The sequence below is a fragment of the Ranitomeya variabilis genome, chromosome 5 (assembly GCF_051348905.1).
Source record: "Ranitomeya variabilis isolate aRanVar5 chromosome 5, aRanVar5.hap1, whole genome shotgun sequence".
Lineage (NCBI taxonomy): Eukaryota > Metazoa > Chordata > Amphibia > Anura > Dendrobatidae > Ranitomeya > Ranitomeya variabilis.
The window spans coordinates 92,495,226-92,639,404 of NC_135236.1; the positions used below are offsets into that span (position 1 = coordinate 92,495,226).

Genomic DNA, 144,179 nt, shown 5'->3' on the forward strand with positions numbered 1-144,179 from the left:
TTTTTTTCGGCCTTGATAACTATGTTACTAGATTGTGAGTCCCAATGGGGTCAGTGATGATGACAATGGCAGTAAATATGATGATGCTACTTAAGAGCTGAGAAATCCAGCTCAATGAACTTGTGAATAAACTCCTTCTTTATTCACCATAAGGTGCTCAGCAGAACACCTTATGGTGAATAAAGGAGTTTGCTCACAAGTTCGTTGAGCTGGATTTCTCATGTTTTGATTGCCTCACGCTTTGACACAGTGTTCTCCCTGTTCCGAACACCTAAGGATGTCTACTACGGTGATCTGCACTAAAGGTACCGTCACACTAAACGATATCGCTAGCGATCCGTGACGTTGCAGCGTCCTGGTTAGCGATATCATTGTGTTTGACACGCAGCAGCGATCAGGATCCTGCTGTGATATTGTTGGTCGTTGATTAAAGTTCAGAACTTTATTTGGTCGTCAGATCGGCGTGTATCGTTGTGTTTGACAGCAAAAGCAACGATACCATCGATGTTTTACAACGGTAACCAGGGTAAATATCGGGTTACTAAGCGCAGGGCCGCGCTTAGTAACCCGATGTTTACCCTGGTTACCAGTGTAAAATGTAAAAAAACAAACAGTACATACTCACCTTCGCGTCCCCCACCGTCCGCTTCCTGCACTGACTGAGCGCCGGCCGTAAAGTGAAAGCACAGCACAGCGGTGACGTCACCGCTCTGCTGTTAGGGCCGGCACTCAGTCAGTGCAGGAAGCGGACGCCGGGGGACGTGAAGGTGAGTATGTAGTGTTTGTTTTTTTACATTTTACACTGGTAACCAGGGTAAACATCGGGTTACTAAGCGTGGACCTGCGCTTAGCAACCCGATGTTTACCCTGGTTACCCAGGGACCTCGGCATCGTTGGTAGCTGGAGAGCGGTCTGTGTGACAGCTCTCCAGCGACCAAACAGCGACGCTGCAGCGATCGGCATCGTTGTCTGTATCGCTGCAGCGTCGCTTAGTGTGACGGTACCTTTATTGTGCTACATAAGTGAGTAAAGTAAATAAATTCACATGTTGTGTATTGGCAAAAAAGCAGTGCGTGCCTGATATTTCAGAAATCTCATTGATTATGATGGCACTGTAAATCATGGCGTGAAATACACAGCAGAAATCCCACGTGTGAAGCTATAGATTCTCCTTTCAGGTTGGAAGGCCAGTAAAGATATTATTCAGCATGGACAGGATTTACTCCTGTTGGAGCATGCAGTGCCATGAATGAAATGGTAATTTTTTTCTTGTTCACTTGTATGTACCGTTCATGGCCACTACATCATGTACAGATCTATGCCACTGTGCTGCGGCACCTTCAATCCGCTGATCGGTAGGAGTGCCGCGGGGTCGATCTGAAATTGAAGGGATTGTCAAGTACTAACATTGATCGCCTATGCAAGATAGGTCATCAATATGAAACTGGTGGGGGTCCGATGCCTTTGTCCATTGCCTTGGTTCAGCCTACAGGCCCAGCATTGCCAGTTACCTGCAAGGAGTGTGAGACACAGAAGCTCTATGCTTTACAGCCTGCTTGTGCCACTCTGAAGCTTGCCAGATTGCTGGATCCAAATAGCCTTAGTCCCCATGCGCTGGACCCACGGGGCCCCATGAGGCCGGTCTGACCTGCCAATCTTCAGGAGCGAATTGCCCCCATCAAAGTAGGCGGCCGGCTGAGGCGCACTATAAGCTTCATCTTGAGGCAGCTCCTTTCTATCCCCAGAAAACCCCTCTAAAGAGGCACAAAAAAGTAAATCAAGCAAATAAACATAAGGCAGAAACGTCCAATCAGGTGTTTATTACATTTTTTATTTTGCCCCTTGAGAAATACAGGAGAGCAGCACTAAGGTGGTAACATTAACGTCTAGTATAACTGAAAATATCATTGAAAATGTCAACAGCAGATAGCTCAGCTGTGGGTCACCGACATGTCGCAGATCAGTCATATAAACCACCGGTCCCTGGGAAGATGCACATCTAAAATAGCCTGTAAACGTCAGATCAACCTGATTGGTCAGTCAGCTAGTGTTACTGGGAGAACCAGACTTTCCTCAGACAGCAGATAAAAGAAGGATTGGACATACTAGATTTCAATATGCCTGATCCTTTGCTCCAACAGGCTGGCTAAACGAGCATTCAGCTGATATCTAAAGTGTATGGGCAGCTTATAATAGCTTCAGTGCTCCAGATTGCCCTGGTAGCACCTAAGCCAACTTGTCAGCTCTACACTCTTACTCCTCATCTCCCTACATGGTAACTCACCTAATAGAAATGATAATTTTCTAGCTGTCATTTAAAGTTTTTTTTCTTTTTGGCCATGGCCAAATGGATAGTTGCACCTATAATTACGCACTGAATCAACTTGGTGGCAACTCTGGAATGACTTGAAAGAGTCTCAGGTTAAACAATAATTTCTTGTGACTTGACATTCACTGCAATAGGAATGTCAAACCCCAATAATTTTCCTTTTGAAAGTTTTAACAGAACCAAAAATCTGTGCCAATTTTATAAAATAACTTTACAGCTGCCCATTGTTTTAATACAGAGCAACAATTCATCTGAAAGTTGTGTATTTAAAGTATAAAAATAAAGTCTGCCCACGGACACCACCAGAGGGCGCTCCGCAACACACTGCATACATAGAAGTAAAAAAATAAACTGTAGGCAGCAGGCGCCCCCTAGTGGTGGAAAATGTTATCATTTAACTCTTTTTCTATGAGCGGCATTTCGAGGTCTGTATCAAGAAACAAACCTTTAGATGCTATATAAAAGAAAACATTGATCAGCACCGATTGTTGGATATAAATAGAAAACATGAAGATAAAAGTTGGATATTCTCTTTTTAGCAAACCAAATAAAAAAATGTATAGGTCACATAACATGATCTCAGTGTAGTAAGCCACTTGGTATCTAGTGTTTGCCTGATTCATCGTGTAGAAGGGAAAACAATGATTGTCAATAGGACCAGAGACCTAAAGTTTGTGCCGAACCATCCAATCATCTAATGTTTAGGGGAATTTTGACTTTTCCTTGACGAATCATCTCAGTGAAGAGAAGGATTGGGCATGTTGAACTCCAACACCCAATCATTGTGTTTCACAGAGCGATACGTTCCGGCCACAGATGTCTGGCAGTGGCTTACTCCACTCTCCCTGGTGGTAAGTTCTCCACTAGTGATGAGGGAACATGTTCGGATAAGGTGTTATCGGAGCACGCTCGGGTGCTAACCTAGTGACTTTGGCGTGCTCGAATACCATGTTCTAGTCCCCGCAGCTGCAGGTCTCGCGGCTGTCCCTACAGATGTTACAGCTGTCGAACACCCTCGAGACATGCAGCCGCGAGGACTAGAACATACTATTCGAGCATGCCGGAGTAACACGGTTAGCACAGGAGTGTGCTTCAATAACACCTCATCAGAGCACGGTCACTCATCACTATATCTCCACTTTTTATCTGCACTCACAAGACCCAAAGAGTGGAATAATATGGCCAGAGAATGTGGTGGATGATATCTACAAGGTATAAGCAGAAATTATTTCAAACTCTATTTTATGTGTTTGGAAGAAAATGAATGAGGCCGGGGGGAGAACTAAATAATAATGATACAATTAAACGCCAAGGTCGAGATGAAGGATTGCTTCCATATTTCTAGGGCTGGTGACACAATGATTCTTAGGGAGATGCTGTAAGAACACCAGACCCCATTCATCAGATGGAAATCAGTCATCTCCATAAATAAGGCACCTCAAAATCTACCACTAAAAGACAAAAACCGGCACAAAAAAAATGATCACATTAATCTATGAGAGAGATGACTTACAAGGACATTGTACTTCCAGCAATGCGAGGGGTAAAGCAAATCTTTCCTCTTCACCCAGGTAGGAGGACAAGATGGAGATGCAGGTAGATGGCTCACAAATATTACGGATTGTCATGAATGTGACTGCAGAGGTTCCTTCTCCTGGGCTTCAAAATGTTAATGTTTTCCCACTGCAATCCAGGAGCTGAGATCTTAGACGTATGAACTATTTACACCAAGTTAATCGTGATCAAGCGTTCCTAGGAGTGCTCATGTCATGGCAATCTTGCTTTGTAAACAGGCTGCCTATCACCCGAAGAACAAGCAAACACTTGTTCGTCAGGTGAAACGATCTTCTGTGGTGCACAAAAGATCATCATTCTCGGCAGCACATCATCTTGTGTCAATAGTTCGTGCTACTGAGAACAACGGCAGCCTATGTGACCGAGTGATCTATTACAGATCGTTCATTGCTCATCTGTGTGAAGTAGGCTATGAAACGACCGCTCATCGGTAAAGATTTAAGTTGGGTGACAAACAAGCAATCTTTACTCGCTATAATTTACAGTCTTAAAGATCTCAATATGGAGGCAATGATTCTGTTCTTAAAGATCGATATCTCATTTAACGATTAGTGATGAGCAAATATACTTGTTACTCGAGATTTCTCGAGCACGCTCGGGGGTCCTCCGAGTATTTTTAGTGCTCGGAGATTTAGTTTTATTCGCCGCAGCTGAATGATTTACATCTGTTAGCCAGCATAAGTACATGTGGGGATTCCCTAGCAACCAGGCAACCCGCACATGTACTTATGCTGGCTAACAGATGTAAATCATTCAGCTGCGGAGAATAAAACTAAATCTCCGAACACTAAAAAAATACTCGGAGGACCCCTGAGCATGCTCGAGAAATCTCGAGTAACGAGTATATTAGCTCATCACTATTAACGATCAATCACTTTACAGGATTAGTAGAATTTGGCTACTTAATTCCAAGAGAAGAAAAAAAAAATCATTCTGGTGCACAGACTATGGCACTGGATCTCACTCTAAAATGTCAGTCGGCAGTAATGTGTGTGAATTCTAGCATCAGTATTGAAACTGCAAGTCCCGGTCTGTCGGTGGGTTTTATAGCCCCCAATTAACAGTACCATAGGGATCAATGATGAGGTTAGTTGGGATCAGTAGATCCATAGTGTCGGGCCGAGATTTGAGGCCATAATACGGGTGATAAAATGCATCTGCAGAACAGCTGTCTGAATGAGTCCCTATTCACATCAAAAGGAGCTGAACTGAAATACCAGACAGCTCTTCACCTGGGCACAAGTTGTGTTTTTGGAAAAAAGCAGCCATCATTTTCTAATCCTGTACAACCCCTTTAATGGGCTTATCCATAGGATAGGCCATCAATAGGAAGGCGTCCAACATTCACAACGCCACTGATGCCTTTTTTTCATGGTTTTACACGGCTCCAAAATGCACAACAGCAATTTTAGAACCGTCAGTGCAAATGACACAAAAAAGCAGCTGAGAAGGCCACCGCTAATCTACTCCAGACCCCAATTTATGAGACATGAGGGGTTTGTCCTCAAAACATCACAAACGATGAGTACCCCATTGTTAAAACTGGTATTTTTCTTTATCACAGCATGGTTGCGCAGTTTGCTATCTACACTGCGTCCATCTCTGTTTAAGCGAATTTAGCCTACCTGTAATCAATGACTGTGGTTGTAAATTGGTTTGGGCCCACCAGGCTATATATCTAAGGGTCAGTAGATTATTTATAGGGTCACCATTAGGGTGAGCCGCCTAGGAGTGGGGCGCCATTTCCACTGAACAGTAGGGTGCCAACCCCCACAGTTAGGTAGGCTGCCATAAATAGCAGGGAACAGTTATAGAGAGGTACTTATGTATTATGTATGTATTATGCACTTTTTTGCACTTTAAGTAATTTTGTTATTCACTCTGCCTCACACTGTCTAATGATTGCCATGGATGATTAATTTGTAAGGCAATCACTGTCCCTTTCATTTTTCCTGTCGTGCCAGATTGGAGTATAACTGTATCACACCATCCATAGTGGTTAAACAGGAGTAAGAGGGACAGCCGCCGTCGAGCGGGGGCGCCTATCTCGAAGAAATTTTAGGGTGCCAACCTCCGCTGCATAGGCAGGGAAGATTTAGAGCATTAACACTGTGATGGACAGTTTTAGTCAAGCACGGTTGTCTGTATGGTCATTGTGTGTTCAATAATTTTAAAAGTGAACAATAAAAATGTAGTTTTATCTAGTATCTGTTAGGGTACAAGGTTTTTTGTTTTGTTTTTTCTTGATTTTGAACCTTGGTTGTCTATCCAAATTTTTTTGTTGGACCAGACCCCAATTTAGAAGACATTTTCTAATTCCCTGAATCCCTTGTATATTGGCTTCTGCTATGAGAAGACCACCCCAACAGAAGACCATTTTCTACTGCTTTTTTCTGGACTGCTTCACTCTATATAGTAAACAGTGTGGAATTTCCAGAAACTTTTAAAGACCAAATCATAATACACATTTCGTATGTTTGCGGAACTTCATATACATTACACTGGAACCAACATATATGACACCTACATAACGGAGCTTACCTGGACAACATGAATTGCAGGTAAAATTTAGGAAGAAATCATTAGAAATGACTATGAAAAGTTGACGTCAGAGAGAAGTGGTCTGAAGTCTCCAGGGAAGTGCACACAAGGTGGAAGCTCATCGTAAATGTCTCAGGTTTGTCTAATGATATTTATGCCATTGGTTTAAATTCACCTTTATCCAAATGTGTCCCAATATCACTCTGGTGAATTGTATGCGTTTTATAGTGAAAGAGAAGCTGTCAGCAGATTTTTGCTATGCAACCTGAGAGCAACATAATTTAAGGACAGAGATCCTGATTCCAGTGATGTGTCACTTACTGGGTTATGGGTTCCAATAAAAATAGAATTAATCTTACCGGTAATTCGGTTTCTAGGAACCTTCCACAACAGCAGAATCAAATTAGTGCTGTTGTGGAAGGTAACTGGAGAAATCAGTGTTTTATCAGCAGCAGATTATCACTGCAGGATTCTCATGCCTCCTAGTCAACTATGTGTAACCCCACTCCCACCATTGATTGGCAGCTGTGTACACTGCACATTGACAGAAATCTGTCAAGCAGTAGTGTGTGTGGGGGGGTGACGCTATACAGGGCTCAGCATCTGCTGAGGTTGTCCACGACTTTTGCATTAATGACCTATCCTTAGGATAGGTCATCATCGGGGTCCCACACCCGACACCCTCTCCAATCAGCTATTATCAGTGTTGGCGGCAGTTGTCTCCGGCTAGAAATACTCATCCGCGGAGCTGCTCCGCCTTCCGATTGTGCAGTACCCTGCGGCAGCCATTATCGCCTCCTATTGATTTGATTAGGAGGCAGATGTGTGGCTGAGGCTCGGTACTACTAGAGGGAGACGACAAGACCGTTGAAACTCGTTTGATTTTAATGCACTTTTAAGCCTGTGACTGTCACTGGTAGGAATCACCCGTTTTTGTGTCTATGGATATGAAGATGGACTTTGGATTTATGTGCTTTTAACAAAAATGGAATAAAAGGTATTTTTTATGGACATCACCCACGCTGGACTTCTGCTTTTCCTACTAGAGGGAGACTGCCAAATCCGCAAGTGAGGACTTCTGACCGGAGGTGTCCGCCGACACCCATAGCAGCTGATCAGTGGTGGTGCCGATCAGACATTGGTGACCAATCCTCAGGATAGGTCATCAATGCTAAAATACTTTACAACCTCTTTAAGCCCTGATAGATCGGGAGCAGAGAACACGGGGACTGTAACAATTCTTCAGCCCAGCAAGCGACATCGCAGAAATCAGGGTCTTCGCCCCTCCATTATGCTGCTCTCAGATTACATAGCTGACCCGTTCCTTAATTATCTAACTGATCCTAAATCCTCTTCATTGCTATGGTTCCCACGTACTACAACTTTGGTAACAATGTGGCTCTTTACTAAAAAGAAATTCATGAACCCCCCAAAAAATAAATGTCAGATGTTACACAGATGCCTTCTAGCTTCATGTACTGTTCCTCACATTTCTTCCACTCCATGTTCAATGATCCCTTCTTCATGTGATTGAATGAGACCATTTCTTTTTATATCCACAGGCTGAAAACTTGTACAATCTAAGTAAACCTCTGTAGGCTTTAATGCCCGACCTGGCAGGACAAGCCCGACCTGTAATGCGTTGGCCACGATGAACAGTGACCTGCAGCCATCACACCAGGAGACAGGTTCATGTTGCGGACGGCCTTGCACAGAGCAGAGAACGCCTCTAAATCACCAAGTTCACATTTTACACCAAAGCCTTTCTATATATTTGTGGTAATTTTTTTTTTTATTGCTTATTTTCTACCAAAATGCAAAATAAACTCCTTAAGGAAGTGCCCATTTTGGCCTTTAGGACCAAGCAAATTTTTTCATTGTCACATTCCAGGAACTGTGGGAAGCCTTGGGGGTTTTCTTAGAATGAGTTGTATTTGTTAATGGCAGCGTCTTGGTGTACATTTCATTCATTACCCTTCCTTTATTAACTCTTTGGGTTTCTGCTATTGTTAATTGAGGTTTTGCATTTTCTGCTGAACAAATAAGGCGGTAACTTTCTTCTGTGGGTTAACAAGTGCAGTGCATGGGGGGGAAGGACATGACTATTACCCCCAAATATTAATAGCAGTATGTAAAATAATCCCAGCCTACAATTATCCACCATGTTATTTTGTTTTAATAAAATTAAATGAACTTTTTCTTGCGGTTGTAAATGTGAAATAACAGTGACAGCTCTGATGACATCACAAGGCTCATGACATCACAATTGGAGTAGAATGTATGAAGCTCCGCAGCGGAAGCATCTTGTGTCACTAGCACCTGACAGTTGGAAGAAGGGGAGTCCAGGTAAGTAGCTCTTTACTTTTAACCCTTTCACGACCTTGGCGTTTCCCGTTTTTGCATTTGTTTTTTGCCCCCCTTCTTCCCAGAGCCATAACTTTTGTATGTTTTGGTTAATATGGCCGTATGGGGGCTTGTTTTTTGGGGGGACGAGTTGTACTTTTGAACACCACCATTGGTTTTACCATATTGTGTACTAGATACTCCATTGGTTTTACCATATTGTGCACTGGAAAATGGGTGGGGGGGGGGAATCAAAGTGCGGTGAAATTGGGAAAAAAAAATGTAATTTAATAATTTCTATTTTTTAACATGTTCACTAAATGTAAAAACTGACCTGCTATTATGATTCTCCAGGTCATTACAACTTCGCAGACACCAAACATGTATAGGTTCTGTTTTATGTAAGTGGTGGAAAAAATGTCGAAGTTTGTAAAAAGAATATATAAATAAAAATTGTGCAATTTTTCAAGTGCCTGAAAACATGCGGGCTCATCGCCGGAGCATGCATCAGCTGCCGGGACACGTTTATACACGTCATAGGACGAAAAGGGGTTAAGCTCTAGTAGACTTAAAGCACAACCACCGGATTTAGCATGGATTGCCAGTAAGGGCTGTCCCACACGTCCAGATAATTCCGGTACCGGAATAAATCGGTACCGGAGTTATCCGTGTCCGTGTGCCTGGGAACTCACGGAGGCCATACGTGCGGCACACGTGTGCCGCCCGTATGGCGAGTGGGTACCACACGGAGCGTGTGGTACCCACTCTGCATCATGCTGAAGCCGCGATTCATATGTTCCCTGTAGTAGCGTTTGCTGCAGAGAAAATATGAATAATAGTGTTTAAAATAAAGATCTATGTGTCCGCCGCCCTCCCACCCCTTGTGCGCCCCCCCGCTGGTCAGAAAATACTTACCCGGGTCCCCCGTCGGCTGTCGCTCCTTCCTGGTCTGGCCGCGGCTTCTAGTGTATGCGGTCACGTGGGCCCGATCATTTACAGTCATGAATATGTGGCTCCACCTCCCATAGGGGCGGAGCCGACTATTCATGATTGTAAATGATCGGCCCCACGTGACCGCATACAGTAAGCCGCGGCCAGACCAGGAAGGAGCGACAGCCGACGGGGGACCCGGGTAAGTATTTTCTGACCAGCGGGGGGGCGCACAGGGGATGGGGGGGCGGCGGACACATAGATCTTTATTTTAAACACTATTATTCATATTTTCTCTGCAGCAAACGCTGCTACAGGGAACATATGAATCGCGGCTTCAGCACCATGTGGGGGGGACAGCGCTTACTGTAGCGCTGTCTCCTGCACGCACACGGACCCCAGACGGAGAATGTCCGTGTGAGGTCCGTGTTTTACACGGACCCATTGACTCTATTGGGTCCGTGTAATACGTGCTCTCCCACGAACACTGACATGTCTCCGTGTTTGGCACACGGAGACACGGTCCGCAAAAAATCAATGACATCTGAACAGATGCATTGATTTTTATGGGTCTACGTGTGTCAGTGTCTCCGGTACGTGAGGAAACTGTCACCTCACGTACCGGAGCCACTGACGTGTGAAACCGGCCTAACACTGTGTAATAAGACATTTTCAGGACAACCCCTTCCCTAAATGAGGAGGGTATAGCAGCTAAAATCACCAGCAATTACGGTAGATACTATATTGTTGGGGAGTAGTGACCCCTACAGGATACAGAGTGTTACATGCCCCCTATAGGAGGAGGAAGATAATGTAGTAACACATATGTTGGGAGTCTTACACTAGCTCCCCACTATGGAAGTCTTCAATGGAGCACAACCTCTATGCCATCCCTGTGCTCTGGTAGGGCACGTAGATAGGGGGTGGCCAAGTTGGTTTATATTTATGTGGCTCCATTTTTGGGTAGTTTTGCCATTTATGTGATCAAATTATAGTATTTTGTAACAGAAATCTAGTAGCAGATGCTATAATTCTCTGTTGTCAGCTCTTTTTTGTTCCTGTGGAATTAGGGCATTGGAGTTTTAGCTTTCTGCTGGGGTATGTAAATGCTTGAGCATAACTGTATATTCTACATGCAGGAATTGTAAATTCTCCATTATTATAACAAACATTATAAAAAGTGCAGTGCATGGTGGAATAGGGGCAAGGACATGACTATTACCCCCAAATATTAATAGCAGTATGCAAAATAATCACAGCCTACAACTTTTTCTTGCGGTTGTAAATGTGAAATAACAGTGACAGCTCTGATGACATCACAATTGGAGTAGAATGTATGAAGCTCCGCACAGGAGGCATCTTGTGTCACTAGCACCTGACAGTTGGAAGAAGGGGAGTGCAGGTAAGTAGCTCTTTACTTTTAACCCTTTCACGACCTTGGCGTTTCCCGTTTTTGCCTTTGTTTTTTGCTCCCCTTCTTCCCAGAGCCATAACTTTTGTATGTTTTGGTTAATATGGCCGTATGGGGGCTTGTTTTTTGGGGGGACGAGTTGTACTTTTGAACACCACCATTGGTTTTACCATATTGTGTACTGGAAAATGAAGGGGGAGGGGATCAAAGTGCGGTGAAATTGGGAAAAAAAAATTGTAATTTAACAATTCTTTCTATTTTTTAACATGTTCACTAAATGTAAAAACTGACCTGCTATTATGATTCTCCAGGTCATTACAACTTCGCAGACACCAAACATGAACGATGTATAGATTCTGTTTTATTTAAGTGGTGAAAAAAATGGCAAAGTTTGTAAAAAGAATATATAAATCCCTGAAATATTATATATATATATATATATATATATATATATATATATATATATATATATATATATATATATATATATATAATATATATTTCAAGTGCCTGAAAACATGCGGGCTCATCGCCGGAGCATGCATCAACGGCCGGGATACGTTTATACACGTCATAGGACGAAAAGGGGTTAAGCTCTAGTAGACTTAAAGCATAACCACCGGATTTATCATGGATTGCCAGTAACACTGTGTAATAAGACATTTTCCGGACAACCTCTTCCCTAAATGAGGAGGGTATAGCAGCTAAAATCACCACCAATCAGCTGCTGTATTGTTGGGGAGTAGCGACCCCTACAGGATACAGAGTGTTACATGCCCCCTACAGGAGGAGGAAGATAATGTAATAACACATTTGTTGGGCTTAGGCTATGTGCACACTTTGCAGGGTCCTCTGCGGGTTCTCCCGCAGCGGATTTGATAAATCTGCAGGGCAAAACCGCTGCGGTTATCCCTGCAGATTTATCGCGGTTTGTTTTGCGGTTTCCACTGCGGGTTTATCCCTATACTATTGATGCTGCATAAGCAGCAATATGCAGCATCAATAGTAATGTTAAAAATAATAAAAAATGGCCTTATACTCACCCTCTGACATCCCGATCTCCTCGGCGCTGCACGCGGCGGTCCGGTTCCAAAGATGCTGTGCAAGAAGGACCTTCGTGACGTCACGGTCATGTGACCGCGACGTCACGGTCATGTGACCGCGACGTCACCGCAGGTCCTGCTCGCACAGCAAACCTGAGACCGGACGGCCGCGTGCAGCGCTGAGAGGTGAGTATATCATTATTTTTTATTTTAATTCTTTTTTTTTTTACACTAATATGGTTCCCAGGGTCTGGAGGAGAGTCTCCTCTCCTCCACCCCGGGTACCATCTGCACATTATTCGCTTACTTCCCGCATCGTGGGCACAGCCCCATGCGGGAAGTTAGCGGATCAATGCATTCCTATGTGTGCAGAATCGCAGTGATTCTGCACAAAGAAGTGACATGGTGCGGAATGTAAACCACTGCGTTTCTGCACGGTTTTTCCCGCAGCATGTGCACAGCGGATTGCGGTTTCCATAGGGTTTACATGTAAATGTAAACGCTATGGAAACTGCTGCGGACCCGCAGCATCAAAATCGCCGCGGATCCGCGGTAAAACCCGCAAAGTGTGAACATGGCCTTACACTAGCTCCCCACTATGGAAGTCTTCAATGGAGCACAACCTCTATGCCATCCCTGTGCTCTGGTAGGGCACGTAGATAGGGGGTGGCCAAGTTGGGGCATATTTATGTGGCTCCATTTTTGGGTAGTTTTGCCATTTATGTGATCAAATTATAGTATTTTGTAACAGAAATCTAGTAGCAGATGCTATAATTCTCTGTTGTCAGCTCTTTTTTGTTCCTGTGAAATTAGGGCATTGGAGTTTTAGCTTACTGCGGCCAGTCAGGAATGGCGGTATGGAGTCCTGTGGTTTCTTTTAGTACACAGAGCAGTCGGTAATAGAGATAAAATAAAAGGGTCCCTTTAAATCTGCATCTTATAACTATGAAATGAGGTCGGGTTTTGTATTTTTATTAAATTATTTTTTTGTTAACGTTGTAAATTGGATCCATAAAAAAAGCACGTGACGTCATCGACATTCCATGACATCACAATTGGAGTAGAATGTACAAATTTCTAAACCGGAATCATTTTGTGTTTTTACACCCTGATGGTTTGAAGGGGAGCGGTCCAAGTAAGCGTCTCTTCTCATAATCTTGGGGGCCTGGTCACACGTTATGTTGTTGGGGCTCACTGAGGTTAAGTATAGAACTAGACCTTTAACCCCCCCAAAAAAAAATCCACCCCAACACTGCTGTGTGATGTGTTCATTGCTGTGATTGTCAAGGTGATGCCTTTAGGGCCTGCTCACACTGGCGAGTAGCCAGTGTATAACTCGGACGAGTGCTATAAGCAGTTTTATCGGACAGCACTCGCTCCAATGTTATACTATGGAGCAGTGACGACTAGCAGATATTTTCTCATGACAAGTCGGCATGAGAAAAAAAATTGCTGCATGCAGCGATTGGCAGTATATATCACACGGCGAGCACCCACAGAGGTGTATCAAGGGGGCAGCAGGTGGGGCAGGATGGATGAAAAGGATGGGTGAAGACACAACATTGGGGGGGTAGAGTAAGATCTAAGAACACAGATTGGTGAAGGAGGAAGGGATGGGTGCAGCCACAAAATGAGGTGGGAGGGTAAGATTTTAGGCCACCGTTTGGGGAACGAGGATGCGATGAGAGCAGACACAATATTGGGAGTAAGTTTTGAGGACACAGTTTGGGGAACAAGGAAGGGATGGGAGCAGACAAGATATGGGTGGGGCAAAGGGGAGTAAAATTTGAGGTCACAGTTTGGGGAATGAGGAAAAGATGGGTTCAGCAACCATATGGGTGGGGGAGGGGTAAGATTTCAGGATACAATTTGAGAAACAGAAAAGGCATGGAAGCAGACAATATTTGGGGGAGTAAGATTTGAGGACACAGTTTGGGGAATGAGAAAGGGATGGGTGCAGACACACTATGGTGAGTGGGGGAATGTATACAGACACAGTATAGAGAGAGAGGGTGATACAATGTGACAGTGTGAGGAATCAGGGGGATGTGTGAGGAGGCAGTAAAGAGAGCTAGGGGGTAAATATGGATAGCAGGGAGGATGTAAGAGTAGACAGTATGAGGAGGGGGAAAATGTGTGAGGAGACTTAAGTGAACAGTGTGAAGAAATAGTATGCTAGAGAAAATTCTGAGTGGACGCAAAATAAAGACTGAGTAGTATAGGGGGGACAGTGTAAGGGCACAGCAGGACAGGACAGTATGACAAGGAGGGGAAGTGTGATGAGGGGGCACAGTGTAGAGACTGGGCCCTAAAGGGGCAGCACAGTGTGAGACAGTGTGAATAGGGGGCCCAATATGGAAAGGAATCAGCAGTGTGGAGGGCATGTACCATAAGGGTATGTTCCCACGATCAGGAACCGGCAGTGCTTTGGACGCAGCACAAGTCCATCCAAAGCGCTGCCGGCTTTTGAACGCCGGTGATTTCGCATGTGTTCATTGAACCGTGCGGAACCACTGTGCCCAATACATTGTATGGGTGACATTCATCTTGTGGAGACTGAGCATCTCCGCAAGATAAGTAGACATATCGCGGTCTAGAAAGTGGCGCCGCATGTGAGTTTCCGCAGAGAAGCCGAGGGTGCCGATGCACGCATAGTGGACATTGGATATCTTCAAATCCCATCCACTATGCTGTAACATCTGACCGCTGCAGGTTTGACGCTGTGGACGTACGCAGCATCCAACCCACAGCGTTTACTGACTGTGGGAACAAACTCTAAGGGTATGTGCACACGCTGCGGATTTTGCTGCGGATCCGCAGCGTTTCTGCAGCTGCGGATCCGCAGCGGTTTCCCATGCATTTACAGTACCATGTAATGCTATGGGAAATGAAATCTGCAGTGCACATGCTGCGGAAAAAAAGGCGTGGAAAAGCAGCGGTTTATTTTCCGCAGCATGTCAATTCTTTGTGTGTAATCCGCAGCGGTTTTTCACCTGCTCCAATAGGAAACTGCAGGTGAAAAACCGCAGCGGAAACTGCAATAAAAACCGCTATAAATCCGCAGTAAAAACCGCAGCGGTTTTGCACTGTGGATTTATCAAAACCGCTGCGGAAAATTCCGCAATGGAATCCGCAGCGTGTGCACATGGCCTAGTGTGTGGGTCATTTGTTATGCAGAAAATGTAGTGGGATGCAATTATTTATTCAGGGGCTCAGTGCTGGGCAGATATTTTTATTCAGGAGCATTATAATGACACTGCTATTTAACCCCTTCACGCCGCGGCCCTTTTTCGTTTTTGTGTTTTCGATTTTTGCTCCCCTCCTTCCCAGAGCCATAACCTTTATATTTTTCCATCAATATGGACATGTGAGGGCTTATTTTTTGCGGGACGACTTGTACTTTTGAACAAAACCATTGGTTTTACCATGTCTTGTACTAGAAAATGGGAACAAAATTCCAAGTGTGGTGAAATTGCAAAAAAAGTGCCATCCCACACTTGTTTTTTGTTTGGCTTTTTTGCTAGGTTCACTAAATGCTAAAACTGTCCTGCCATTATGATTTTCCAGGTCATTATGATGTCATAGACACCTAATATGTCTAGGTTATTTTTTATCTAATTGGTGAAAAAAAATTCAAAACTTTGCTAAAAAAAAATGCAGCATATCCGATACCCATAGCGTCTCCATTTTTTGTGATCTGGGGTCAGGTAAGGGCTTTCTTTTTGCGTGCCGAGCTGATGTTTTTAATGATACCACATTTGTGCAGATACGTTCTTTTGATTGCCCGTTATTGCATTTTAATGCAATGTCGCGGCGACCAAAAAACATAATTCTGATGTTTCTAATTTTTTTTCTCGCTACGCTGTTTAGCAATCAGGTTAATGCTTTTTTTTATTGATAAATCGGGCGATTCTGAACGCGGCAATACCAAATATGTGTAGGTTTGATTTTTTTATTGTTTTATTTTGAATGGGGCGAAAGGGGGGTGATTTAACTTTTATATATATTTTTTTTTTTTCATATTTTTAAAAACATTTTTTTTTTACTTTTGCCATGCTTCAATAGCCTCCATGGGAGGCTAGAAGCTGGCACCACTCGATCAGCTCAGCTACATAGCAGTGATCATCAGATCACTGCTATGTAGCTGAATTGCAGGCTTGCTATGAGCGCCGACCACAGGGTGGCACTCACAGCAGGCTGGCATCAGAAACCATAGAGGTCTCAAGGACCTCTATGGTTACCATCCTGACGCATCGCCGACCCCAATCATGTGACGGGGTCGGCGATGCACTCATTTCCGGCCGCGTGGCCGGAAGCTGTAGTTAAATGCCGCTGTCAACATTTGACAGTGGCATTTAACAAGTTAATAGCGGCGGGTGAATCGCGATTTCACCCGCCGCTATAGCGCACATGTCAGCTGTACAAAACAGCTAATCAGAGACAAAGTCATCTATAAGGTACCTGGATGTACATTTTAATTGTGATACTAATTCTCATCACTGTTGTGGTTCCTCTATGGCCTGAAGTCTGATGAGAACTGATGGCAACAATTCCCAGTATCTCCTTACCAATGTTAAGGATGTACTAAAAGTTGTAAATTCATGCAATGCTTATGTATATGGGCCTGACCTGACATTACAATTGATCTACCATATACTGATGGTGGTTTTTGTAGTGGACGAGGGTTTTGATGTTATGTTTCTGCACTGATGGGGGTTATATGGATGTATTTCTGTACTGAGTGGGTTTTGATGCTTGGGTTTCTGTACTAATGGTGGTTCTAGTGATGAATTTATTTCAGCATTTAACATCTACTGTAAATACAAGGAATGGACTGAACATTTCTTGGACTCACCAGCTACCCTCAGGACTGTATTTTATTAAGGCCCCTCCTAGTTGTTTGATCAAATCATCACAGACCACCGGTATTATCCAGAAACCATTTTTCCAATATCAGAAGTATTGCTAGTAAAGGTTATTGAAGCTTTGAGGCACTAGTGAACAATGGCCTACAAGCCACAAGTTGGTTGGCTAACCAGTTAAACGTTGTACATACCAGTAAAAGTCACACTCCACTGAAGGCATCAAGTCATGCCATGAGGTAGAGGTAGCCAAAAAAACTTACACTTGAGGTGGCATTCGAATCAACAACTACGAAGTGGACAGAAAAGCCTTAGGCAAGCCAAACACCAGACACAGGGCCAGACCCAAGCAATGCTAAGCATTGTGCTATTTATGTATGATGGCCTATTATTGATCTTAATATATATATATGAATATTACTATTGTTGGACCTGTTGCATATTTCTGACCAATGTTTGCTTGTCCTTTTTGTATAAATGTCATCCCTTTTTAATTATGTTTTAACATGGCTCGATAAAAATTACTTTTATATGACATTTTTGGGAGGACTATTTTTGTAGGTTGTCCTGATTCTCACGGTCCTCCGTGTTTGTATTTGAGGGCTTATTTAGTATGCTTCCAGTGTCTGGTGTGCGGAGTCGAACGCATCAGGTCTGGCCCAATGTCTGGGGTGTTGTGTCGCCCACCTCGGGTCTGGCCCAGTGTCTGGGGTGTTGGGTCGCTCGCCTCGGGTCTGGCCCAGTGTCTGGTGTGTTGTGTCGCCCACCTTGGGTCTGGCTCAGTTTCTGGACAAGTTTCTGGCCCAGTTTCTGGCCCAGTGTCTGACCCAGTGTCTGACTCAGTGTCTGACCAAGTGTCTGGCCCAGTGTATGGTCCAGTGTCTGGTGTGTTGGTCTAGCACAGTGTCTGGTGTGTTGGGTCGCCCGACTTGGGTCTGGCCCAGTGTCTAGTGTGTTGTGACGCCCACCTCGGGTCTGGCCCAGTGTCTGGTGTTTTGGGTCACCCGCCTCGGGCCTGGCCCAGTGTCTGGTGTGTTGGGTCACCCACCTCAGGTCTGGCCCAGTGTCTGGTGTGTTGGGTCTCCCGCCTCAGGTCAAGCCCAGTGTCTGGTGTGTTGGGTCACCCTCCTTCGGTCTGGCCCAGTGTCTGGTGTGTTAGGTCGCCCGCCTCGGGTCTGGCCCAGTGTCTGGTGTGTTAGGTCGCCCACCTTAGGTCTGGCCCAGTGTCTGCTGTGATGGGTCGCCCGCCTCGGGTCTGACCCAGTGCCTGCCCCAGTGTCTGGCCCAGTGTCTGGTGTGTTGGGTCGCCCGCCTCGGGTCTGGCCACGTGTCTGGTGTGTTGGGTCGCCCGCCTTGGGTCTGGCCCAGTGTCTGATGTGATATGTCGCCCACCTTGGGACTGACACAGTGCCTGGCCCAGTGTCTGGTGTGTTGGGTCGCCCGCTTAGGTCCTGGCCCTGTGTGTGGTGTGTTGGGTCGCACGCCTCGGGGTCTGACCCAGTGTCTGCTGTGTTAGGTCATCTGCCTCAGGTCTGGCCCAGTGTCTGGTGTGTTGGGTCACCCACCTTGTCTCTGGCCCAGTGTCTGGTGTATTGGGTCACGCGCCTTGGGTCGTGCCCAGTGTCTGGTGTGTTGGGTCACGCGCCTCGGGTCTGGCCCAGTGTCTGGTGTGTTGGTTTGCCCACCTCGGGTCGCCCAGTGTCTGGTGTGATGGGTCGCCCGCCTCAAGTCTGCCCCAGTGCCTGCCCCAGTGTCTGGTGTGTTGGGTCTACCGCCTTGGGTCTGGCCCAGTGTCTGGTGTGTTGGGTCGCCTGCCTGTGGTCTGGCCCAGTGTCTGGTGTGTTGGGTCGCCCGCCTTGGGTCTGGCCCTGTGTCTGGTGTGTTGGGTCACACGCCTTGGGTCTGGCCCAGTGTCTGGTGTGTTGGGTCGCCCGCCTCAGGTCTGGCCCACTGTCTGGTGTGTTGGGTCACCCACCTTGTGTCTGGCCCAGTGTCTGGTGTGTTGGGTCGCCTGCCTTGGGTCATGCCCAGTGTCTGGTGTGTTGGGTCACGCACCTCGGGTCTGGCCCAGTGTCTGGTGTGTTGGGTCGCCCGCCTCAAGTCTGACCCAGTGCCTGCCCCAGTGTCTGGTGTGTTGGATCTACCACATTGGGTCTGGCCCAGTGTCTGGTGTGTTGTGTCATGCGCCTTGGGTCTGGCCCAGTGTCTTGTGTGTTGGGTCGCCCACCTCGGGTCTTGCCCAGTGTCTGGTGTGTTCGGTCGCCTGTTTCTGGTCTGGCCCAGTGTCTGGTGTGTTGGATCGCCCGCATCGGGTCTGGCCCAGTGTCTAGATTGTTGGGTTGCCCGCATCGGGTCTGGCCCAGTGTTTGATCCAGTGCCTGGCCCAGTGTCTGGCCCAGTGTCTGGTGTGTTGGGTCTACCACCTTGGATCTGGCCCTGTGTCTAGTGTGTTGGGTCTACCACCTTGGGTCTGGTCCAGTGTCTGGTGTGTTGGGTCACCCACGTAGGGTCTGGCCCAGTGTCTGGTGTGTTCGGTCGCCCGCCTCTGGTCTGGCCCAGTGTCTGCTGTCTTGGATCGCCTGCCTCGGGTCTGGCCCAGTGTCTAGATTGTTGGGTCGCCTGCATCGGGTCTGGCCCAGTGTTTGACCCAGTGCCTGGCCCAGTGTCTGGCCAAGTGTCTGGTGTGTTGGGTCTACCACACTGGGTCTGGCCCAGTGTCTGGTGTGTTGGGTCGCCCACGTAGGGTCTGGCCCAGTGCCTGTTGTGTGGGTCCCCCACCGTGATTCTGGCCCAGTGTCTGGTGTGGTGAGTCACCCACCTCTGGTCTTGCCCAGTGTCTGGTATGTTCGGGCGCCTGCCTCTGGTCTGGCCCAGTGTCTGCTGTGTTGGATCGCCCGCCTCAGGTCTGGCCCAGTGTCTAGATTGTTGGGTCGCCCGCATCGGGTCTGGCCCAGTGTTTGACCCAGTGCCTGGCCCTGTGTCTGAACCAGTGTCTGGCCCAGTGTCTGGTGTGTTGGGTCTAACACCTTGGGTCTGGCCCAGTGTCTGGTGTGTTGGGTCTACCACCTTGGGTCTGGCCCAGTGTCTGGTGTGTTGGGTTGCCCACATAGGGTCTGGCCCAGTGTCTGGTGTGTTCGGTCGCCCGCCTCTGGTCTGGCCCAGTGTCTGCTGTCTTGGATCGCCCGCCTCGGGTCTAGCCCAGTGTCCAGATTGTTGGGTCGCTCGCATCTGGTCTGGCCCAGTGTTTAACCCAGTGCCTGGCCCAGTGTCTGACCCAGTGTCTGGCCCAGTGTCTGGTTTGTTGGGTCTACCAGTTTGGGTCTGGCCCAGTGTCTGGTGTGTTGTGTCGCCCACCTTGGGTCTGGCTCAGTTTCTGGCCCAGTTTCTGGCCCAGTTTCTGGCCCAGTGTCTGACCCAGTGTCTGACCCAGTGTCTGACCCAGTGTCTGGCCCAGTGTATTGTCCAGTGTCTGGTGTGTTGGGTCTAGCACAGTGTCTGGTGTGTTGGGTCGCCCGACTTGGGTCTGGCCCAGTGTCTAGTGTGTTGTGACGCCCACCTCGGGTCTGGCCCAGTGTCTGGTGTTTTGGGTCGCCCGCCTCGGGCCTGGCCCAGTGTCTGGTGTGTTGGGTCACCCACCTCAGGTCTGGCCCAGTGTCTGGTGTGTTGGGTCTCCCGCCTCGGGTCAAGCCCAGTGTCTGGTGTGTTGGGTCACCCTCCTTCGGTCTGGCCCAGTGTCTGGTGGGTTAGGTCGCCCGCCTCGGGTCTGGCCCAGTGTCTGGTGTGTTAGGTCGCCCACCTTGGGTCTGGCCCAGTGTCTGCTGTGATGGGTCGCCCGCCTCGGGTCTGACCCAGTGCCTGCCCCAGTGTCTGGCCCAGTGTCTGGTGTGTTGGGTCGCACGCCTTGGGTCTGGCCACGTGTCTGGTTTGTTGGGTCGCCCGCCTTGGGTCTGGCCCAGTGTCTGATGTGATATGTCGCCCGCCTTGGGACTGACACAGTGCCTGGCCCAGTGTCTGGTGTGTTGGGTCACCTGCTTAGGTCCTGGCCCTGTGTGTGGTGTGTTGGGTCGCCCGCCTCGGGGTCTGACCCAGTGTCTGCTGTGTTAGGTCATCCGCCTCAGGTCTGGCCCAGTGTCTGGTGTGTTGGGTCGCCCACCTTGTGTCTGGCCCAGTGTCTGATGTGTTGGGTCACGCGCCTCGGGTCTGGCCCAGTGTCTGGTGTCTTGGATCGCCCGCCTCGGGTCTAGCCCAGTGTCCAGATTGTTGGGTCGCTCGCATCTGGTCTGGCCCAGTGTTTAACCCAGTGCCTGGCCAAGTGTCTCACCCAGTGTCTGGCCCAGTGTCTGGTTTGTTGGGTCTACCAGTTTGGGTCTGGCCCAGTGTCTGGTGTGTAGTGTCGCCCACCTTGGGTCTGGCTCAGTTTCTGGCCCAGTTTCTGGCCCAGTTTCTGGCCCAGTGTCTGACCCAGTGTCTGACTCAGTGTCTGACCCAGTGTCTGGCCCAGTGTATGGTCCAGTGTCTGGTGTGTTGGGTCTAGCACAGTGTCTGGTGTGTTGGGTCGCCCACCTTAGGTCTGGCCCAGTGTCTGCTGTGATGGGTCGCCCGCCTCGGGTCTGACCCAGTGCCTGCCCCAGTGTCTGGCCCAGTGTCTGGTGTGTTGGGTCGCCCGCCTCGGGTCTGGCCACGTGTCTGGTGTGTTGGGTCGCCCGCCTTGGGTCTGGCCCAGTGTCTGATGTGATATGTCGCCCACCTTGGGACTGACACAGTGCCTGGCCCAGTGTCTGGTGTGTTGGGTCGCCTGCTTAGGTCCTGGCCCTGTGTGTGGTGTGTTGGGTCGCACGCCTCGGGGTCTGACCCAGTGTCTGCTGTGTTAGGTCATCTGCCTCAGGTCTGGCCCAGTGTCTGGTGTGTTGGGTCACCCACCTTGTCTCTGGCCCAGTGTCTGGTGTATTGGGTCACGCGCCTTGGGTCGTGCCCAGTGTCTGGTGTGTTGGGTCACGCGCCTCGGGTCTGGCCCAGTGTCTGGTGTGTTGGTTTGCCCACCTCGGGTCGCCCAGTGTCTGGTGTGATGGGTCGCCCGCCTCAAGTCTGCCCCAGTGCCTGCCCCAGTGTCTGGTGTGTTGGGTCTACCGCCTTGGGTCTGGCCCAGTGTCTGGTGTGTTGGGTCGCCTGCCTGTGGTCTGGCCCAGTGTCTGGTGTGTTGGGTCGCCCGCCTTGGGTCTGGCCCTGTGTCTGGTGTGTTGGGTCACACGCCTTGGGTCTGGCCCAGTGTCTGGTGTGTTGGGTCGCCCGCCTCAGGTCTGGCCCACTGTCTGGTGTGTTGGGTCACCCACCTTGTGTCTGGCCCAGTGTCTGGTGTGTTGGGTCGCCTGCCTTGGGTCATGCCCAGTGTCTGGTGTGTTGGGTCACGCACCTCGGGTCTGGCCCAGTGTCTGGTGTGTTGGGTCGCCCGCCTCAAGTCTGACCCAGTGCCTGCCCCAGTGTCTGGTGTGTTGGATCTACCACATTGGGTCTGGCCCAGTGTCTGGTGTGTTGTGTCATGCGCCTTGGGTCTGGCCCAGTGTCTTGTGTGTTGGGTCGCCCACCTCGGGTCTTGCCCAGTGTCTGGTGTGTTCGGTCGCCTGTTTCTGGTCTGGCCCAGTGTCTGGTGTGTTGGATCGCCCGCATCGGGTCTGGCCCAGTGTCTAGATTGTTGGGTTGCCCGCATCGGGTCTGGCCCAGTGTTTGATCCAGTGCCTGGCCCAGTGTCTGGCCCAGTGTCTGGTGTGTTGGGTCTACCACCTTGGATCTGGCCCTGTGTCTAGTGTGTTGGGTCTACCACCTTGGGTCTGGTCCAGTGTCTGGTGTGTTGGGTCACCCACGTAGGGTCTGGCCCAGTGTCTGGTGTGTTCGGTCGCCCGCCTCTGGTCTGGCCCAGTGTCTGCTGTCTTGGATCGCCTGCCTCGGGTCTGGCCCAGTGTCTAGATTGTTGGGTCGCCTGCATCGGGTCTGGCCCAGTGTTTGACCCAGTGCCTGGCCCAGTGTCTGGCCAAGTGTCTGGTGTGTTGGGTCTACCACACTGGGTCTGGCCCAGTGTCTGGTGTGTTGGGTCGCCCACGTAGGGTCTGGCCCAGTGCCTGTTGTGTGGGTCCCCCACCGTGATTCTGGCCCAGTGTCTGGTGTGGTGAGTCACCCACCTCTGGTCTTGCCCAGTGTCTGGTATGTTCGGGCGCCTGCCTCTGGTCTGGCCCAGTGTCTGCTGTGTTGGATCGCCCGCCTCAGGTCTGGCCCAGTGTCTAGATTGTTGGGTCGCCCGCATCGGGTCTGGCCCAGTGTTTGACCCAGTGCCTGGCCCTGTGTCTGAACCAGTGTCTGGCCCAGTGTCTGGTGTGTTGGGTCTAACACCTTGGGTCTGGCCCAGTGTCTGGTGTGTTGGGTCTACCACCTTGGGTCTGGCCCAGTGTCTGGTGTGTTGGGTTGCCCACATAGGGTCTGGCCCAGTGTCTGGTGTGTTCGGTCGCCCGCCTCTGGTCTGGCCCAGTGTCTGCTGTCTTGGATCGCCCGCCTCGGGTCTAGCCCAGTGTCCAGATTGTTGGGTCGCTCGCATCTGGTCTGGCCCAGTGTTTAACCCAGTGCCTGGCCCAGTGTCTGACCCAGTGTCTGGCCCAGTGTCTGGTTTGTTGGGTCTACCAGTTTGGGTCTGGCCCAGTGTCTGGTGTGTTGTGTCGCCCACCTTGGGTCTGGCTCAGTTTCTGGCCCAGTTTCTGGCCCAGTTTCTGGCCCAGTGTCTGACCCAGTGTCTGACCCAGTGTCTGACCCAGTGTCTGGCCCAGTGTATTGTCCAGTGTCTGGTGTGTTGGGTCTAGCACAGTGTCTGGTGTGTTGGGTCGCCCGACTTGGGTCTGGCCCAGTGTCTAGTGTGTTGTGACGCCCACCTCGGGTCTGGCCCAGTGTCTGGTGTTTTGGGTCGCCCGCCTCGGGCCTGGCCCAGTGTCTGGTGTGTTGGGTCACCCACCTCAGGTCTGGCCCAGTGTCTGGTGTGTTGGGTCTCCCGCCTCGCGTCAAGCCCAGTGTCTGGTGTGTTGGGTCACCCTCCTTCGGTCTGGCCCAGTGTCTGGTGGGTTAGGTCGCCCGCCTCGGGTCTGGCCCAGTGTCTGGTGTGTTAGGTCGCCCACCTTGGGTCTGGCCCAGTGTCTGCTGTGATGGGTCGCCCGCCTCGGGTCTGACCCAGTGCCTGCCCCAGTGTCTGGCCCAGTGTCTGGTGTGTTGGGTCGCACGCCTTGGGTCTGGCCACGTGTCTGGTTTGTTGGGTCGCCCGCCTTGGGTCTGGCCCAGTGTCTGATGTGATATGTCGCCCGCCTTGGGACTGACACAGTGCCTGGCCCAGTGTCTGGTGTGTTGGGTCACCTGCTTAGGTCCTGGCCCTGTGTGTGGTGTGTTGGGTCGCCCGCCTCGGGGTCTGACCCAGTGTCTGCTGTGTTAGGTCATCCGCCTCAGGTCTGGCCCAGTGTCTGGTGTGTTGGGTCGCCCACCTTGTGTCTGGCCCAGTGTCTGATGTGTTGGGTCACGCGCCTCGGGTCTGGCCCAGTGTCTGGTGTCTTGGATCGCCCGCCTCGGGTCTAGCCCAGTGTCCAGATTGTTGGGTCGCTCGCATCTGGTCTGGCCCAGTGTTTAACCCAGTGCCTGGCCAAGTGTCTCACCCAGTGTCTGGCCCAGTGTCTGGTTTGTTGGGTCTACCAGTTTGGGTCTGGCCCAGTGTCTGGTGTGTAGTGTCGCCCACCTTGGGTCTGGCTCAGTTTCTGGCCCAGTTTCTGGCCCAGTTTCTGGCCCAGTGTCTGACCCAGTGTCTGACTCAGTGTCTGACCCAGTGTCTGGCCCAGTGTATGGTCCAGTGTCTGGTGTGTTGGGTCTAGCACAGTGTCTGGTGTGTTGGGTCGCCCGACTTGGGTCTGGCCCAGTGTCTAGTGTGTTGTGACGCCCACCTCGGGTCTGGCCCAGTGTCTGGTTTTTTGGGTCGCCCGCCTCGGGCCTGGCCCAGTGTCTGGTGTGTTGGGTCACCCACCTCAGGTCTGGCCCAGTGTCTGGTGTGTTGGGTCTCCCGCCTCGGGTCAAGCCCAGTGTCTGGTGTGTTGGGTCACCCTCCTTCGGTCTGGCCCAGTGTCTGGTGGGTTAGGTCGCCTGCCTCGGGTCTGGCCCAGTGTCTGGTGTGTTAGGTCGCCCACCTTGGGTCTGGCCCAGTGTCTGCTGTGATGGGTCGCCCGCCTCGGTTCTGACCCAGTGCCTGCCCCAGTGTCTGGCCCAGTGTCTGGTGTGTTGGGTCGCACGCCTCGGGTCTGGCCACGTGTCTGGTGTGTTGGGTCGCCCGCCTTGGGTCTGGCCCAGTGTCTGATGTGATATGTCGCCCGCCTTGGGACTGACACAGTGCCTGGCCCAGTGTCTGGTGTGTTGGGTCACCCACTTAGGTCCTGGCCCTGTGTGTGGTGTGTTGGGTCGCCCGCCTCAGGGTCTGACCCAGTGTCTGCTGTGTTAGGTCATCCGCCTCAGGTCTGGCCCAGTGTCTGGTGTGTTGGGTCGCCCACCTTGTGTCTGGCCCAGTGTCTGATGTGTTGGGTCACGCGCCTCGGGTCTGGCCCAGTGTCTGGTGTGTTGGTTTGCCACCTCAGATCGCCCAGTGTCTGGTGTGATGGGTTGCCCGCCTCAAGTCTGCCCCAGTGCCTGCCCCAGTGTCTGGTGTGTTGGGTCTACCGCCTTGGGTCTGGCCCAGTGTCTGGTGTGTTGTTTCGCCCACCTTGAGTCTGGCCCAGTGTCTGGTGTGTTGGGTCTCCCGCCTTGGGTCTGGCCCTGTGTCTGGTGTGTTGGGTCACACGCCTTGGGTCTGGTCCAGTGTCTGGTGTGTTGGGTCGCCCGCCTCAAGTCTGGCCCAGTGTCTGGTGTGTTGGGTCACCCACCTTGTGTCTGGCCCAGTGTCTGGTGTGTTGGGTCGCCCGCCTTGGGTCATGCCCAGTGTCTGGTGTGTTGGGTCACGCACCTCGGGTCTGGCCCAGTGTCTGGTGTGTTGGTTTGCTCACCTCGGGTCACCCAGTGTCTGGTGTGATGGATCTACCACATTGGGTCTTGCCCAGTGTCTGGTGTATTCGGTCGCCCGTTTCTGGTCTGGCCCAGTGTCTGGTGTGTTGGATCGCCCGCATCGGGTCTGGCCCAGTGTCTGGATTGTTGGGTTGCCCGCATCGGGTCTGGCCCAGTGTTTGATCCAGTGCCTGGCCCAGTGTCTGGCCCAGTGTCTGGCCCAGTGTCTGGTGTGTTGGGTCTACCTCCTTGGGTCTGGCCCAGTGTCTAGTGTGTTGGGTCTACCACCTTGGGTCTGGTCCAGTGTCTGGTGTGTTGGGTCACCCACGTAGGGTCTGGCCCAGTGTCTGGTGTGTTCGGTCGCCCGCCTCTGGTCTGGCCCAGTGTCTGCTGTCTTGGATCGCCTGCCTCGGGTCTGGCCCAGTGTCTAGATTGTTGGGTCGCCCGCATCGGGTTTTGCCCAGTGTTTGACCCAGTGTCTGGCCCAGTGTCTGACCCAGTGTCTGGCCCAGTGTCTGATGTGTTGGGTCTACCACCTTGGGTCTGGTCCAGTGTCTGGTGTGTTGGGTCACCCACGTAGGGTCTGGCCCATTGTCTGGTATGTTCGGGCGCCCGCCTCTGGTCTGGCCCAGTGTCTGCTGTGTTGGATCGCCCGCCTCAGGTCTGGCCCAGTGTCTAGATTGTTGGGTCGCCCGCATCGGGTCTGGCCCAGTGTTTGACCCAGTGCCTGGCCCTGTGTCTGAGCCAGTGTCTGGCCCAGTGTCTGGTGTGTTGGGTCTAACACCTTGGGTCTGGCCCAGTGTCTGGTGTGTTGGGTCTACCACCTTAGGTCTGGCCCAGTGTCTGGTGTGTTGGGTTGCCCACATAGGTTCCGGCCCAGTGTCTGGTGTGTTCGGTCGCCCGACTCTGGTCTGGCCCAGTGTCTGCTGTCTTGGATCGCCCGCCTCGGGTCTAGCCCAGTGTCCAGATTGTTGGGTCGCCCGCATCTGGTCTGGCCCAGTGTTTAACCCAGTGCCTGGCCCAGTGTCTGACCCAGTGTCTGGCCCAGTGTCTGGTTTGTTGGGTCTACCAGCTTGGGTCTGGCCCAGTGTCTGGTGTGTTGGGTCTACCACCTTGGGTCTGGCCTAGTTTCTGGTGTGTTGGGTCGCCCACGTAGGGTCTGGCCCAATGCCTGTTGTGTGGGTCACCCACAATGATTCTGGCCCAGTGTCTGGTGTGTTGGGTCACCCACCTCGGGTCTTGCCCAGTGTCTGGTGTGTTCGGTTGCCCGCCTCTGGTCTTGCCCAGTGTCTGGTGTGTTGGATCACCCGCCTCGGGTCTGGCCCAGTGTCTAGATTGTTGGGTCGCCCGCATCTGGTCTGGCCCAGTGTTTAACCCAGTGCCTGGCCCAGTGTCTGACCCAGTGTCTGGCCCAGTGTCTGGTTTGTTGGGTCTACCAGCTTGGGTCTGGCCCAGTGTCTGGTGTGTTGGGTCTACCACCTTGGGTCTGGCCTAGTTTCTGGTGTGTTGGGTCGCCCACGTAGGGTCTGGCCCAATGCCTGTTGTGTGGGTCACCCACAATGATTCTGGCCCAGTGTCTGGTGTGTTGGGTCACCCACCTCGGGTCTTGCCCAGTGTCTGGTGTGTTCGGTTGCCCGCCTCTGGTCTTGCCCAGTGTCTGGTGTGTTGGATCACCCGCCTCGGGTCTGGCCCAGTGTCTAGATTGTTGGGTCAAAAGCATCAGGTCTGGCCCAGTGTTTGACCCAGTGCCTGGCCCAGTGTCTGACCCAGTGTCTGGCCCAGTGTCTTGTGTGTTGGGTCTACCACCTTGGGTCTGGCCCAGTGTCTGGTGTGTTGGGTCTACCACCTTGGGTCTGGCCCAGTGTCTGTTGTGTTGGGTCACCCACGTAGGGTCTGGCCCAGTGCCTGTTGTGTGGGTCGCCCACCGCGATTCTGGCCCAGTGTCTGGTGTGATGGGTCACCCGCCTCGAGTCTGGCCCAGTCTCTAGTGTGGTAGGTCGCCCGCCTCGCTTCTGGCCCAGTGTCTGACCCAGTGCCTGGCTCAGAGTCTGACCCAGTGTGTGCTGTGTTGGGTCCCCCGCCTCGCGGCTAACCCAGTGTCTGATGTGGTTGGTCGCCCACCTCAGGTCTGGCCCAGTGTCTTGTGTGTTTTTGTCACCCGCCTTGGGACAAGCTAAGTGTCTGGTGTGATGGGTCACCCGCCTTGGGTCTGGCCCAGTGTCCTGCTCAGTGTTTGGTTTGTTGGTTCTCCTGCCTTGGGTCTGGCCAAGTGTCTGGTGTGATGGGTCGCCCGCCTCGTGTCTGGCACAGTGTCTGGTGTGTTGGGTCACCCGCCTCGGGTCTGGCCCAGTGTCTTGTGTGTTGGGTCACCCGCCTCGGGTCTGGCCCAGTGTCTGGTGTGTTGGGTCGCCCGCCTCAGGTCTGGCCCAGTGTCTGGTGTGTTGGGTCGCATGCCTTGGGTATAGCCCAGTGTCTGGTGTGTTGGGTCACGCGCCTCGGGTCTGGCCCAGTGTCTGGTGTGATGGGTCACCCACTTCGGGTCTGACCCAGTGTCTGACCCAGTGTCTAACCCAGTGTCTGGTGTGTTGGGTCGCCCGCCTCGGGTCTGGCCCAGTGTCTGGTGTGTGGGTTGCCTGCCTTGGGTCTGGCCCAGTGTCTTGGGTGATGGGTCGCCCACCTCAGGTGTGGCCCAGTGTCTGGTGTGGTGGGTCACCCGCCTCGGGTCTGGCCCAGAGTCTGAGAACCCAGTGTCTGGTGTTATTGGGTCACCCGCCTCAGGTCTGGCCCAGTGTCTGATGTGGTAGGTCGCCCGCCTCAGGTCTGGCCCAGTGTCTGGTGTGTGGGTCGCCCGCCTCAATTCTGGCCCAGTGTCTTGCGTGTTGGTTGCCTGCTTCGGGTCTGCTCCAATGTCTGGTGTAATGGGTCTCCCTTCTCGGGTCTGACCCACATCTGGCCCAGTTTCTTGCCCAGTGTCTGATCCAGTGTCTGGCCCAGTGTCTGACCCAGTGTCTGGACCAGTGTCTGGTGTGTTGGGTCTACCGCCTCGGGTCTGGCCCTGTGTCGGGTGTTGGGTCGCCCTCCTCAGGCCTGGCCCAGTGTCTGGTTTGTTGGTTCTCCTGCCTCTGGTCTGGCCCAGTGTCTGGTGTGTTGGTTCGCCCGCCTAGTGACTGGCCCAGTCACTGGTGTGTTGGGTCGCCCACCTCGGGTCTGGCCCAGTGTCTGGTATGATGGGTCGTCCACCTCGGGTCTGACCCAGTGCCTGCCCCAGTGTCTGGCAAAGTTTCTGATGTGTTGGGTCGCCCGCCACGAGTCTGGCCCAGTGTCTGGTGTGCTGGGTCACCCGCCTCGGGTCTGGCCCACTGTCTGATGTGATGGGTCGCCCGCCTCGAGTCTGACACAGTGCCAAGCCCAGTGTCTGGTGTGTTGAATCGCCAGCCTCGGATTTTGCCCAGTGTCTGGTGTGTTGGGTCACCGCCTCGGGTCTGGCCCAGTGACTGATGTGATGATCGCCCGCATCGGGTCTGACACAGTCCCTTGCCCTTTGTCTATCCCAGTGTCTGGTGTGTTGGGTCTCCCGATTTGGGTCTTTCCCAGTGTGTGGTGCTTTGGGTCGCCCGCCTCGGGTCTGGCCCAGTGTCTGGTGTGTTATGACACCCGACTTGGGTCTGGCCCAGTATCTGGTGTGTTGGTTCACCCGCCTCGGTTCTTGCCCAGTGTCTGGTGTGTTGGGTCACCTGCCTCAGGTCTGGCCCAGTGTCTAGTGTGTTGGGTCGCCCATCTCGGGTCTGGACCAGTGTCTGATGTGATGGGCTGGCTATGAAACAAGGTGCACTGCTAAGATACAAGCAACTCTATAAAAAACAAATAAATGTAATACGGGGTGCAAGCGAGTGATAAAATAAGCAAGTAGTGCCAGCAAAAAGAAAAGTATCACTCCAGAAATGCACACCACGCAAAAAATGAAAACATGATATATGGAAAAACACAGGAGTTTATTAACACACCACAATAAAACATACTTAAAAACTGTGAGCAAAGAGCCCCATCCATGTAGATATATATAAACACAATACAATAGTACATATAACCTAAAGTACATGTAATAATTAACAATAATTTAAAGCCTGCCTGCACCCAAGACTGAGTGAAAACCATATGAGGTAAGCAAGAAAGGCACCAAGCTATCCAGTATGCAGTTGGAATACCTAACACCTGCCTGAACACATATGCGGCTCATGGGACACTGGTATGAGTCTGGAAAAACCGGCTGCAAAATAAAGCCCCAGAGCACAAAAAGTAGACGCAGGGCAAAAAAAAAAAATTAATAAAATAGTTGCCAGACAGTGCTGAGATGGGATTTTACCAGGCACGAGAAGTCCGTGGGGCGGCAGGCAGATAAACTGGACAGGGACCAATGCAGCCCAACGCGTGTCGCCCTTCAGGAGAGGGCTTCGTCAGGGCGTCACACTTCCCCTGACGAAGCCCTCTCCTGAAGGGCGACACGCGTTGGGCTGCATTGGTCCCTGTCCAGTTTATCTGCCTGCCGCCCCACGGACTTCTCGTGCCTGGTAAAATCCCATCTCAGCACTGTCTGGCAGCTATTTTATTAATTTTTTTTTTTTTTTTGCCCTGCGTCTACTTTTTGTGCTCTGGGGCTTTATTTTGCAGCCGGTTTTTCCAGACTCATACCAGTGTCCCATGAGCCGCATATGTGTTCAGGCAGGTGTTAGGTATTCCAACTGCATACTGGATAGCTTGGTGCCTTTCTTGCTTACCTCATATGGTTTTCACTCAGTCTTGGGTGCAGGCAGGCTTTAAATTATTGTTAATTATTACATGTACTTTAGGTTATATGTACTATTGTATTGTGTTTATATATATCTACATGGATGGGGCTCTTTGCTCACAGTTTTTAAGTATGTTTTATTGTGGTGTGTTAATAAACTCCTGTGTTTTTCCATATATCATGTTTTCATTTTTTGCGTGGTGTGCATTTCTGGAGTGATACTTTTCTCTTTGCTGGCACTGATGTGATGGGCTGCCCGCCTCGTGTTTTACCCAGTGTCTGGTGTGTTGGTTCGCCTGTCTTGGGTCTGGCTTAGTGTCTGGTGTAGTGAGTCGCCCGCCTCTGGTCTGGCCCACTATCTATTGAGTGGGTCGACCGCCTCGGGTCTGACCCAGCGTCTGGTGTGATGTGTCGCCCGCCTCGTGTCTGGCCCAGTGTCTGGTGTGTGGGTCTCCCGCCTCGTGTCTTGCCCAGTGTCTGGTGTGTTGGGTCGCCCGCCTAGGGTCTGGCCCAGTGTCTTGTGTGTTGGGTTGCCCACCTCAGGTCTGGCCCAGTGTCTGGTGTGTTGGGTCACGCGTCTTGGGTCGTGCCCAGTGTCTGGTGTGTTGGGTCACGCGCCTCGGGTCTGGCCCAGTGTCTGGTGTGTTGGTTTGCCCACCTCGGGTCGCCCAGTGTCTGGTGTGATGGGTTGCCCGCCTCAAGTCTGCCCCAGTGCCTGCCCCAGTGTCTGGTGTGTTGGGTCTACTGCCTTGGGTCTGGCCCAGTGTCTGGTGTGTTGTTTCGCCCACCTTGAGTCTGGCCCAGTGTCTGGTGTGTTGGGTCGCCCGCCTTGGGTCTGGCCCTGTGTCTGGTGTGTTGGGTCACACGCCTTGGGTCTGGTCCAGTGTCTGGTGTGTTGGGTCGCCCGCCTCAGGTCTGGCCCAGTGTCTGGTGTGTTGGGTCACCCACCTTGTGTCTGGCCCAGTGTCTGGTGTGTTGGGTCGCCCGCCTTGAGTCATGCCCAGTGTCTGGTGTGTTGGGTCACGCACCTCGGGTCTGGCCCATTGTCTGGTGTGTTGGTTTGCTCACCTCGGGTCACCCAGTGTCTGGTGTGATGGGTCGCCCGCCTCAAGTCTGACCCAGTGCCTGCCCCAGTGTCTGGTGTGTTGGATCTACCACATTGGGTCTGGCCCAGTGTCTGGTGTGTTGTGTCACCCGCCTTGGGTCTGGCCCAGTGTCTGGTGTGTTGGGTCGCCCACCTCGGGTCTTGCCCAGTGTCTGGTGTGTTCGGTCGCCCGTTTCTGGTCTGGCCCAGTGTCTGGTGTGATGGATCGCCCGCATCGGGTCTGGCCCAGTGTCTAGATTGTTGGGTTGCCCGCATCGGGTCTGGCCCAGTGTTTGATCCAGTGCCTGGCCCAGTGTCTGGCCCAGTGTCTGGTGTGTTGGGTCTACCACCTTGGGTCTGGCCCAGTGTCTAGTGTGTTGGGTCTACCACCTTGGGTCTGGCCCAGTGTCTAGATTGTTGGGTTGCCCGCATCGGGTCTGGCCCAGTGTTTGATCCAGTGCCTGGCCCAGTGTCTGGCCCAGTGTCTGGTGTGTTGGGTCTACCACCTTGGGTCTGGCCCAGTGTCTAGTGTGTTGGGTCTACCACCTTGGGTCTGGTCCAGTGTCTGGTGTGTTGGGTCACCCACGTAGGGTCTGGCCCATTGTCTGGTGTGTTCGGTCGCCCGCCTCTGGTCTGGCCCAGTGTCTGCTGTCTTGGATCGCCTGCCTCGGGTCTGGCCCAGTGTCTAGATTGTTGGGTCACCTGCATCGGGTCTGGCCCAGTGTTTGACCCAGTGCCTGGCCCAGTGTCTGGCCCAGTGTCTGGCCCAGTGTCTGGTGTGTTTTGGTCTACCACACTGGGTCTGGCCCAGTGTCTGGTGTGTTGGGTCGCCCACGTAGGGTCTGGCCCAGTGCCTGTTGTGTGTGTCCCCCACCGTGATTCTGGCCCAGTGTCTGGTGTGGTGAGTCGCCCACCTCTGGTCTTGCCCAGTGTCTGGTATGTTCGGGCGCCCGCCTCTGGTTTGGCCCAGTGTCTGCTGTGTTGGATTGCCCGCCTCAGGTCTGGCCCAGTGTCTAGATTGTTGGGTCACCCGCATCGGGTCTGGCCCAGTGTTTGACCCAGTGCCTGGCCCTGTGTCTGAACCAGTGTCTGGCCCAGTGTCTGGTGTGTTGGGTCTAACACCTTGGGTCTGGCCCAGTGTCTGGTGTGTTGGGTCTACCACTTTGGGTCTGGCCCAGTGTCTGGTGTGTTGGGTTGCCCACATAGGGTCTGGCCCAGTGTCTGGTGTGTTCGGTCGCCCGCCTCTGGTCTGGCCCAGTGTCTGCTGTCTGGGATCGCCCGCCTCGGGTTTAGCCCAGTGTCTAGATTGTTGGGTCGCCCGCATCTGGTCAGGCCCAGTGTTTAACCCAGTGCCTGGCCCAGTGTCTGACCCAGTGTCTGGCCCAGTGTCTGGTTTGTTGGGTCTACCAGCTTGGGTCTGGCCCAATGTCTGGTGTGTTGGGTCTACCACCTTGGGTCTGGCCTAGTTTCTGGTGTGTTGGGTCGCCCACGTAGGGTCTGGCCCAATGCCTGTTGTGTGGGTCACCCACAATGATTCTGGCCCAGTGTCTGGTGTGTTGGGTCGCCCATCTCGGGTCTTGCCCAGTGTCTGATGTGTTCGGTTGCCCGCCTCTGGTCTTGCCCAGTGTCTGGTGTGTTGGATCAAAAGCATCGGGTCTGGCCCAGTGTTTGACACAGTGCCTGGCCCAGTGTCTGACCCAGTGTCTAGATTGTTGGGTCAAAAGCATCGGGTCTGGCCCAGTGTTTGACCCAGTGCCTGGCCCAGTGTCTGACCCAGTGTCTGGCCCAGTGTCTTGTGTGTTGGGTCTACCACCTTGGGTCTGGCCCAGTGTCTGGTGTGTTGAGTCTACCACCTTGGGTCTGGCCCAGTGTCTGTTGTGTTGGGTCACCCACGTAGGGTCTGGCCCAGTGCCTGTTGTGTGGGTCGCCCACCGTGATTCTGGCCCAGTGTCTGGTGTGATGGGTCACCCGCCTCGAGTCTGGCCCAGTCTCTAGTGTGGTGGGTCGCCCGCCTCGGTTCTGGCCCAGTGTCTGACCCAGTGCCTGGCTCAGAATCTGACCCAGTGTGTGCTGTGTTGGGTCCCCCGCCTCTGGTCTAACCCAGTGTCTGATGTGGTGGGTCGCCCACCTCAGGTCTGGCCCAGTGTCTGGTGTGTTTTTGTCGCCCGCCTTGGGTCAAGTTAAGTGTCTGGTGTGATGGGTCACCCGCCTTGGGTCTGGCCCAGTGTCCTGCTCAGTGTTTGGTTTGTTGGTTCACCTGCCTTGGGTCTGGCCAAGTGTCTGGTGTGATGGGTCGCCCGCCTCGTGTCTGGCACAGTGTCTGGTGTGTTGGGTCACCCGCCTCGGGTCTGGCCCAGTGTCTTGTGTGTTGGGTCACCCACCTCGGGTCTGGCCCAGTGTCTGGTGTGTTGGGTCTACCACCTTGGGTCTGGCCCAGTGTCTGTTGTGTTGGGTCACCAACGTAGGGTCTGGCCCAGTGCCTGTTGTGTGGGTCGCCCACCGCGATTCTGGCCCAGTGTCTGGTGTGATGGGTCACTCGCCTCGAGTCTGGCCCAGTCTCTAGTGTGGTGGGTCGCCCGCCTCGGTTCTGGCCCAGTGTCTGACCCAGTGCCTGGCTCAGAATCTGACCCAGTGTGTGCTGTGTTGGGTCCCCCGCCTCTGGTCTAACCCAGTGTCTGATGTGGTGGGTCGCCCACCTCAGGTCTGGCCCAGTGTCTGGTGTGTTTTTGTCGCCCGCCTTGGGTCAAGTTAAGTGTCTGGTGTGATGGGTCACCCGCCTTGGGTCTGGCCCAGTTTCCTGCTCAGTGTTTGGTTTGTTGGTTCACCTGCCTTGGGTCTGGCCAAGTGTCTGGTGTGATGGGTCGCCCGCCTCGTGTCTGGCACAGTGTCTGGTGTGTTGGGTCACCCGCCTCGGGTCTGGCCCAGTGTCTTGTGTGTTGGGTCACCCGCCTCGGGTCTGGCCCAGTGTCTGGTGTGTTGGGTCGCCCGCCTCAGGTCTGGCCCAGTGTCTGGTGTGTTGGGTCGCATGCCTTGGGTATAGCCCAGTGTCTGGTGTGTTGGGTCACGCGCCTCGGGTCTGGCCCAGTGTCTGGTGTGATGGGTCACCCACTTCGGGTCTGACCCAGTGTCTGACCCAGTATCTAACCCAGTGTCTGGTGTGTTGGGTCGCCCGCCTCGGGTCTGGCCCAGTGTCTAGTGTGTTATGACACCCGACTTGGGTCTGGCCCAGTATCTGGTGTGTTGGTTCACCCGCCTCGGTTCTTGCCCATTGTCTGGTGTGTTGGGTCGCCCATCTCAGGTCTGGACCAGTGTCTGGTGTGATGGGCTGCCCGCCTCGTGTTTTACCCAGTGTCTGGTGTGTTGGTTCGCCTGTCTTGGGTCTGGCTTAGTGTCTGGTGTGGTGAGTCGCCCGCCTCTGGTCTGGCCCACTGTCTATTGAGTGGGTCGACCGCCTCGGGTCTGACCCAGCGTCTGGCGTGATGTGTCGCCCGCCTCGTGTCTGGCCCAGTGTCTGGTGTGTTGGGTCGCCCGCCTAGGGTCTGGCCCAGTGTCTTGTGTGTTGGGTTGCCCACCTCAGGTCTGGCCCAGTGTCTGGTGTGTTAGGTTACCCGCCTCAGGTCTGGCCCAGTGTCTGGTGTGTTGGGTCGCCTGCCTTGGGTCTGGCCCAGTGTCTAGTGTGTTGGGCCGGCCGCCTCGGGTCTGGCTCAGTGTCTGGTATGATGGGTCGCCTTCCTTGGTTCTGACCTAGTGCCTGCCCAAGTGTCTTGCCTAGTGTATGGTGCGTTGGGTCGCCCGCCTCGGGTCTGGCCCAGTGTCTGGTGTGTTGGGTCGCTCGCCTTGGGTCTGGCCCAGTGTCTGGTGTGCTGGGTCGACCACCTCAGGTCTGGCCCAGTGTCTGGTGTGTTGGGTCGCCCGCCTGGTGTCTGGCCCAGTATCTGGTGTGTTGGGTCGCCCGCCTCAGGTCTGGCCCAGTGTCTGCTGTCTTGGATCGCCCACCTCGGGTCTGCCCCAGTGTCTAGATTGTTGGGTCGCCTGCATCGGGTCTGGCCCAGTGTTTGACCCAGTGCTTGGCCCAGTGTTTGACTTAGTGTCTGGCCCAGTGTCTGGTGTGCTGGGTCTACCACCTTGGGTCTGGCCCAGTGTCTGGTGTGTTGGGTCTACCACCTTGGGTCTGGCCCAGTTTCTGGTGTGTTGGGTCGCTCACGTAGGGTCTGGCCCAGTGCCTGTTGTGTGGGTCGCCCACCGTGATTCTGGCCCACTGTCTGTGTGTTGGGTCTACCACGTAGGGTCTGGCCCAGTGTCTGGTGTGTTCGGTCGCCCGCCTCTGGTCTGGCCCAGTGTCTGCTGTCTTGGATCGCCCACCTCGGGTCTGGCCCAGTGTCTAGATTGTTGGGTCGCCCGCATCGGGTCTGGCTCAGTGTTTGACCCAGTGCTTGGCCCAGTGTCTGACTTGGTGTCTGGCCCAGTGTCTGGTTTGTGGGGTCTACCACCTTGGGTCTGGCCCAGTGTCTGGTGTGTTGGGTCTACCACCTTGGGTCTGGCCCAGTGTCTAGTGTGTTGGGTCACCCGCCTCGGGTCTGGCCCAGTGTCTAGTGTGTTAGGTCGCCCGCCTCATGTTTGGCCCAGTGTCTGGCCCAGTGTCTGGTGTGTTGGGTCACCGGCCTCGGGTCTGGCCCAGTGTCTAGTGTGTTGGGTCGCCCGCCTCATGTCTGGCCCAGTGTCCGTGCCAGTGTCTGCCACAGTGTCCTGCTCAGAGTTTGGTTTGTTGGGTCACCTGCCTCAGGTCTGGCCCAGTGTCTGGTGTGTTGGGTCACCTGCCTCGGGTCTCACCCAGTGTCTGGTGTGTTGGGTCACACGTCTCAGGTCTGGCCCAATGTCTGGTGTGATGGGTCACCCACTTCGGATCTGAACCAGTGTCTGACACAGTGTCTGGCCCAGTGTCTGGTGTGTTGGGTCGCCAGCCTCGGGTCTGTCCCAGTGTCTGGTGTAGTGGTTCACCCGCCTCGGGTCTGGCCCAGAGTCTGAGAACCAAGTGTCTGGTGTTATTGGGTTGTATGCCTCAGGTCTGGCCCAGTGTCTGATGTGGTAAGTCGCCCGCCTCGGGTCTGGCCCAGTGTCTGGTGTGTGGGTCGCCCGCCTCGGGTCTGGCCCAGTGTCTGGCGTGTTGGGTTGCACGCCTCGGGTCTGGTCCAATGTCTGGTGTAAAGGTTTGCCCTTCTCGGGTCAGACCCAGTGTTTGGCCCAGTGTAAGACCCGGTCTGGCCTAGTGTCTTGCGTGTTGGTTGCCTGCTTCGGGTCTGATCCAGTGTCTGGTGTGATGGGTCGCCCTTCTCGGGTCTGACCCAGTTTCTGGCCCAGTTTCTTGCCCAGTGTCTAATCCATTGTCTGGCCCAGTGTCTGACCCAGTGTCTGGCCCAGTGTCTGATGTGTTGGGTCGCCCACCTCGAGTCTGGCCCTGTGTCTGGTGTGCTGGGTCACCCGCCTTGGGTCTGGCCCAGTGTCTGGTGTGTTGGGTCGCCCGCCTCAGGTCTGGCCCAGTGTCTGGTGTGTTGGGTCACCCACCTTGTGTCTGGCCTAGTGTCTGGTGTGTTGGGTCGCCCGCCTTGGGTCGTGCCCAGTGTCTGGTGTGTTGGGTCACGTGCCTTGGGTCTGGCCCAGTGTCTGGTGTGTTGGGTCGCCCGCCTCAGGTCTGGCCCAGTGTCTGGTGTGTTGGGTTGCCCACCTTGTGTCTGGCCCAGTGTCTGGTGTGTTGGGTCGCCCGCCTTGGGTCGTGCCCAGTGTCTGGTGTGTTGGGTCACGCGCCTTGGGTCTGGCACAGTGTCTGGTGTGTTGGTTTGCCCACCTCGGGTCTGGCCCAGTGTCTGGTGTGTTGGTTTGCCCACCTTAGGTCTGGCCAGTGTCTAGATTGTTGTGTCGCCCGCAACGGGTCTGGCCCAGTGTTTGGTCCAATGCCTGGCCCAGTGTCTGGCCCAGTGTCTGGTGTTTTGGGTCTACCACCTTGGGTCTGGCCCAGTGTCTGGTGTGTTGGTTCTACCACCTTGGGTCTGGCCCAGTGTCTGGTGTGTTGGGTTGCCCACATAGGGTCTGGCCCAGAGTCTGGTGTGTTCGGTCGCCCGCCTCTGGTCTGGCCCAGTGTCTGCTGTCTTGGATCGCCCACCTCGGGGCTGGCCCAGTGTCTACATTGTTGGGTCGCCCGCATCGGGTCTGGCCCAGTGTTTGACCCAGTGCTTGGCCCAGTGTCTGACTTAGTGTCTGGCCCAGTGTCTGGTTTGTTGGGTCTACCGCCTCAGGTCTGGCCCAGTGTCTGGTGTGTTGGGTCGCCCACCTTGTGTCTGGCCCAGTGTCTGGTGTGTTGGGTCGCCCGCCTTGGGTCATGAGCAGTGTCTGGTGTGTTGGGTCACGCGCCTCGGGTCTGGCCCAGTGTCTGGTGTGTTGGTTTGCCCACCTCGGGTCTGGCCCAGTGTCTGGTGTGTTGGTTTGCCCACCTCAGGTCTGGCCAGTGTCTAGATTGTTGTGTCGCCCACATCGGGTCTGGCCCAGTGTTTGACCCAGTGCTTGGCCCAGTGTCTGACTTAGTGTCTGGCCCAGTGTCTGGTTTGTTGGGTCTACCACCTTGGGTCTGGCCCAGTGTCTGGTGTGTTGGGTCTACCACATTGGGTCTGGCCCAGTGTCTGGTGTGTTGGGTCTACCACCTTGGGTCTGGCCCAGTTTCTGATGTGTTGGGTCGCCCACGTAGGGTCTGGCCCAGTGCCTGTTGTGTGGGTTGCCCACCGTGATTCTGGCCCAGTGTCTGGTGTGTTGGGTCTACCACTTTGGGTCTTGCCCAGTGTCTGGTGTGTTCGGTTGCCCGCCTCTGGTCTTGCCCAGTGTCTGGTGTGTTGGATCGCCCGCCTCGGGTCTGGCCCAGTGTCTAGATTGTTGGGTCACCCGCATCAGGTCTGGCCCAGCGTTTGACCCAGTGCCTGGCCCAGTGTCTGACCCAGTGTCTGGCCTAGTGTCTTGTGTGTTGGGTCTACCACCTTGGGTCTGGCCCAGTGTCTGGTGTGTTGGGTCTACCACCTTGGGTCTGGCCCAGTGTCTGGTATGTTGGGTCACCCACGTAGGGTCTGGCCCAGTGCCTGTTGTGTGGGTCGCCCACCGCGATTCTGGCCCAGTGTCTGGTGTGATGGGTCACCCGCCTCGAGTCTGGCCCAGTCTCTAGTGTGGTGGGTCACCCGCCTCGGGTCTGGCCCAGTGTCTGACCCAGTGCCTGGCTCAGAGTCTGACCCAGTGTCTACTGTGTTGTGTCGCCCGCCTCGGGTCTAACCCAGTGTCTGATGTGGTGGGTCGCCCACCTCAGGTCTGGCCCAGTGTCTGGTGTGTTTTTGTCGCCCGCCTTGGATCAGGCTAAGTGTCTGGTGTGATGGGTCGCCCACCTTGGGTCTGGCCCAGTGTCTGGCCCAGTGTCCTGCTCAGTGTTTTGTTTGAGATCATATAAAAATAGAACACCACCAAAGAATTATAACCAATTAAATTTTATTAAACAATGACCAAACAAACAACATAGATACAAAGTAAAATAGGGAGATGACAAGGTGAACCACAGGCAGGTGGCACCACAGAAAAGCAGAACCCAGTCAGGTAAAACCAAAGTTAGTGCTACTACTCAGCAACTATCCATATATAATCACAAAAGGTGCAAGCGTGCAAGGAGGGCTGTAAACCACCCCTAAAAAATGAGAGTAACAGAGAACCAATACGGTCAGAGGTAAAGCATATATAATACCTGCTAGGGCGCTGAAGAACTGCAGTGCCACCTGTCAGTGTTTTGTTTGTTGGTTCTCCTGCCTTGGGTCTGGCCAAGTGTCTGGTGTGGTGAATCGCCCGCCTCGTGTCTGGCACAGTGTCTGGTGTGTTGTGTCATCCGCCTCGATTCTGGCCCAGTGTATTTTGTGTTGGGTCACCCACCCCGGGTCTGGCCCAGTGTCTGGTGTGTTGGGTCGCCCGCCTCAGGTTTGGCCCAGTGTCTGGTGTGTTGGGTCGCCTGCCTTGGGTATGGCCCAGTGTCTGGTGTGTTGGGTCACGTGCCATGGGTCTGGCCCAGTGTCTCGTGTGGTGGGTCACCCGCCTCGGGTCTGGCCCAGAGTCTGAGAACCAAGTGTCTGCTGTTATTGGGTCGCCGGCCTCAGGTCTGGCCCAGTGTCTGATGTCGTAGGTCGCCCGCCTCAGGTCTGGCCCAGTGTCTGGTGTGTGGGTCTCCTGCCTCGGTGCTGGCCCAGTGTCTGGCGTGATGGGTTGCCCGCCTCGGGTCTGGTCCAATGTCTGGTGTAAAGGTTTGCCCTTCTCGGGTCTGACCCAGTGTCTGGCCCAGTTTCTGGCCCAGTGTCTGACCCTGTCTGGCCTAGTGTCTTGCGTGATGGTTGCCTGCTTCGGGTCTGGTCCAATGTCTGGTATAATGGGTCACCCTTCTCGGGTCTGACCCACATCTGGCCCAGTTTCTTACCCAGTGTCTGATCCAGTGTCTGGCCCAGTGTCTGACCCAGTGTCTGGACCAGTGTCTGGTGTGTTGGGTCTACCGCCTCGGGTCTGGCCCAGTGTCTTGTGTGTTGGGTCGCCCGCCTAGTGTCTGGCCCAGTCACTGGTGTGTTAGGTCGCCTGCCTCAAGTCTGGCCCAGTGTCTGGTGTGTTGGGTTGCCCGCCTCGTGTCTGGCCCAGTGTCTGGTGTGTTGGGTCGCCCACCTCGGGTCTGGCCCAGTGTCTGGTATGATGGGTTGTCCACCTCGGGTTTGACCCAGTGCCTGCCCCAGTGTCTGGCAAAGTTTCGGATATGTTGGGTTGCCTGCCTCGAGTCTGGCCCAGTATCTGGTGTACTGGGTCACCCACCTCAGGTCTGGTCCACTGTCTGATGTGATGGGTCGCCCGCCTCGAGTCTGACACAGTGCCTGGCCCAGTGTCTGATGTGTTGGATCGCCAGCCTCGGAATTTTTCCCAGTGCCTGGTGTTGGGTCGCCGCCTCGGGTCTGGCCCAGTGTCTGATGTGATGATCGCCCGCATCAGGTCTGACACAGTCCCTTGCCCTTTGTCTATCCCAGTGTCTGGTGTGTTGGGTCTCCCGCTTTGGGTCTGGCCCAGTGTGTGGTGCTTTGGGTCGCCCGCCTTGGGTCTGGCCCAGTGTCTGGTGTGTTATGACACCCGACTCGGGTCTGGCCCAGTATCTGGTGTGTTGGGTCGCGTGCCTCGGGTCTTGCCCAGTGTCTGGTGAGTTGGGTCGCCTGCCTCGGGTCTGGCCCAGTGTCCGGTGTGTTGGGTCGCCCATCTCGGGTCTGGACCAGTGTCTGGTGTGATGGGCTGCCCGCCTCGTGTTTTACCCAGTGTCTGGTGTGTTGGTTCGCATGTCTTTGGTCTGACCCAGCGTCTGGTGTGATGTGTCGCCTGCCTCGTGTCTGGCCCAGTGTCTGGTGTGTGGGTCTCCCACCTCGTGTCTTGCCCAGTGTCTGGTGTGTTGGGTCGCCCACCTAGGGTTTGGCCCAGTGTCTTGTGTGTTGGGTTGCCCACCTCAGGTCTGGCCCAGTGTCTGGTGTGTTAGGTCGCCCGCCTCGGGTCTGGCCCAGTGTCTGGTGTGTTGGGTCGCCTGCCTCAGGTCTGGCCCAGTGTCTAGTGTGTTGGGCTGGCCGCCTCGGGTCTGGCCCAGTGTCTGGTATGATTGGTCGCCCGCTTTGGTTCTGACCTAGTGCCTGCCCCAGTGTCTTGCCCAGTGTATGGTGCGTTGGGTCGCCCGCCTCGGGTCTGGCCCAGTGTCTGGTGTGTTGGGTCGCCCACCTCGGGTATGGCCCAGTGTCCATTGTGTTGGGTCACCCACCTGGGGTCTGGCCCAGTGTCTGGTGTGTTGGGTCGCCCCCTCGGGTCTGCAAAGTGTCTGGTGTGTTGGGTTCCCCACCTCGGGTCTGGCCCAGTGTCTGATGTGATGGGTTGCTTGCCTATGGTCTGACACAGTGCCTGGTCCAGTTTCTGGCCCAGTGTCTGGTGTGTTGGGTTGCCCACCTCGGGTCTGGCCCAGTGTCTGGTGTGCTGGGTCGTCCGCCTCGGGTCTTGCCCAGTGTCTGGTGAGGTGGGTCGCCTGCCTTGGGTGTGGCCCAAATTCTGGTGAGTTGTGTACTCTGCCTTGGGTCTGGCCCAGTGTGTGCTGTGTTGGGTCGCCCGCCTCAGGTCTGGCCCAGTGTGTGGTGTGTTAGGTCACCTGCCTCGAGTCTTGCCCAGTGTCTGGTGTGGTGGGTTGCCCGCCTCGGGTCTTGCCCAGTGTCTGGTGAGGTGGGTCGCCCGCCTTGGGTGTGGCCCAAATTCTGGTGAGTTGTGTACTCTGCCTTGGGTCTGGCCCAGTGTGTGCTGTGTTGGGTCGCCCGCCTCAGGTCTGGCCCAGTGTGTGGTGTGTTAGGTCACTTGCCTCGAGTCTTGCCCAGTGTCTGGTGTGGTGGGTTGCCCGCCTCGGGTCTGGCCCAGTGTCTGGTGTGTTGGGTCGAGTCTGGAGCAATGTCTGGTGTGTTGGTTCGCCCGCCTCGGGTCTGGCCCAGTGTGTGGTGTGTTGGGTCGCCTTCCTCGGGTCTGGCCCAGTGTATGGTGTGTTGGGTTTTCCCACCTCAGGTCTGTCCCAGTATCTGGTGTGTTGGGTCACCTGCCGAGTGTCTGGCCCAGTGTCTGGTGTGTTGAGTCGCCCGCCTCGGGTCTGGCTCAGTGTCTGGCCCAGTTTCTGGTGCAGTGTCTGGTGTGTTGGGTCGCCAGCCTCGGGTCTGGCCCAGTGTGTGGTGTGTTGGGTCACCCGCCTCGGATCTGGCCCAGTGTCTGGTGTGTTGGGTCGCCTGCCTGTGGTCTGGCCTAGTGTCTGGTGTGTTGGGTCGCCCGCCTCGGGTCTGGCCCAGTGTCTGGTGTGATGGGTCGCCCGCATCAGGTCTGACACAGTGCCTGGCCCTGTAGGTCTGGCCCAGTGTCTAGTGTGTTGGGTTTCCCGCCTTGGGTCTGGCCCAGTGTGTCGTGTTTTGGGTCGCCCGCCTTGGTTCTGGCCCAGTGTCTGGTGTGCTGGGTCGCTCGCCTTGGGTCTGACCCAGTGTGTGGTGTGTTGGGTCACCCGCCTTGGTTCTGGCCCAGTGTCTGGTGTGTTGGGTCGCCTGCCTAGGGTGTGGCCCAGTGTCTGGTGTGTTGGGCCACCCAACTCGGGTCTAACCCAGTGTCTGACCCAGTGTCTGGTGTGTTGGGTCACCCGCCTCGGGTCTGGCCCAGTGTCTGTTGTGTGGGTTGCCTGCCTCGGGTCTGACCCAGTGTCTGGCCCAGTGTCTGACCCAGTGTCTGGCCACTGTCTGACCCAGTGTCTGGCGCAGTGTCTCGCCCACTGTCTGGTGTGTTGGATCTTCTGCCTTGGGTCTGGCCCAGTGTCTGGTATGTTGGATCACCCACCTCTGGTCTGGCCCAGTGTCTGGTGTGGTGGGTCCCTGCCTCGTGTCTGGCCCAGTGTATGGCTGAGTGTCTGACACAGTATCTGGTACGGGTCTGGTCTGTGGGGTCGCCTGCCTCGGGTCTGGCCCAGCGTCTTGTGTGGTGGTTGCCCACCTCAGATCTAGCCCAGTGCCTGGTATGTGGGTCGGCCGCCTCGGGTCTGGCCCAGTGTCTAGTGTGATGGGCCGCCCATCTCAGGTCTGGCCCAGTGTCTGGCATGCTGGGTTGCCAGCCTCGGGTCTGGTCCAGTGTCTAGTGTGATAGGTAACTCGAGTCGGTCCCAGTGTCTGGCCGAGTGTCTGACCCAGTGTCTGGCCCAGTTTCTGATCCAGTGTCTGGCCCAGTTTCTGGTGTGTTGGGTCTTCTGCCTTGGGTCTGGCCCAGTGTCTGGTGTGTTGGGTCACCGACCTCTGGTCTGGCCCAGTGTCTGTAGTGTTGGGTCGTCTGCCTCGGCTCTGGCCTAGTGTCTGACCCAGTGTCTGACCCAGTGTCTGGCCCAGTGTGTGACCCAGTGTCGGGCCCAATATGGGGCCCAGTGTCTGGCCCAGTGTCTGGTGTGTTGGTCTTCTGCCTCGGGTCTGGCCCTCTGTCTGTGTGTTGGGTCGCCCGCCTCATATCTGGCCAAGTGTCTGGTGTGTTGGGTCGCCCATCTCGGGTCTGGCCCAGTGTCTGGTGTGTTGGGTCGCCCGCGTTGGGTCTGGCCCAGTGTCTGTTGTGTGGGTCGCCTGCCTTGGGTCTGGCAAAGTGTCTGGTGTGTTGGGTTCACCACCTCGCATCTGGCCCAGTGTCTAATGTAATGGGTCTCTCGCCTATGGTCTGACACAGTGCCTGGTCCAGTTTCTGGCCCAGTGTCTGGTGTGTTGGATCGCCCACCTCGGATCTGGCCCAGTGTCTGGTGTGTTGGGTCGCCCGCCTTGGGTCTTGCCCAGTGTCTGGTGAGGTGGGTCGCCCGCCTTTGGTGTGGCCCAAATTCTGGTGTGTTGTGTACTCTGCTTTGGGTCTGACCCAATGTCTGGTTTGTTGGTTCGCCTGCCTCGGGTTTGGCCCAGTGTGTGATGTGTGTTGGGTCACCTGCCTCGAGTCTTGCCCAGTGTCTGGTGTGGAGGGTCGCCCGCCTCGGGTCTGGCCCAGTGTCTGGTGTGTTGGGTCAGGTCTGTAGCAGTCTGGTGTGTTGGTTCGCCCTCCTCGGGTCTGGCACAGTGTGTGGTGTGCTGGGTCGCCCTCCTCAGGTCTGGCCCAGTGTCTGGTGTGTTGGGTTTTCCCGCATCGAGTCTCTCCCAGTGTCTGCTGTGTTGGGTCACCCGCCTAGTGTCTGGCCCAGTGTCTGGTGTGTTGGATCGCCTGCCTCGGGTCTGGCCCAGTTTCTGGCATGCTGGGTTGCCCGCCTCGGGTCTGGTCCAGTGTCTAGTGTGATAGCTCGCCCGAGTCTGACCCAGTGTCTGGCCTAGTGTCTGACCCAGTGTCTGGCCCAGTTTCTGTCCCAGTGTTTGGCGAAGTGACTGGCCCAGTTTCTGGTGTGTTGGGTCTTCTGCCTTGGGTCTGGCCCAGTGTCTGGTGTGTTGGGTCACCCACCTCTGGTCTGGCCCAGTGGCTGGAGTGTTGGGTTGCCCACCTCGGGTCTGGCCCAGTGTCTGGCCCAGTGTGTGACCCATTGTCTGGCCCAGTGTGGGACCCAGCGTCTGGACTAGTGTCTGGCCCAGTGTCTGGTGTGTACAGCCTCCCGCCTCGGGTGTGGCCGAGTATCTGTTGTGTTGCGTCGCCCACCTCGATTTTGGCCCAGTGTCTGGTGTGATAGGTCACCCGCCTCGAGCCTGGCCCATTGTCTAGTGTGGTGGGTCGTCCACCTTGGGTCTGGCCCATAGTCTGACCCAGTGTCTGGCCCTGTGTCTGGTGTGTTGGGTCGCCTGTATTGGGTCTGGCCCAGTGTCTGATGTGGTGAGTCGCCCGCCTTGGGTCTGACTCAGTGTCTGGTGTGATCTGTTGCCAGCCTCGGGTCTGGCCTAGTGTCGGGTGTGTTGTGTCTCCCGCCTCGGGCATTGCCCAGTGTCTGGTGTGGTGGATCGCCCACCTTGGTTTTGGCCCAGTGCCTGATGGGTGGGTCGCCCGCCTCAGGTCTGGCCCAGTGTCTTGCGTGTTGGTTTGCCTGCCTCGGGTCTGGTCCAATTACTGGTGTGTGTGATGGGTTGCCCGCCTCGGGGCTGACCCAGTGTCTGGCCCAGTTTCTGGCCCAGTGTCTAATACAGTTTCTTGCACAGTGTCTGACCCAGTGTCCGGCCCAGTGTCTGGCCAATGTGTTGGGTCTGCCACCTCTGGTCTGGCCCAGTGTCTTTTGTGTTGGTGTCGCCCTCCTCGTGTCTGGCCCAGTGTCTGGTGTGTTGGGTCACTAACCTCTGGTCTGGCCCAGTATCTGGTGTGTTGGGTCGCCCGCCTTGGGTCTGGCCCAGGGTCTGGCCCAATGTCTGTTGCGTTGGGTCGCCCACTCAGGCTCTGGCCCAGTGTCTGGTGTGTTTGGTCGCCCGCCTCGGGTTTGACCCAGTGCCTTCCCCAGTGTCTGGCCCAGTGTCTGGTGTGTTGGGTCCCCCAACTCGGGTCGGGTCCAGTGTCTGATGTGATAGGTCGCTCACCTATGGTCTGACACAGTGCCTGGCCCAGTTTCTGGCCCAGTGTCTGGTGTGTTGGGTTGCCCACCTCGGGTTTGGCCCAGTGCGTGGTGTGTTGGGTCGCCGCCTCGGGTCTGGCCTAGTGTCTAGTGTGTTGGGGCGCCCGCCTCGGGTCTTGCCCAGTGACTGGTGAGGTGGGTCGCCTGCCTTGGGTCTGTCCCAAATTCTGGTGTGTTGTGTAGTCTGCTTTGGGTCTGGCCCAGTGTCTGGTGTGTTGGGTCGCCTGCCTCAGGTCTGGCCCAGTGTGTGGTGTGTTGGGTCGACCGCCTCGGGTCTTGCCCAGTGTCGGGTGAGGTGGGTCGCCCGCCTCGGGTATTTCCCAATGCCTGGTGTGTCGGGTCACCCGCCTCGGGTCTGGCCCAGTGCCTGGCATGCTGAGTTGCCCGTCTCAGGTATGGTCCAGTGTCTGGTGTGATGGGTCACCCGCCTCGGGTCTGACCCAGTGTCTGGCCCAGTGTCTGGCCCAGTTTCTGACCCAGTGTCTGGTGTGTTGGGTCTACAGCCTCGGGTCTGGCCCCTTGTCTGGTGTGTTGGGTTGCCCACCCCAGGCCCTTAATCGGGCGACCCAACACACCAGACACTGGGCCATACCCGAGGCAAGTTACCCAACACACAAGACACTGGGCCACACTCGAGGCGGGCGACCCAACACACCAGACACTGGGCCACACTCGAGGCAGGGGAACCAACACACCAGAAACTGGGCAAACACCAGACACTGGGCCAGACCCGAGGCGGTAGACCCAATACACCAGACAGTGGGCAAGACACTGGCTCAAACACTGGGTCAGACTTGAGGTGGGAAACTCACCAAACCCGACATTGGGCAAGACCCGAGGCGGGCGACCCAACACACCACACACTGGGTCAGACCCGAGGCAGGCAACCCAACACTCCAGACCCTGGGCCAGACGGGAGGTACGCGACCCAACACACCAGACACTGGGACGGACCCGAAGCGGGTGACCTAGCACACCAGACACTGGGCCTGACCCGAGGCTGGTGACCCAACACACCAGACACTGGGCCAGACCCGAGGTGGGCGACCCAACACACCAGACAGTGGGACAGACCCGAGGCGGGCGACCCAACACAACAGACACTGGGCCAGACCCGAGGGCGACCCAACACACCAGACACTGGGACAGACCCGAGGCGGGTGACCGAATACACCAAAAAGTGGGTAAAACACTGGCTCAGGCACTGGGTCAGACCCGAGATGGACTCACCACACCCGACATTGGGCAAGACCCGAGGCGGGCGACCCAAAATACCACACACTGGGCCAGACCCGAGGCGGTCGACCCAACACTCCAGACTGTTGGCCAGATATGAGGAAGGTGACCCACAACACCAGACACTGGGCCGGATCCGAGGCGGGTGACCTAGCACACCAGACACTAGGCCAGACCCGAGGCGGGTGACCCAACACACCAGACACTGGCCAGACCCGAGGCAGGCGACCGAATACACCAAACAGTTGGTAAAACACTGGCTCAGACACTGGGTCAGACCCGAGGTGCGTGACTCACCACACCCGACATTGGGCAAGACCCGAGGTGGGCGACCCAAAATACCACACACTGGGCCAGACCCCAGGCGGGCAACCCAACACTCCAGACCCTGGGCCAGACGCGAGGCAGGTGACCCAACACACCAGACACTGAGCCAGACCCGAGGCGGGTGACCCAACACAACAGACACTGGGCCAGACCCGAGGCTGGCGACCCAACAAACCAGACACTCGTCCAGACCTTAGATGGGCGACCCAGCACACCAGACACAGGGCCAGACCAGAGGCGGGTTACCCAACACGCCAGACTCGAGGTGAACGACAAAACACACCAGACACTGGGCAGACACTGGGCCAGACTCGAGGCGAGCTACCCAACACACCAGACACTGGGCCAGACTTGAGGCGGGCGAACCGACAAACTAGATACTGAGGCGGGCAACCCAACACAAAAGACACTGGGCCAGACCCGAGGCGGTAGACCCAACACACCAGACAGTGGCCAGACACTGGGTCAGACCTTGGGTCAGACCCGAGATGGGAGACACACCACACCAGACATTGGGCAAGACCCGAGGTGGGCGAACCAACACACCACACACTGGGCCAGACCCGAGGCGGGCAACCCAACACTCCAGACCCTGGGCCAGATGCAAGGCAGGTGACCCAACACACCAGACACTGAGCCAGACCCGAGGCGGGTGACCCAACACAACAGACACTGGGCCAGACCCGAGGCTGGCGACCCAACACACCAGACACTAAGCCAGATCCGAGGCGGGCGACCCAACACACCAGACACTGAGCCAGATCCGAGATAGGTGACCCAACACACCAGACACTGGGCCAGACCCGAGGAGGGCGATCCAACACAATAGACACTGGGCCAGACCCAAGGCGTGCGACCCAACACACCAGACACTGGGCCAGACCCGAGTCAGGCGACCCAACACACCAGACACTGAGCCAGACCTGAGACAGGTGACCCAACACACCAGACACTGGGCCAGACCCGAGGAGGGCGATCCAACACGCCAGACACTGGGCCAGACCAGAGGCGGCGACCCAACACACCAGACACTCATCCAGACCTCAGTTGGGCGACCCAACACACCAGACACTGGTCCAGAACTGAGGCGGGCAACCCAACACAGCAGACACTCTTCCAGACCCAAGTCCGGTTACCCAACACACCAGACACTGGGCCATACTCGAGGCGGGCGAGCCAACACACCAGACACTGGGCCAGACCCAAGTCGGGCGACCCAACACACAAGACACTGGGCAAGACACTGGGCCAGACAATGGATCAGACAATGGACCAGACACTGGGTCCGACTCTGGGCCAGATTCTGGGACAGACACTGAGCAGGTCGCGAGGCGGGTGACCCAACACACCAGACACTGGGCCAGACCCGAGGCGGGTGACCCAACACACCAGACACTCGTCCAGACCTGAAGTGGGCGACCCAACACACCACACACTGGGACAGAACTGAGGTGGGCGACCCAACACACCAGACACTGGGCCAGTTCCGAAGCGGTTTACCCAACACACCAGACATTGGGCCAGACTCGAGGCAGGCGATCCAACACAACAGACACTGAGCCAGACCCAAGTTGTGCGACCCAACACACCAGACACTGAGCCAGACCCGAGGCGGGTGACCCAACACACCAGAAACTGGGCAAGACCCGAGGAGAGCGACCCAACACATCAGACACTGGATTAGACCCAAGGCGGGTGACCCAACACACCAGACGCTCATCCAGACCTTAGATGGGCGACCCAAAACACCAGACTGTACAGGGCCAGACCCGAGGCAGGCGAACCAACACACCAGACACTGGGCCAGACTCGAGGCGGGTGATTCAACACACCAGACACTGAGCCAGACCCAAGTCGGGCGACCCAATACACCAGACACTTGGCAAGACCCGAGGAGAGCGACCCGAGGTAGGCGACCCAACACTCCAGACACACGTCCAGACCTTAGATGGGTGACCCAACACACCAGACACAAAGCCAGAACTGAGTCAGGCGATCCAACACACCAGACACTGGTCCAGACCCGAGGCGGGCGACCCAGCACACCAGACACAGGGCCAGACTCGAGGCGGGCAACCCAACACACCAGACACTAGTCCAGACCTGAGGTGGGCAGACACTGGGCCAGACACGAGGAGGGCGACCCAACACACAAAACACTGGGCCAGAACCGAGGCGGGTGACTCAACACACCAGACACTGGGCCAGACTCGAGGCGGGCGACCCAACACACCAGACACTGAGCCAGATTCAAGTCGGGCGACCCAACACACCAGACACTGAGCCAGACCCGAGGCGGGCGACTCAACATATCCGACACTGGGCCAGACCCGAGGCGGGCGACTCAACACACCAGACACTCGTCCAGACCTTAGATGGGCGACCCAACACACCAGACACATGGCCAGACCCGAGGCGGGTTACCCAACACGCCAGACTCGAGGTGAACGACAAAACACACCAGACACTGGGCAGACACTGGGCCAGACTTAAGGCGAGCGACCCAACACACCTGACACTGGGCCAGACTTGAGGCGGGCGAACCAACAAACTAGATACTGAGGCGGGCAACCCAACACACCAGACACTGGGCCAGACCCGAGGCAGTAGACCCAACACACCAGACAGTGGCCAGACACTGGGTCAGACCTTGGGTCAGACCCGAGATGGGCGACTCACCACAGCAGACATAGGGCAAGATTCGAGGTGGGCGAACCAACACACCACACACTGGGCCAGACCCGAGGCGAGTGACACAACACTCCAGACCCTGGGTCATATGGGAGGCAGGCGACCCCGCACACCAGACATTGGGCCAGATCCGAAGTGGGTGACCTAGCACACCAGACACTTGGCCAGACCGGAGATGGGCAACCCAACACACCAGGCAGTGGGCCAGACCTGAGGCGGGCGATCCAGCACAACAGACACTGGGCCAGACCCGAGGTTGGTGACTAAGACACACACTGGGCTTGACCCGAGGTGGGTGACCCAACACACCAGACACTGGGCTAGACCCGAGGTGTTCAACCCATCACACAAGACACTTGGCCCCGGACACTGGGCCAGACACTGGGTCAGACACTGGACCAGACACTGGGTCCGACACTGGGCGTTCTCAGGGCCAGACTCTGGGCCAGACCCAAGGCGTGCAAAACAACACACCAGACACTGTGCCAGACCCAAGGCGAGCGACCCAAAACACCAGACACTGGGCCAGACCCAGATCGGGTGACCCAACACACCAAACACTTGGCTAGACCCGGGGTGGGTGACCAAACACACCAGACACTGGGCCAGACCTGAGTCGGGCGAACCAACACACCAGACACTGAGCCAGACCCAAGGTGGGTGATCCAACCCACCAGACACTGGGCCAGACTCGAGGAGGGCGACCAAACACACCAGACACTGCAGTGGTCAGAACCGAGGCGGGCGACCCAACACACCAGACACTCATCCAGACACCTGAGGTGGGTGACCCAACACACCAGACACTGGATCAGAACCGAGGCGGGCGACCCAACACACCAGACACTGGGCCAGACCCGACGTGTGTGACTCAACACCCAAGACATTGATGGCCAGACCCGAGGCGGTGGACCCAACACACCAGACACTGGGCCAAACACTGGGTCAGACGTAGCCAGACACTGGGACAGACACTGGGCCAGACGCTGGCTCAGACACTGGGTCAGACCCGAGGCGGGTGACACAACACAACAGACACTGGGACAGACCCGATGCTGGCGACCCAACACACCAGACACTGGGCCAGACCCGAGGCAAGCGATCCAACACACCAGACACTGGGCCAGACCTGAGGACGGCGACCCAACATGCCAGACACTGGGCCAGTCCCGAGGCAGGCAACCCAACACACCTGACACTGGGCCACACCCGAGGCAGGCGACACCAGACACTGAGCCAGACCCAAGTCGGGCGACCCAACACACCAGACACTGAGCCAGACCCGAGGCAGGCAACCCAACACACCAGACACTGGGCCAGACCCGAGGAGGGCAACCCAACACACCAGACACTTGGCCCCAGACACTGGGCCAGACACTGGGCAAGACACTGGGTCAGACACTGGACCAGACACTGGGTCCGACACTGGGTCCGACACTGGGCGTTCTCTTGGCCGGACACTGTGCCAGACCCAAAGCGGGCGAAACAACACACTAGACACTGTGCCAGACCCAAGGCAAGCGACCCAACACACGAGACACTGGGCCAGGCCCAAGGCGGGCGACCCAACACACCAGACACTTGGCTAGACCCGTGGCGGGCCACCCAACACACCAGACACTGGGCCAGACCCGAGGCAGGTGATCCAACACACCAGACACTGGGCCAGACACCTGAGGTGGGTGACCCAACACACCAGACACTGGTCCAGACCCGAGGCGGGTGACTCAACACCCAAGACATTGATGGCCAGACCCGAGGCGGTAGACCCAACACACCAGACACTGGGCCAAACACTGGGTCAGACATAGCCAGACACTGGGTCAGACACTGGGCCAGAAGCGGGCTCAGACACTGGGTCAGACTCCCGAGGTGGTTGACACATCACAACAGACACTGGGCCAGACTTGATGCTGGCGACCCAACACACCAGACACTGGGCCACACACGAGGTGGGCGACTCAACACACCAGACACTGGGCCTGACCCGAGGTGGGCGACCTAACGCACCAGACACTGAGCCAGACACGAGGCAGGCGACCCAACACACCAGACACTCTGCCAAACCCGAGGCGGGCGACACTGAGCCAGACACGAGGCGGGCGACCCTACACATCGGACACTGGGCCAGACCCGAGTCGGGCGAACCAACACTCCAGACACTGGGCCAGACCCGAGGCGAGCAACCCAACACACCAGACACTTGGCCAGACCCGAGGCCGGTGAACCAACATGCCAGACACTGGGCCAGACCCGAGGCGGGCGACCCAACACACCAGACACTGGGCCAGACAATGGGTCAGACACTGGACCAGAAACTGGATCATCACGGGGCCAGACTCTGGGCCAGACACTGGGCCAGACCAGAGGCGGGTGACCCAACACACCAGACACTGGGCCAGAACCGAGGCGGGCGACCAACACACCAGACACTCGGCCAGACCCAAGGCGGGCGACCCAACACACCAGACACTGGGCCAGACTCGAGGCGGGCGACCCAACACACTGGACCAGACCCAAGTCGGGCGACCCAACACACCAGACACTGACTGAGGCAGACCCGATGCGGGTGACCCAACACACCAGACACACTGGGCCAGACCCGAGGAGGGTGACCCAACACAACAGACACTGGGCCAGACTTGAGGCGGGTGAACCAACAAACTACACACTGAGGAAGGCAACACAACACACCAGACACTGGGCCAGACCCGAGGCGGTAGACCCAACACACCAGACAGTGGCCAGACACTGGGTCAGACCTTGGGTCAGACCTGAGATGGGCGACTAACCACACCAGACATGACCCGAGGTGGGTGAACCAACACACCACACACTGGGCCAGACCCGAGGCGGGTGACCCAACACTCCAGACCCTGGGTCAGATGGGAGGCAGGCGACCCAGCACACCAGACATTGGGCCAGATCCGAAGTGGGCGACCTAGCACACCAGACACTGGGCCAGACCCGAGATGGGCAACCCAACACACCAGGCAGTGGGCCAAACCCAAGGCGGGCGATCCAGCAAAACAGACACTGTGCCAGACCCGAGGTTGGTGACTAACACACACACTGGGCTTGACCCAAGGCAGGCGACCCAACACACCAGACACTGGGCCAGACCCGAGTTGTTCAAGCCATCACACCAGACACTTGGCCCCGGACACTGGGCCAGACACTGGGTCAGACACTGGACCAGACACTGGGTCTGACACTGGGCCTTCTCCGGGCCAGACACTGGGCCAGACCCAAGGTGGGCGAAACAACACACCAGACACTGTGCCAGACTCAAGGCAAGCGACCCAACACACCAGACACTGGGCCAGACCCAGATCGGGTGACCCAACACACCAGATACTGAGCCAGACCCGAGGCGGGTGATCCAACACACCAGACACTGGGCCAGACCCGAGGAGGGCGACCAAACACACCAGACACTGCAATGGCCAGAACCGAGGCGGGCGACCCAACACATCAGACACTCGTCCAGACCCCTGAGGTAGGTGACCCAACACACCAGACACTGGATCAGAACCGAGGTGGGCGACCCAACACACCAGACACTGGGCCAGACCCGACGTGTGTGACTCAACACCCAAGACATTGATGGCCAGACCCGATGTGGTAGACCCAACACACCAGAGACTGGGCCAAACACTGGGTCAGACGTAGCCAGACACTGGGTCAGACACTGGGCCAGATGCTGGCTCAGACACTGGGTCAGACCCGAGGCGGGTGACACAACACAACAGACACTGGGCCAGACCCGATGCTGGTGACCCAACACACCAGACACTGGGCCAGACCCGAGGCAAGCGGCCCAACACACCAGACACTGGGCCAGACCCGAGGACGGTGACCCAACAAGCCAGACACTGGGCCAGTCCCGAGGCGGGCGACCCAACACACCAGACACCGGGCCACACCCGAGGCAGGCGACACCAGACACTGAGCCAGACCCAAGTCGGGCAACCCAACACACCAGACACTGAGCCATACCTGAGGCAGGCAACCCAACACACCAGACACTGGGCCAGACCCGAGGAGGGAGACCCAACACACCAGACACTTTGGCCCGGACACTGGGCCAGACACTGGGTCAGACACTGGACCAGACACTGGGTCTGACTCTGGGCGTTCTCTGGGCCAGACACTGGGCCAGACCCAAAGCGGGCGAAACAACACACCAGAAACTGTGCCAGACCCAAGGCGAGCGAACCAACACACCAGACACTGGCCAGACCCAAGGCGGGCAACCCAACACACCAGACACTTGGCTAGACCCGTGGCGGGCGACCCAACACACCAGACACTGGGCCAGACTTGAGGTGGGCGACCCAACACAGCAGACACTGGGCCAGACCCGAGGCAGGTGATCCAACACACCAGACACTGGGCCAGACTCGAGGAGGGTGACCAAACACACCAGACACTGCAGTGGCCAGAACCGAGGCGGGTGACCCAACACACCAGACACTGGTACAGACACCTGAGGTGGGTGACCCAACACACCAGACACTGGGTCAAAACCGAGGCAGGCGACCCAACACACCAGACACTGGGCCAGACCTGAGGCGGGTGACTCAACACCCAAGACATTGATGGCCAGACCCGAGGCGGTAGACCCAACACACCAGACACTGGGCCAAACACTGGGTCAGACATAGCCAGACACTGGGTCAGACACTGGGCCAGACACTGGCTCAGACACTGGGTCAGACCGAGGCGGGTGACACAACACAACAGACACTGGGCCAGACCCGATGCTGGCGACCCAACACACCAGACACTGGGCCAGACCCGAGGCAAGCGTCCCAACACACTAGACACTGGGCCAGACCCGAAGACGGCGACTCAAAATGCCAGACACTGGGCCAGACCCAAGGCGGATGACCAAACACACCAGAAACTGGGCCAGACACTGGGATCTGCAGACACTGGGGACAGTGGGTCAGACAGTGCCAGACACAGGGTCCGACACTGGGCCAGACTCTGGCCAGAAACTGGGCCAGACCCGAGGAGGGCGACCCAACACACCAGACACTGGGCCAGACAAAGGCGGGCGACCCAACTTACCAGACATTGGGTCAGACCCAAGTCGGGCGACCCAACACACCAGACACTGGACCAGTCCCGAGTCGGGCGACCCAACACACCAGACACTGAGCCAGAACTGAGGCGGGCGACCCAACACACCAGACACTGGGCCAGACCTGAGGAGGGCGACCCAACACACTGTAGACACTGGGCTAGACCCGAGGCAGGTGACCCAACACACCAGACACTCGTCCAGACCTGAGGTGGGCGACCCAACACACCAGACACTGGGCCAGAACCGCAATGGGCGACCCAACATACCAGACAGTGGTAATAACCAAGAATCCGAATACATACTAGATAGTCCAGGGAAGAGTACCAGTGTACATCTAATAGTAACCTGGAATTAAGCCATTGCTCCAACTATAAATATTAGAAAATAGGAGAACCAGGAGCCGGGAGTAAATAACGTGTAAAAATCTTTATTAATTTAACAATGCTAAAAACAAGACACGAGTAACCATGACAGGTGTTCCACAACACCACATAAATGGGGGAAAGAAAACCACCCTACACTCAAGACCCCCAATGTTAGGAGCGGTGAAAAAATAGGACTGCTTAGAAGTAATACATCATTAATCAAATGTAGCAGGAAGAAGTATCACATAAACACCGCAGCCCCCATGGATCAGGGGCAAATATAAACAAGGGAAGCTGAAGGATTAATGCTGCTGTATACAAATGGGCTAAAAAGTATGGAGCGGGTGCCAACCGCTGGCTGTCATAAGTGAGCCCCCATATGGCAGTGCAGCAAAAATAGCAAAATGCTTACCCAAGCATGAAGGACAGAAGGAGAAGGGGGTCCCGCCGGTGGACGAGCCCGACGCGCGTTTCGCAGCGTTTTCACGCTGCTTCCTCAAGGGGATGTGGTATCAGGTAGGAGAGGACCTGCCTATAACCCCCTGACCTGAATCACATGTGCGGCAGCAGCCAATCCCAGTGGCGCTGTCGGCGCATGCGCACTGAGGCAGGCAGGCCCCGCACAAGGACCTGGCGTCAGACCGAGCACGCAGGCCGGGAAAGGGGATTCCAGGCATGCGTGCCAGGGACAGAAGACGCCAGTCCATGCGCGGCAGCCGCCCGCACACAGAGCGATGCGCACGGCCACAAGGAGGCGTGCGCTGCAAATTGAATATGGATTCAGGCCAGCCCATGGATGCAGATGAAAAGGAAAAACATCTAAAAGTTGTTGTGGACATTGATGGTACATATGTCCACCTAACCCTAATGCGCCAAATAGTAATAACAACTTCATAACAGACATAAATCGGATAAATGATAACATAAGTTTGGCGCCGAGGATGATGTTGGTGTCTTCATAATATTGACCACTCCGGATGTTTCAGAGATCCACGGATATGTTAGATATAATAAGTCCAAGGGGATAAATGACATAGATGGAAGAAAGGGGACCAAGGCAGAACCCGAGGATTACTGGTAACAAAAACAAGAAATTGCATAAGTTAAAAACAAGTTAAAAACAAGAAAAAAACCACCAGAGGGAAAATAGTAATACCCAACGATGGGTTAACCTACACAGAGAGACAGGATTGAAGTTGAATGGCGAGGATAAAGAGATCCCGACTATAGGAAGGGGGCGAAACTAAGGGATTCATTAAGACCTTTGGGGGTCATAGTATCGAGCAAAGTGATCCACTTAGTTTCAATTTGGGCTAGACGCTTTTTATTATCCCCTCCCCTGATGCCCAGATGAAGGACATCAATCCCCCTCACCTTTAATAGCCTCTCATTACAATGATGGTGAGACCTGAAGTGGCGGGGGATTGTTTTAAGTTCCACCCCGGGGGACACCGTCCTGGCCGCGCCAATGTCCCGCACACGCTCCCTAACGCGAACTCTAAATTCGCGCGTAGTGAGGCCAATGTATATCCTGGGACAGGGACAAGTGGCGTAATATATAACGTTGGTAGTCCCACAGGATATACGTTCTCTAATCTGAAACGTTTTTGAGCCATCACTGGAGACGAATTCAGAGCAGCGCAGGACATTGGCGCAGGAAAGACAGTGTCCACACGGGGTGCATCCAGGGCGGGGGCCACCGGTGCCAAAGAAATTCCTTTCTGGAGCTGGTGTATAGTGGCTCCTCACTAGCATATTGCTAAGATTGGTGCCTCTTCTGGGAGTCATAAGGGGAGAGGCACCCAGGGTGGCACACAGGGAAGGCTCGGCCTGAAGAACCGGCCAATGCCTTTTCAATATGGACCGCATACTCTCCCATTCATGGTTGTAGGTGGAGATGAATCTAATGTGTGCATCTCCACCTACACTACGGCGCCGGGCCCTAGAGTGTAAAAGATCACTCCGTTGTGTTGAACATGCCCGGTCGTATCCAGCCTTAATGGATCTGCGGCTATAGCCGCGAGCTGCGAACCTGTTTTTTAAATCAAGGGCCTGTGATTCGAACCTGGCCTCGGTGGAGCAGATCCGCCGCACCCTGAGGAACTGTCCGACCGGGACAGCCCTAATGGTGGCTGGGTAGTGAGCCGAAGATGCATGTAATAAAGAATTGACAGCGGTCGGCTTCCTGTATACATCCGTCTGGATGCGCCGGTCAGAATTGACCTCCAGACGGATGTCCAGGAAGTCGACCAAAACCTCACTACAATGATGTGTGAGTCGTACATTGAACAGATTTTCGTTAAGGCACTTCATAAAGTCCCCGAGCTGGTGGGCAGACCCCCCCCACAAAAACAGAATATCGTCGATATAGCGATACCAGCACAGCACATGGGCAGCGAGCGGTGGGCCCCCGTCGCCAAAAATCTCCCTCTCCCAGGCGCCAAGGAAGAGGTTGGCATACGAGGGCGCACACGCCGCGCCCATGGCTGTGCCGCGCTTCTGAAGATAGAAACTGTCTTTAAAGACAAAAAAGTTGTGGGTGAGGATATACCCCACCAGCTCGAGGATTAGCTCACACAAAGGGCCGCCCAGGTCGGAGGCCCCCAGGAAGCGGCGGACAGCTGCCAACCCATGAGAGTGATCTATACACGTATATAGGCTCTCGACATCAGCCGTAACAAAAATGGTGCCAGGGTCCACAAGGATGCCGTCAACCCTGGACAGGACGTCCGTCGTGTCTTTTACATAAGACGGCAAGGTCTCCACTAATGGTTTGAGGTAATAGTCGATGAAATGACAGATTGGGTCACAAATGCCGTCAATACCTGACACGATAGGACGACCCGGAGGGTCAAGGGCATCCTTATGGACCTTGGGCAGCAGGTAAAAGGTCGGAACTCTTGGTGATTTCACCAGTAGCCCGTCAAGCACCTGCTTAGTAATAACACCATCATCAAGAGCCCCGATGAGGATGTTTTCCAGTTCCCGCAGAAAAGGGACCGTGGGGTTAGAGGACAACTTGAGGTAGGTATTAGGGTCTCTAAGCTGCCGGAAACCCTCCCGCTCATACTTAACACACGGCCAGATCACCACGTTCCCCCCCTTGTCTGCTTGCTTAAAGACCACGTCTTTCAAAGATTTAAGTTGTTGTATAGCTTGGCGATGTTTAAAGGTCAAGTTATCATATGTTCGCCGTGCTGACAGCTTTTTGAAATCCTCACCAACCAGTTTGGTGAAGACCTCAATTGCTGGGGACAGGGACAAGGGGGGGAACCTGGCCGATCTGGGGCGGGTGAAGGAGGGAAACTTACTTACAACCGGTGTCTGTTGTTCCTCAAGTAGGTCCTCCAAGTCACGGAGAGTCTCCCTCTCTAGTTCACTCATCCCCGCAGTGCAGTCTCTGCTGGCATGGAGTTTCCTTAATATGAGTTTACGTGAAAACAGATGTAAATCCTTCAACGCTGCAAAATAATCAAAAGAATTAGTAGGGGAAAAAGTGAGACCCCTACTAAGAACATAAATCTGGTCCTCTGAGAGAGTATGGGTGGAAAGATTGAGCACTTGTAAATGACCCCGTGTACCAACCTGGGCAGCCCTCCCTCCGGACATCTGGGTTTTATTGTGTTGTCTTGTGATCATTCTCTTATCACTGGATCCCAGAGGAGCAGCACCGCTAGAGTGAGGGGTGGCAATGATGTCTTCCTCACAGGTGGATTTGTTAGATCGAATAGAAGTAGACCTAGATCTGGAGTGGAGCCCATTCCTTGATCTATTACGGGAACGGCCAAACGGATTTTGCCACCTATAGACTCTCAGCTGTTGCTTATCTTGGATATCACGTTGGAATTTTTTGGCTTTTACAGCCTGTATCTCTTTGGCCCACCTCTGAAGATCCGTATCAATTTCATCATTCAATTTTTTCAGGGTGTCACCTGTCATGTCTTTATGTATGGTGGCCTGTAGGCTATCGATCTCGGTCTCAATGAGATCCAGGGATTTTTGGGTCATCTGTTTAAGTAGGGTCATAAATAGTGTTGAGCGATACTTTCCGATATCGGAAAGTATCGGTATCGGAAAGTATCGGCCGATACCGTCAAAATATCGGATCCGATCCGATACCGATACCCGATCCCAATGCAAGTCAATGGGACGAAAATATCGGAATTAAAATAAACCCTTTATACACTTGTAGGTTCATTCTACATGAAGGAAAACAACTAAGAATAATGTAGGATGTATTGGGGGACGTGGCGGAGACATTAAAGGCACAGAGGTTTAGCCCAATGTAATAGAATAGCAGGATTTTTTTTTTTTTTTATGACGTTCGGCGTTAGAAAGAATTTGACTATGTTATTTTTTTTTTTTTTTATGTCACATATTGATGTTTCACTATCACTACTTCAACGCCCTTCACCTTCTTTTTTACTTCTCCCACGCTTTCTTCTTCATTATCCTCATCATCAGCTTCTTTGACATCAACTTCTTCACCTTATTCATCTTCTTCTTCATCTTCTACCTATTATTTTTTGGGTTACATTGTTCATATTCTTTTTATTTTACTATTATCTTCATCATATTCTACTTCTTCATCATATTCTTATTTGTGACAGGCATTCCCGTAGTTGTTATCTATAAAAGTTTGAAGATTACACCTTCCGTTCTGCCTGTCACAAAAGAGTTACATTTGTCCGCGTTCAGTTTGGCCTGCAGCATCAGGCTTTATCCAGGGGCACCACGAGGAGGAACGGACTCACCCCCATACACTGCTTAGTCTTCTTCTGCTTATAATTTAGATAATATTTTTTGCTCTGATATTTAGTGTTATGCTTAATGTTCTTCTGCTCTTTGTTCTGCAGCCTCTTGTTCTTCTGCTTCTCGGTCTTCCAGGTCGTCGTCGTCTCCAGGGTTGTCGTCTCCGGGGTCGTCGTCATCGGGGTGGTCTTCAGGGTCGTCGTCTCCGGGGTCGTCGTCATCACGGTGGTCTTCAGGGTCATCGTCTCCAGGGTCGTCGTCATCACGGTGGTTGTCGTCTCTGGTGTCGTCGTCATCTTAGGGGTGTTCTTCCGGGTCATCGTGTTTAGTCTCTTGAACTTGGAAATGTAGCAGAAGGTACAAGAAGGCTGAGAAAATGCCGAGAACCAGCTGATGGAACTGGAACTCGGATGGCTACCCGAGGGTCCAAGAGCCAATGGAACTACCGAGGACCAGCTGACGTTACTGGAACCCGGTTACTAAGCAGGAGGTACCCGTGCCTGAAAGCACTACCAAGGACCACCTGACGTTGGTGGAACTCGGATACCCAGAGGGAGGCACCTAAGCCAAAGGCTCTGCCCGGAACCAGCTGACGGTACTGGAACCAGGATGGGGAGCAAAAGGTACAAGAGCAAAAGACACTGCCGAGAACCAGCTGACGGTGCTGGAACCCGGATGGGTAGCCGAAGGTCCAAGAGCCAATGGAACTACCGAGGACCAGCTGACGTTACTGCAACCCGGTTACTAAGCAGGAGGTACCCGTGCCTGAAAGCACTACCAAGGACCACCTGACGTTGGTGGAACTCGGATACCCAGAGGGAGGCACCTAAGCCAAAGGCTCTGCCCGGAACCAGCTGACGGTACTGGAACCAGGATGGGGAGCAGAAGGTACAAGAGCAAGTGTCTGCGTGGCTTTTGCAGGACACGATGCCGGCTGCACAGCAGGGGAACAGCTGGCGGTGCTGAACCCCACTGACACATTGGCTGGTGTTTTTCTCTGTGCAGCTAGCAGTACCGGGCCCCAACTGGCGGTGTTGGAGCCCGGGGTCAGCAGGAGGAGGAGAGGGAGCAGAGTGTAGGCCGAAGCCTGCACTGGCGGCAGCTTTTGGGTCTGTTGTGCCTGCGTGGCAGTTGCAGGACACGTTGCCGGCTGCACAGCAGGGGAACAGCTGGCGGTGCTGAACCCCACTGACACATTGGCTGGTGTTTTTCTCTGTGCAGCTAGCAGTACCGGGCCCCAACTGGCGGTGTTGGAGCCCAGGGCTCTGCAGGGGGAGCAGAGTGTAGGCCGAAGCCTAATTGAACCAATTTCAAAGGTAACCTTTAACCCCCCCCTCAGGGGTTACAAAGTAGAAGAGCCACAGCTTATGCAGCAGTAGTGCTGCACAAGTCAAAGGTTGCTCTTTTAATTTCGCTCCTTGCACACGCTGAATGAAACACGTATAACATTTAGCCCTTTAAACAGTCAAACTGTGTTGGAGGCGCGAGTTCCCTTTGTAATGAGACGCAGCACAGATGTCAAGAATCCCACCTTGGTGCTGGGTGCAGCCTCCTGAGCGTTGTTATTTGCTGTACAGGAGTCTGCGCTGTCGTGTTATCCCCTGGCCTAGCGCTGTTAGCGCTGCCCATGTTCTGGCATCATTTAATGTCGGCCGGTGCGTTTCGCGATGACCATGAATCCCAGCCCCGCAGTGTCTTAACATTGTTAAAACACTGCGGGGCTGGGATTCAGGGCCTGGCGCAGCACATATGTTCGCCTCTCACACTCAGGTCCTTACACCCGCTTCAGACTGTGCGGCGTCATCTGATCCCTTATCGCATGCCACGGCCATGAAGCTGCACAGTCCGCAGAAGGCGGAAGGAGATGAGGGACAGGCGAACTGATGCACTGATCATGCCCATCAATCACACCCTCGCAGTCCCAATAACTAAGACAACGAGGGGCGTTGTGTGGGTCAGGGCGGCCGCAGAGGCGCAGGCAGCCAAACCATGATGCCAGAAGACGGGCAGCGCTACCAAGGGGGTTGCAGCGTGTCATTACAAAGGAAAGTCACACCACCGGGACGGTTAAATGGTCACACAGAGGACACATTTTAGACGTGTTTTCAGTTCCACATGTGCGAGGAGAATACGTTTATGAGCCACCTTGCACACATGCAGCATTACCACTGTACAAGGTGGCCTTTAAAACGTACAAACGCCTGGGGGAGGGGGGACAGGTTCCCTTCAATTTCAGTTCTTGTGTCTGCATGGCTTTTGCAGGACACGATGCCGGCTGCACAGCAGGGGAACAGCTGGCGGTGCTGAACCCCACTGACACATTGGCTGGTGTTTTTCTCTGTGCAGCTAGCAGTACCGGGCCCCAACTGGCGGTGTTGGAGCCCGGGGTCAGCAGGAGGAGGAGAGGGAGCAGAGTGTAGGCCGAAGCCTGCACTGGCGGCAGCTTTTGGGTCTGTTGTGCCTGCGTGGCAGTTGCAGGACACGTTGCCGGCTGCACAGCAGGGGAACAGCTGGCGGTGCTGAACCCCACTGACACATTGGCTGGTGTTTTTCTCTGTGCAGCTAGCAGTACCGGGCCCCAACTGGCGGTGTTGGAGCCCAGGGCTCTGCAGGGGGAGCAGAGTGTAGGCCGAAGCCTAATTGAACCAATTTCAAAGGTAACCTTTAACCCCCCCCTCAGGGGTTACAAAGTAGAAGAGCCACAGCTTATGCAGCAGTAGTGCTGCACAAGTCAAAGGTTGCTCTTTTAATTTCGCTCCTTGCACACGCTGAATGAAACACGTATAACATTTAGCCCTTTAAACAGTCAAACTGTGTTGGAGGCGCGAGTTCCCTTTGTAATGAGACGCAGCACAGATGTCAAGAATCCCACCTTGGTGCTGGGTGCAGCCTCCTGAGCGTTGTTATTTGCTGTACAGGAGTCTGCGCTGTCGTGTTATCCCCTGGCCTAGCGCTGTTAGCGCTGCCCATGTTCTGGCATCATTTAATGTCGGCCGGTGTGGTTCGCGATGACCAAGAATCCCAGCCCCGCAGTGTCTTAACATTGTTAAAACACTGCGGGGCTGGGATTCAGGGCCTGGCGCAGCACATATGTTCGCCTCTCACACTCGGGTCCTTACACCCGCTTCAGACTGTGCGGCGTCATCTGATCCCTTATCGCATGCCACGGCCATGAAGCCGCACAGTCCGCAGAAGGCGGAAGGAGATGAGGGACAGGCGAAGATATGCACCGCTCCTGCCCATCAATCACACCCTCGCAGTCCCAAGAAATCAGACACCGAGGGGCGTTGTGTGGGTCAGGGCGGCCGCAGAGGCGCAGGCAGCCAAACAATGATGCCAGAAGACGGGCAGCGCTACCAAGGGGGTTGCAGCGTGTCATTACAAAGGAAAGTCACACCACCGGGACGGTTAAATGGTCACACAGAGGACACATTTTAGACGTGTTTTCAGTTCCACATGTGCGAGGAGAATACGTTTATGAGCCACCTTGCACACATGCAGCATTACCGCTGTACAAGGTGGCCTTTAAAACGTACAAACGCCTGGGGGAGGGGGGACAGGTTCCCTTCAATTTCAGTTCTTGTGTCTGCGTGGCTTTTGCAGGACACGATGCCGGCTGCACAGCAGGGGAACAGCTGGCGGTGCTGAACCCCACTGACACATTGGCTGGTGTTTTTCTCTGTGCAGCTAGCAGTACCGGGCCCCAACTGGCGGTGTTGGAGCCCGGGGTCAGCAGGAGGAGGAGATGGAGCAGAGTGTAGGCCGAAGCCTGCACTGGCGGCAGCTTTTGGGTCTGTTGTGCCTGCGTGGCAGTTGCAGGACACGTTGCCGGCTGCACAGCAGGGGAACAGCTGGCGGTGCTGAACCCCACTGACACATTGGCTGGTGTTTTTCTCTGTGCAGCTAGCAGTACCGGGCCCCAACTGGCGGTGTTGGAGCCCAGGGCTCTGCAGGGGGAGCAGAGTGTAGGCCGAAGCCTAATTGAACCAATTTCAAAGGTAACCTTTAACCCCCCCTCAGGGGTTACAAAGTAGAAGAGCCACAGCTTATGCAGCAGTAGTGCTGCACAAGTCAAAGGTTGCTCTTTTAATTTCGCTCCTTGCACACGCTGAAAGGAACACGTATAACATTTAGCCCTTTATACAGTCAAACTGTGTTGGAGGCGCGAGTTCCCTTTGTAATGAGACGCAGCACAGATGTCAAGAATCCCACCTTGGTGCTGGGTGCAGCCTCCTGAGCGTTGTTATTTGCTGTACAGGAGTCTGCGCTGTCGTGTTATCCCCTGGCCTAGCGCTGTTAGCGCTGCCCATGTTCTGGCATCATTTAATGTCGGCCGGTGCGTTTCGCGATGACCATGAATCCCAGCCCCGCAGTGTCTTAACATTGTTAAAACACTGCGGGGCTGGGATTCAGGGCCTGGCGCAGCACATATGTTCGCCTCTCACACTCGGGTCCTTACACCCGCTTCAGACTGTGCGGCGTCATCTGATCCCTTATCGCATGCCACGGCCATGAAGCCGCACAGTCCGCAGAAGGCGGTAGGAGATGAGGGACAGGCGAAGATATGCACCGCTCCTGCCCATCAATCACACCCTCGCAGTCCCAAGAAATCAGACACCGAGGGGCGTTGTGTGGGTCAGGGCGGCCGCAGAGGCGCAGGCAGCCAAACAATGATGCCAGAAGACGGGCAGCGCTACCAAGGGGGTTGCAGCGTGTCATTACAAAGGAAAGTCACACCACCGGGACGGTTAAATGGTCACACAGAGGACACATTTTAGACGTGTTTTCAGTTCCACATGTGCGAGGAGAATACGTTTATGAGCCACCTTGCACACATGCAGCATTACCGCTGTACAAGGTGGCCTTTAAAACGTACAAACGCCTGGGGGAGGGGGGACAGGTTCCCTTCAATTTCAGTTCTTGTGTCTGCGTGGCTTTTGCAGGACACGATGCCGGCTGCACAGCAGGGGAACAGCTGGCGGTGCTGAACCCCACTGACACATTGGCTGGTGTTTTTCTCTGTGCAGCTAGCAGTACCGGGCCCCAACTGGCGGTGTTGGAGCCCGGGGTCAGCAGGAGGAGGAGATGGAGCAGAGTGTAGGCCGAAGCCTGCACTGGCGGCAGCTTTTGGGTCTGTTGTGCCTGCGTGGCAGTTGCAGGACACGTTGCCGGCTGCACAGCAGGGGAACAGCTGGCGGTGCTGAACCCCACTGACACATTGGCTGGAGTTTTTCTCTGTGCAGCTAGCAGTACCGGGCCCCAACTGGCGGTGTTGGAGCCCAGGGCTCTGCAGGGGGAGCAGAGTGTAGGCCGAAGCCTAATTGAACCAATTTCAAAGGTAACCTTTAACCCCCCCTCAGGGGTTACAAAGTAGAAGAGCCACAGCTTATGCAGCAGTAGTGCTGCACAAGTCAAAGGTTGCTCTTTTAATTTTGCTCCTTGCACACGCTGAAAGGAACACGTATAACATTTAGCCCTTTATACAGTCAAACTGTGTTGGAGGCGAGAGTTCCCTTTGTAATGAGACGCAGCACAGATGTCAAGAATCCCACCTTCGTGCTGGGTGCAGCCTCCTGAGCGTTGTTATTTGCTGTACAGGAGTCTGCGCTGTCGTGTTATCCCCTGGCCTAGCGCTGTTAGCGCTGCCCATGTTCTGGCATCATTTAATGTCGGCCGGTGCGTTTCGCGATGACCATGAATCCCAGCCCCGCAGTGTCTTAACATTGTTAAAACACTGCGGGGCTGGGATTCAGGGCCTGGCGCAGCACATATGTTCGCCTCTCACACTCGGGTCCTTACACCCGCTTCAGACTGTGCGGCGTCATCTGATCCCTTATCGCATGCCACGGCCATGAAGCCGCACAGTCCGCAGAAGGCGGAAGGAGATGAGGGACAGGCGAAGATATGCACCGCTCCTGCCCATCAATCACACCCTCGCAGTCCCAAGAAATCAGACACCGAGGGGCGTTGTGTGGGTCAGGGCGGCCGCAGAGGCGCAGGCAGCCAAACAATGATGCCAGAAGACGGGCAGCGCTACCAAGGGGGTTGCAGCGTGTCATTACAAAGGAAAGTCACACCACCGGGACGGTTAAATGGTCACACAGAGGACACATTTTAGACGTGTTTTCAGTTCCACATGTGCGAGGAGAATACGTTTATGAGCCACCTTGCACACATGCAGCATTACCGCTGTACAAGGTGGCCTTTAAAACGTACAAACGCCTGGGGGAGGGGGGACAGGTTCCCTTCAATTTCAGTTCTTGTGTCTGCGTGGCTTTTGCAGGACACGATGCCGGCTGCACAGCAGGGGAACAGCTGGCGGTGCTGAACCCCACTGACACATTGGCTGGTGTTTTTCTCTGTGCAGCTAGCAGTACCGGGCCCCAACTGGCGGTGTTGGAGCCCGGGGTCAGCAGGAGGAGGAGATGGAGCAGAGTGTAGGCCGAAGCCTGCACTGGCGGCAGCTTTTGGGTCTGTTGTGCCTGCGTGGCAGTTGCAGGACACGTTGCCGGCTGCACAGCAGGGGAACAGCTGGCGGTGCTGAACCCCACTGACACATTGGCTGGTGTTTTTCTCTGTGCAGCTAGCAGTACCGGGCCCCAACTGGCGGTGTTGGAGCCCAGGGCTCTGCAGGGGGAGCAGAGTGTAGGCCGAAGCCTAATTGAACCAATTTCAAAGGTAACCTTTAACCCCCCCTCAGGGGTTACAAAGTAGAAGAGCCACAGCTTATGCAGCAGTAGTGCTGCACAAGTCAAAGGTTGCTCTTTTAATTTTGCTCCTTGCACACGCTGAAAGGAACACGTATAACATTTAGCCCTTTATACAGTCAAACTGTGTTGGAGGCGAGAGTTCCCTTTGTAATGAGACGCAGCACAGATGTCAAGAATCCCACCTTGGTGCTGGGTGCAGCCTCCTGAGCGTTGTTATTTGCTGTACAGGAGTCTGCGCTGTCGTGTTATCCCCTGGCCTAGCGCTGTTAGCGCTGCCCATGTTCTGGCATCATTTAATGTCGGCCGGTGCGTTTCGCGATGACCATGAATCCCAGCCCCGCAGTGTCTTAACATTGTTAAAACACTGCGGGGCTGGGATTCAGGGCCTGGCGCAGCACATATGTTCGCCTCTCACACTCGGGTCCTTACACCCGCTTCAGACTGTGCGGCGTCATCTGATCCCTTATCGCAAGCCACGGCCATGAAGCCGCACAGTCCGCAGAAGGCGGAAGGAGATGAGGGACAGGCGAAGATATGCACCGCTCCTGCCCATCAATCACACCCTCGCAGTCCCAAGAAATCAGACACCGAGGGGCGTTGTGTGGGTCAGGGCGGCCGCAGAGGCGCAGGCAGCCAAACAATGATGCCAGAAGACGGGCAGCGCTACCAAGGGGGTTGCAGCGTGTCATTACAAAGGAAAGTCACACCACCGGGACGGTTAAATGGTCACACAGAGGACACATTTTAGACGTGTTTTCAGTTCCACATGTGCGAGGAGAATACGTTTATGAGCCACCTTGCACACATGCAGCATTACCGCTGTACAAGGTGGCCTTTAAAACGTACAAACGCCTGGGGGAGGGGGGACAGGTTCCCTTCAATTTCAGTTCTTGTGTCTGCGTGGCTTTTGCAGGACACGATGCCGGCTGCACAGCAGGGGAACAGCTGGCGGTGCTGAACCCCACTGACACATTGGCTGGTGTTTTTCTCTGTGCAGCTAGCAGTACCGGGCCCCAACTGGCGGTGTTGGAGCCCGGGGTCAGCAGGAGGAGGAGATGGAGCAGAGTGTAGGCCGAAGCCTGCACTGGCGGCAGCTTTTGGGTCTGTTGTGCCTGCGTGGCAGTTGCAGGACACGTTGCCGGCTGCACAGCAGGGGAACAGCTGGCGATGCTGAACCCCACTGACACATTGGCTGGTGTTTTTCTCTGTGCAGCTAGCAGTACCGGGCCCCAACTGGCGGTGTTGGAGCCCAGGGCTCTGCAGGGGGAGCAGAGTGTAGGCCGAAGCCTAATTGAACCAATTTCAAAGGTAACCTTTAACCCCCCCCTCAGGGGTTACAAAGTAGAAGAGCCACAGCTTATGCAGCAGTAGTGCTGCACAAGTCAAAGGTTGCTCTTTTAATTTCGCTCCTTGCACACGCTGAAAGGAACACGTATAACATTTAGGCCCTTACACAGTCAAACTGATTTTGAGGCGTGAGTTCCCTTCGTAAAGAGACGCAGTACAGCTGGCAAAAATGCCACCTTGGTGCTTGGCGCGGCCTCCTGAGCATCGTTATTTGTTGCACATGAGTCTGCGCTGTCGTGTTATCTCTTGGCCTTGCGCTGTTAGCGCTGCCCATTCTCTGACATCATGTAATGTCGGCCGGTGCGGTTTGCGATGACCATGAATCCCAGCCCCGCAGTGTCTTAACATTGTTAAAACACTGCGGGGCTGGGATTCATGGCCTGGTGCAGTACATATGTTCGCCTCTCGCTTGGTTTCTTACACCCGCTTCAGACTATGCGGCGTCAGCTGATCCCTTATCGCATGCCACGGCCATGAAGCCGCACAGTCCGAAGAAGGCGGAAGGAGATGAGGGACAGGCGAAGAAATGCACCGTTCATGCCCATCAATCACACCCTCGCAGTACAAATAAATAAGACACCGAGGGGCGTTGTGTGGGGCAAGGCGGCCGCAGAGGCGCAGGCAGCCAAACAATGATGCCAGAAGACGGGCAGCGCTACCAAGGAGCTTGTTGCGTGTCAATACAAAGGAAAATCACACCTGAGGGACGTTTTAATGGTCGCAGAGGACTCATTTTAGACGTGTTCAGTTCCCCATGGGCAAGGAGACTAAGTTTCTGAGCCACCTTGCACACATGCAGCATTACTGTCGTACAAGGTGGCTGTAAAACGTAGAAACACCTGGGGGAGGGGGGACAGGTTTCCTTCAATTTCAGTTCTTGTGTCTGCGTGGCTTTTGCAGGACACGATGCCGGCTACACAGCAGGGGAACAGCTGGCGGTGCTGAACCCCACTGACACATTGGCTGGTGTTTTTCTCTGTGCAGCTAGCAGTACCGGGCCCCAACTGGCGGTGTTGGAGCCCGGGGTCAGCAGGAGGAGGAGATGGAGCAGAGTGTAGGCCGAAGCCTGCACTGGCGGCAGCTTTTGGGTCTGTTGTGCCTGCGTGGCAGTTGCAGGACACGTTGCCGGCTGCACAGCAGGGGAACAGCTGGCGGTGCTGAACCCCACTGACACATTGGCTGGTGTTTTTCTCTGTGCAGCTAGCAGTACCGGGCCCTAACTGGCGGTGTTGGAGCCCAGGGTCAGCAGGAGGAGGAGAGGGAGCAGAGTGTAGGCCGAAGCCTGCACTGGAGCAAGTTGAAAGGGAAACTTTAACCCCCCCCCCCAGGCGTTTGTAGCTGAAAGAGCCATCGTGTACAGCACTAATGCTGGAAAAGGTAAACTTAGCTCTCTTAATTATGGTCCTTGCACATGCTGAACCTAACACTTATGAAAAGTGTCCCCTCCTACCGTGATACCGTTCGGTAGGTGGAACTTTCCTTTGTGATGTGACGCAGCACAGCCGTCATTCTTACCCCCTTGGCGCCGTGCGCCGCCTCCTCAGCGTTGTTTGAATCAGTCCCGGAGCCTGCGCTGTTAGGTTAGCCCTTGGCCATGCACACATTTTGCGCTGCCCGTCTTCTGACATCATTTGGTGTCAGGCTGGCTGCGCCTGTGCGGCCGCGCTGGCCGAGATCCCGCCTCGTACTGTCTTCTGATTTCATCCCACTGGGGGCCTGAGATACGTGGCCATGCGCAGTGCATATCCTCGCCTCTCACTCCCCTCCCTACGGCTTCTTCAGACTGTGCGGTGTCACGGCCGTGGCATGCTATTAGGGACCAGCTGACACCGAACAGTCTGAAGAAGCCATAGGGAGATGAGTGAGAGGTGGAGGTTCAGATATGCACTGCGCATGTCCATGGATCTCAGGCCCCCAGTGGGATGAAATCAGAAGACAGTACGAGGCGGGATCTCGGCCAGCGCGGCCGCACAGGCGCAGCCAGCCTGACACCAAATGATGTCAGAAGACGGGCAGCGCAAAATGTGTGCATGGCCAAGGGCTAACCTAACAGCGCAGGCTCCGGGACTGATTCAAACAACGCTGAGGAGGCGGCGCACGGCGCCAAGGGGGTAAGAATGACGGCTGTGCTGCGTCACATCACAAAGGAAAGTTCCACCAACCGTACGGTATCACGGTAGGAGGGGGCACTTTTCATAAGTGTTAGGATCAGCATGTGCAAGGAGCACCACGAAAAGAGGCACTTTTTCCCTTTGCATCATTACTGCTGCACAAGGTGGCTCCTTCAGTAACAAACGCCTGGGGGGGGGGGCAGGTTCCCTTAAATTTAACTTGTTGTGCCTGCGTGGCGGTCGCAGTACACGCTGCCGGCTGCACAGCAGGGGAACAGCTGGCGGTGCTGAACCCCACTAACACATTGGCGAGGTGTTTGGCTCTGTGCGGACAGCACTTCTGGACGGCAACTGGCGGTGTTGGAGCCCAGGGACAGGTGGAGGAGGAGGAGGTTGGAGGAGGTAGGAGGGATTGCCACACACACAGCAGGGGAACAGCTGACGTTACTGAACCCCAATAACAGAGGAGGGACTGTCGGGACTGTGCGGACAGCACTTCTGGACGGCAACTGGTGGTGTTGGAGCCCAGGGACAGGTGGAGGAGGAGGAGGTTGGAGGAGGTTGGAGGAGGTAGGAGGGATTGCCACACACACAGCAGGGGAACAGCTGACGTTACTGAACCCCAATAACAGAGGAGGGACTGTCGGGACTGTGCGTACAGCACTTCTGGACGGCAACTGGCGGTGTTGGAGCCCAGGGACAGGTGGAGGAGGAGGAGGTTGGAGGAGGTTGGAGGAGGTAGGAGGGATTGCCACACACACAGCAGGGGAACAGCTGACGTTACTGAACCCCAATAACAGAGGAGGGACTGTCGGGACTGTGCGTACAGCACTTCTGGACGGCAACTGGCGGTGTTGGAGCCCAGGGACAGGTGGAGGAGGAGGAGGTTGGAGGAGGTTGGAGGAGGTAGGAGGGATTGCCACACACACAGCAGGGGAACAGCTGACGTTACTGAACCCCAATAACAGAGGAGGGACTGTCGGGACTGTGCGTACAGCACTTCTGGACGGCAACTGGCGGTGTTGGAGCCCAGGGACAGGTGGAGGAGGAGGAGGTTGGAGGAGGTAGGAGGAGGTAGGAGGGATTGCCACACACACAGCAGGGGAACAGCTGACGTTACTGAACCCCAATAACAGAGGAGGGACTGTCGGGACTGTGCGTACAGCACTTCTGGACGGCAACTGGCGGTGTTGGAGCCCAGGGACAGGTGGAGGAGGAGGAGGTTGGAGGAGGTTGGAGGAGGTAGGAGGGATTGCCACACACACAGCAGGGGAACAGCTGACGTTACTGAACCCCAATAACAGAGGAGGGACTGTCGGGACTGTGCGGACAGCACTTCTGGACGGCAACTGGCGGTGTTGGAGCCCAGGGACAGGTGGAGGAGGAGGAGGTTGGAGGAGGTTGGAGGAGGTAGGAGGGATTGCCACACACACAGCAGGGGAACAGCTGACGTTACTGAACCCCAATAACAGAGGAGGGACTGTCAGGACTGTGCGGACAGCACTTCTGGACGGCAACTGGCGGTGTTGGAGCCCAGGGACAGGTGGAGGAGGAGGAGGTTGGAGGAGGTTGGAGGAGGTAGGAGGGATTGCCACACACACAGCAGGGGAACAGCTGACGTTACTGAACCCCAATAACAGAGGAGGGACTGTCGGGACTGTGCGTACAGCACTTCTGGACGGCAACTGGCGGTGTTGGAGCCCAGGGACAGGTGGAGGAGGAGGAGGTTGGAGGAGGTTGGAGGAGGTAGGAGGGATTGCCACACACACAGCAGGGGAACAGCTGACGTTACTGAACCCCAATAACAGAGGAGGGACTGTCGGGACTGTGCGGACAGCACTTCTGGACGGCAACTGGCGGTGTTGGAGCCCAGGGACAGGTGGAGGAGGAGGAGGTTGGAGGAGGTTGGAGGAGGTAGGAGGGATTGCCACACACACAGCAGGGGAACAGCTGACGTTACTGAACCCCAATAACAGAGGAGCGACTGTTGACTGTGCGTACAGCACTTCTGGACGGCAACTGGCGGTGTTGGAGCCCAGGGACAGGTGGAAAAGCAGAGGAACACAATGTAGGCCGAAGCCTGAGAAAGTCGAAAGGGAACCTTTAACCCCCCCCCCCCCCCCAAGGTGTTTGTAGCTGAAAGAGCCAGCTTGTGCAGCACAAAAGATGCAAAAGGAAAAGGTGGCTCTTTTCATCATGCTCCTTGCAAACACAGAACTAAACACTTATAAAATGTGTCCCCTGCAACCGTAAAACCATCCTGGAGGTGGGACTTTCCTTCGTAATGTGACGCAGCACAGCCGTCATTCCTACCCCCCCGGCGCAGCGCACCGGCTCCTCAGCGTTGTTTGATTCCGTCCCGGAGCCTGCGCTGTCATGTTATCCCGTGGCCAGGCACACTTAGCGCTGCCCGTCTTCTGGCATCATTTGGTGTCAGGATGGCTGCGCCTGTGCGGCCGCGCTGGCCGAGAGCCCGCCTCGCAGTGTCTTCTGATTTAATCCCACTGGGGGCCTGGGATCCATGGACATGCGCAGTGCATATCCTCGCCTCTCACTCCCCTCCCTACGGCTTCTTAAGACTGTGCGGTGTCACGGCCGTGGCATGCTATTAGGGACCAGCTGACACCGAACAGTCTGAAGAAGCCATAGGGAGATGAGTGAGAGGTGGAGGTTCAGATATGCACTGCGCATGTCCATGGATCCCAGGCCCCCAGTGGGATTAAATCAGAAGACACTGCGAGGCGGGCTCTCTGCCAGCGCGGCCGCACAGGCGCAGCCATCCTGACACCAAATGATGCCAGAAGACGGGCAGCGCTAAGTGTGCCTGGCCACGGGATAACATAACAGCGCAGGCTCCGGGACGGAATCAAACAACGCTGAGGAGCCGGTGCGCGGCGCCGGGGGGTAGGAATGACGGCTGTGCTGCATCACATTACGAAGGAAAGTCCCACCTCCGGGACGGTGTTACGGTATCAGTGGACACATTTTATAAGTGTTAAGTTCTGCGTGTGCTAGGTGCTAAACAAAAATAGCTACCTTTTCCTTGTGCAGCATTACTGCTGCACAAGGAGGCTCTTTCAGTAACAAACGCCTTGGGGGGGGGGGACAGATTCCCTTACATTTCAGTTGTTGTGTCAGCGTGGCGGTCGCATGACACATTGCCGGCTACACAGCTGGGGATCAGCTGACGTTACTGAAACCCAATAACACTGGGTCGTATGTTTTGACTGTGCAGACGGCACTTCTGAGCCTCAACTGGTGGTGTTGGAGCCCAGGAATTTAAATTCAGGTGGTAGAAAGATGAACACAACAGGAGACCTGGATAACGTATACAGTGACCTAATTATTTAATCAGGAGGAGGAGTGGCAAATTCCTGCGAGATCCAGGCCTTGTTCATTTTCAGGAAAGTAAGCCGGTCAACGTTATCGGAGGATAGTCGCATGCGACGGTCAGTTAGTACACCACCTGCAGCACTAAAGACACGTTCCGATAATACACTGGCCGCAGGGCAAGACAGCACCTCCAATGCATACTGGCTTAGCTCTGGCCATGTATCCAGCTTTGAGACCCAAAACTTGAAAGGGGAAGAGCCGTCTGGGAGTACAGCAAGAGGGCAAGACATGTAGTCTGTCACCATCTGACGGAACCGTTGCCTCCTGCTGACTGGAGCCGTCTGTGATGGTGTTGTTATGACCCCAATGGCGAGGGTCTCAGAGGAACGTGGAAGTCTGCAGAGTACAAAAATCCAGCTCATAGGGCAGTGGTAACTGGGTTGACCATATATCTACTCCTAACGCCAACACCAGAAGTAGCCGGGGATCATTCCTACGTTGATTCTAGATGACACGCGCCAGCCGGAGAATCTAGCTACCCCTAGTAGAGGAAAACAAAGACCTTTCTTGCCTCCAGAGAAGGGGACCCCAAAGCTGGATAGAAGCCCCCCACAAATAATAACGGTGAGGTAAGAGGAAATGACAAACACAGAAATGAACCAGGTTTAGCACAGAGAGGCCCTCTTACTGATAGCAGAATAAAGAAAGGTAACTTATATGGTCAACAAAAACCCTATCAAAATCCACACTGGAAATTCAAGAACCCCCGAACCGTCTAACGGTCCGGGGGGAGAACACCAGCCCCCTAGAGCATCCAGCAAAGGTCAGGATATAGATTTGGAACAAGCTGGACAAAAATACAAAACCAAAACAAATAGCAAAAAGCAAAAGGCAGACTTAGCTGAAATAACTGGAACAGGATCAGTAGACAAGAGCACAGCAGACTAGCTCTGATAACTACGTTGCCAGGCATAGAACTGAAGGTCCAGGGAGCTTATATAGCAACACCCCTAACTAACGACCCAGGTGCGGATAAAAGGAATGACAGAAAAACCAGAGTCAAAAAACTAGTAACCACTAGAGGGAGCAAAAAGCAAATTCACAACAGTACCCCCCCCCTTAGTGAGGGGTCACCGAACCCTCACCACGACCACCAGGGCGATCAGGATGAGCGGCATGAAAGGCACGAACTAAATCGGCCGCATGAACATCAGAGGCGACCACCCAGGAATTATCCTCCTGACCATAGCCCTTCCACTTGACCAGGTACTGAAGCCTCCGCCTGGAGAGGCGAGAATCCAAGATCTTCTCCACCACGTACTCCAACTCGCCCTCAACCAACACCGGAGCAGGAGGCTCAGCAGAAGGAACTACAGGCACAATGTACCGCCGCAACAAGGACCTATGAAATACATTGTGAATAGCAAACGACACAGGAAGATCCAGACGAAAAGATACAGGATTAAGGATTTCCAATATCTTGTAAGGCCCAATAAAACGAGGTTTAAATTTGGGAGAGGAGACCTTCATAGGAACAAAGCGGGAAGAAAGCCATACCAAATCCCCAACGCGTAGTCGGGGACCCACACCGCGGCGGCGGTTGGCAAAGCGCTGAGCCCTCTCCTGTGACAACTTCAAGTTGTCCACCACATGATTCCAGATCCGCTGCAACCTATCCACCACAGAATCCACCCCAGGACAGTCAGAAGGCTCCACATGACCCGAAGAAAAGCGAGGATGGAAACCAGAGTTGCAGAAAAAAGGCGAAACCAAGGTGGCGGAACTAGCCCGATTATTAAGGGCAAACTCAGCCAACGGCAAGAATGTCACCCAATCGTCCTGATCAGCAGAGACAAAACACCTCAAATAAGCCTCCAAAGTCTGATTGGTTCGCTCCGTCTGTCCATTAGTCTGAGGATGGAAAGCAGACGAAAACGACAAATCAATGCCCATCCTACTACAAAAGGATCGCCAGAACCTGGAAACGAACTGGGATCCTCTGTCTGACACAATATTCTCAGGGATGCCGTGCAAACGAACCACGTTCTGGAAAAACACAGGAACCAGATCGGAAGAGGAAGGCAGCTTAGGCAAAGGAACCAAATGGACCATCTTGGAGAAGCGATCACATATCACCCAGATAACGGACATGCCCTGAGATAGCGGAAGATCAGAAATGAAATCCATGGAGATATGTGTCCAAGGTCTCTTCGGGACAGGCAAGGGCAAGAGCAAACCGCTGGCACGAGAACAGCAAGGCTTGGCTCGAGCACAAGTCCCACAGGACTGCACAAATGACCGCACATCCCTTGACAAGGAAGGCCACCAAAAGGACCTGGCCACCAGATCTCTGGTGCCAAAAATTCCCGGGTGACCTGCCAACACCGAGGAATGAACCTCGGAAATGACTCTGCTAGTCCACTTATCCGGGACAAACAGTCTGTCAGGTGGACAAGACTCAGGCCTATCAGCCTGAAATCTCTGCAAAACACGTCGCAGATCCGGAGAAATAGCTGACAAGATAACTCCATCTTTAAGAATACCAACAGGATCAGCGACTTCAGGAGCATCAGGCACAAAGCTCCTAGAAAGAGCATCGGCCTTCACATTCTTTGAACCTGGTAAATACGAGACAACAAAATCAAAGCGGGAGAAAAACAATGACCAGCGGGCCTGTCTCGGATTAAGGCGTTTAGCAGACTCGAGATACATCAGATTTTTGTGATCAGTCAAGACCACCACACGATGCTTAGCACCCTCGAGCCAATGACGCCACTCCTCAAATGCCCATTTCATGGCCAACAACTCCCGATTGCCCACATCATAATTTCGCTCGGCAGGCGAAAACTTCCTAGAGAAAAAGGCACAAGGTTTCATAACAGAGCAACCAGGGCCTCTCTGCGACAAAACGGCCCCTGCTCCAATCTCTGAAGCATCCACCTCAACCTGAAAGGGAAGTGAGACATCGGGCTGGCACAAAACAGGCGCTGAAGTAAACCGGCGTTTCAACTCCTGGAAAGCCTCCACGGCAGCAGGAGCCCAGTTAGCTACATCGGAGCCCTTCTTGGTCATATCCGTCAAAGGTTTCACAATGCTAGAAAAATTAGCGATAAAACGACGGTAGAAGTTAGCGAAACCCAAGAACTTCTGAAGACTCTTAACTGACGAGGGCTGAGTCCAATCAAGAATAGCTCGAGACATTTTGAGCCCTTGACAAATAACGAATTTTCACGCAAAATTTTAAAGACCAACCTGACCTGCTCCACATGCGAATCCCAATTCTCAGAAAAAACCAAAATATCATCCAGATAAACAATCAAAAATTTATCCAGATACTTCCGGAAAATGTCATGCATAAAGGACTGAAAAACTGAAGGCGCATTGGAGAGCCCAAAAGGCATCACCAAGTACTCAAAATGACCTTCGGGCGTATTGAATGCGGTTTTCCATTCATCACCTTGCTTAATGCGCACAAGGTTGTACGCACCACGAAGGTCTATCTTGGTGAACCACTTGGCACCTTTAATCCGGGCAAACAAGTCAGACAACAGCGGTAAAGGATACTGAAATTTGACAGTGATCTTATTTAAAAGCCGATAATCAATACAAGGCCTCAAAGATCCGTCCTTTTTTGCCACAAAAAAGAATCCCGCACCAAGAGGGGAAGAAGACGGACGAATATGTCCTTTCTCCAGAGACTCCTTGATATATGAACGCATAGCGGTATGTTCAGGTACCGACAGATTAAACAGTCTTCCCTTAGGAAATTTACTGCCTGGGATCAAATCTATAGCACAGTCACAGTCCCTATGAGGAGGCAGTGCACGGGACTCAGACTCACTGAAGACATCCTGATAATCAGACAAATACTCAGGAACTTCCGAAGGCGTAGAAGAAGCAATAGACACAGGCAGGGAATCCCCATGAATACCACGACAGCCCCAACTTGAGACTGACATAGCCTTCCAGTCCAGGACTGGATTATGGGTCTGTAACCATGGCAGCCCTAAAACAACCAAATCATGCATTTTATGTAAAACCAGGAAACGTATCACCTCGCGGTGTTCAGGAGTCATGCACATGGTAACCTGTGTCCAATACTGCGGTTTATTTGCTGCCAATGGCGTAGCATCAATACCCCTAAGAGGGATAGGATTTTCTAATGGTTCAAGAGTAAAACCACAGTGCTTAGCAAATGACAGATCCATAAGACTCAGGGCAGCACCCGAATCTACAAACGCCATGACAGGATAAGACGACAGTGAGCAAATCAAAGTTACAGACAGAATAAATTTAGGTTGCAAATTACCAACGGTGACAGGACTAACAACCTTAGCTATACGTTTAGAGCATGCTGAGATAACATGTGTAGAATCACCACAGTAGTAGCACAAGCCATTCCTGCGTCTATGAATTTTCCGCTCATTTCTAGTCAGGATTCTATCACATTGCATTAAATCAGGTGTCTGTTCAGACAACACCATGAGGGAATTTGCGGTTTTTCTATCACATTGCATCACATCAGGTGTCTGTTCAGACAACAACATGAGGGAATTTGCGGTTTTTCTATCACATTGAACCGAATTAGGTGTCTGTTCAGACAACACCATGAGGGAATTTGCGGTTTTGCGTTCCCGCAACCGCCGGTCAATTTGAATAGCCAGTGCCATAGTATCATTCAGACCTGTGGGAATGGGAAAACCCACCATAACATTCTTAATGGCTTCAGAAAGGCCATTTCTAAAATTAGCGGCCAGTGCACACTCGTTCCAATGTGTCAGCACGGACCATTTCCGAAATTTTTGGCAATACACTTCAGCCTCGTCCTGCCCCTGAGACATAGCCAGCAAGGCCTTTTCTGCCTGAATCTTAAGATTGGGTTCCTCATAAAGTAAACCGAGCGCCCGAAAAAACGCATCAATATCAGCCAATGCCGGATCTCCTGGCGCCAGCGAAAAAGCCCAATCCTGAGGGTCGCCCCGTAAGAACGAAATAACAATTTTTACTTGCTGAGCAGAGTCTCCAGATGAACAGGGTCTCAGGGACAAAAACAATTTACAATTATTCATGAAATTCCTAAACTTAAACCTGTCTCCGGAAAACAGTTCAGGAATCGGTATTTTAGGTTCTGACCTAGGATTTCTGATAACATAGTCTTGTATGCCCTGCACACGAGTAGCCAGCTGGTCCACACTTGTAATCAAGGTCTGGACATTCATGTCTGCAGCAAGCATAGCCACTCTGAGGTAAAGAGGAAGAAGAAAAAAAAAAAAAACTCAGAATCTTCTTTCTTATAATCCCTCTTCTGCAATGCATTAAACATTTAATACTGGCCTGGCAAACTGTTATGACCCCAATGGCGAGGGTCTCAGAGGAACGTGGAAGTCTGCAGAGTACAAAAATCCAGCTCATAGGGCAGTGGTAACTGGGTTGACCATATATCTACTCCTAACGCCAACACCAGAAGTAGCCGGGGATCATTCCTACGTTGATTCTAGATGACACGCGCCAGCCGGAGAATCTAGCTACCCCTAGTAGAGGAAAACAAAGACCTTTCTTGCCTCCAGAGAAGGGGACCCCAAAGCTGGATAGAAGCCCCCCACAAATAATAACGGTGAGGTAAGAGGAAATGACAAACACAGAAATGAACCAGGTTTAGCACAGAGAGGCCCGCTTACTGATAGCAGAATAAAGAAAGGTAACTTATATGGTCAACAAAAACCCTATCAAAATCCACACTGGAAATTCAAGAACCCCCGAACCGTCTAACGGTCCGGGGGGAGAACACCAGCCCCCTAGAGCATCCAGCAAAGGTCAGGATATAGATTTGGAACAAGCTGGACAAAAATACAAAACCAAAACAAATAGCAAAAAGCAAAAGGCAGACTTAGCTGAAATAACTGGAACAGGATCAGTAGACAAGAGCACAGCAGACTAGCTCTGATAACTACGTTGCCAGGCATAGAACTGAAGGTCCAGGGAGCTTATATAGCAACACCCCTAACTAACGACCCAGGTGCGGATAAAAGGAATGACAGAAAAACCAGAGTCAAAAAACTAGTAACCACTAGAGGGAGCAAAAAGCAAATTCACAACAGGTGTAGACTTTTGTGGGGGGCACAGAAAACTGTGCCACAGTTGGGCCATACTGGTCTTGCCTTGGGCAGAGGCACTGCTTCTGCTCCCTCTTTGTGCAGAGCCTCCACCACTGCCTGGACGCACTGAGCTGCTTTGGAATGCACTAGCAGCACTTCTCTCAGTTGGAATGGAGAAGATGATGGAATTGACCAGTGTGTCTTGGTACTCCCGCATTTTTCGCTCCCGGTTCAACGGTGTGATGAGGCTTTCTACGTTGTCCCGGTAGCGAGGATCGAGGAGGGTGAACACCCAATTATCAGACATGTTGAGAATGTGGGCGATGCGGCGGTCGTTTCTCAGGCACTGCAGCATGTAATCCACCATGTGCTGCAGACTGCCAACTGCCCAAGAAACGCTGTCCCCTGCTGGAGGCGTGATCTCTGCCCGCTCGTCATCACCCCACCCTCGCTGTACACACTGAGTACTGGACAATTGTGTAACTCCCTCCTCTGGACGGATGTCTTCCTCCTCCATTGACTCCTCCTCATCCTCCTCACAAACTGTCCCCTGCCTACGCGTTTGTGAGGAACCACGTGGCGCTGACTGTCCAGAAGATGATGGAAATGGTGAATCCTCATCCTCCACCTCTTCCACAACATCATCCCTTAGCGCTTGCAGTGATTTTTCAAGCAGGCAGATAAGGGGGACAGTCATGCTGACTAGTGCATCATCTGCACTCGCCATCCGCGTGGAATAATCAAAGGGACGCAAAACCTGGCAGACGTCATTCATAGTGGCCCACTCTGTGGTTGTGAAGTCTGTACGGCGCTGACTGCGACTTTTTTGCGCCTGAAGCAGCTGGTACTCCATTACAGCTTGCTGCTGCTCACAAAACCGCTCCAACATATGTAACGTGGAATTCCACCTGGTAGGTAGGTCACATATGATGCGATGTTCCGGCAGGCGGTGTCGGCGCTGCAGAGCCGCAATGCGCGCTTTTGCCGTGCTGGAACGCCGCAAGTGAGCACTCTCTAGGCGGACCTTGTGCAGCAGTGCATCAAGATCCGGATAGTCCCTCAAAACTCTGCACGACCAAATTGAGCACATGTGCCAGACATGGGATGTGAGTGAGGTTGCCGAGGCCCAGAGCTGCCACCAGATTTCGGCCATTATCACACACTACCATGCCTGGCTGGAGATTCGCTGGCACAAACCACACATCGCTCTCCTGCTTGATGGCATTCCAGAGCTCCTGCGCTGTGTGGCTACGATTCCCCAAAAAAATTAATTTCAACACGGCCTGTTGACGTTTGGCCACGGCTGTGCTCATGTCGGTCGTAACAGGTACACGTTCATCACGGGTCCATGTGGAGGTGGACTGTGACGGCTCCTGCAGCGATGATTCTGAGGAACTGGTGTAAGAGGAGGAGTCAATGCGTACAGAATGGATTCCTGCAATCCTTGGAGTGGGCAGGACACGTCCTGCGCCACTCGCACGGTCTGTACCCGGCTCAACGACATTAACCCAATGGGCAGTGAGGGAAAGGTATCGCCCCTGTCCATGTTGACTGGTCCACGCATCGGTGGTGAGGTGGACCTTGCTACTGACGGCGTTCAGTAGCGCGTGTTTTATGTGTCCCTCCACATGCTTGTGCAGGGCAGGGACGCCTTGCCTGCTGAAGTAAAAGCGGCTAGGCACATTGTACTGTGGGACTGCCAATGACATCAAGTCTCGGAAGCTGTCAGTCTCCACCAGCCTGAATGACAGCATTTCCAGTGACAGAAGTTTGGCAATGCCTGCAGTCAGAGCCTGTGCTCGTGGGTGGTTTGACGAGAAAGGCCGCCTTTTCTCCCATGCCTGTACTACCGATGGCTGTAGACTGGGCTGGGAGTGTGTGGATGACTGGGAAAGTGGCGCTGCGGGTGGAATTACAGCGGGTCTCTGGACAACAGGGCCAGAGGTTCTTCCACGGCGATCCTGGGAGGAAGCCGAACCAGCTGCGTGTGAGCTAGAGGAAGAGGCAACACGAGCTGAAGAGGTGGTAGCTGCCACTGTTGGTTGGCCTACCTCTTCAGTGTGTTTTTCTAACTCCGCCGGGTGCCTGTTGCGCACATGTTTCCACATGTTGGAGGTATTGAGGTTGCTGACATTTCGACCTCTTTTGACTTTTTGATGACACACGTTGCATCTGACATAGCAAATGTCATCTGCAACTGTGTCAAAAAAGGACCAGGCACTGCAAGTCTTGGGAGCGCCCTTTTTGGCTTTTGGAAGAGACATGCTCCTAACGGGTGCCAAAGCGGAGGCTGCAGGATCCGCAGTCTTCCCCCTCCCTCTCCCTCTTTGGGCCGTACGGGGAATCTCTTCCTCAGAGCTGCTCCCACCACCTTCCTGTCCCTCACGCCAAGATGGGTCGAGGACCTCATCATCTACACTACCCTCTGCCCCCAACTGCTCCTCCTGGGTAGTCTCAGCAGCAGAGCACGCACCAGTAAGTGGCACCTGAGTGTCATCATCAGCTGATGCGGCCTGCGATGTGGTGACCGGAGCCACTGGCCCACCCGCCTCTTCAGAGGAAGACAGAAAAAGCTGTTGGGCATCACTGCACCCTGCCTCTTCTTCCATTTCTCCAATGCTGCTTGGCTGGCCCCCTGTTTCCAAGCCAAGAGATTCAGAGAACAGAAGTAGAGACGGCTCCTGTCCTGGGCTCTCTGTCTGCCTGGGCAATTTGGCAGGTGGTGAAGAGACAGATGGCTGCTCTCCAGTGCTCTGTGTCTGAGAGGATGTGGCACTAATGGAAGTTGATGCATTAGCTGCCATCCATCCGACAACAGCTTCAATTTGGTCTTGACGCAGCAGCGGTGTACGGCGCTCTGACACAAAGCTGCGCATGAACGACTGTTGCCTGGTGAAAGTGGGTGCTGATGAGTCACCGGTGCCCGCAGCAGGCACAGAATCCCCACGTCCCCTCCCTGCTCCGCGCCCACGCCCACGCCCACGTGCCTTACTCACTGCCTTCTTCATCTTGGTTGACTGATAAAGATAAGCAGAAAAGTACTAACGGATTTGTGTGCTTATTCCTGAGCAACTCCTCCTAACAGGTATAAGAAACACTAATTTTCTAAAGTGTGGACTAGACTTTAATATGAGCTAATGTGGCCTACACAAATGTAAAGTGGTGTAACTGGTGTGTTTGGTGAACTTTATTATTTATTTCTTTTTGGGGGGCTGAACTGACAACAGATAGAGCTGCAGTCACACGGAGACCGTGCAGACAGACGTAAACGGCGCTGCAAGGCCCAAAAACCCTCCTCTACGTTATCCTATGTAGTGTTTTTCCACAAGTTAGCTGGAGACGGGTGGAAAGACACTAATAGGATTTTTTTAAATAAATTAGCAGCAACCTACACTACTTGAAAAAAAAAAGAAAATTGATTTGGCGGTATGACGCAGTGAACAACCCTGAGCTGGAGACAACCAGGCTATGGCTGCTCACAGACTACAGGGCGAGCTGCAATCACACGGAGACCGTGCAGACAGCCGTAAACGGCGCTGCAAGGCCCAAAAACCCTCCTCTACTTTATCCTATGTAGTGTTTTTCCACAAATTAGCTGGAGACGGGTGGAAAGACACTAATAGGATTTTTTTAAATAAATTAGCAGCAGACTACACTACTTGAAAAAAAATTAAAATTGATTTGGCGGTATGACGCAGTGAACAACCCTGAGCTGGAGACAACCAGGCTACGGCTGCTCACAGACTACAGGGCGAGCTGCAGTCACACGGAGACCGTGCAGACAGCCGTAAACGGCGCTGCAAGGCCCAAAAACCCTCCTCTACTTTATCCTATGTAGTGTTTTTCCACAAATTAGCTGGAGACGGGTGGAAAGACACTAATAGGATTTTTTTAAATAAATTAGCAGCAGACTACACTACTTGAAAAAAAATTAAAATTGATTTGGCGGTATGACGCAGTGAACAACCCTGAGCTGGAGACAACCAGGCTACGGCTGCTCACAGACTACAGGGCGAGCTGCAGTCACACGGAGACCGTGCAGACAGCCGTAAACGGCGCTGCAAGGCCCAAAAACCCTCCTCTACTTTATCCTATGTAGTGTTTTTCCACAAATTAGCTGGAGACGGGTGGAAAGACACTAATAGGATTTTTTTGAATAAATTAGCAGCAGACTACACTACTTGAAAAAAAATTAAAATTGATTTGGCGGTATGACGCAGTGAACAACCCTGAGCTGGAGACAACCAGGCTACGGCTGCTCACAGACTACAGGGCGAGCTGCAGTCACACGGAGACCGTGCAGACAGCCGTAAACGGCGCTGCAAGGCCCAAAAACCCTCCTCTACTTTATCCTATGTAGTGTTTTTCCACAAATTAGCTGGAGACGGGTGGAAAGACACTAATAGGATTTTTTTGAATAAATTAGCAGCAGACTACACTACTTGGAAAAAAAAAAAAAAAAAAGAACAGTATGAGGCAATGAACCACCCTCCCTGAACTGAATACAACCAGCTATGGATGGCCTATGTGGCTGCACTCAGACTAGAGAGTGGGCTGCACTCACACACACACACACACAGACCTTGCAGATCGCTGTGAAAACAGCGCTACAAGGCAAAAGCAAGGTGAATAGTAGGTGAACACAGCGGTTGCTAAATTAGCCTTTGGAAAGCACAAAGAAGCAAATCGCTATCTCTAAACTGTCCCTCAGTCAGCAAACAGCGTCCTGTCACTAACTGAATTCACAGCAGAGTGATCGCAAAATGGCGCCAGCGACTTTTAAACTGCAGCATGACATCATTTCAGCAGCCAATCACAGCCTTGCCAGTACTTTCATGCCCTCCATGCTAAACAGGATGTGCCCACACTTGGAATCATTCTCATTGGCTGAATTTCTGCATTTTGAATCTTGGAACTTCCGATTCCGGTATCCGATACGCGGCAAGTATCGGAATCCCGGTATCGGAATTCCGATACCGCAAGTATCGGCCGATACCCGATACTTGCGGTATCGGAATGCTCAACACTAGTCATAAACCCTATAGAACAGGTGTTACTGAGATCCTCCCATTTACCCCTAATTTCTTCGTCATCAATCGGAAAGGAAGGGAACACTTGAATATGGAGTCCCCTGGGTATAAGATCTTTTTGAATATATTTATCGAGGAATTCATAGTTCCACCAGATCCTCGTTCTTTTGCGTAGGAGATCTTTAAACCATATGATGACCTCCTGTAACTCTCTGGTAGGCCCATCGTTACCCCCTTCAGTGCCATCATGGAACACCTCATTGAGCTGTGCGCGCCATGTGCGATCACGCGCACGAAAATCCATTGTAAAAACGGAAAGAACTGTGAAACACACAGAAATAATTAGTAATAACCAAGAATCCGAATACATACTAGATAGTCCAGGGAAGAGTACCAGTGTACATCTAATAGTAACCTGGAATTAAGCCATTGCTCCAACTATAAATATTAGAAAATAGGAGAACCAGGAGCCGGGAGTAAATAACGTGTAAAAATCTTTATTAATTTAACAATGCTAAAAACAAGACACGAGTAACCATGACAGGTGTTCCACAACACCACATAAATGGGGGAAAGAAAACCACCCTACACCTCAAGACCCCCAATGTTAGGAGCGGTGAAAAAATAGGACTGCTTAGAAGTAATACATATCATTAATCAAATGTAGCAGGAAGAAGTATCACATAAACACAGCAGCCCCCATGGTTCTCCTATTTTCTAATACCAGACAGTGGGCCAGACCCGAGACACTGGGCCAGAACCGCAGCGGGCAACCCAACACACCAGACACTCATCCAGACCTGAGGTGGGCGACCCAACACAACAGACACTGGGCCAGAACCGCGGCGGGCGACCCATCATACCAGACAGTGGGCCAGACCCGCAGGAGACCCAACACTTCAGACACTGGGCCAACACTTCAGACACTGGGCCAGATCCGAGGCTGGTCCAACACACCAGACACAGGGCTAGACCCAAAGCGGGTGACCCAACACACCAGACACTGGGCAAGACCTGAGGCCGACGACCCAACACGCCAGACACTGGACCAGACCCGAGGTGGGCGACCCAACACACCAGAGACTGGGTGCGTCAGATACTGGGTCACACACTGGGCCATGCACTGACTGGGTCAGACACTTTGCCAGACCCGACACAGACGACCCAACACACCAGACACTCGGCCAGACCCAAGGTGGGTGACCCAACAAACCAGACACTGGGCCAGACCCACGTCGAGCGACCCAACACACCAGTCAATGGGCCAGACCCGAGGCGGGCGACCCAACACACCAGACACTGAGCCAGACACGAGGCAGGCGACAAAACACACCAGACACTGGGCTAGACCCGAGGAGGGCAACCCAACATACCAGACACTGGGCCAGACCCGAGGCGGTAGACCACAATACACCAGACAGTGGGCAAGACACTGGCTCAGATACTGGGTCAGACCCATTATGGGCGACTCACCACACCCGACATTGGGCAAGACCTGGGGCGGGCGACCCAACACACCACACACTAGGCCAGACCCGAGTCGGGCAACCCAACACACCAGACAGTGGGCCAGAACTGAGGCGGGTGACCCAACACACCAGACACTGGGCCTGACCTGAGGCGGGTGACGTAGCACACCAGACACTGGGCCAGACCCGAGGTGGGTGACCCAACACACCAGACTCTGGCTAGACCCGAAGAGGGCAACCCAACACACCAGACACTGGGCCAGACCCGGGGCCGGTGAACCAACACGCCAGACACTGGGCCAGACAATGGGTCAGACACTGGACCAGACACTGGGTCATCTGGGGGCCAGACTCTGGGCCAGACACTGGGCCCGTCCCGAGGGGGGCGACCCAACACACCAGACACTAGGCCATACCCGAGGCAGGCGACACCAGACACTGAGCCAGACCCGAGGCGGGCGACTCAACACACCAGACACTGGGCAAGACCCGAGGAGGGCGATCCTCCACACCAGCTGAACAGTGGGCCAGACTCGAGGCGGGAGACCCAACACACCAGACACTAGGTCAGACTCGAGGCGGGCGAACCAACACACCAGACACTGGGCCACACACGAGGTGGGCGACTCAACACACCAGACACTGAGCCAGACACGAGACGGGCAACCTAACGCACCAGACACTGAGCCAGACATGAGGCAGGTGACCCAACACACCAGACACTGGGCTAGACCCGAGGTGGGCGACACTGAGCCAGACATGAGGCGGGCGACCCAACACATCGGACACTGGGCCAGACCCGAGTCGGGCGAACCAACACTCCAGACACTGGGCCAGACCCGAGGCGGGCAATCCAACACACCAGACACTGGGCCAGACCCGAGGCCGGTGAACCAACACGCCAGACACTGGGCCAGACCCGACGCGGGTGACCCAACACACCAGACACTGGGCCAGACAATGGGTCAGACACTGGACCAGAAACTGGGTCATCATGGGGCCAGACCAGATGCGGGCGACCCAACACACCAGACACTGGGCCAGAACCGAGGCGGGCGACCCAACACACCAGACACTCGGCCATACCCAAGGCGGGTTACCCAACACACCAGACACTGGGCCAGACTCGAGGCGGGCGACCCAACACACTGGACCAGACCCAAGTCGGGCGACCCAACACACCAGACACTGACTGAGCCAAGACCCGAGGCGGGCGACCCAACACACCAGACACACTGGGCCAGACCCGAGGAGGGTGACCCAACACTATAGACACTGGGCCAGACTCGTGGCAGGCAAACCAACACACTGAGCCAGACCCACGTTGGGCGACCCAACACACCAGACACTGACTGAGCCAGACCCGAGGCGGGCGACCCAACACACCAGACACTGGGCCTGACCCGAGGAGGGTGATCCAAAACACTAGATACTGGGCCAGGCTCGAGGCGGGCGACCCAACACACTAGGCCAGACCCGAGTCGGACGAACCAACACACCAGACACTGACTGAGCCAGCCCCGAGGCAGGCGACCCAACACACCAGACACTGGGCCAGACCCGAGGAGGGTGACCCAACACACCAGACACTGGGTCAGACCCGAAGCGGGCAACTCAACACACCAGATACTGGGCCAGACCCGATGCTGGCGACCCCGCACGCCACACACTGGGCCAGATCCGAGGTGGGCGACCCAACACACCAAACACTAGGCAGACAATGGGTCAGACAATGGACCAGACACTGGGTCTGACACGGGGCCAGACTGGACACTGGGCAAAACCCAAGTCGGGCGACCCAACACACCACATCATGACCCAACACACCAGACACAGGGCCAGACTCGAGGCGGGCGACCCAACACACCAGACACTGGGCCAGACCCGAGGCGGGCGACTCAATGCACCAGACACTGGGCCAAACCTAAGGTGGGCAACCGAACACACCAGACACTGGGCCAGACCCGAGTCGGGTGAGCCAACACTCCATACACTGGGCCAGACCCGAGGAGGGCGACCCACCACACCAGACACTGGGCGTGACCCGAGTCGGGTGACCTAAAACACCAGACACTGAGCCAGACTTGAGGCTGGAGATCCAACACACCAGACACTGGGCAAGACCTGAGGAGGGCAACCCAACACACCAGACACTGAGCCAGACCTGAGACGGGCGACCCAACACACCAGACACGGGGCCAGTCCCCAGGCGGTCGACCCAAGACATTGGTCCAGACCCAAGGTGGTAGACACAACACACCAGACACTGGGCCAGACACTGGGTCAGACACTGAGCCAGACCACTGCACTGGGCCACAAACTCAGCCAGACCTGAGGCGGGGGACCCACCACACCAGACACTGGGCCACACAACGAGGCAGGCTACCCATCACATAAGACACGGTGCCAGACCCAAGGCAGGCGACCCAAAATACCAGACACAGGGCCAGACTCGAGGCGGGTGAACCAACACACCAGACACTGGGCAGTCCCAAGACGGGCGACCCAACACACCAGACTCTGGGCATACCCGTGTCGGGCGACCCAACACACCAGGCACTGAGCCAGACCCAAGGCGGGCGACCTAACACACCAGACACAGGGCCAGACCTGAAGAGGGTGCCACCCAACACACCAGGCACTGGGCCAGACCCGAGGCTGGCAACCCAGCACACCAGACACTGGGCCAGACCCGAGGCGGGCGACCCAACACACCAGACACTTGGGCCAGACCCGAGGCGGCGACCCAACACACCAGACACTTGTCAAGACCTGATGTGGGTGACCCAACACACCAAACACTGGGCCAGAACCGAGGCGGGCAATCCAACACACCAGACACTTGGCCAAACCCCAGGCGGTCGACCCAACACCCAAGACATTAGGCTAGAACCAACGGGCGGGTGAACCAACATACCAGACACTGGTCCAAACCCGAGATGCATGACCCAACACACCAGACCCTGGGCCAGACCTGAGGCGGGCGACCCACCACACCAGATACCGGGTGTCATGAATCCACACTGCTGCCACCAATATGTCACGATTCACAGCGTGACCGTCACCCCTACGTCATGGATTGGGGTGACTTTAGGCCAACAGTCGGCTATCACATGTGCCCAGGGGGCTTATCCTAGTTATCCCTCCACTGCTAGCAATGTGATAAAAAAACACACACAAGGCTATTGACCTCTTGATTTAGAGCAGGGGCTTATTTTAGGTATCCCACTGCTCTACAATATACCACGAACTGCAGGGATTTATGTATATCCCACTTTACAGTTCCGCTTAAACTTGCAGCTCTCTGGTGCCCCCCTTACCCTCAGGTCAGATTAGGTACTACACCTAGGGTAATTAGTCGCCAGAAAGGCTGCCTGCTATGTACTGGCTATTGGGCACACTGCAGAGAGGCGATTTAACTACTCCCGCTCAGGCAGGAACAATAATTATCAATGTATCCGTCCCTACAACGACTCCCAAAGGCACAGGGCACGGTATTGCTGCCACCAGCTTCGATTTAACGGGTCCGAAGCTAACCCAAAACAGTAGCGTAATTCCCTTCAGAAGACTTAGGATTAGTGTTGAGCATTCCGATACCGCAAGTATCGGGTATCGGCCGATACTTGCGGGTATCGGAATTCCGATACCGAGATCCGATACTTTTGTGGTATCGGGTATCGGTATCGAAACAACATTAATGTGTAAAATAAAGAATTAAAATAAAAAATATTGCTATACTCACCTCTCCGACGCAGCCTGGACCTCACCGAGGGAACCGGCAGCGTTCTTTGCTTAAAATGCGCGCGTTTACTTCCTTCCGTGACGTCACGGCTTGTGATTGGTCACGTGCCGCCCATGTGGCCGCGACGCGACCAATCACAGCAAGCCGTGACGTAATTTTCAGGTCCTCAATGCCTAATTCTAGGCATTCAGGATTTTAAAATTACGTTCCGGCTTGTGATTGGTCGCGTCGCGGTCACATGGGCGACGCGACCAATCACAAGCCGTGACGTCACGGGAGGCAGGAGACGCGCGCACTTTAAAATTACGTCACAGCTTGTGATTGGTTGCGTGCCGCCCATGTGACCGCGACGCGACCAATCACAGCAAGCCGTGACGTAATTTCAGGTCCTGAATGCCTAATTCTGCATTCAGGACCTGAAAATTACGTCACGGCTTGCTGTGATTGGTCGCGTCGCGGTCACATGGGCGGCACGCAACCAATCACAAGCCGTGACGTAATTTTAAAATGCGCGCGTCTCCTGCCTCCCGTGACGTCACGGATTGTGACTGGTCGCGTCGCCCATGTGACCGCGACGCGACCAATCACAAGCCGGAACGTAATTTTAAAATCCTGAATGCCTAGAATTAGGCATTGAGGACCTGAAAATTACGTCACGGCTTGCTGTGATTGGTCGCGTCGCGGCCACATGGGCGGCACGCGACCAATCACAAGCCGTGACGTCATGGAAGGAAGTAAACGCACGCATTTTAAGCAAAGAACGCTGCCGGTTCCCTCGGTGAGGTCCAGGCTGCGTCGGAGAGGTGAGTATAGCAATATTTTTTATTTTAATTCTTTCTTTTACACATTAATATGGATCCCAGGGCCTGAAGGAGAGTTTCCTCTCCTTCAGACCCTGGGAACCATCAGGGATACCGTCCGATACTTGAGTCCCATTGACTTGTATTGGTATCGGGTATCGGTATCGGATTAGATCCGATACTTTGCCGGTATCGGCCGATACTTTCCGATACCGATACTTTCAAGTATCGGACGGTATCGCTCAACACTACTTAGGATACGTTTTAGAGCATGAAGAACGAATCTAGTATTAAATATTATACTCCATTAAAGTTTAGGCAGTGTTTATAGAAAAATATTACAAGGATGTTACAAAAGAGACAATTGCAAATATGTACAAGGTAATTATAAAACAAACAGGGATTAAATGAGAAATAACACTTTCATGTGTTCAGATCATTTGAGGCAACCAGGCTAGTGGAGTTCCCATATGTCCCAATGCATCAGGACTCTGGTTAGGAACAGCTCTTCCAGTCAGACTCACATAGGCTCCAGCAGACAGACTCCAGGCTGGGGTGAGAGTAGAAACTTATAAATTGTAGCTCGGTGACATCACCAAAAGGGCTGGCTCCCCAGACCCTCCTATCTCTTCAGTCTTAGTGAATTTAACACAAGTTTGTCTAATGCCTGTATCTCCGCTACAGAACATGTCAGAATCATAACACACCCAGCTTTCATCTTGTATTAAGATTTGCTCTCTATAGATACTAAATTCAGGCTAGTAGGGACATTCAGTTCCAGAGAAAGCCAAACTCTGTCCCTGTTGGACTTGGAAGCTCCTGCTTACAGTGATGGATAGATACACCGATGGACTTTAGCAATATGTACCCATTATTTTCCTAGCCTAAATCGTTTGCCCAATATCTTGCAATATTAGGACAAAGGACTGCATGTTTTAAAAGGGAGATCAGACCAGTTTCTGCAAGCATAACTTTCCACTGCAGCTATGCCAGTCGTAAATACCTTTCTTCAATAAAACTCCCCCACATACATTGACAAGGCAAGCTCTTGCCTGAGTGAAAGGGAAGGGGGGTTTTAGCCCACAGCCTGGGCTAACAGGAGAAACTAAACTTATATGATATTTCATACCATATCGTGACACCAGGCTAGACCCGAGGCGGGAGACCAAAGACACCAAACACTGGGTTTAATCCGAGGCGGTAGACCCAACACACCAGACACTACGCCAGACACTGGGCCTGACACTGGGTCAGAAACTGGGCCAGACACTGGGTCAGACCCGAGGCGGGTGACCCATCACACCAAACACTGGACCAGACCCGAGGCGGGCAACTGAACACTCCAGAAACTTGGCCAGACACTGGGCCAGACCTGAGGCCGGCGACCCACCACACCAGACACTGGGACAGACCTGAGGCGGGTGAACCATCGATGATACCAGAATCTGGGCCAGACCCAAGGCAGGCGACCCAACACACCAGACACTGAGTCAGACCCAAGGCGGGCGACACAACACACCAGACACTGGGCCAGACCCGAGGCGTGCGAGCCAACACCCAAGACATTGGGCCAGACCCGAGGCAGTAGACCCAACACACCAGACACTGGGTCAGACACTGAGTCAGACACTTGGTCAGATACTAGGCCAGACACTGGGTCAGACACTGGGCCAGACCCGAGGCGGGCGACCCACAACACCAGACACTGGGCCAGACACGAGGCGGGCGACCCAAAATACCAGACACAGGGCTAGACCCAAGGCAGGTGACCCACCACACCAGAAACTGAGCAAGAACCGAGGCGGGCATCCCAACACAACAGACACTCGGCCAGACCCGAGGCTGGCGACTCAACACAACAGACACTGGGCCAGACCCGAGGTGGGTGACCCAACACACCAGACACTTGGCCAGACCTGAGGCCAGCGACCCAACACACCAGACACTGGTACAAACCCGATGCGGGCGACCTAACACACCATTCACTGGGCCAGACCCGAGGCTGGCAACAACACACGAGACAGAGGGCCAGACCCGAGGTGGGCAAACCAACACACCAGGCACTGGGCCAGACCCGAGGAGGGCGACCTAACACACCAGATACTGGACGAGACCCGAGGCGGGTGACCCAACACACCAGACTCTGGGCCAGATACTGGGCCAGGCACTGAGTCAGACCCGAGGTGTTACAGAACACCCCAGCACCCAGAATATGTTGTGCAGTTATATGTGTGTATAATAGGTTCCATGTGAGATGCATGTCCCTAATGCATCAGCCCACAGGCTTCGCCCCTGGGCAGAGGGGACAAAATATCCCTCTTCTGACCTCCCCCATCTTTGTAATTCCCACAGTTAATATCGGCAGGCTCCGGCCACCTGCAGCTATTGTAATGCATGTCTGGCCTGGCTCTTTTCTGTTGGCCTGTCCTCTGTATCTGGGTGATATATTCTGTGTCCTGTGAGTAAAGTGTTGTCACACTGGAAATACGTAGAGAAGCAGTGATCTTTTCTATGCGCCCATGTAACCAAGCAATTCCAGCCAGCGTCCTTCATTCAGACTCCAGCCAAAGCAGAGTAGACCTCCTGAAACACAGAGTGCTACTGAAAGAGGTACTCCAGCACGGTAGACCCCGTTACATGAGGCGTGTGACCCATCACACCAGACACTGGGCCAGACCCAAGGCGGGCGACCAAACACACCAGACACTGGGCCAGACCCGAGGCGTGTGACCCAACACACCAGACACTGGGCCAGACACTGAGCCAAGCACTGGGTCAGACACTAGGCCAGACACCAGACCCGCGGCAGGTGACTCAACACACCAGAAACTGTGCCAGACCCGAGGCGGGCAACGCAACACACCAGACACTAGCCCAGAACTGAGTCAAGCGACCCATCACACCAGACACTGGGCCAGAACTGAGTCGAGGGACCCAACAGACCAAACACCGGGCCACACCTGAGGCAGGTTAACCAACACACCAGACACTGGGCGAGACTCGAGGCGAGCGAACCAACACACCAGACACCGGGCCAGACTCGAGGTGGGCGAACCAACACACCAGACACTGGGCCACACCCGAGGCAGGCGACCCAACTCACCAGACACTGGGCCAGACCCGAGGTGGTATATTCAACACACCAGAGGGCCAGACACTGGATCAGACACTGGGTCAGACCCGAAGTTGGCGACACCACACCAGACATTGGGCAAGACCCCAGGCAGGCAACCCAACACACCACACACTGGGCCAGACCCGAGGTGAACGACCCAACACTCCAGACACTGGGCCAGATGGGAGGCAGGTGACCCATCACACCAGACACTGTGCCAGACCCGAGGCAGGCGACCCAACACACTAGTCTACTTGGCAACACCTGAGGCGGGTGACCCAACACACCAGACACTGGTCCAGACCTGAGGCGGGTGACCCAACACACCAGACACTGGGACAAACCCGAGGCGGATGACGCAACACACCAGACACTGGGCCAGACCCGATGCGGGTGACCCAACACACCAGACACTTGGCCAGACCTTAGGCCGGCGACCCAATACACCAGATACAGGGCCAGACCTGAGGCAGGCGACCCAACACACCAGACACTGGGACAAACCCGATGCGGGTGACCCAACACAGCAGTCACTGGGCCAGACACGAGACTGGCGACCCAACAAACCAGACACTGGGCCAAACCCGAGGCGTGCGACCCAACACACCAGGCACTGGGCCAGACCTGTGGAGGGCGACCTAACACACCAGATACTGGGCGAGACCCGAGGCGGGCGACCCAACACACCAGACTCTGAGCCAGACACTGGGCAAGGCACTGGGTCAGACCCGAGGTGTTACGGAGCACCCCAGCACCCAGAATATGTTGTGCAACTATATGTGTGCATAATAGGTTCCTTGTGAGATGCATGTCCCTAATGCATCAGCCCACAGGCTGCGCCCCTGGGCAGAGGGGACAAGATATCCCTCTTCTGACCTCCCCCATCTTTGTAATTCCCACAGTTAATATCGGCAGGCTCCGGCCACCTGCAGCTATTGTAATGTATGTCTGGCCTGGCTCTTTTCTATTGGCCTGCCCTCAGTATCTGGGTGATATATTCTGTGTCCTGTGAGTAAAGTGTTGTCACACTGGAAATACGTAGAGAAGCAGTGATCTTTTCTATGCGCCCATGTAACCAAGCAATTCCAGCCAGCGTCCTTCATTCAGACTCCAGCCAAAGCAGAGTGGACCTCCTGAAACACAGAGTGCTGCTGAAAGAGGTACTCCAGCACGGTAGACCCCGTTACACGAGGTGGGTGACCCATCACACCAGACACTGGGCCAGACCCAAGGCGGGCGACCAAACACACCAGACACTGGGCCAGACTGTTGTGGATTCTGTTTGTGGGCTCCCTCTGGTGGTTACTGCTGGTACTGGGTGACTTTGGTGGGTTGCGGCCTTTGGTTTCCACCTGTCCATCAGAGGCTGGGTGTTTCCTATTTTACCTGGCCTTTCTGTCATTCCCTTGCCGGCTATCAATGTATTCAGATGTGCTCTGTTTGGTTCCTGCCTACCTGCTCCCAGATCTTTCAGGATAAGCTAAGTGCTGATTTTCAGTTGTTTGGTTTTTTGTCCAGCTTGCTTATTATGTCTGTATGCTAGCTGGTAGCTCTAGTGGACTGAGGTTCTCCCCATGTGCCATGAGTTGGCACATGGGTTCTTGTAATCTCAGGATGGTTTTTTTTGATTAGGGTTTTTTGCTGACCGCTCAGACCCCTTTTGTATCGTTCTGCTTTCTAGTTTACAGCGGGCCTCAATTTGCTAAACCTATATATATCATCTCTATGTGTGTGCCTTCCTCTCATTTCACCGTCAATACATGTGGGGGGCAACTATACCTTTTGGGGTTCATCCCTCTGGAGGCAAGTGAGGTCTTTATTTTCTCTGCAGTACTAGTTAGCTCTTAGGCTGGTGCGTGGCGTCTAGAACCAACGTAGGCACGCTCCCTGGCTATCTCTAGTTGCGTTTGTCAGGCATAGGGCAGCGGTCAGCCCAGGTTCCATCACCCTAGAGCTCGTCCGTTATTTATTTGTACCTTGCTTGTCCTGTGCTATCCCTAGCCATTGGGGATTCATGACAGTATAGCCGGCCCACAAAGTGTTAATTGTTTGGGCTGAAGCAGGAGAAAAAGAAGTGTTTAAGGGAAATTTTTTTTTTTTTTCCCTTCAGAGTTTTGCTGCCTAGCCCTTAATTGCTGTCTAGCTGCTTCTTACCTCCTCTTAACCCTTGAATGGCTCTGATCTTAGCTGTTTAACATGGATGTCCAGAGTTTGGCTTCCAGCCTGAGTAATCTCGCGGCAAAAGTTCAAAACATACAGGATTTTGTTGTTCACACTCCCATGTCTGAACCTAGAATTCCTATTCCAGAGTTCTTCTCTGGAGATAGATCTACCTTCCTGAATTTCAGGAACAATTGTAAATTGTTTCTTTCTTTAAAATCTCGCTCCTCTGGAGACCCTGCTCAACAGGTCAGGATTGTAATATCTTTCCTGCGGGGCGACCCTCAGAATTGGGCATTTGCATTGGCACCAGGGGATCCTGCATTGCTCAGTGTGGATGCGTTTTTTCTGGCATTGGGATTGCTCTATGAGGAACCCAACCTGGAGATTCAGGCTGAAAAGGCTTTGTTAGCCCTCTCTCAGGGGCATGATGAAGCGGAAATATATTGTCAAAAATTTCGGAAATGGTCGGTGCTTACTCAGTGGAATGAGTGCGCCCTGGCTGCAAACTTCAGAAATGGTCTTTCTGAGGCCATTAAGGATATTATGGTGGGGTTCCCTACGCCTACAGGTCTGAATGAGTCTATGGCTATGGCCATTCAGATTGATCGGCGTTTACGGGAGCGCAAACCCGTGCACCAGTTGGCGGTGTCTTCTGAACAGGCACCTGAGACTATGCAATGTGATAGAATTCAGTCCAGAAGTGAACGGCAAAATTATAGGCGGAAAAATGGATTGTGTTTTTATTGTGGTGATTCAGCTCATGTTATATCAGCATGCTCTAAACGCACAAAAAAGCTTGATAAATCTTTTGCCATTGGTACTCTGCAGCCTAAGTTCATTTTGTCTGTGACTCTGATTTTTTCACTGTCTTCCATTTCCGTTGATGCCTATGTGGATTCGGGCGCTGCCCTGAGTCTTATGGATTGGTCATTTGCTAAACGCTGCGGTTTTAGTCTGGAGCCTCTGGAAGTTCCTATTCCTCTGAAGGGAATTGACTCTACACCATTGGCTATGAATGAACCGCAGTATTGGACACAAGTGACCATGCGCATGACTCCCGTTCATCAGGAGGTGATTCGCTTCCTTGTACTGTATAATTTACATGATGTACTAGTGCTGGGTCTGCCATGGTTACAAACTCATAATCCTGTCCTGGACTGGAAAACAATGTCTGTGTTAAGCTGGGGATGTCAGGGGGTTCATTATGATGCACCTCCGATTTCAATCGCTTCATCTACTCCTTCTGAGATCCCTGAGTTTTTGTCTGACTATAGGGATGTTTTTGAGGAGCCTAAGCTCAATTCGCTCCCTCCTCATAGAGATTGTGACTGTGCTATAGAATTGATTCCTGGCAGTAAGTTCCCTAAGGGTCGTTTATTTAATCTGTCACTGCCAGAGCATACTGCTATGCGGAATTATATTAAGGAGTCCTTGGAAAAGGGACATATTCGTCCATCTTCGTCCCCTCTGGGAGCAGGGTTTTTTTTCGTGGCAAAAAAAGATGGTTCCCTGAGGCCTTGTATAGATTATCGCCTTCTGAATAAGATTACAGTCAAATATCAGTATCCATTGCCATTATTGACTGATTTGTTTGCTCGCATTAAGGGGGCTAGGTGGTTCACTAAGATTGATCTTCGCGGTGCGTATAATCTGGTGTGAATAAAACAGGGTGATGAGTGGAAAACCGCATTTAATACGCCTGAGGGCCATTTTGAGTATTTGGTAATGCCTTTTGGACTCTCCAATGCTCCGTCAGTCTTTCAGTCCTTTATGCACAATATTTTCCGTGAATATCTGGATAAGTTTATGATTGTGTATTTGGATGATATTTTGGTGTTTTCTGATGACTGGGAGTCTCATGTTCTACAGGTCAGGAAGGTGTTTCAGGTTCTGCGGGCCAATTCTCTGTTTGTGAAGGGCTCAAAGTGTCTCTTCGGAGTCCAGAAGATTTCTTTTTTGGGGTACATTTTTTCTCCTTCTACTATTGAGATGGATCCCGTCAAGGTTCAGGCAATTTGTGACTGGACACAACCTACATCTGTTAAGAGCCTACAGAAGTTCTTGGGGTTTGCTAATTTTTATCGTCGGTTCATTGCTAATTTTTCCAGTATTGTTAAACCTTTGACTGATTTGACTAAAAAGGGTGCTGATGTTGCTGATTGGTTTCCTGCGGCCGTGGGGGCCTTTCAGGAACTTAAGCGCCAGTTTTCTTCTGCTCCTGTGTTGTGTCAACCAGATGTTTCACTTCCTTTGCAGGTTGAGGTTGATGCTTCCGAGATTGGAGCGGGGGCGGTTTTGTCACAGAGAAGTTCTAATGGCTCGGTGATGAAGCCATGTGCATTCTTCTCTAGAAAATTCTCGCCCGCCGAGCGCAATTATGATGTGGGTAATCGGGAGCTTTTGGCCATGAAGTGGGCATTTGAGGAGTGGCATCATTGGCTTGAGGGTGCTAAACATCGTGTGGTGGTCTTGACTGATCACAAGAATCTCATTTACCTTGAGTCTGCCAGGCGTTTGAATCCTAGACAGGCTCGTTGGTCGTTGTTTTTTTCTCGTTTCAATTTCGTGGTTTCATACCTGCCAGGTTCAAAGAATGTGAAGGCAGATGCTCTTTCCAGGAGTTTTGTGCCTGACTCTCCTGGAGACTCTGGGCCTACTGGTATCCTTAGGGATGGGGTAATATTGTCCGCCGTATCCCCAGACTTGCGACGTGCATTGCAGGAGTTTCAGGTGGATAAACCGGATCGTTGTCCACCAGAAAGACTGTTTGTTCCGGATGATTGGACCAGTAGAGTCATCTCCGAGGTCCATTCTTCTGTGTTGGCTGGTCATCCTGGAATATTTGGTACTAGAGACTTGGTGGCCAGGTCTTTTTGGTGGCCTTCCTTGTCTAGGGATGTGCGTACCTTTGTGCAGTCTTGTGAAGTATGTGCTCGAGCTAAGCCTTGCTGTTCTCGGGCCAGTGGGTTGTTGTTATCCTTGCCCATCCCGAAGAGGCCTTGGACGCACATTTCCATGGATTTTATTTCTGATCTCCCGGTTTCACAGAAAATGTCCGTTATCTGGGTTGTGTGTGACCGCTTTTCTAAGATGGTTCATTTGGTGCCCTTGCCTAAGTTGCCTTCCTCCTCTGAGTTGGTCCCTTTATTTTTTCAGAACGTGGTTCGTTTGCATGGGATTCCGGAGAATATCGTTTCTGACAGGGGATCCCAGTTTGTGTCTAGATTTTGGCGGACGTTTTGTGCCAAGATGGGCATTGATTTGTCTTTCTCGTCTGCATTCCATCCTCAGACGAATGGCCAGACGGAGCGAACTAATCAGACCTTGGAAACTTATTTGAGGTGTTTTGTTTCTGCTGATCAAGATGACTGGGTTGCTTTTTTGCCACTGGCCGAATTTGCTCTTAATAATCGGGCTAGTTCTGCCACGTTGGTCTCTCCTTTTTTTTGTAATTCGGGGTTTCATCCTCGTTTTTCCTCTGGTCAGGTGGAGTCTTCGGATTGTCCTGGAGTGGACGTGGTGGTGGACAGGCTACATCAGATTTGGAATCAGGTGATGGACAATTTGAAGTTATCTCAGGAGAAGACTCAGCAGTTTGCTAATCGCCGTCGCCGCGTGGGTCCCCGACTTCTTGTTGGGGATTTGGTGTGGTTGTCTTCTCGTTTTGTCCCTATGAAGGTCTCTTCTCCTAAGTTCAAGCCTCGGTTTATCGGTCCTTATAGGATCTCGGAGATTCTTAACCCTGTATCTTTTCGTTTGGATCTCCCAGCATCGTTTGCTATTCATAATGTGTTCCATCGGTCGTTGTTGCGGAGGTATGAGGTGCCCGTTGTTCCTTCGGTTGAGCCTCCTGCTCCGGTGCTGGTGGAGGGAGAATTGGAGTATGTTGTTGAGAAGATCTTGGATTCTCGTGTTTCCAGACGCAAACTCCAGTATTTGGTTAAGTGGAAGGGTTATGGTCAGGAGGATAATTCCTGGGTGGTCGCCTCCGATGTTCATGCGACTGATTTGGTCCGCGCCTTCCATAGAGCTCACCCTGATCGCCCTGGGGGTTCTCGTGAGGGTTCGGTGACCCCTCCTCAAGGGGGGGGTACTGTTGTGGATTCTGTTTGTGGGCTCCCTCTGGTGGTTACTGCTGGTACTGGGTGACTTTTGTGGGTTGCGGCCTTTGGTTTCCACCTGTCCATCAGAGGCTGGGTGTTTCCTATTTTACCTGGCCTTTCTGTCATTCCCTTGCCGGCTATCAATGTATTCAGATGTGCTCTGTTTGGTTCCTGCCTACCTGCTCCCAGATCTTTCAGGATAAGCTAAGTGCTGATTTTCAGTTGTTTGGTTTTTTGTCCAGCTTGCTTATTATGTCTGTATGCTAGCTGGTAGCTCTAGTGGACTGAGGTTCTCCCCATGTGCCATGAGTTGGCACATGGGTTCTTGTAATCTCAGGATGGTTTTTTTTGATTAGGGTTTTTTGCTGACCGCTCAGACCCCTTTTGTATCGTTCTGCTTTCTAGTTTACAGCGGGCCTCAATTTGCTAAACCTATATATATCATCTCTATGTGTGTGCCTTCCTCTCATTTCACCGTCAATACATGTGGGGGGCAACTATATCTTTTGGGGTTCATCCCTCTGGAGGCAAGTGAGGTCTTTATTTTCTCTGCAGTACTAGTTAGCTCTTAGGCTGGTGCGTGGCATCTAGAACCAACGTAGGCACGCTCCCTGGCTATCTCTAGTTGCGTTTGTCAGGCGTAGGGCAGCGGTCAGCCCAGGTTCCATCACCCTAGAGCTCGTCCGTTATTTATTTGTACCTTGCTTGTCCTGTGCTATCCCTAGCCATTGGGGATTCATGACACCAGACACTGGGCCAAGCACTGGGTCATACACTGGGCCAGACACAAGACCCGCGGCGGGCGACTCAACACAATAGAAACTGTGCCAGACCCGAGGCGGGCGACGCAACACACCAGACACTAGCCCAGAACTGAGTCGAGCTACCCATGACACCAGACACTGGGCCAGACCCGAGTCAGGTTACCCAAAACACCAGACACTGGGCCAGACCCGAGGCGGACAAACCAACACACTAGACACTGGGCCAAACCCGAGGCAGGCGACCCAACACTCCAGATACTGGGCTAGACCTGAGGCGGGAGACCCAACATACCAAACAATGGGCCAGATCAGAGGAGATAGACCCAACACACCAGTAGGCCAGACACTGGGCAGAAACTGGGCCAGACACTGGGTCAGACCGGAGGCGGGCGACACATCACACCAAACACTGGACCAGAGCCGAGGCAGGTGACCCAACACCCAAGACATTGGGCCAAACCCGAGGCGGTAGACCCAACACACCAGACACTGGGCCAGACCAGTCAGACACTGAGCCAGACGCTGGGTCATTCCCTGGGCCAGACTCTGGGCCAGACCCGAGGTGGGTGACCCAACACACCAGACACTGAGCAAGACCCAAGGCGGGTGACCCAACACACCAGACACTGGGCCAGACCCGAGGTGGTCGACCCAACACCCAAGACATTGGGCCTATATTGGGCCTAGGCCACTATGAAGGACATCTGCCAGGTTTTGCGTGCCTTCGATGATTCCACGTGGATGGTGAGTGCAGATGATGCACTAGTCAGCATGACTGGTTCCCTTATCTGCCTGCTTCAAAAAACACTGGGATGAGGTTGTGGAAGAGGTGGAGGATGAGGAGTCACAAATGCCATCTGCTTCTGGACAGGCTGCGCAACGTGTTTCCTCACAAAGGCCTAGGCAAGGGACACTTTGTGAGGAGGATGAGGAGGAGTCAATGGAGGAGGAAGACATCTGTCCAGAGGAGGGAGTTATACAATACACCAGTAGTCAATATGTAGAGCGAGGGTGGGGTGATGCAGAGCAGGCAGAGATCACGCCTCAAGCAGGGGACAGCGTTTCTTGGCCAGTTGGCAGTCTGCAGCACATGGTTGATTTCATGCTGCAGTGCCTGAGAAACGACCGCCGCATCGCCCACATTATCAACACGGCTGATTATTGGGTGTACACCCTCCTAGATCCTCGCTACTGGGACAACTTACAAAGCCACATAACACCGTTGAATCGGGAGCGTAAAATGCGGGAGTACAAAGACACACTGGTGAATTACATCATCTTCTCCAGTACAACCGAGAGCAGTGCTGCTAGTGCTTTACAAAGCAGCTCAGTGCGTCGAGGTAGTGGAGGAAGCTCTGCACAAAGAGGGAGCAGAAGCAGTGCCTCAGCACAAGGCAAGACCAGTATGGCTAAACTGTGGCAAAGTTTTGTGTACCACAAATGTCTACACCATCACAGATGGCTCTAATCAGCAGGAGGCAATGTTTCCATCAGATGGTGACAGACTACATGTCTTGCCCTCTCAGTGTACTCTCAGCCGGCTCTTCCCCCTTCAAGTCTTGGGTCTCTAAGCTGGATACATGGCCAGAGCTTAGCCAGTATGCATGCATTGGAGGTGCTGGCTTGACCTGCTGCTAGTGTATTATCGGAACGCATCTTTAGTGCCGCAGGTGGTGTACTAACAGACCGTCGCATGCAGACTATCCTCCGATAACGTTGACTGGCTTACTTTTCTGAAAATGAACAAGGCCTGGTTATCGCTGGAATTTGCCACTCCTCTTCCAGATTAAATAATTGGTTGGCAACAGTATCCAGGTCTCCTGTTGTGTTCATGTTTCTACCACCTGAACTGCAATCCCTGGGCTCCAACACCCCAGTTGCTGCTCAGAAGTGCCATCTGCACAGTCAACACATGACCCAGTGTTATTGGGTTTCAGTAACGACAGCTGATCCCCTGCTGTGTATCCGGCAATGCCTCCATTCTGCTTCTCCTGCATTCCCTGGGCTCCAATACCACCAGTTGCTGCTCAGAAGTGCCGTCTGCACAGTCAACACTTGCTGCCATGTTACTGGGTTTCAGTAACGTCAGCTGATCCCCTGCTGTGTATCCGGCAATGCCTCCACTCTGCTTCTCCTGCATTCCCTGGGCTCCAACACCTCCAGTTGCTGCTCAGAAGTGCCGTCTGCACAGTCAACAGTTACTCCTCTGTTATTGGGGTTCAGTAATGTCAGCTGATCCCCAGCTGTGTATCTGGCAATTGCTCCTGCTACCTCCACACTCACACTACTACAGATTTGAAACTTGCTCCAATTAGGCCTCGGCCTACACTCTGTTTCACCTGTAATCCCTGGTGTTGTGAATTCCGTTCTTGGGCTCCCTCCTGTGGTTATGAATGGTACTTTTGAGAGTTCTGCCCTTGGGCTCCCTCTGGTGATTTCGAGTGGAACTTAGCAGCTGCTTTCACTAATCGGTTCCCTGGCCTTGCTATTTAACTTGGCTCTGGTCTGTAGTCCATGCCAGCTGTCAATGTTTTCTGGTTGGATTCAGTCCTCTCCTTGGATTTCTCTGTTGGCCAGTCCATTTCAGCTTAAGATAAGTTCTGCTAGTTCTTGGGTTGTTCCTTTGCTTTTGACCTTCTGTTCAGGTTTAAGTTATGTCTCTTTTTGTCCAGCTTGTCATTATGAAATATTCAGGCTAGTTGGAAGCACTGGGGAAGCAGATTTGCCCCTCCACACCGTGAGTCAGTGTGGAGACTATTTTTTGTAAACTCTGCGTGGATTTTTAGTTTTTTAATACTGACCGCACAGTATCCTTTTCTATTTCTGTCTATTTAGATAGTATTGGCCTCCTTTGCTAAAATTCTATTTTCATTTCTGTGTTTGTCATTTCCCTCTCCACTCACCGTCAATATTTGTGGGGGGCTATCTTTCCTTTTGGGAGTTTCTCTGAGGCGAGATAGTTTTCCGTTTCCATCTTCAGGGGTAGTTAGTTCTTAGGCCGTGACGAGGTGTCTAGGGAGAGTCAGGAACACTCCACGGCTATTTCTAGTGTTGGTGCTAGGGGTAGGGATTGCAGTCAGTAAAGCTACCACCTCCTCAGAGCGTGTCCATGATTTATTTTACCCACCAGGTCATATCAGTGCTGCTCCGTAACCACCAGGTCATAACAGTACAGCTGGCCCACAATGTGTTAAATGCATCTCAAATGAAAGTTCTGAGTCATTTTTTTTTTCTTTGTAGCTTGTTTTTTCTTTTTTTATTCCCCTTGATCTTTGGATGTTTCAGGAGTTTGGTGCTGATATGGAGGTCTGTCTTCGCGTATCGATCCTCTCGCTGCAAGGGTACAGAGTATCCAAGATTATGTTATTCAAACTCCTGTTTCTGAGCCTAGAATTCCTATCCCTGATTTGTTTTCTGGGGATAGATCTAAGTTTTTGAACTTTAAAAATAATTGCAGATTGTTTTTGCTCTGAGACCCCGTTCCTCTGGTGACCCCATTCAGCAGGTGAAGATTGTTATTTGTCTGCTACGTGAAGACCCGCAGGACTGGGCAATCTCCCTTGAGCCAGGGAATCCTGCATTGCTCAACGTAGATGTATTTTTTCAAGCACTCGGACTGCTTTATGACGAACCTAATTCTGTGGATCAGGCAGAAAAAATCTTGCTGGCTCTGTGTCAGGGTCAGGAAGCAGCAGAAATATACTGTCAGAAATTTAGAAAGTGGTCTGTGCTTACAAAATGGAATGAGGATGCCCTGGCAGCTATTTTCAGAAAGGGTCTTTCTGAAGCCCTTAAAGATGTTATGGTGGGGTTCCCCACGCCTGCTGGTTTGAACGAATCAATGTCTCTGGCCATTCAGATTGATCGGCGCCTGCGTGAGCGTAAGGTGGTGCACCATATGGTGGTGTCCTCTGGGCAGAGTCCTGAGCCTATGCAATGTGATAGGATTTTGACTAGAGCAGAACGGCAGGAGTTCAGACGTCAGAATGGGCTGTTTTTACTGTGGTGACGCTACTCATGCTATCTCTGACTGCCCGAAGCGTACTAAGAGGGTCGCTAGGTCTGTTACCATCAATACTGTACAGCCTAAATTTCTCTTGTCTATTACCCTGATTTGCTCATTGTCATCCTTTTTTGTAATGACATTTGTGGATTCTGGCGCTGCCCTGAACTTAATGGACCTAGAATTTGCCAAACGCTGTGGTTTTTCCTTGGAGCCTTTGCAGAGCCCTATTCCCTTGAGGGGGATTGATGCTACGCCATTGGCCAAGAATAAACCTCAGTACTGGACACAGTTAACCATGAACATGACTCCAGCACATCAGGAAAATATTCGCTTTTTGGTGTTGCATAATTTGCATGATGTTGTTGTGCTGGGTTTTCCATGGTTACAGGTACATAATCCAGTGCTGGATTGGAAATCTATGTCTGTGACTAGTTGGGGTTGTCAGGGGATACATAGTGATATTCCTCTGATGTCAATTTCCTCGTCCCCTTCTTCTGAAGTTCCTAAGTTTTTGTCGGATTTCCAGGATATATTTGAGGAGCCCAAGTCCAGTTCCCTCCCTCCTCATAGGGAGTGTGATTGCGCTATTAATTTGATTCCTGGCTGTAAGTTCCCTAAGGGCCGACTTTTTAATCTGTCTGTGCCAGAGCATGCCACTATGCGGAGTTATGTAAAGGAGTCCTTGGAGAAGGGGCATATTCGCCCGTCTTCGTCACCGTTGGGAGCGGGGTTCTTTCTTGTTGCCAAGAAGGATGGCTCCTTGAGGCCCTGTATAGATTATCGCCTTCTCAATAAGATCACGGTCAAATTCCAGTACCCTTTGCCTTTGCTTTCTGATTTGTTTGCTCGGATTAAAGGGGCTAGCTGGTTTACCAAGATTGACCTTTGAGGGGCGTATAATCTTGTTCGTATTAAACAGGGTGATGAATGGAAAACAGCATTTAATAAGCCCGAAGGCCATTTTGAATATCTTGTGATGCCTTTCGGGCTCTCTAATGCTCCATCTGTGTTTCCGTCCTTTATGCATGATATTTTCCGGGAGTATCTGGATAAATTCATGATTGTATATTTGGATGATATTTTGTTTTTTTTCCGATGATTGGGAGTCTCATGTGAAGCAGGTCAGGATGGTATTTCAGATCCTTCGTGCTAATGCATTGTTTGTGAAGGGGTCTAAGTGCCTTTTTGGAGTTCAAAAGGTTTCTTTTTTGGGTTTCATTTTTTCTCCCTCGGCTGTTAAGGTCCAGGCTATTTATGATTGGACTCAACCCACATCTGTGAAGAGCCTTCAGAAATTTTTGGGCTTTGCTAATTTTTATCGCCGCTTCATTGCTAATTTTTCTACTGTGGTTAAACCTCTGACCGATTTTACCAAGAAAGGTGCTGATGTGGTGAATTGGTGCTCTGCGGCTGTGGAGGCCTTTCAGGAGCTTAAGCGTCGTTTTAATTCTGCCCCTGTGTTGCGTCAGCCAGATGTTTCTCTCCCTTTTCAGGTTGTGGTTGACGTTTCTGAGATTGGGGCAGGAGCTGTTTTGTCTCAGAGAAGTTCTGATGGCTCTTTGATGAAACCGTGTGCTTTCTTCTCCAGAAAGTTTTCGCCTGCTGAGCATAATTATGATGTCGGCAATCGGGAGTTGTTGGCTATGAAGTGGGCATTTGAGGAGTGGCGACATTGGCTTGAGGGAGCTAAGCATCGTGTTGTGGTCTTGACCGATCATAAGAATCTGATTTACCTCGAGTCTGCCAAGTGGTTGAATCCTAGACAGGTCGATGGTCTTTGTTTTTCTCTCGTTTTGATTTTGTGGTCTCGTATCTTCCGGGATCTAAGAATGAGAAGGCTGATGCCCTGTCTAGGAGTTTTTTGCCTGATTCTCCGGGAGTCCTTGAGCCGGCTGGTATTCTCAAGGAGGGGGTGATTCTTTCTGCTATCTCCCCTGATTTGCGGCGGGTGTTTCAGGAGTTTCAGGCTGATAGACCTGACCGCTGTCCTGTGGGGAAACTGTTTGTTCCTGATAGATGGACTAGTAAGGTAATTTCTGAGATTCATTGTTCTGTATTGGCTGGTCATCCTGGGATTTTTGGTACTAGAGATTTGGTTGCCAGGTCCTTTTGGTGGCCTTCCTTGTCACGGGATGTGCGTTCCTTCGTGCAGTCCTGTGGGACCTGTGCCCGGGCCAAGCCCTGCTGTTCTCGTGCTAGTGGGTTGCTTTTGCCTTTGCCGGTCCCTGGGAGGCCCTGGACGCATATTTCCATGGATTTTATTTCTGATCTTCCTGTCTCTCAGAAGATGTCTGTCATCTGGGTGGTTTGTGACCGGTTTTCTAAGATGGTCCATTTGGTACCTTTGCCTAAATTGCCTTCCTCCTCTGATTTGGTTCCATTATTTTTTCAGCATGTGGTTCGTTTGCATGGCATTCCGGAGAATATTGTGTCTGACAGAGGTACCCAGTTTGTTTCTAGGTTTTGGCGGTCCTTTTGTGCTAGAATGGGCATTAATTTGTCTTTTTCCTCAGCATTTCATCCTCAGACAAATGTCCAGACGGAGCGAACCAATCAGACCTTGGAAACCTATTTGAGATGCTTTGTGTCTGCTGATCAGGATGATTGGGTTACTTTCTTGCCGTTGGCCGAGTTTGCCCTTAATAATCGGGCTAGTTCGGCTACCTTGGTTTCGCCTTTTTTTTTGTAACTTCAGTTTTCATCCTCGTTTTTCTTCAGGGCAGGTTGAGCCTTCGGACTGTCCTGGTGTGGATTCTGTGGTGGACAGGTTGCAGCGGATTTGGACGCATGTGGTGGACAATTTAACGTTGTCTCAGGAAAAGGCTCAACGTTTTGCTAACCGCCGTCGGTGCGTTGGTCCCCGGCTTCGTGTTGGGGATTTGGTCTGGTTGTCTTCTCGTCATGTTCCTATGAAGGTTTCTTCCCCTAAGTTCAAGCCTCGTTTTATTGGTCCTTATAGGATTTCTGAAATTATCAATCCGGTGTCTTTTTGTTTGGCCCTTCCAGCTTCTTTTTCCATTCATAATGTGTTCCATAGATCTTTGTTGCGGAGATATGAGGTGCCCATGGTCCCCTCCGTTGACCCTCCTGCTCCGGTGTTGGTTGAGGGGGAGTTGGAATATGTGGTGGAGAAGATTTTGGATTCTCGTCTTTCGAGGCGGAAACTTCAGTATCTGGTCAAGTGGAAGGGTTATGGCCAGGAGGATAATTCTTGGGTTTTTGCCTCCGATGTCCATGCTGCCGATTTGGTTCGTGCTTTTCATTTGGCCTGATCGGCCTGGGGGCTCTGGTGAGGGTTCGGTGACCCCTCCTCAAGGGGGGGGTACTGTTGTGAATTCCGTTCTTGGGCTCCCTCCTGTGGTTATGAATGGTACTTTTGAGAGTTCCACCCTTGGGCTCCCTCTGGTGGTTTCGAGTGGAACTTAGCAGCTGCTTTCACTAATCGGTTCCCTGGCCTTGCTATTTAACTTGGCTCTGGTCTGTAGTCCATGCCAGCTGTCAATGTTTTCTGGTTGGATTCAGTCCTCTCCTTGGATTTCTCTGTTGGCCAGTCCATTTCAGCTTAAGATAAGTTCTGCTAGTTCTTGGGTTGTTCCTTTGCTTTTGACCTTCTGTTCAGGTTTAAGTTATGTCTCTTTTTGTCCAGCTTGTCATTATGAAATATTCAGGCTAGTTGGAAGCTCTGGGGAAGCAGATTTGCCCCTCCACACTGTGAGTCGGTGTGGAGACTATTTTTTGTAAACTCTGCGTGGATTTTTAGTTTTCTAATACTGACCGCACAGTATCCTTTTCTATTTCTGTCTATTTAGATAGTATTGGCCTCCTTTGCTAAAATTCTATTTTCATTTCTGTGTTTGTCATTTCCCTCTCCACTCACGGCCAATATTTGTGGGGGGCTATCTTTCCTTTTGGGAGTTTCTCTGAGGCGAGATAGTTTTCCGTTTCCATCTTCAGGGGTAGTTAGTTCTTAGGCCGTGACGAGGTGTCTAGGGAGAGTCAGGAACACTCCACGGCTATTTCTAGTGTTGGTGCTAGGAGTAGGGATTGTGGTCAGTAAAGCTACCACCTCCTCAGAGCTTGTCCATGATTTATTTTACCCACCAGGTCATATCAGTGCTGCTCCGTAACCACCAGGTCATAACACCCTGGGCTCTAACACCACCAGTTGCTGCTCGGAAGTGCTGTCTGCACAGTCAACACTGGCCACCTGTGTATTAACAAACTGCGATCTGATTGGTGCTTGGGGCTTTTTAACTCGTGCACTTTCCCTTCCCTTCTCACCCCTTGAGAAAGGCTACATTGCCAAAACGCGCATCGGGGAGGACGCCCGTGGACATATTCCTGGCTTAATACAGGTAACAATCTCCATTTATGTAGCTACTTATTGTGTTCCCTCTAATTATATGCCAGGTGTCATACACTATAGGCTGGGTGGCAATTGTGCAATATATGTATGTATTTATACTTACCCGGCGATTGACATATTAGATGTCCTTGTGGGCGTTCTTTGTTTCAGGCATGTGCTAGTGGGTGTATCCCTTCCCCCTTTCCTTGTTGTCATCCACACCTGTTTTTCAATAAATTTATTATAAATTATTTAAACTATATTTGGAAGTTTATGGTCGTGTTTTTTTTCGTGTTATGCACAGTCAACACTTGCCATGTTATTGGGGTTCAGTAATATCAGCTGATCCCCTGCTGTGTATCCGGCAATTTCTCCTGCTCCCTCCACAGTCACACTACTACAGAAATTAAAGGGAACCTCTCCCCCCCCCAGGCGTTTGTAACTAAAAGAGCCACCTTGTGCAGCACTAATGCTGCACAAGGAAAAGGTGGCTCTTTTAGTTATGCTCCTTGCACACGCTGAACTAAACACGTATAAAATGTGTCCCCTCATACCGTGAAACCGTCCCAGGAAGCAGGACTTTCCTTCCAAATCAGACGTGGCACATCTGTCATTCATACCCCCTTGGCGCCGTGCACCGCTTCCTGAGCGTTGTTTGAATCTGTCCCAGGGCCTGTGCTGTTAGGTTAACCCTTGGCCATGCGCAGCTAGCGCTGCCCGTCTTCTAACATCATTTGATGTCAGGCTGACTGCTCCTGTGTGGCCGCGCTGCCGGAGATACAGCCCTGCAGTGTCTTCTGATTTATTCAAACTGCGGGGTTGGGATTCATGGGCATGCGCTGTGCATATCTTTGCCTCTCACTCATCTCCCTCCACCTTCTTCAGACTGTGCAGCGTCAGCTGATCCCTAATCGCCGTGGCATGCGCTTAGGGATCAGCTGACGCTGCACAGTCTGAAGAAGGTGGAAGGAGATGAGTGAGAGGCGAAGATATGCACAGCGCATGGCCATGAATCCCAGCCCCGCAGTGTGATTAAATCAGAAGACACTGCGGGGCGGGATCTCGAGCAGCGTGGCCGCACAGGCACAGTCAGCCTGACATCAAATGATGTCAGAAGTCAGGCAGTGATAACTGCGTATGGCCAAAGGATAACATAACAGCGCTGGCTCCGGGACAGATTCAAACAACGCTCAGGAGGCAGCGCACGGCGCCAAGGGGGTATGAATGACAGCTGTGCCATGTCTGATTAGGAAGGAAAGTCCCGCCTCAAGGACGGTTTCCTGGTATGAGGGGGCACATTTTATAATTGTTAACTTCAGTGTGTGCACGAAGCATAAGTAAAAGAGCCACCTTTTCCTTGTGCAGCATTAGTGCTGCACAAGGTGGCTCTTTTAGTTACAAACGCCTGGGGGGGTAAAGGTTCCCTTTCAACTTGCTCCAATTAGGCCTCAGCTTACAGTCTGTTTCTCATGTAATCTCTGGGCTCCAACAGCACTCCCTCCTGCCCAGCCTGGTTCCAGCACGCCAGCTGTTTCCGGGTAGTGTCACGGTCACTTTGCCTCCAATACGTTGTCCTGTTGGGTTGCGGTCGGGTTAGCTGACTCTATTGTGCCTGCAGTTTGGGTGTTTCTTATGTGGGCTGTGATATCTGGCAATGAAGGCTGGTTCCGTAGTGCCAATAGGACAAGCACCACCTGTAGGACTGTGGGTTTTGGTAACTCCGGCCGGCTCGCGGCCTTGAAATGTTTTGTTCATTTGGACCTTCTGCTGACTATCTGAGTTCCAGCACCATTAGCTGGTTCTTTAGAAGTCAATCTTGAATAGGTCCCCCTGGGTTCCAGTACCATCTACTGGTTCCAGGCAGAGCCACTGGCTGAGGTGCCCCCTTCTCGGTATCCGAGTTCCACCAATGTCTGGTGGTCCTTGGTAGTGCTCTCTGGCACGGGTACCTCCTGCTTAGTAACCAGGTTCCAGTACCGTCAGCTGGTCCCTGGTAGTTCCATTGGCTCTTGTACCTTCTGCTACCCATCCGGGTTCCAGTACCGTCAGCTAGTTCTCGGCAGTGTCTTTTGCTCTTGTACCTTCTGCTCCCCATCCTGGTTCTAGTACCATCAGCTGGTTCCAGGCAGAGCCATTGGCTTAGGTGCCCCCTTCTGGGTATCCGAGTTCCACCAACGTCTGGTGGTCCTTGGTAGTGCTTTCTGGCACGGGTACCTCCTGCTTAGTAACCGGGTTCCAGTACCGTCAGCTGGTCCTCGGTAGTTCCGTAGGCTGTTGTACCTTCGGCTACCCATCCGGGTTCCAGTACGATGAGCTGGTTCTCGGCAGTGTCTTTGGCTCTTGTACCTTCTGCTCCCCATCCTGGTTCCAGTACTGTCAGCTGGTTCCGGGCAGAGCCTTTGGTTTAGGTGCCTCCTTCTGGGTATCTGAGTTCCACCAATGTCCGGTGGTCAATGGTAGTGCTTTCTGGCACGGGTACCTCCTGCTTAGTAACCAGGTTCCAGTACCGTCAGCTGGTCCCCGGTAGTTCCATTGGCTCTTGTACCTTCTGCTACCCATCCGGGTTCCAGTACTGTCAGCTTGTTCTTGACAGTGTCTTTGGCTCTTTCTTGTACCTTCTGCTCCCCATCCTGGTTCCAGTACCGTCAGCTGGTTCTGGGCAGAGCCTTTGGCTTAGGTGCCTCCTTCTGGGTATCCGAGTTCCACCAACGTCTGGTGGTAGTTGGTAGTGTTTTCTGGCACGGGTACCTCCTGCTTAGTAACTGGGTTCCAGTACCGTCAGCTGGTCCTCGGTTGTTCCATTGCCTCTTGTACCTTCGGGTAGCATCCGGGTTCCAGTACCGTCAGCTGGTTCTCGGCAGTTCCTCAGCCTTCTTGTACCTTCTGCTACATTTCCAAGTTCAAGCTTTTGGAAATGGTTTTTGCTAATCACTCTGGATCTCCCTGATGACGACCCTAAAGACGACGACCCTGAAGACCACCCCAAAGAAGACAACGACCCCGGAGACGACGACCCTGGGGACGACGACCCTGAAGACCACCCCAAAGAAGACGACGACCCTGGAGATGACGACCCTGGAGACGATGACCCTGAAGACCAAGAAGCAGAAAAACAAGAAGCTGCAGAACAATAAACAGAAGAACATTAAGCATAAGACTAAAAATCAGAGCAAAAGATATTATCTAAATTATTAGACTAAGCAGTGTATGGGGTGAGTCCGTTCCTCCTTGTGGTGCCCCTGGTAAAAACCTGCTGCTGCAGGCCAAACTGAACTTGGACAAATCCTGTTGTAAATATTTTGGGACAGGCAGAACGGTGGGTCATAGGGGCGGTGAGGCGGAAGGGTCTCCGCAGCCCTTTTGGAGAACATGTCCACATAGGGCCAATATTGCTTGGGGTGAGAGGAAAGATCTGCGGGTACCTCAGTAGTAGCAACCTGAATGAATTCCCTCTGACATCTACCCCCACAAGATTCACTCCATCCCAAAATTCTGCCTGTGGACCACTCAATATGAGGAGAGTGGTACCGTAGCCAAGGTATCCCTAACAGGACCTCTTCAATTCCCTCAGGAATGACTAGCAGAGATATAATCTCCTGATGAGATGGCGACATGGATAGAGTAAAAGGGATGGTCTGGTGTGTTATCTGTGAGGGCAGTGTCGACCCATTCACTCCTTGTATGGTCACTATTTGAGCAAGCATCACCAGGGGTATTGTGAGTCGTTGGGCGAAGGCTGAAGACATAAAATTGCCCTCCGTCCCGGAATCCACGCAAAGCTCTACCGAATGAGTGGATGAGCCTATAGTAATTGTCCCCTTAAAGGACAATTTGGAGGCAAACGTCACCGTGTCTAGTGTACCTCCACCTACTACCACTAGGCGCTGACGTTTCCCCGACTGCTGGGAACATCTGGTGGCAGGATGTCCTGATTGCTGGCAGACATGACAGACCTTGAGTGCATGAGCGGTCCGGAACTTAGATCCCGCTCGTGCCACTTCAATGGCCTCATGTGACTCAGGCGCCTGGACCGGAGATTCCAAAGGTTTGGCGAAGGTGGGAGCCATCTACACCAAAGAAGGAAAACTCATTTCCAAACACAGGTTAAAAAATACATTTTTATTAATACACAATATCAAAAATACATAATCATGTTCAAAATAATATAATAACAAAGTACCATAGGGGGAGCATACAGGGTCAGAGATACAAGTTGGACACCTGGAAATAGCAGAGCAGTATGCAGACAACAACCTGAAAAAATAGACTGCTATCAAAGGGGTATATTGTGTAAAAGTTTTTTTCTTTTAATATATAATATATCATATAAATGCTATTAAACCTAAAGTGCTAGTGCAAAATATATATATATATATATATATTGTGGAGAAACGGGGTCAGTGGGTGCTCTCGTCCGCTGGCCCAGCTGTCTTTAGCAAGACTGCATGGGCCACGGCTCATGAGACTGCATGGGCCACTGAACGCCCGCTCTATCTCCCCGTGGGCAATACACAACACAGACAACACAGGGTTAAGGTAAAACAGTGTGGCAATACATTATTGAACCACAACACACAGTAGCAAACAGAACAATCCCACCATGGCTGGAATTGTTTGGTTACATGGGCGCATATAAAGATCACTGTGTCTCCACGTAAATTCACAAGCCAATATGCAGATAAAAAGCCAGTTCTTTTGGTTTTTGCAAAAACATGGTTGTCTGGGAAATTAAGATACAATCTGGTTTCTTCACATATATATTTAAATATGTGTAACAAAAAAATAAATTTAAATATACAAGACTCTCACGACGTATCCATTTGCAATGGCAGAAACAAAGATATATATAAAGTGCAATGTCACATGTTCCAGACCAAAGGCCCTGTGGATGTTGTCAAAACATGAATAATACAAGACAGCCAGTCAAATTAAGCACTGCATATTTACCTCTAGAGTATAGGTATCCAGGAGCCCACCACACCTGACGTACGTTTCGCTCTGAGAGCTTCGTCCAAGGTGGGAGCCAGCCGAAACCTCTGCCTACACTGGGCGGCCCACTCTAACCTTTGCTCGTTAAAATGGAGGTCAATACGAGTGAATACAGCTATTAGCTCCTCCAGTGTTGCAGGAATCTCCCTAGTGGCCAAAGCATCCTTCACATGGTCAGCCAGCCCCCTCCAAAATATAGGGATAAGGGCTTTATCTGACCACTCCAGCTCTGATGCTAAGGAGCGGAAGTGGACAGCAAAATGGCTGACCAAGGACAAGCCCTGAATAAATGCTAACAGTTGGAGCGCTGTATCATGGGTGACTCGAGGTCCTAAAAAGACCTGCTTCAGAGTGCTCAGGAACAGCGGAGCACTCTGCACCACATGATCGCCACGCTCCCACAGTGGTGTAGCCCATTCCAATGCCCTGTCCGACAGGAGAGACAAAATGAATCCCACCTTTGCCCGCTCTGTGGGGAAACGTGCAGCCAGGAGCTCGAGGTGTATAGAGCACTAACTCACGAAAACCCCTACAAGATTTGCTATCTCCAGAATATTTATCTGGCAGCGGGAGGCAAGATAGGGTCGGAACAGGGGTGGCAGTGGACAAAGTTGCTGCAGCCACGCTAGCAGCCTGAACAGCTACTGCGGTAACATCCACAGCTGAGGTTGTGCGCTCGAGAGCTGCCAACCAGCCCTCCAGCTGCAGGATGTACCGCAAGGGTTGCTGTTCGTCCGTCATTACTAGCCAGACCCTGGAGCTAGTGTAATGTTAGGGCTAGCGGAACGCACCAAATAATTAGAAAGATAGTATAAGGTGCATTCGCAGCCCAGGGTCCACCGTGCAGAGATGGAACTTCTGCTGAGTAATGACAGACTATATGGCGGTACAACATGGATTCACACACGGGTTAACTTCACCCAGTATGAAGAAAGCGAACCCTGTTGCGTCACAGGGCCGCTGTACCGTACAAAGAGGGCAAGCAAGGAGTCACAGAACTCTATCCCAAGACTCGGGATTAGAGTTCATCTAAACCTCTTGCGCTCGACACCGCAACTGGGGACACTTTTACACATCAACACACACACGTTTACAAGTGTACACTAGCACATGGCTGAGCAGCCATGCAAACCTTTTATAGTGGCAGTGCTACAAGACCTTCCAGATGGTCCAATAGGAGCCACAACAGGACCTGAGCATGTGACCCCCGACCTCCAATGGGAGGTCATCCTGTGGGCATGCTCGGTATGGATAAAGCAGGACTTAGTCCCAGAAAGACCTGCTCGCTGCTGATCAGTGCTGGCTACAAAGGCAGAGCCTGGAAGAGCAGTAGTAACCAGTTGCCCAGGGCCGGCCCGAATGTATAGGCGAACTAGGCGGCCGCCTAGGGTGCCGACCCTAAGGGGGCGCCAGAGAAAAAATAGAAAAAATTTTAAAAAATATTTTCAAAAGGCAAAAGGTGTATGGAGCGGAGCTGAATGTGTATGAGGTGTATGGAGCGGAGCCATGTGTGTATGAGGTGTATGGAGCGGAGCCGCGTGTCTACGAGGTGTATGGAGCGGAGCGCATGTGTACGGAGTGCAGCCGCGTGTGTAGGAGTAGCTATGTGTGGCCATTATACGGTACGAAGTATCATGTGCGGCCAATATACAGTATGGAGCATCATGTGTGGTCATTATACAGTATGGAGCACTGTGTGGCAATATTTTTTTGCTTATAATTATTCTTTATGAAACAGTTTGATCAGCAGTGCTAAATGGGTGTGGTTGGGACGTGGATATGGGTGTGGCTAGTTATGAATGGGTGTGGTCAGAGGGGTGGCCTAAAATTTGCCGCGGCACACTTCGCGCGCCGCAAACTTTGTCCCCCTTTCCCATCTTCAAAAGTTGGGAGGTATGTTAAAAGCAGTAGGGGCGCAACAAAATAGTTTTGCCTAGGGCGCCGCAATCTCTCGGGCCAGCCCTGCAGTCGCCCATTATCAACCTGAGCTAGACGCTGGGTCCGATGTCTCCGCTGAGCAGGCTCCACTGCGGCTGGAGAAGAATGGGAGACCGCAGCAGAGATGGTTCGAGATTCCCTCTGTGCAGAAGCGGGAACTCGACATCTAACAATATCATGACTTTTCTTGTGCATCATGGGTCACATGGAAGACATACAGTGGGAATATGCAGTTGGTGCAAAATGCATCTGGAAGATGGAGAGAACTTTGCAGCAGTCATCATGGGGCACAACTGAGTAATATGTCACCTGTTCCGACTTGGAAATGAACCTGGACAGTCATACATCAACCTAAGGACAGGGATGTAATTGTAGATAGAGGGAAAGATAAATGGGTATGTAGAAAGATTAGGCCTTAATTTACTTTGAACAAAAGCTTCAATGCCTCATCCTTACCTTGAATCTAAATGTTTCAGCAAATCAAATTGACTTCTTGGTGCTACACTATGAGACAGCAGATACCCTTGTTGCTCCTTTCGCTATTCCCCTGTATAAATATAAGATGATAGATGTGGGCTGAATTTTTCATTTGACACCCCTCACAGTATAATTTTTGTGGTCTATTATCAAGGCCAGAGTTCAGAAGTGTGAGTTATTTCCTTCCTTCTGCTCTACAGCTAAGACTACAATGTGCAGTGTACTCCAAAGTTTTTCACGGAATTCACTTTATTTGCTCTTTACAATTATTATACGGCTTTAAGTGGACAAGTTAAAAGCGTGTTAGCAGTAAAAATACCTGTGTTTTCCGTGTAACAGGCTTGAAATATATATGGTGCATTAAACCCTTTGAAGTGGCGCTGAAGTACAATGTTCCAGAGTTAAATGGCATCCACTTTATCCATCTAGTGAAGGAGGCTTTTAGGATAAGTCACACAACGGGCTAGTGCGGAGGACTACGTGAGAGGCTTTTAATTCTTATTCCGAGCTCCAACAGAAAGTCTGGGTCCTTTTCACTTACTAGTATTCAATTAAAAGCACATTCCAGTGAATCTCTATTACTTAATGCTTCAGGCTTTAATGAAAGCGGAGACAGGCAAGAGAACGGCTACATGTATAAAGCACCACTGCTCTGTATTTTCTTGCCCTCACTACATATTGTTATTTGCCTATGTGGAACATTATGAATTTTCTGAAATAATGAATTTCACACGTGTATGCTAAAAAAAAAATGCATTAACCTTTTCCCTTTTTGCTTCATGCTGTCAAAGTGTTTCCATTAATACGAATATGTGAGAGTAATGAATAATCAGTTTTTCAGCATTTTTGTTTACCTAATTTGTTTATTTCTATTGACTTCAATGCGGAAAACCAGCTTAGGATAAGAGATGCTGGAGTGTAGCTAAAGGGAGTGTGTCTTGTGGTTCTTGTTCCCCTGATGTTGGTTGCAGAGGCCAACACACCACCTCCTTACTTTAGTCAGGGTATTTAACTATCCTGGGCAGCATGATGGCTTTCCAGCACTGGGATCCTGGGTTCAAATCCCACCAAGAACAACATCTGCAAGAAGTTTACATGTTCTCCCTGTGATATCGTGGAAATAATGATACAGAATTTCGATTGTGAGCCCCATCTGGGACCGTGATGACGTCTGTAAAGTACTGTCAAAATAATGGCACTATATTACTGAATAAAATAAATATAGAGTTACTAGATTGTGGCCCGATTCTAACGCATCGGGTATTCTAGAATATGCATGTCCCCGTAGTATATGGACAATGATGATTCCAGAATTCGCGGCAGACTGTGCCCGTCGCTGATTGGTCGAGGCAACCTTTATGACATCATCGTCACCATGGCAACCATTATGACATCTACGTCGATACTGTGCCCGTCGCTGATTGGTCGAGGACTGGCAACCTCGACCAATCAGAGACGTGGGATTTCCATTATGACATCTACGTCGATACTGTGCCCGTCGCTGATTGGTCGAGGCCCAGGCGGCCTCGACCAATCAGAGACGCAGGATTTCCAGGACAGACAGACAGACAGAAAAACCCTTAGACAATTATATATATAGATGGCTGCAGCTGTACCTTTTTCCCAGATGAAGGAAAGCTTAATTTTGAATTTGTGTTGTGAAAAGATATAAAAATAAACTAGACAGTTTTCTGCTAGTAAGATCCTGGTCACAAATACGTTCATTTGGCATTCTGGTATTTTTGTAAATCTGGTGCAACTCCTTAAATCCATAAAGGGGTTGTCTATTCCAAAACGACCAATCAGAATTCACTCCATGTGACAGCAGACTTGTGAATCTGTGCTTTCAGTGAAAGTGGAAACAGTCTAGTGGGAATGTGTCCAGGAGAATGCATATCCTATACTTGAGGTCACATGACCAGCGCTCTCTGCATTGACACCGGAGAATCTGCACTTTGTGAGGATTCACAAGTCTGCAGTGACATAGAGTGACCTCAGACTTGTCACTTTAGACAGGACAGCCCTTCAACTATCATATGACATTTCGTGAAGTAATAAATACTGAAAAATAAACCTTTCTCAGAATTATAGAATTTTGAAGAAACAAAATATTTTCTAATTCAGTAATGAAAGTTCTGGCCCTTTAAGAGCAGGAAACTAATTAGTAGTGGGGCACTAATTGGACAAGCATGTATGAGGCCTATTCTCCTGTAGTGATTATCTTCTGCTAATAAAATGCCAATTGAATTGAGACATCAAAACAAAGCCCTGTAAGTGACACATTACTATAATGAGGGTCTCTCAGATTACAAAGCAAAAAACTGCTGACGAATTCCCATTAAATTGACTCTGTCAGCACAGATGTACGCTCGGCACATTATGACTCGGCCAATTTTCATTGTTTGCTCCCCTTCTTCCCAGAGCCATAACTATTTTATTTTTGGTCAAAATGGCCATGTGAGGGCTTGTTTTATGTGGGACAAGTTGTACTTTTGAATGACACCATTGTTTTTAACATATAGTGTACTAGAAAACAGGAAAAAAAATCCAAGTGCGGTGAAATTGCAAAAAAGTGCAATCCCACAGTTGTTTTTTTTTTACCATGTTCACTAAATGCTAAAACTGTCATGCCACTATGATTCTCCAGGTCATTACGAGTTCATAGACACCAAACATGTATAAGTTGTTTTTACTTAAGTGGTGAAAAAAAATCCGAAGTTTGCTAAAACAAAAGAAAAAATTGCACCATTTTCCGATACCGTAGCGTCTCCATTTCTTGTGATCTCGGGTTGGTGAGGGCTTATTATTTGCGTGCCGAGCTGATGTTTTTACTAATACCATTTTGGTGCAGATACGTTCTTTTGATCGCCCGTTATTACATTTTAATATGATGATGCGGCAACCAAAAAAACATAACTCTGGCGTTTTGACTTTTTTTCTCATTACGCCATTTAGCAATCGGGTTAATTCTTTTTTTATATCGATAGATCGGGCGAGTCTGAATGCGGTGATACTAAATATGTGTATGTTTGATTTTTTTATTGTTTTATTTTGAATGGGGTGAAAGGGGGTGATTTGAACTTTTATATTTTTTTAAATATTTTAATATTTTTTAAAACTTTTTTTTACTTTTGGCACTCTTCAATAGTCTCCATGGGAGACAAGAAGCTGCCATAATCCAATTGTCTCTGCTACATACATGTTGTAATCAGATGTGTAGTAGAATTGCTCACTTGCTCACATAGCAATCTGGCAGTGACAACAACCATAGAGGACTGCTGGAGACCTCTGGTTGTCATGTCAACCCATTGGTGCATGCGATCACGTGACAGGGTCACGATGGGCTGGATTTCCGGCACGCTTGCCGGAAGAGCACCTTAAATGCACTGTCAGAGATTGACAGTGGCATTTAACTAGTTTTAACTAGTTAACAGCCGTGAGCAGATCGTGATTCCACCCGTGGCTGTTAGAGGCACATGTCAGCTGTTCAAAATAGCTGACACGTGCCAGAAAATGTGGGCTCAGAGCCAGAGCCCACATCAAAGGGAGGGAGACTGACATCGACGTACTAGTAGGCCTAATGTCGGAAAGAGGTTAAAGGAATATTGCCATCTCTGACTATTTCTTTGATTATTTGAAGGATCCATTGAAAACCACAGTAGGTTCATTAAAAGAAGGAATGTCCAGATAAAGCAAATCTTGCAGCTACTCCCTGCCAGAAGGCTCCTGGAACTATGAGCCTAAATAATGCATGGCACAGCTGTGAGCCAGCATGTTGTGACATCTTAGATGTTACAGATGTGTCCAAACATTTTTTTTTTCAAATTTGTTCAAGGAGTCAATTTCAGCTTACTGCATTGTCGCAACATGTAAGAAGAACTCGGACTGAAATCCACATTACAAACACACACAGAATAAACATCTGCAAGCAAAAGAAGTTCACTCCCCCAGTGAAAACCATCTGATAACACCCACTTGGAATAAACAAAATTAACTCATCAGAGGTAAAATATTTTGATTGCTAATATCTTCACAACTGAGAGGTGAAATAAAAACAACAACAAAACAAACATTTTGTACAGTTCTGCAGTAACTGTTAGGGCTCCTACTCACTTGCGAGAGACTCGGATGAGTCTCACACGGCAATACCCCGACACTGCACCTGGCACAGAGGAGTGGAGTGTGCGGCTGCATGTATTCCTATGCGTCCGCACGCTCTGATCTGAGTGCCGGGTGCAGAGTCGGGTTTTAAACATGCGAGACTCATCCGAGTTGCTCGCAAGTGAGTAGGAGCCCTTATACTGTGTGTCTAATTCAATATGAAAAATTTGATGAAATGTCCTCTTTAAAGGCTTGTCTTAAGCTTAGTCTTCAGGAACACCCTGCTCGTCTTGATTGAACATTGCACTATTGAAGATTGATAATCTGAGCCACCGGCATAGTTAAGGCAATGGTTTTAAAGTTGTCCGGTTTACAGTAAATTGAATAAGTCTTTAGTCACTCTGTGTGATTGTAGACTTTTGAATCCTCCAGAGCACTCACTGTGAGTATTCCCCAATTTCTGAGCCAGAATCGGCAGGCAATACAAGTGTATGGACTGAGGTCACATCTACAAGACTGGAGTATGCATAACGCATACGTGCCTTCCGATCCCAGCTCAGAAACCAGCGCATCCTCACAGTGCACAGTGCGTGGGCTGGGGGGATTCATAAGTCTGCAGTCACACAGAGTAACTGCAGACTTATCAAGTTAGACAAGACGAGCCCTTTTAACTGCATGTTCTCCAATGTTGCTAGCAGAGGAGCTTTGCTTCTGTAGCACCAGTGATACACTGGAGCTGGCCGGATCCAGTGATAACGACAGCTTCAGAGCAGCGCATGCTAACTACAAAGCAAACAGCTTGTAAACGCATGCTTCTTACCTAGGAAACTGGCCACAACAGAGGTGACCGGTAAAGCTGTAAACAAAAACTAAATATCCCTCCAGTCTTGAGAACAAAGAGGATTTTAAATAGGAAGTAAATTGCAAAGTTGAATGTTTTTACAATCACTTTGTAATTTTCACCATTTGCAAACGAGAAATCCCTTTAAGACGCATACGCCTCTTAACAAATTTAGCGCATGTTAGGTTGCCTGGGCAGCAGTGTTTGAAAAACGACTTTAATCATGGACTACAGTACATTTCTACTATAAATGTAGCGATTTCTGAATCATAGTGTATTTGACAGGCCATGCCTTGTCCTGCTAAGCGTCACTCACTTTACAACAAGTTGTAATTTTGGAGGCAATTATGAGTTGTGCAAACATTTTATGGGTTATCTTAGCCAGTTTTCTGGAGAAAAGTGCTGAATTGCTCCCTAAAGTGCTTCATGTTAAAGGGGTTTTCTTGTGTGAGAAGAAGCAGTTTTCAGACTGCTTAAAGGGACTCTGTCACCTGAATTTGGAGGGAACAATTTTCAGCCATAGGGGCGGGGTTTTCGGGTGTTTGATTCACCATTTCCTTACCCGCTGGCTGCAATATTGGATTGAAGTTCATTCTCTGTCCTCCATAGTACATGCCTGCGTAAGGCAAGATTGCCTTGTGCAGGCATGTACTACGGAGGACAGAGAATGAACTTCAATCCAATATTGGAGCCAGCATGCAGCCAGCGGGTAAGGAAAGGGTGAATCAAACACCCGAAAACCCCGCCCCTATGGCTGAAAATTGTTCCCTCCAAATTCAGGTGACAGAGTCCCTTTAATCACGGTGATGTGCGATGCATGCCCTGTCACAATTCCCCTGTATTACCCGTTTGCATAGATGGTAACATGACCACAAGTATGTCATTTGCATGGTTGCGATCACATGCAAACTAGACTTTCCTTCCCTTCTTTCAATGTTAAATTGGGGAAAGCACAGGGAGAATCTAGTAGGCATGTGATCGCAGCTATCACATACTTGTGGTCACAAAACCATCCACAAGAATGGGAAATACCAGGGAATTGTGACAGTATATTCATCACACCATGTCACAACTAAGCAGTCTGCAGTCACGTACAGCGTCTGCATATCTTTCTTTTCAGCATGAAAAACCCCTTTAACTTCAGAAATTAGTGAAATATGAATTTATTAGAGGAGATGTATGTGAAAAAAACCAGAATAATATGATATCAGGTTCTTCCTTTCTAAGACTTCTTTATATGGAGCGTCTAATTATCGAAAATTATTTAAAACAGATTTGTGTTTTCTGTACGTATTGAGTTGTTTCATTAGTGGCAATTAGAGATAGCAGCTCCAAATTATACATAATAAGAGGCAATTTTTTCCTGACACCCACAAATACAGTTCTAGGTGTCACCTCATAGCTATTCCTGGATACCTTTAGATGTTGGATAGACCCCACATGCTACCAGTGTTGCTTTGACACCGGGTTTTGCAGACTTAAAAAAAACTCCTGTTGCTTTATTACACAGGCATACCTATTAGGTTACATCCCCACAATCAAGAAAAGCAACAGAGCTGTCCATCACTGAGTCCCAGACACTCTAAACAGAGGAATCGTGGCTGTAGTATTGTTACTTAAGTAAGCCAGGCGGAGGAACATGGTGCGGAAGTCAAAGACAAGGTGGTGGACGATGAAGTCACTGATCGAACCTGGGAAGGTGACATGCAGAGCAAAGACAGCAGCGCACAGGGGGAGGGATTCACAGCACCACAACAGGTAGGCAGAGGCAGCGGAGTGGTCAGAGACACAAGGCGGAAACTGTTCCCCAGAGCACCAACATGGGTGAAGTTGCCAAGCCAAGGTTTAGATGTTCACAAGTCTGGCACTTTTTTAAACACAGTCCAGTTAACCCAAAAAAAGCCATTTGCAACATCTGCCATGCCAGGATCAGCAGGGGCAGCACAACTACCAGCCTGATCACCACCAGCATGCTCAGGCACATGCAAGCAAAACACACGACTACTTGTGTCAAACGCTAAGGTCCAAAAACAGTGTCTGCGGGTGACACCACTACCTCTTCCCCTGTTCTACGTGCACACCAATCCCCTGTCCATGATGAAAGCAAGGATGCCTCCCACCCTTCACCTGTCGCTGTACACTTTTAACCACCATCAGCAACCACGTCCTTGTCCCAGCACAGCATTCAGTTGTCCCTACCCCAGACCTTGGAGCACAAGCGGAAATACGCAGCCACCCACCCATCCTCAGGCTACAATACTAAACGGCCACATTTCTAGACTGCTTGCCTTGGAAATGCTGCCATATAAGCTTGCTGAGATGGAACCTTTCCGCAACCTCATGGCAGTGGCTGTCCCTCGGTACTCGGTCCCCAGTTGCAACTATTTCTCCCGGTGTGCCATCCCCACACAAGCACATGCCCCATAGCATCAGCCATGCCCTAACCAACACCGTGACTTGAAAGGTCCACTTAACCACGAACAACTGAACAAGTGCTTATGGCCAGGGATGCTACATTTTCATGACATCACACTAGGTGAACATTGTGGAAGCTGGGACCCAGTCAGACCCTGGGAAAAAATATGTGACACCGAGGATTGCGGGCCCTGGCTCAATCAAAATTGGCCCCACCTTTTACAGCAGTTCCTGCAAATCCTCCTCCTCACCCTCCATCTCACAAATGTCAAAATCAGTCGCAAGCTGGAAGCACAGCCTTGGCCAAGCGGCAACAAGCTCTGCTAAAGCTAATATGCTTAGGTGACAAACTACACACCACCACGGAGTTGTTGAAACATCTAACAGACTGGCTTGATCTGTGGCTTTCGCCCCTGAACCTACAACCAGGCATGGTCATGTGTGACAATGGCTCTATCCTGGTGGCCACTCTGAAGCTTGGCAACCTTGCACACGTAACATGCCTGGCCCATGTGCTGAACTTAGTGGTTCAGTGGTTTCTCAACACCTATCCAGATCGGCCAGAGCTACTTATGAAAGTATACCCCTTGTGTGCCCATTTCTGTAAGTCAGCTACAGCTGCTGCCACCATAACAGTCCTGCAGCAGCGTTCTCTAAAACGTTGAGGACTCAACCAAGATGGTGACCGGCGATGACGTCATAATCAGCATCACCATCCCTATTCTATGTTTACTGAAATGCTTGCTACTCACAATTAAAGAGGAGATTTTGCAGGTGGAGCAAGATGAGATGGAGCAAGAAACTATATTAGGTGATGCTACACAGCCCAGCTTCATTTCATCTTCTCGACGTGGATTGGGAGAAAATAGGAGGAGGAGGGACAGGAGTTGTTTGCTTGCGGTGCAGACGGTAGTACCTACACCACCTTATTCCATTTGTTCTGCGTGGATAGCTTGAAGATGAGGAGAACAACATGGACAGTTGTCATCTAGATGGAGACAGGGAACACACAATGTGCAGCAGAGGCAGGGGAACAAACTCAAAGGTCTGGGACAGTTTTCTCAGACCCTCCCAGCACCCAGGCCCTGATGCGTGAGGTACTCTGACAAGGAGGGAAAGATGGAAGCGGCTGAAAGAGTTCCTTGCCGAACCATACCAGCGTCCTCCATAATTCCTTACTTCTATATACCACCGGATGCCAACCTTAAAACATAAACTCAAATCCTGTGTTTAGTTTTTTCTCTGGTCTATTCCCATGCACCCCTTCCCACCCAAACATGGGTATACAATTCAGGATTTTGTCTTTTTTTGTGTCGTTCTTCTTCTCTTCCACCACCATATCAACAGGGTGATCATGCTACTCTCGCCATAAATTTTTAAGGGTGTTTATGATGCCCACATTGACAATTTTTAGAGGCTTACCTTTCATGGGAGATATACATTTCTTTATATATACGTATATCTCCCATGGGTAAACATTTTTTGGCCCATGCATTTAGAGCAATGCCAGTTTAGGATACCCACTCCTTAATAACAGGAAAAAAAAAGTTTTTATGAGGCCCTCCACTATGTCTCTTCAAATGGGTATTGGAGTGTCTCCTAATTTTTGTCATCTCTTGCACTTAGTGCATACACTTTACCAGTGTAGGAGACCCACTCTTTAGTAATGGAAAAGAATGTTTTTCTGTGGATCCGACTTCTAGTTAAGGGAAACATTTTCAAACCAAAATAGCTGATGATTTCTATTAGTATATGATTCAGTGCCTTGTTGTAGGCTGTCAGGTGGTAGTCACATAGGGAGTTCTCACACTGCATATAGGATTTCACACCCGGGACCGGAGAGATTGTACAGTGAGTACAGAAGATCCTGGTATCCTCCATATCAGGCTGAGTAGATGCGAAGCGCTCCACTATATTCCCCCGCAAGGGTTATGAAATAATAGTCCTTGATGCTGCTACATTAAACTAATTGTTTTTTTCAGGGCAAATTCAAATAGATTATATTCTGTAATAATAATACCGCTCTTATCTGTAATTCATCTGCTGCTTTTTTCTGGTTCATGTTTTTTTACGGTAATCTGTATTCTGAAATTCATCAAAGCTGCCAGTGTTACTTGCATTCCTCCAGACTGTGTTGCTGTCATATAAAATAAAAGAAAATCTTTTCAGGGCCGGTTCAAATCCCTTCTATATTCTACAATATTAGCACAAATATCTGCAATTTGACTACGGTGAAGTGTGGCAGTAGGAATAGCACATGACAGGCATCTAGGCTGAGAGCTATTGCCTCATAATTTTTAAGCCTTGCTGCTGTTTTTTCCATGCACTCATTGAACGATTCATGTTTTTTATTGTATTTTGTACTCAGAAATTCATCAAAGCAAGCAAAATTAACTGATTTAATGTGTCCATTCACAGTTTCAGTCTAGCATCTGTATGTAAGAGGTAGTGGTGTGAGAATTAACACTACTGGAGCTGGAATTATTTCCATCTATTTCTTTGTGCTTCTTGAAGTATGTTTGGGGTCATTGTCTGCTGGAAGATCCATGATCTACTACAATGCAGACCCAGCTTTCTGACCGTGGGCACTTCATTGGGACCCAAAATCCTTTGGAAATTTTCACATTTAAATGAACCCATAACCAAAGGCAGCAAGACAATCCCAAGATATCTTTGAACTGCCACCATATTTGACTGTTGCTAGTGTGTTCTTTAATTTGTAGGTCCCATTCCATTTACAGTAAACAGTAGAATGATGTGATTTACCAAAAAAAATTCTATCTTGGTCTTATCTGTCCACAAAACACCTGCTGGCCCTTTAACAATAGAAAGGGTCATCTGATGGCCCTCTAGAAAAAGTGATTTCCAGCTGATGGACCTGAAAAAAACAATTGTGACTTTCAATCAGTCTGATCTTGACTCACGCACCACATGGCCAGATAAGGTATTAAAACGATAAAATTACATTTCCCGTTGAACGTTTTTTCACCACTCATTTTTTTTCTCTTATTTATTTTTAACGTCCATGTTAAAGGGAAAGGTCTTTAAAGGGGAAATGTTTGTGACGCACCTGTGGTATTCGGTCAGGGTGACAGACGCTGCTTTAAGGGGTCCGCTGAGGTGATGTTATGGCAGCTAGATGGTATACCTTCCCAAAGGTGAAGTGTGTCCCCAGGGCTTCCCAGTGTGTAGATGGTGGATGGTGTGAGGTGCAGTGAAGAACAAGGACACAAGGTCGCAGTCTCTTTATCTTTTACTGAAGGCTTCAGCATCCACAGTCCAGAGCACCAGATCACAGGGCAGGCAGAGTCCGGCCGGTTTGGAGGCAAATCCAGACTCCCCTTATCCAGGTGGAAATCAGTAGCCTTCCTCTAGCGCCTTGGTGTTGTAGTACCTTACTGCTAAGCCTCTCATAAGCTCCTCACAGATGTTGTAGATGTTATCAATGTTATCTCTCTCTGTCCCCCAGATGGATAAGACAAACACGTATGACCGGTGGCTTGAGGCTTTTTACAGGGACTCTATCATGCCCCAGCCTCTAAGTGGTGCCACCTTGCCTCCTGGGTATAGGGGCAGATCAGTAACTTGCAATTAGCTGTCCTGACAGGCTCTGGAGCAAGGCATAAAGGACTGTTGCTCCCTCAGTGTTCCGGCTACCGGGTTCCTGCGCCTCAGAAGGAGGCAGCCTGTGCAGGGCAGAACTCCTTCTGGTATCCACTCCTTTGCTATGACTTCTTCTCACCCTCTCTACAATACAGTTCTCCTTGGTGTCCGTTCTTAGGAACTGCCGCACTTAGGGCAGGCGCAGCTCCGTGACCCTCTGTCTAGGCCTCTGACAGGCTCCCACCCCTGTCAGGGACCAACTACCTGAGCAAAGTTCAGCCAGCAACTGCCTAACTTCCTCTCCAGGCCACCAGTTTTACCTAAGTGTGAAGAATGCCCTAATAAATAGGAGCATAGCTCCCCCTGGTGGACTGGAGTATGAAATATGTTGTATGATTGTGGTACCTGGTAAAGAGATCTTCATCATTGCCTCCAAAAGTAACATCACTCCCCCCTAGAGGAGAATGATATTACTGCAACGACCAGGACCCTGGGGTGCTGCACTTACATAGTTTTCAGCAATTTTTAGACCCCCTCCAAACCTCTGGGGGGGACGGGGTGCAGGAAAAATGCTCGAGTTTCCCATTCATTTCAATTATGTTCGATATTCAGGTTGAGCATCCAAGCATTATGATTTGCTCAACTCGAGTAACAAATATCCAAGCATTTTAGTGCTCGCTCATCAAAAGTCTACAACACTCACCATAATGGTTGATTTCTCAGAGTAATGGTTAATTTCTCAGAGTTTTGTATAACCTAACAGAGGTCAGACATCCATGACCATTCGTCAGTGAGGGGCATCCATGCCAATGTCCTGTACAGGAGATCTGCAAGCACTTAGCACAGAGTAAAAGGCAGTGGTGTCACCTGCAGACACTGATTGTGTACCCAGGTGTTCGGCCCACATAGTCAAGTACTTTGATGACATGTGCCTGAGCATGCTTGTGATGGTCAGGCTGGTAGTGTTCTGGCCCCTGCTCATCTTGATAAGGCACAGCTTTTATTGTCTGGGATTTTTATGCACTACATGCTAATATGTGAACATTATATTGACTTCTATTTTGACTCAGTATGCTCGTTGCTGGCATGTATATTTGATTAATCTAATATATAAAGCTGAATGTGTGTGTGTATGTGTGTATGTCCGGTATTGGCATCTGCACCGTCGCAGCTACAGCCACAACATTTTGTAATATCAGAGAACCCGAAAGCATAATGAGCCAAACCCGGGAACAAACACTAGTGTGATATATAATAATAATCACCCGGGCGCTTAAATCATTGCTCCAGCAACATTATATAAAAAGGAGGAACAGGAGCCTAGAGTACAAATGTAACCAATACTTTATTAATGAAAAAGTTAAAATGTAGGACAGAAGACTGTACAAAAATGAGAGTACCACGACAATACATGGAGGGGAACAAGAAAAAGGAACAACTCTACCTGTCCATTCCCTGGCACTAGATAAAATGAACATTAATTGGTGCCAATATATGATGGAAAATAGTAGGTGCCAAAATAGTGCATAGTACTAAAAAAATGGGAGGCACAAAAAGCATGTAAATAGGAGCTGCCGTGTGACTGTGCAGCGCATGATCTCAGGGCCCGTGCCCTGTGTAGTAACATGCAAAAACCTGACGCACACCGGCCGTGAACAAGTATAGTATGCTTACCCAAGTGAAGGGAGACAGGCAGGAGAGGGTCCCACCAGTGGAGAGGCCCCAACGCACGTTTCGCAGCGCTCAAACGCTGCTTTTTCAAGGGGATGTAGTGCCTGGTCGGTACAGGACCTGCCTTTAACCCCCCTGACCCCCATCACATGACCGGCGGCCACCAATCATGTTGGCGCTGTCGGCGCATGCGCACTGCGGCGGAGCAGTGCCGCACAAGGACCTGGCGTCAAGCCAGATGCGCAGACCAGGAGAAAAATCTCCGGGCCAGCGCAGCAGGCTAGTGAGACACCCGTCCCAGCGCGGAAGCCGCCCGCACACAGGGCGATGCGCACGGCCACATGGGGGCCCACGCAGTGGTGAGGGCGGTGAAGATGATTATGTGTGATATATAGATCAAACCCACATTATAATTAGAACAGGAATGGTAAACAGAAGGCTGTGGATATAGCTGGGCATCAACAGAAAACATATCATAACAAACCCATGTAAACATTGCTGACAATAATGTACAGTAAAATCCATCTCCGTATAAATGTACATCAACAGCAAAACAGGGGAAAATAAGAATGTCTTCTTATGTAGGGCAGATGTCCAAATCACCATTCGGAGATTCATTGATGTGGTGAAATCAGCAGTCACACGAAAATCAGATGGCATAAGACGGGGAGGGAAGGGTCAAGGCAGGGCCCAGAAGGAGATACTGATAATAAGAGAGAAGGATAAAAAAGTTAAAAACAATTAAAAACACCAACACAAAAACCACCGGAGGGAATGGTGAAGACCACTGATGACGAGAACGCGACAAAATACAGCAAGGCCAACATATCAGAGGTAGGAAGCGAAACTAAGGGATTCATTGAGGCCCTTAGGAGTCATTGTATCGAGCAAAACGATCCACTTAGTTTCGATCTGTGCTAGTCGCTTTTTGTTATCCCCACCCCTGATACCCAGATGAAGCACATCAATCCCCCTCACTTTAAGCAGTTTCTCATTGCAATGATGGTATGCCCTAAAGTGACGGGGGATTGTTTTGATCTCCACCCCCGGGGACACCGTCCTGGCCGCGCCAATGTCCCGCACATGCTCCCTAACCCGAACCCTAAGTTCTCGGGTGGTAAGACCAACGTATATCCTGGGGCACGGACAGGTGGCATAATATATCACGTTCGTGGTGCCACAGGATATACGTTCTTTGATCTGGAATGTTTTAGTACCATCACTAGAGGTAAAGTTCGAGCAGCACAGGACATTGGCGCAGGCAAGACAATGCCCACAGGGGGTGCAGCCCACCCGGGGACCACCTGTGCCAAAAAAATTTCGTTCCGGAGCTGGAATATAATGACTCCTCACAAGCATATTACTAAGATTGGTGCCTCTTCTGGGAGTCATGAGGGGAGTGGTGCCCAGGGTGGCACACAGGGATGGCTCGGCCTGAAGAACCGGCCAGTGTTTTTTCAAGATAGACCGCATACTCTCCCATTCATGGTTGTAGGTGGAGATGAATCTGATATGTCCATCTCCACCCACAGGATGACGTCGGGCCCTCGAATGCAACACATCACTGCGTTGTGTGAAACGAGCCCGATCATATCCGGCCTTGATAGATCTACGACTATATCCACGGACAGCAAGTCTGTCCTTTAGGTCCAGGGCCTGCGACTCAAATCGGGCCTCAGTGGAGCAAATCCGCCGCACCCTGAGGAACTGTCCGACCAAGATGGCCCTAATAGTGGCTGGATAATGGGCAGATGAGGCATGCAGTAGAGAGTTGACAGCGGTCGGCTTCCGGTAGACGTCCGTCTGAATGCGCCGGTCGGGATCGACCTCCAGACGGACATCCAAGAAGTCGACCGCAGTCACACTGCACTGATGGGTAAGACGTATGTTAAGTGAATTTTCATTAAGATGCCTCATAAACTCCTCGAGCTGGCGGGCAGATCCACCCCACAGAAACAGAATGTCATCAATATAACGATGCCAGCACAGCACATGGGCAGCCAGCGGTGGGCCCCCATCGCCAAAAAGTTCCCTCTCCCAGGCGCCCAGGAAGAGGTTGGCATACGAGGGCGCACACGCCACGCCCATGGCTGTGCCGCGCTTCTGAAGGTAGAAATTATCTTTGAAGACAAAGAAGTTGTGAGAGAGGATATATCCCACCAGCTCGAGGATCAACCCACACAAAGGGCCGTCCAGGTCGGAGGCCCCCAGGAAGCGGCTGACAGCCGCCAAGCCATGCGAGTGATCTATGCATGTATAAAGGCTCTCGACGTCAGCCGTAACAAAAATGGTACCCTGGTCCACAAGGATGCCGTCGACCCTAGACAGGACGTCAGTCGTGTCTTTAACAAAAGACGGTAGAGTCTCAACTAAGGGTTTGAGATAATAATCAATAAAACGGCATACCGGATCACAAATGCCGTCAATCCCTGACACGATGGGACACCCCGGAGGGTCGAGGGCATCCTTATGGACCTTGGGCAATAAGTAAAAAGTTGGGACCCTCGGAGTCCTCACAAGCAGCCCATCAAATACCTGCTTGGAGATGATATTATCATCAAGGACACCAACTAAAATGTTTTGTAATTCTTGTAGAAAGGGAGCCGTGGGGTTGGAGGATAGCCTGAGGTAGGTGTTTGAATCTCTAAGCTGCCGAAAGGCTTCCCGCTCATACTTGACGCACGGCCAGATCACCACGTTCCCCCCCTTGTCCGCCTGTTTAATGACAACGTCTTTTAACCCCTTCATGACCTTGCCATTTTTTGCAATTCTGACCAGTGTCCCTTTATGAGGTAATAACTCAGGAACGCTTCAACGGATCCTAGCGATTCTGAGATTGTTTTTTCGAGACATATTGGGCTTCATGTTAGTGGTAAATTTAGGTCGATAATTTCTGAGTTTATTTGTGAAAAAAACGGAAATTTGGCAAAAATTTTGAAAATTTCGCAATTTTCACATTTTGAATTTTTATTCTGTTAAACCAGAGAGTTATGTGACACAAAATAGTTAATAAATAACATTTCCCACATGTCTACTTTACATCAGCACAATTTTGGAAACAAATTTTTTTTTTGCTAGGAAGTTATAAGGGTTAAAATTTGACCAGTGATTTCTCATTTTTACAACAAAATTTACAAAACCATTTTTTTTAGGGACCACCTCAAATTTGAAGTCAGTTTGAGGGTTCTATATGGCTGAAAATACCCAAAAGTGACACCATTCTAAAAACTGCACCCCTCAAGGTGCTCAAAACCACATTCAAGAAGTTTATTAACCCTTCAGGTGTTTCACAGCAGCAGAAGAAACATGGAAGTAAAAAATGAACATTTAACTTTTTAGTCACAAAAATGATCTTTTAGCAACAATTTTTTTATTTTCCCAAGGGTAAAAGGAGAAACTGGACCACGGACGTTGTTGTACAATTTGTCCTGAGTACGCTGGTACCTCATATGTGGGGGTAAACCACTGTTTGGGCGCACGGCAGGGCTCGGAAGGGAAGGAGCGCCATTTGACTTTTTCAATGAAAAATTGGCTCCAATCTTTAGCGGACACCATGTCGCGTTTGGAGAGCCCCCGTGTGCCTAAACATTGGAGCTCCCCCACAAGTGACCCCATTTTGGAAACTAGACCCCCCAAGGAACTTATCTAGAAGCATAGTGAGCACTTTAAACCCCCAGGTGCTTCACAAATTGATCCGTAAAAATGAAAAAGTACTTTTTTTTCACAAAAAAATTATTTTAGCCTCAATTTTTTCATTTTCACATGGGCAACAGGATAAAATGGATCCTAAATTTTGTTGGGCAATTTCTCCTGAGTACACCAATACCTCACATATGGGGGTAAACCACTGTTTGGGCACATGGTAAGGCTCGGAAGGGAAGGAGCGCCATTTGACTTTTTGAATGAAAAATTATCTCCATCGTTAGCGGACACCATGTCGCGTTTGGAAAGCCCCTGTGTGCCTAAACATTGGAGCTCCTCCACAAGTGACCCCATTTTGGAAACTAGACCCCCCAAGGAACTCATCTAGAGGCATAGTGAGCACTTTAATCACCCAGGTGCTTCACAAATTGATCCGCAAAAATGAAAAAGTACTTTTTTTTCACACAAAATTTCTTTTAGCCTCAATTCTTTCATTTTCACATGGGCAACAGGATAAAATGGATCCTAAAATTAGTTGGGCAATTTCTCCTGAGTATGCCGATACCTCATATGTGGGGGTAAACCACTGTTTGGGTGCACGGCAAGGCTCGGAAGGGGAGGCGTGCCATTTGACTTTTTGAATGGAAAATTAGCTCCAATCGTTAGCGGACACCATGTCACGTTTGGAGAGCCCCTGTGTGCCTAAACATTGGAGCTCCCCTACAAGTGACCCCATTTTGGAAACTAGACCCCCCAAGGAACTTATCTAGATGCATAGTGAGCACTTATAACCCCCAGGTGCTTCACAGAAGTTTATAACGCAGAGCCGTGAAAATAAAAAAATAATTTTTCTTTCCTCAAAAATGATTTTTAGCCCAGAATTTTTTATTTTCCCAAGGATAATAGGAGAAATTGGACCCCAAATGTTGTCCAGTTTGTCCTGAGTACGATGATACCCCACATGTGGGGGTAAACCACTGTTTGGGCGCACGGCAGGGCTCGGAAGGGAAGGCACGCCATTTGGCTTTTTGAATGGAAAATTAGCTCCAATCATTAGCAGACACCATGTCGCGTTTGGAGAGCCCCTGTGTGCCTAAACATTGGAGCTCCCGCACAAGTGACCCCATTTTGGAAACTAGACCTCCCAAGGAACTAATCTAGATGTGTGGTGAGCACTTTGAACCCCCAAGTGCTTCACAGAAGTTTATAATGCAGAGCCATGAAAATAAAAAATAATTTTTCTTTTCTCAAAAATGATTTTTTAGCCCACAATTTTTTATTTTCCCAAGGGTAACAGGAGAAATTGGACCCCAAAAGTTGTTGTCCAGTTTCTCCTGAGTACGCTGATACCCCATATGTGGGGGTAAACCACTGTTTTGGCACACGTCGGGGTTCAGAAGGAAAGTAGTGACGTTTTAAAATGCAGACTTTGATGGAATGCTCTGCGGGCATCACGTTGCGTTTGCAGAGCCCCTGATGTGCCTAAACAGTAGGAACTCCCCACAATTGACTCCATTTTGGAAACTAGACCCCCAAGGGAACTTATCTAGATGTGTAGTGAGCACTTTGAACCCCCAAGTGCTTCACAGAAGTTTATAACGCAGAGCCGTGAAAATAAAAAATGTGTTTCCTTTCCTCAAAAATATTTTTTTAGCCCAGAATTTTTTTATTTCTGCAAGAGTAACAGGAGAAATTGGACCCCAAAAGTTGTTTTCCAGTTTCTCCTGAGTACGCTGATACCCCATATGTGGGGGTAAACCACTGTTTGGGCACATGCCGGGGCTCGGAATGGAAGTAGTGACGTTTTGGAATGCAGACTTTGATGGAATGGTCTGCGGGCATCATGTTACGTTTGCAGAGCCCCTGATATGCCTAAACAGTAGAAACCCCCCACAAGTGACCCCATTTTGGAAACTAGACCCCCCAAGGAACTTATCTAGATGTGTGGTGAGCACGTTCAACCCCCAAGCGCTTCACAGACGTTTACAACGCAGAGCCGTGAAAATAAAAAATCATTTTTCTTTCCTCAAAAAAGATGTTTTAGCAAGCAATTTTTTATTTTCACAAGGGTAACAGGAGAATTTGGACCCCAATATTTGTTGCCCAGTTTGTTGTGAATACGCTGATACCCCATATGTGGGGGTAAACCACTGTTTGGGCACACGTCAGGGCTCGGAAGGGAAGTAGTGACATTTGAAATGCAGACTTTGATGGAATGGTCTGCGGGCGTCACATTGCATTTGCAGAGCCCCTGATGTGCCTAAACAGTAGAAACACCCCACAAGTGACCCCGTTTTGGAAACTAGACCCCCGAAGGAACTTATCTAGATGTGTGGTGAGCACTTTCAACCCCCAAGTGCTTCACAGAAGTTTATAACGCAGAGCCGTGAAAATAAAAAATAATTGTTCTTTCCTCAAAAATTATGTTTTAGCAAGTAATTTTTTATTTTTGCAAGGGTAACAGGAGAAATTGGACCCCAATAGTTGTTGCCAAGTTTGTCCTGAGTACGCTGGTACCCCAAATGTGGGGGTAAACCACTGTTTGGGCGCACGTCGGGGCTTGGAAGGGCGGGAGCACCATTTGACTTTTTGAACGCAAGATTGGCTGGAATCAATGGTGGCGCCATGTTGCGTTTGGAGACCCCTGATGTGCCTAAACAGTGGAAACCCCTCAATTCTAACTTCAACACTAACCCCAACACACCCCTAATCCTAATCCCAACTGTAGCCATAACCCTAATCACAACCCTAACCCCAACACACCCCTAACCACAACCCTAACCGCAACACACCCGTAACCCTAATTCCAACCCTAATCCTAACCCTAATCCCAACCGTAACCCTAATCTCAACCCTAACCACAACTGTAACCCCAACACACCCCTAACCCTATCCGTAACCCTAACCACAAGCCTAATCTTAACCCTATTTCAAACCCTAGCCCTAATTCCAACCCTAACTCTAATTCCAACCCTAACCCTAAGGCTATGTGCCCACGTTGCGGATTCGTGTGAGATCTTTCCGCACGATTTTTGAAAAATCTGCAGGTAAAAGGCACTGCGTTTTACCTGCGGATTTACAGCAGATTTCCAGTGTTTTTTTGTGCGGATTTCACCTGCGGATTCCTATTGAGGAACAGGTGTAAAACGCTGCGGAATCCGCACAAAGAATTGACATGCTGCGGAAAATACAATGCAGCGTTTCTGCACGGAATTTTCCGCACCATGGGCACAGCGGATTTGGTTTTCCTTAGGTGTACATGGTACTGTAAACCTGATGGAAAACTGCTTCGAATTCGCAGCGGCCAATCCGCTGCAGATCCGCGGCCAATCCGCTGCGGATCCGCGGCCAATCCGCTGCCAATCCGCGGCCAATCCGCTGCCGATCCGCTGTGGATCCGCTGCCAATCCGCGGCCAATCCGCTGCAGATCCGCGGCCAATCCGCTGCGGATCCGCTGCCAATCCGCTGCCGATCCGCTGCCGATCCGCGGCCGATCCGCGGCCGATCCGCTGCGGATCCGCGGCCGATCCGCTGCCGATCCGCTGCCGATCCGCTGCCGATCCGCTGCCGATCCGCGGCCGATCCGCTGCCGATCCGCGGCCGATCCACTCTGTGTGCACATGCCATAACCCTACCCCTAACCCTAACCCTACCCGTAACCCAACCCTACCCCTAACCCAGGCCAGACATACATTACAATAGCCAAAGGGGGCTGGAGCCTGCCGATATTTACTGTGGGAATTACAAAGGTGGGAGAGGTCAGAAGGGGGATATCTTGTCCCCTCTGCCCAGGGGCACAGCCTGTGGGCTGATGCATTAGGACATACATCTCACATGGAACCTATTATACATACATATAACTGCACAACATAAACTGGGTGCTGAGGGGCTCCGTAACACGGCTCCCCCTTTTCAGCGACGTGATCGGCATGAACAGTCTGATCCTTAACAAATTGGTTTGGGGATGACCGAAGTTTATGGGGTTGGTACAAGTTCCGTTTGTTGACTTAGTCCATCGGCGTTACCGTTTTGTTTGCCGGGTCTGTAGTGGATGGTGAAGTCCAGAGGTTGTAGGGCTAAACTCCACCGCAGTAATCTGGCATTGTTTCCGGAGACCCAATTAAGCCAGACTAGGGGATTATGGTCCGTTAGGAGGGAAAACTGTCATCCATACAAATATGGTTGCAACTTTTTGAGTGCCCATACTACCGCAAGGCACTCCTTCTTGATGGCCGCATAGCTTACTTCACGGGGCAGTAGTTTCTGACTCATTTAAGCTACCGGGTGTTCTTCGCCGCCGGCCCGACTTGGCTCAGTACTGCCCCCAATCCAAACATAGAAGCGTCTGTGTGAACAAGGAAACTTTTAGTTGGATCGGGTGCGGCCAATACAGGGGTATTGGTGAGGGCGTCCTTTAGCTGGCGGAAGGCTTCCTCACACTCTGGGGTCCAGGTTACCTGGCGGGGTTGGTTCTTACGGGTCAGATCAGTGAGGGGCTTGGCTACGCTGCTGTAATTGGGAACAAATTTCCTGCAATACCCCGCTGTCCCTAGAAACGCCATGACCTGGGTTTTAGTGCGTGGGGTGGGCCATTTGGCTATGGCCTCAATCTTGGCTGGTTCTGGTCGCTGTTTCCCACTTCCCACCCAATGCCCTAAATACTGAACCTCTGCTTTGTCCACGTGACACTTGTTTGGGTTCAGGGTGATTCCTGTCTTGTGGCCTTTTGAAACTGTTAAACTGTAAAGCGCTGCGGAATATGTTGGCGCTATATAAATAAAGATTATTATTATTATTGTTGTGGATCCTGTCCAATACTGTCTCCAGGTGATTTAGATGCTCTTCCCATGTCGCGCTGTAGATGGCGATGTCATCCAGGTAGGCACAAGCATAGTCCTGGAGACCATCCAGAAGCTGGTCAGCCAGCCTCTGGAAGGTCGCCGGGGCATTCTTCATCCCAAATGGCATAACTCGAAACTGGAATAAGCCAAACGGGGTGACAAATGCCAACTTGGGAATAGCATCAGGACTAAGGGGAATCTGCCAGTAGCCTTTGCATAGATCTATGGTGGTCAAATACTTTGCCCCCTTCAGCCGGTCTAACAACTCATCCACACGCGGCATGGGATACGCATCCGTCACCGTTTTCTCATTGAGCTTACGATAGTCTACACAGAACCATGTAGTCCCATCCTTCTTGGGCACTAACACAACGGGGGATGCCCAGGGACTATCTGACTCTTCAATGACCCCTAAACGCAACATCTCTTGTATCTCTTGTCGCATCCCTTCTCGTACAGAATCAGGGACGCGGAAGGGGAGTTGTCGCAGGGGGGTCGGATCCTGGGTCTCAACCTTGTGTTGTGCCAGGGGAGTGTACCCTGGTCTCCCCAAAAACATCCTCTGTCGCTGCCTCAACAACGCCTCTGCCTGCTGTCTCTCCCGGGGTCCTAGGTCTTCACCCCAGTGTACCTGGTCCCATGTTTTAGACTGAGTCCTTTCTCCTAAGACATCCGGCAAGGGAAGTCCAGCTAAATCCTCTATCAAGCCAACCACAACAAGGCCATCCCCAACTCCCCAGTTCAGGTGAATCCTGGCAGTAGGCAGTCGATGTATGGCTCCCCCTGCTACACGGACTGCCACTGTCCGGTCCATCTTCTCTTGGACCCGGAAGAAATGAGGCTTCAAAAGGGTCAGAGTTGCCCCGGAATATCTTAGTCCCTGCATACATTTCCCATTAACCAACACGACATGTCGATGCTTTTGTCGATTATCTGCCCGGGCTGCCTGCACAGGGTCTACTTCATGCAGCACTTCCTCCATCCCTTCCACCCCCTGGTTAGTCGTAGCCCCCAATGCCAGGTCAGCTTTGCCTTGGTAGCAGTGTAAAGTGGCCCGGCTGAAGGTAGCTGTTCCTGCCTTTGGCCACTGGTAAAAGCAGGGAAAACAACACAGGCAAAACCATAGATATCCTCTATTCATTATAATTAGGGTATAGTGCATATGAAGGAGGAAACAAATGCCTGTACATGGAATAATGCAGGACGCACCAAGTACTGCATAAGCAAAGAAACCACAAAAAATTGGTGCAACAAAGTCCAAAGAATTATGCCAAAATCTTTATTAAATATAAATATACAAAACAAGAATCAAACAGTAGTAATGGGTTAAAATCTGCTACAAAATACACAGAACGCATGGAAATGCAGGATCTTCACTGCGACAGCAGCCAGGCACTGTGCATTTGGAACAAAGGGCACCAATAGCCACTGCAGACCACATAGAAAAAATACTTAATAGTAACAAAAAAGTAAAAAGAGCCTGCTAAGATAAAGAACCAAATAGCACATAGGTAGAATAGTAACCCAGTAAGGTACCTGATCAGCTGATGACACAGGGAGACCGCGCACTCCAAGCCCACCCCAACGCGCGTTTCGGAGATGTCCTTCCTCAGGGGGCGTGTCGTGCAATTATCGCAAGTGGTTTATAAAGGTGCAGAACACCGTAAGCAGCCAATGCGCAGGGAGACCAGATCATGCGGGCGTACAGACCGGCGCCGGAAAGCACGGGCCCATGCAATCCGGCGTCAGACCGCGACCCGGAAGGAAGCAGTAAATTAGTCTCCACTGCGCATGACCGGAAAGGATCCCGCAGCCATATTCAAAAGGAGAAACCAAAAGGCACTATAATATAGAGATGCATGGGGCCGGAAACACAGTAGCAACCATATTTAAAAGGGGAAAGAATACCACGTACATAGAAGCGCTACGCAGCAGGTGAATGAAAATAGCTGTGCACATCATCAGATAAACAGCTCAATGCGATAAACCGTGTACATATCTATTGTAAAAAGATATAATTACTCATACATGGCACCAAAAAAGTGATTAGTGCAGATAATACAGTTAAAGCACTCATGTACACATGCAGTATATGACCATATAGTGGATAGCAATACATACAGCACAGCAATATGCATAAATATCAGATGGCAATAACAATATATCGTAGTAAGCATATAACAGCGGAGCTCTCTATATAATCATGACTACAAGAACAACCATTTATGGACATATATGTATATACAAAGAGCATGCTAACAAATCATCCAAAAATTGTGTACACAGTTAGTTGTGGAAGTGAATCCCATGATGCACCCATGCACTGGTAAGAAAAGTACCGCTTGCAGATAGATGGCACGACAGATAGCGTAATGATGCTGAAAGATAAAAATATTATTAATAAACAGACATAAAATAAAAGAACCATGTATAAATTCACAGACTATGTATACCAAAAAAGGGGGGAAGAGCAGCCGATTCAAAGAAAGGGAGCAAAAGAGAGATGTTCATTCAAACCGTGCGGGTGAACAGTGTTCAGCCGCCAGATCCATCTAGCTTCCAGTTGACTAAGACGTTTGGACAGATTGCCACCACGTATATTGATCTTAATACAATCAATTCCCCTTACTCTCAACAGAGCACTGTTGCAGTTATGGAGTAATTTAAAATGGCGGGGAATGGTTTTCAGGGTGGCTGGTTCCGCATGAGTGGCCGCCGCCTCAATGCCCAAAATGTGTTCCCTGATACGGACCTTAAGTTGTCTAGATGTTAGTCCAATATATATGAGTCCACAAGGACACGTGGCATGATATACCACATATCTTGTGGTACAGGTAATATGCTGGTTGATTTTATAGGTCCTAGTCCCATCGAAGTTGGTAAACGTATCAGCACGGTCCACATTAGGGCAGGCGACGCAGACACCACACGGAACACAGCCAACCCTCCTTGGAAATCTGTCCAAAAATGTTGATTTTTGATAATTGTCATAGTGACTGGAAACTAGAAGATCACCCAAGTTTTTACCACGTCTATATGCTATAGACGGTCTGTCGGGAATAATTTTAGCTAGGGTGGTATCCACCTTAAGTATGGGCCAAGCCTTCAAGACAGCGGAATGAACCCTATTGGACTGGGAGTTGAAGGTAGTAACCAAACGAGTTACTGACTTAGTAGAGGAGGACTGGAATCGTGACTGGTTATAAAGGAGCTCCTGTCTGGAAGAATGCTTTGCCCTGTGATATGCCTTCTTGAGCATACGGCGGCTATACCCCCTGGATATAAGGCGTTGTTTAAGTTCCTCCACCCTATGTTCGAAATCAGCATCCGTAGAGCAAATTCTACGGATGCGGAGGAACTGGCCTGTGGGGACCGATTTAATCATATGCTTAGGGTGACCAGATGTAGCATGGAGAAGGGTATTAGTAGATGTTACTTTTCTAAACACATCAGTCTGTAAAATACCAGACGAATCCCTTCTTATGGTCACGTCTAAGAAATCCAGCGTCACTTCACTTGAACAGAACGTCAGGTGAATATTGCAGTCGTTATTGTTCACCATACTAATAAATTGCGCAAGGTCGAACGGAGTGCCCTGCCAGACAAAGAAGATATCGTCAATATAGCGTGTCCACAATTGGACGCCTGCAGGTCTGAATGAGTCAATGACTCTGGCCATTCAGATTGATCAGCGTTTGCGGGAGCGCAAACCTGCGCACCATTTGGCGGTGTCTTCTGAACAGACACCTGAGTCTATGCAATGTGATAGAATTCTGACCAGAAGTGAACGGCAAAATTATAGACGGCAAAATGGGTTGTGCTTTTACTGTGGTGACTCAGCTCATGTTATCTCAGCATGCTCTAAGTGCACAAAAAAGATTGATAAATCTGTCACCATCGGTACTTTACAGCCTAAGTTTATTTTGTCTGTTACCCTGATTTGTTCCCTGTCATCTTACCCGGTTATGGCTTTTGTGGATTCAGGTGCTGCCCTGAGTCTGATGGATTTGTCATTTGCCAGGCGCTGTGGTTTTGTTTTGGAGCCTTTAAAATTCCCTATTCCACTAAGGGGAATTGATGCTACACCATTGGCTATGAATAAACCTCAGTACTGGACACAAGTGACCATGTGCATGACTCCTGTTCATCAGGAGGTGATTCGCTTTCTTGTATTGCATAATTTGCATGATGTTGTCGTGTTGGGCCTGCCATGGTTGCAGACTCATAATCCAGTCCTGGATTGGAAAGCAATGTCTGTGTCAAGTTGGGGTTGTCAGGGAATTCTTGGCGACGCTCCTGTGGTGTCAATTGCTTCATCCACTCCTTCTGAGGTCCCTGCGTTTTTGTCAGATTACCAGGATGTATTTGATGAGCCCAAACTCAGTTCTCTACCTCCTCATAGGGATTGTGATTGTGCTATAAATTTGATTCCTGGTAGTAAGTTTCCTAAGGGACGACTTTTCAATTTGTGAGTGCCGGAGCATGCTGCTATGCGGAGTTATATAAAGGAGTCTTTGGAGAAAGGACTTATTCGCCCCTCCTCCTCCCCTCTTGGTGCGGGGTTCTTTTTTGTGGCTAAGAAGGATGGTTCCTTGAGACCTTGTATTGATTATCGCCTTCTAAACAAAATCACGGTCAAATTTCAGTATCCTTTGCCATTGTTATCTGATCTGTTTGCTCGCATTAGGGGGTCTAGTTGGTTCACCAAGATAGATCTTCGTGGTGCGTATAACCTTGTGCGTATTAAGCAGGGTGATGAATGGAAAACTGCATTTAATACGCCCGAAGGCCATTTTGAGTACTTGGTGATGCCTTTTGGACTTTCTAACGCTCCTTCTGTCTTTCAGTCCTTTATGCACGACATCTTCCGCGAATATCTGGATAAATTTATGATTGTGTATCTGGATGATATTCTGTTTTTTTTCGGATGATTGGGAGTCCCATGTTAAGCAGGTCAGGATGGTGTTTCAGGTCCTGCGTGCCAATGCTTTATTTGTGAAGGGCTCAAAATGTCTTTTTGGAGTCCAGAAGGTCTCTTTTTTGGGTTTCATTTTTTCTCCTTCTGCTATTGAGATGGACCCAGTCAAGGTTCAGGCTATTCATGACTGGACTCAGCCTACATCTGTTAAGAGTCTTCAGAAGTTCTTTGGTTTTGCTAATTTTTACCGTCGCTTCATCGCTAATTTTTCTGGTGTTGTTAAGCCATTGACGGATTTGACCAAGAAGGGTTCTGATGTTACTAATTGGTCTCCTGCAGCTGTGGAGGCCTTTCGGGAGCTGAAGCGCCGGTTTTCGTCGGCTCCGGTCTTATGTCAGCCAGATGTCTCCCTTCCTTTCCAGGTCGAGGTTGATGCTTCTGAGATTGGAGCGGGGGCTGTTTTGTCGCAGAGAAGCTCTGATGGCTCTGTGATGAAGCCATGTGCTTTCTTTTCAAGAAAGTTTTCGCCTGCTGAGCGGAATTATGATGTTGGTAATCGGGAGTTGTTGGCTATGAAGTGGGCATTTGAGGAGTGGCGACATTGGCTCGAGGGAGCTAAGCATCGTGTGGTGGTCTTGACTGATCACAAGAATTTGATTTATCTCGAGTCGGCCAAGCGGCTGAATCCTAGACAGGCTCGTTGGTCGTTGTTTTTCTCCCGTTTTGATTTCGTGGTCTCATACCTGCCTGGTTCGAAGAATGTGAAGGCTGATGCTCTTTCTAGGAGTTTTGTGCCTGACTCTCCTGGTGATTCAGAGCCAGCTGGTATCCTCAGAGAAGGGGTGATTTTGTCTGCCATCTCCCCAGATTTGCGACGAGTGCTGCAGGAGTTTCAGGTGGATAGACCTTGACCATTGTCCACCGGAGAGACTGTTTGTCCCGGATAGATGGACCAGCAGAGTTATTTCCGAGGTTCATTCTTCGGTGTTGGCAGGCCATCCTAGGATTTTTGGTACCAGAGATTTGGTGGCTAGGTCCTTCTGGTGGCCTTCCTTGTCGCGGGATGTGCGTTCCTTTG

The 144,179-nt window shown here is 51.8% G+C and overlaps 1 long non-coding RNA gene across 1 annotated transcript; it reads left to right on the forward strand.

The window, feature by feature from the left end:
* The first annotated feature begins 8,765 nt into the window (after positions 1-8,765).
* LOC143773375 (uncharacterized) lies at positions 8,766-121,060 on the forward strand. Its single transcript, XR_013215158.1, has 3 exons — positions 8,766-8,791; positions 11,018-11,120; positions 120,709-121,060. It is a non-coding gene; the product is annotated as an uncharacterized LOC143773375 (long non-coding RNA).
* Positions 121,061-144,179: the final 23,119 nt, after the last annotated feature.